Here is a 144,179-nt window from a genome sequence, read left to right on the forward strand (position 1 = left end):
GAGGAAGGCAGGATTGGGCAGGAGGAAGAGAGTCAACCTACAATGCAGTTGCAACTGAGGTCTCAGCAGATCCTAATGGGGAGCTGGAAAGACCCTTCAGATTGTCCCCCATTGAGGCAAGGAGGTCTAGCCTCTATGTCCCTTCATCAACTGCCCTGTGGGAAGGAATATTACCTTGGTAAGCAGGTAAGTTCAAGGACAGTTCCTAGTGAGAAACTGTAGCTGTGAACTGAGACCAGCCTGTATTCCCAGCAGCTGGCAGATACAGTACAGGACACCACAGTATCCACTTTACTTCTCCAGAAAATCAAATTGCCTTGTCATGTAAAATACACTGTGTACTTGAGCTTTGACTCCACAGATAGAATGCAGCTATCTGTGACTCTATTCCTGTTAGGTAAGGGAACTTCTTTTAGAAGGTTATATTTCTGCACTATTCTTTGTATGGAAGAAAAAAATCAGAATTGGAAAGAACCCTGGAAATGATTCAATCTCTGTCTCAACGAAGGAACCACATCTATAGATTACTAACAGGAAGATCAAAGAGAAAAAAATATGCATTTACAAACAGGAGTCCAAAATCCAATGTCTTCAGGAGTCAGGCAACTAAAATTGAACAGCAGCAGGCATGATACATTAGGAAGTAGCAAGGACAGTGGCTGACCTAAGAAGTTTGTGCCCCTCTGAAGAGCACTGATATTCAAATGCCTTTAAAAGATTGGTGATCAATCAAAACACATTTGAAGGCTTGGCTCGCATGTCCAAATTGTCCTCAGCTCCCTCATAAGTAAGTGCAAGCTTTGGTTTTGCATTACTTAAATGACAATTTGTTTTTGGATGTCTTTTATTTTCTGAGAAATAAGTACCAAGATTGGCAACCATTTTATAAAACTACCTGGAGTGAGTAAGAGAAGCCTGGGTTAGGAGGGCAAAATGACAGGGAAAACAAAGGCAGGAAAAAGCCGCCTTAAACCAGTAATGTCCCTCAGGAAATAACCCCTCCCCCAGCCCAGCTCAGCCCAGCCTAGCCATGGCAATGTTTATTTCCTGCTATGTCAATGTCATGATTGAGGAGAGCAGTGCCTGGCTTTATTGGAAAAACCACATGCTGGCAGTGAGATAGAAATCACCACTTTTCCATCAACATTTAATCTACACTGACTATGATACTATTCCAGTAAACAGGACATCAACATTGAATGGATTAATTTTTTTAAACTATACTGTTCGCTTTACACTGAGATGGTGGTAAAAATACAAGCAAGGCATGTCCCTTAGCCTAAGGAAGCTGGCTGAGATATTGGAGGAAGTCAGTGAAAACAAAGGAAGGTACTAGGTAATAGTAACAGTTCTCTTTCCTCTCTCAGAGCCCAGGGCTTGGTTCTCTTCCTTGACCGTGGCCATTTCTTCAGAGTTCAAAGACCAAAGCAGGTCCCTAAGTGACAGCTAGTATGAGCTGGTTGTCCTAGCCTGGCCAGGTTTCTGAAGGTAGCTTTGCAGGCCTCATGTGAAAAAGTTGGCTTGAGGGAACTTGCCATCCCTTAAAGGTGGGCGTGGGCTCTTCAAGCAAGAGCCCCCCTTAATGCATATGTGATCCATAAAAAACTATTATTTATTTACACTTCTTACAGTCACACCTCAACGGAAACCAGGTTTTCCTGTTAATGGGCCTCAGATATTTTCCACAAACCACTGAGATTTGTGGGTGAAATGGGGTGGAGGGAGTGGCATAGGTGTATGCTGGGGAGGTGGGGTGGGGGCAAGTAAAAGAGGAGAATGGAGGGTACTTAAAGATCCACACAGCAACACAATAATGAGAATCTTGATCGCTTGATACCACCAAGGTGAATAGGTGTCATTTACTTGTGTCATCTACTATTTACATGTCCCTAGACAGCCACTCCGTAACTCGGAGTACCTGCTGTGCAGAGATAATGCAGGCAAGGGCTCAGCACAGAAAGCATTCAATAAGCATCAGCTAGTCTCCATTGACCTTTTAGAATAGAAGCAGACAGAAAGCACTTTTAAAATTTTATGAGCTGTTACCACCTTGCATTTCTTACAATCATTTAATACATATTTATTGAGCACCTACTATGTATTAGGTAGGCACCATGCTGTGATTCAGCATTGAACAAGATAGAACCCAACTCATGAAGCACGTATCAATTGTAGACACTATGCAACACGTTAATCATGGCTCTGGTCAGTGCTATTACAGAAAAGCCTAGGATGCTATGAATGTGAGGAAAATTATATTTAAGGCAAAGTTACTAGGATATGTCCTTAAGCCTCCGTAAACATCACTGTGTGGCAAATAAGGACAATGCATAGGACCGAGAAACGAAGTAAAAAGTTGCATGACTAAATGGTATAGAAAACCACAGCAAGTACCATCAATAAGTGCTGAATTTTAAATCCCTTCGTCCCACTGACCACAGTTTACCACATGAGTCTTTAACTGTTCCCCTGTGTGCCCAGCCCTTCTGTGCACTTGGAGATCTTTATCAACTATGATTCACTATCTCCCAGTCCCCTCTGCTAGGGGATCGCCACTATTTGCTTTAAAAGAGTGCCATCTTCTGGCCAAACACAGTTTTTTCCTTCCAATGGAAATTCTGACATATTCAAGACAGTTTTGTCCTCTGGGAAACTAAGAGGTGTCAACTCTACACAGAATTTCCTGCAAATGTATTTGCCTGTACTCTTTTTACTTTCTTTTCATTTGTGGCATGAATCCAAAAAAATGATATGTGATATTCATAGCCTTTCCTCTGCCCTAATCCTCCAGGAAGATGTTTTTCATTAGAACTGCTTGGCTCCTCAGCCTCTGTTCTGTCCATCTGGGTAATGGGTGAAGAGAAAATTTATGGGAGCTGAGAAAGGTGGAATTGCTTCCACCTTATAAATGGCAGGGAAGTAATCTGGGAAAATCAGGAGGAGGCTGGGAAGAAGAAGGGAAAGTTTCAAAAAGGCAACTTGGGGCTCTGGAGGAGTCCAGCTGGAGAGAAGAAGGAATTTTCACAAGCTGCCTTGACAACCCAGAAACACAGAAAGTAAAGAGGGAAGGAAGCCAAATTTCCTAGGTTTGGCTAGGAGTCGTGTGGTATAATAAAGATCTACATTACTCTTCAAGCTTTGGGGATCAAAATTATAGGGTTTTTTAGACACTGTATTGTGCTGGGACGACTTTTGAGGTTCCCCCAAAGCACGCTAGATTATTTGAGGCTGTACAAATTCAGAAAACATACAGCTAATAGTGTCTGACATCTTGAATACTGTCTAAGAGTCCTGTGTGTTCAGTTTATGGGATCTCAGTGGAACTAAGCAGAAAGAATTTCAACTACTCTACCCTCAGCAAGATCAACATCTAAGCTGGGAAACTGTGTATCCCATCCCAGACATACAATAAATACATAATACATCTGGCAGTGAACTAGATTTACATTAAGAAAATGAGCAAAGGAGGTCTGCTTGCCCAGGGTGTGTATTCATCTGGCTACCAGAGGTTATTGTATCACATCAATCAGCAAACATGGGAGATGCAGGTATGAGGCCCCTAGATGGGCCCAATGATGGTATTAGATGGGCTTTGTATTTAGACTGTGCAGAGCAGGTCAAGAGTATATATCCAAAAGGCAAGTTCAATGGGAGATGGGGCCAATTTAGACAGGCCAAAGGGAGTGAGGGCATATCAGCTTCTCTCTCAAGCAGCCTGACTACCTTTGCTATGTCAGCCCTTTTAACTTTATGGGCTGTAATAGTGTCCTATTGCCCCTATAACAAATTAGTACAGGCTTAGTGGCTTAAAACAATACAAGCTTATTATCTTTCAGTTCTGGACGTTAAAAAGTTCAAGATAAATCTTACATGGCTAAAATTATGTTGGCAGGGATGGTTCCTTTTTCATTTTTATATATTTTTTTCTTTTACATTTTCCTCACCATTTGACTTTGCAAATAAGGCAAAGTTGGTTCCTTTTGGAGGCTCCAGGGGAGAGTCCATTCCTTGCCTCTTTCAGTTTCTAGAGGCTGCTGACATTCCTTGGCTCATGGCCACATCACCCCAGTCCCTTGCTTCCAGGTACGTGCCACCTCCTCCTCACTTTGATCCTGCCTCCCCCCTATGAGGACTTTTGTCCTCATTACACTGGGCCCACCAGGATAATCTCGCTATTTTATGTTTCTTAATCACATCTGCAAAGTCTCTTTTGCTATGTAAGGTAACATATTCATTGGTTGCAGGGCTAGGACATGGACATTTGACTGGGCCACTATCCAGATTACCACATAGGCCTTATGTTCTTGAAGACCAAGAGTTCAATGCCAGCATTGGCCTGTCCTCATATCCCTGCTATTCCAGGCACCTGAATTTGGAGCAGCAAGTAGAACTTTTAGTGATTTAAAACCACATGGGCTTCCACCAAGGCCTGCCCTCCTCCTGTCACATACACACCTGAATGTAGCCACTTCCCAGCTTTTTCTTCTACATACAACAAGTCTGGAATCTGTGATCCTGAGAAGCAGGTGTATCTGTCTTACATAAGCACAAAACTAGACTCCCATTTTGTACTTTAACAAATTAGAGAAGAGAACTATGAGTAAGATGTGCAAAGTTTGGGAGATGGACACACTTAAAGCTCTGACTCAAGGGGGAGGGGGGGCATGGGCAATATACGTAACCTTAACACTTGTACCCCCATAATACGCTAAAATAAAAAAAATTATAAACAAAAGAGAAGAGAAATTTTTATTCTCTAATCCCAATAACTGAATTTCTTTCAGACTCTGTATATGACTGAATACTATGCTTTCATATGAACCTGCTCAGACCCCCCTTTAGGTGGCAGAGCCCCAAAGCAAGAGTATCCTACCAGGCACTTGCCAACCATTGACTTCCCAAAAGATCACCAGAAAATGAGTCAATCAAGCAAAGCTAATTTTGTCACACAAACTGCAGTAAAGGAGAGCATCATATTGACAGAGTCTTAGTAGTGTCTACAAGTGGAAGAATGAGGGAAGTATTCATAGGGTTTTCAACTTGGGCTGGGTTGTTTTTAAGGCAGGTCTTGCAAGGCAGAAAACTGGTTAGAAGTGGAAGAGTTTAGGACAGAGTAGGCATAGTGAGCTGGGGGTCTTGAAGGGAGTCTTGATGAACAAGCTATTAGTTTTGTTAAATTATCTATTTGTGTTGTTTCAGAGCTTTGTATTCCAGGATCAAGTATTTCCTAGGACAAGTAACCAAATCATTTTGACTGTTCCCATATCATGTAGCTCAAGGACAAGAAAATTTGTTGGTTTCAGTTTCCTACATTTAACACAGAACTGGGAATACTTACTATTCCTAAATGCACATTCTGATTTGTTTAGCCCCAAGAATTGTCTTTAGAAACAGATTCTTTGTTAAGCTACCCTTCTTTGTATGAGAGTGTAAATGTTAAGAGCTCAGGTTTTTGGAGCCAGTGAGGCCTGAGTTTGAATCTTGGTACTGAGCAGACATTTTCTTATTTGTTAAATGGAGCTGTTCAGTTGTTCTGAACATTCAATAGGATAACACAGGTGAAATGGTTACGGTACTAACAATAAGTGTTGGCCTTAAAAAAATGAAGACTTAAGATCGGATTGTGGTCTACTATGACTCATATCTCTAAAATACATCCTGAATTACTTCTTTACTATCACCTCTTTGGTTAGTTATATCTTGCCAAAATGTCTTGATTTCCCCTTTACCACACCACTCCAGTAGCCCAAATGATCTTTCAAAAATGCAAATATGATCCTGTTAGTCCAGGCACAACAGCTACTGAATGGATTTTGGATATGACGCACCGTGGCTCCCAAGGCCTTGCATGCTCTGTCCCCTGCCTGCTTCCCTACCCTCACCTGGAGCCACTCCTCTCTCCCTCAGAAACATCTAGCCATCTAGTTCTTCTCATAACTCCTCAGACATATCCAGTTCTTTTCTGTCTTGGTTTCCTCTTTCCTGGAAGGTTCTTTTCTCCATTTTTTTCTTGGCTAAATCCTTTGGATCACAGATGAAATAGCACTTCCTCAGAGATGCATTTCCTGACTCCCTCTTCCCCAGAATTAATTCTCCATCGTAATCTCTTATCACTGCATTTGTTTTCCCTCCATAAAGATTTGAAATTACATATTGTTTGAAATGATTCTTTAATGTCTCCCCAAATGATAGGCCCCACCACAAATGGGTTATATGTGTGCTGAGAGTTGGAGGCCATCGGCTTTCCAGGCAGAGGGACAGGGTCTTGGGTGGTGGCCACAGCTGCTGGAGTACTTGCTTCCAGGCATGCAGTAATCTTATCCATTTTTCCAAGTGCACCACACAAATGTACTCATTTTTTTCTGTGTGTTGTGATGTGAAAAATCTTGGCAAGCACTGCCTTATGCCAGTATTTTGGGTACAGATAGAGATATAAGCAAGCACAGATCAAGGATCATCATTAATATTCAGGTTTTACTGTGAAACATCACTTGCATGATAAAAAGTAAAACCCACTGTCATTTCCCAGGACCACAATTTCATATGGTGCCCAGTATCATAATGCTAATGACATACCTTCAAACATACCCAACCTCAAATTCAAGTTCGCTGTTCTTTAATTATTTTACTTCCATTGTAACATGCCCTCAAAAGAATGAATTTAAATGAGCCAATTAGTAACTGAAGGTCAGTATGGAAGAAATAATTGACAGGACCAGTCCTCAGATCTCACCAGGGCTCCTTGGATTTAAATTGGAGTCCAAGAGAGAAGCATTTATTCATTATTTATTTCATTCGATCATTATGACATGCCCAGTCTCTAGAGGAAGCTGGGTATCTGGCTGAAATACAAAATTAACAAATTAAAATTAACAAGCACAGAAAGGAAAAAAAAAATCCATTCTTGCTCTAGCTCACTCCCAGGGCTAGGAATGACACTGGACACACCCAGGGATGGTGCCCCTGGCTTCTCAGAGTTGGGCCAAACTTCTCCTATCCCTCTGCACCCCCACCCCCACCTCCACACATAAATCCAGGGTAGAAATGTCTGGTTAGGTAAAGAGAGAAGACAAGTGGGTGCTTTCAAGCACTCAGCAGAAAACATCTTCCATGGATCAGCGTCTAGGGAACTGGTGGCTCTGCATGGCCAGTCCCTCTGAGACAGGGAGAAAGGGCCCCTGCCTGGCACAAAGTCCTCTCCTGGTGCAGAGGCAACATGGTGGGGTGGGTGGGCAGAGTGAGCAAAGAAAAACAACAGCCTCGGCTTGGCGCGGTGGCTCACGCCTGTAATCCTAGCACTCTGGAAGGCCGAGGCGGGTGGATTGCTCGAGGTCAGGAGTTTGAAACCAGCCTGAGCAAGAGCGAGACCCTGTCTCTACTATAAAAATAGAAATAAATTAATTGGCCAACTAATATATATAGAAAAATCAGCTGGGCATGGTGGCGCATGCCTATAGTCCCAGCCACTTGGGACGCTGAGGCAGGAGAATTGCTTGAGCCCAGGAGTTTGAGGTTGCTGTGAGCTAGGCTGACGCCATGGCACTCACTCCTGTCTCAAAAAAAAAAAAAAAAGAAAAGAAAAGAAAAGAAAAGAAAAGAAAAGAAAAACAACAGCCTCAGTGGTCAGAGAATGTTCAGAAGAGAAGGTGGCTTGCCACACAAAGGCCCAGCTGTCCTCAGTCTGGGTTTCAGGCAAACAGGTCTAGAGTGTCTTGGGGAGGTTGGCAGAAGATGACAATAGGAAATTCTGGGCAAGACACACTTTTAAGCTTAGACATGAGAGCCATACACACAAGGGGCAGATGCTGGGGGGCTGCTGAAGGCTACTCAGCATGAAGCCTTGGTCCTGTCTCCTTTGTGAGAGGATGGGGTCTGGGACCCGGTCCTAGGCCTGTGGTCTACACTGGGCACTTGAACTACCCTGCTCTCACCACATCTCTCTCTGGGGCAGGGATATGTCTGGTACCCAGATGCTGCCAATCTTTTATCCCCTGACTGAATATGACTCTTCATACCCCTGATGAGGACTGGGCCCTTGAATCTACCCAGATTAGCCTCTGCAGGGCCTTAACTGAATCACCCTCCAGCCCCACCTGGACCCTGCTGCTCTGCACTGCCTACCCATGTAGGTCACCCTGCCAAGCAGGCATATAGTGTGACAGGCACTGCCAGCCTCAATGGGGTGGCATGGGGAAAGAGCGTCCCTGAACCAAATTGAGTCTCCTCTCTTTGGCTTATCAAAGAAGGAAATTCTGGAGCTGAATTTTTAAAGACAAATATAGAAATGCTCCAGGATGACAACAGGGAGGACACCAAAAGCAGAGGGAGTAACACTGCCCACAGGTACAAGTCCTTGGGGAAGGTTCTTGGGCCACAGTCTGCTGGATGGAAAAGACCAATAGAACTCATAGCCTCCCCTTTCTCCTATCTTTATCACACATCAACTTTTTCACAGAGCCCTTTCCAATAGGGAACCTACCCTTCTGAGGTCAAGCCATGAAAAGTGTCTTTTTAGCATGCCTCTGCTAACCCCTGGGAGATATTTGGGACCTTCTTCCTTCCATAAGCAGGATCTTGAGAAAGGAGGGGGCCATCCATTGAAAATCAGTGCTCCAGGAGGAGACCAAGGAGAGACATGAGGAAGAGCTGACATTGAGGATGTGGTCACAAATGAAAGCTTAGAAGGTGGTGGGGAAGGAGGAATCATTGAATTTCCTAACATCCTGCAGTCACCACGTGCTGGCCCCAGGATTTCATCTTCAGAGTAGACTTTCTCCCTGGGTTGACCACAATTTGATGAAGCTCATTCACGCTAAAGTAAGACATGACAGGAATCCATTTGGTGAGCCGAATGTACATTCTGACAGAGCCTAATCCAAGAGGATTTCTGATGTAACGTTTCAGACAGTGTGACAAAAGGGAACAGAAAAATTTTTAGGCTTTGGTCAATGGGTACTTGCTGGACTCCCTCAGATTCCCTACCCAAACGGCAGCTGGTGCTCCCTGTGGTCACCTTATTGTCTACCTTCTCATCCGTATACTGCTCACCATCTCCTTTTGTTTTGTTTTGTTAACTTTATATTTACAGGTATTGCTGGATGTTGTCTCAAATCCTCTGGGAAATAGCTGACAATAAGCAAATACATAAATATAGCAGCAGATTGTTTAACCAGGTGTCCAAACACCAGAAATACATCACAGAAATGTTTTGCAAAGATTTTGTTACAATAATTACTCACTTTTTAACATCATGTTATTATAATCACTGAAAAGCTGTAATAATGAAGATTATACTGAAAGATATAGTGAAATCACTATAGCCTTATTACACAAGTTGTGATAGCTTTCAGATATATAGTTCTTTTGGGATCACAACTGTTTGTAATTTAGCAAATATATACTGAACATTTCACAACTCATGTTTGGGTGTCTCAGGACTCATTCTCAAACCTTTCTCTATTTACAATCAATCTCACAGCTTCCCAAATTGTAATATATCACCAGCTACAACCTCTCCTCTGAACTCCAATGCATATAATCAACACCTTGCCTGACATCTCCACTTCGATCTCCATGGATATCTCCAGTCTATTACACTACACTGAGCCACCAGAGTCTCCCTGGTCTGGATAATTTACAGCCCAGGCCTCCTAACTAATCTATTGCTTTCACTCTTACCACACAACAGCCTGCTCTCCATATCTCAAAGTGTGACACAGGCTGGATTCCTCAGGAATCAGACTCTGAGATGGAGATTGGCATGCAGGAAATTTATTGAAGGGGATCCTTGGGATCAACACCTGTGAAGGAGTGAGGGAAGGAAAATTGGACAGAGGGTGAAGTTGAACTAGGAAACAATTGCAATAAAAGCTTTAACTGATCCTATGGTGAGCTCTGGAGCTGGCATAGTCCTTTGTACACCCTCATTGCCCCATTTGATGTGGACTACCCCTAGGAAGGGGCATGTCTTTGGGCCAAGGGGCTTCCCTCAGCCCATGGAAAGAGACACAGCTGTAAGCTGTCAGCCTCCCAACTTCTAGCAGCTGGGTGAATGAGTGTGTCATTTCCAAAAGGAGAATTTGGGTAGTGCACTACAGTGTCCACTACAGACTAATTCTTGTAAATGTTTTCCAGACTGTCTACTCCCCTACCAGAAATCCTCCAGTGAATTGTCTTCACACTTAGAATAAAAGCCAAAGACTACTATGGCCTAAGACTTCCTACATGATCTGACCTCTAACTCTCCAACTTCGTTTTCTACCACTGATTTTCTGTCACTGTGCTCCTGCCACAATGGCCCCTTTGTTATTCCTTTAACACTCCAATCATATTCTCACCTCTGGCCTTGTACTTGCTATTTCTTCTGCCTGGAACACTCTCCCCTCCTCCCCTCCTCTCCTCCTCCCCTCCCCCCACCCCAAGTACCATTGTGATTCATTCCCTTACTTCATTTAGGTCTCATCTTAGTAAAGTCCCTTTCTCAACAAGGCCTAACCTGACCACCCAAGCTACTACGGCCATCCCCTAGCACTACATCATTCTTTTTTTTTATTTCAAGAAAATATGAAAGTACGAACATTTTGGTTGCATTTTATATCTTTGCCTCTCCCTAGCAAGGGTTAGAGGTATGTCCTTCCCCTCCACAATGCTCATCACATCCCTCAGAGCACCACATCATTCTTTATTCCCTTGCCTTGCTTAGTTTTTCTTGATAACACTTCTCTCTACCTTACAGCATATATTATACTATATATTTATTTATTTATTGTCTACTCATTAGAATTTAAGTTCCATGATGGAAGAAAGTTTCTCAGATTGGTTCACAACTATATTCTTAGCACCTAGAAAAATACCTAGAAAAGAGGGGGGTATTCAATATATATTTGTTGAGTTATTGTTGAATGGCTATCACTCTTTAATCCATACAATGGACTAAGCAAAAGACCCTATCAAGAAGATGTTAGGGTTAGACTGAGTGGTAAGAGCAATAAAACCCTCTTTGGGAAATAAAATATCTAAGCTTTGGAGGTAGCAGTAATTCAAAAAGATCAGGTCCTGGGTATTCTGGATAAGTGATATTATAAGCTGGCTGGGGAAGTAGAGAGAGTAAAGAGAACACTTCTCAAAGGTTTAGAGAAACTTTCATCTGGGTTTGAAGCCCATCTCCAACTTTTATTGATTATGTGACCTTGGCTTTGTCTCTGAGATTCAGACTCCTTGTCTGTGAAATAGAACTCATGGGGGTAATGTCAGGATAAAATAAGATGATGTACAATGTCTTGTAAATAATATATATTTAATGAAAGATAGCTGTTGTTATAATAATATAATTAATACTAAGCATGATTATTATCCAAAGACAGTCTTAAAATTTTGCCAAGCAAGGTAGATCTTTTAGAATTCTTTGGACTCTAACAGAAAACCTGTATTCAAAACTGTTGAATTTATTTCTCACATGACCAGACTTCCTGAGATAGGGTAGTCTGTGAGCAGAGTATGTCAGGGCTTCAATTTGGTTTCTTTGTGACTTTTTGGCCTTGAACTTCTCTGTGTACGAACCTTATCCTGGGCCTATAAGTTAGATGGCTGCAGCAATTACAAATGTCACATCCAGACACTTGTAACTTCCAGAAGAAGAATGAGATGGGACTTCTTTATTTCATGTGTCTGTTTTTAACAGTGAAGAACCTTTACCCACAAACTCTAGCCCACCTCCAAAGAAGACTTCTCCTGGCCAGAATTGCATCATATACCCAAGCTTCAATCAACCATTGACAAAGCAAACAGGCCCACCATGATTGCAAAACAGGCCCACCATGATTGCCTTAGACTAGCCAGTACCCACCTCTTGGGACTGAGGGTATGGCCAGCCTACCTCCTCTGAAGCATAGGAGTATGTGAATAGCTGAACAAATCAAGATTCTATTAGGGAGGAGGTGGAAGGATGGATAATGAGTAAATTTAATACCCAACATTGTGTCCTAATTTGTGGATGAAAAAGAGATGGCCATTGCCAATGAGATAGGCCTGTAAGACTTAAGTCCCCCTCTGTGAACCCTGCTCCTGAATTGCTCCTTTGTATGGTAGGTTTCATTGCCCACATTGTCCTTTGCTTAAGCAGTGCATATGGCATTGGGCACCCAAAAAAAGGGAGATTCAGGATGCATGGAGAGGCATGCAGGAAGTTGGCAAGGAGGCTCTTATACTACTTAAGGACACATAATTTATGTCCTGGCTTTAATATTTAACAAGTAGTTTTCAGAGAAGATGTTAATCTTGTCTTTGGAGTGTTTCCAAAATATTGAGATATATAGTCCAAAAGGTCAACAGCCCCATTGAACTTTGAGCTCCAGAAGGAATTAATATTTATTTAAAGTTAGCCTTGACCAGTAGACTAGGGGCCTGAGCATTTGGCAGCACTCTAAGGCATACATTCCTCTAGAGTCCAGAACATTCTAGAGTATTCTATTTAATTACAAAGTTTACTCCATTATTGAAATGAGGAGTGAGTGAGAAAACTATCCTTGCTTTCGTATAGGACTTGTCTTTCTTAATTGGAATTAATATTTATCTAAAGCCTTGACCAGTAGACTAGGGGCCTGAGCATTTGACAGCACTGGGAGAAGAAGAGGCCAGAGGAAAGGGATGGGTCATGGGGTTGAGGGACTTATGACCCAAGCCAGCCACCATTCTTTTCTGAAACAGCTGATGGTCTTTTGTCTACTACCCCTACACAACTCCTGGACTTTCTCCCTGATTTTTCTATAATGCAGGGAATATTCTGGTATTGAAAAGGTTTTGACATCAGGCTAGGGGGTGAAATATAATGCAATGAAATGGCCTAGAGGTGAGACAGTCAGATGTGTCAAACTCAAGAACAAAACCACAGTGCCATTCAGCATTTTGCTTAGCAAGGAAATGGAATTTCAAGGAGAATAAACTGAGTCAGAATGCTTAAGGAAGAAATGGTTAAGGATTAGAGATGTAAAGAAAGGTAAAAGAGGAGGTCAAAGTGATTGGGGTTGGAGGCCAGAGGCTGAAATGTCATTCTGCTGGAGTGGTATATGACTTGTCAGTGACTCATCATGTGGTCTCAGCAGAAATGACAAGAGCAATTACATCAGAAAGTAACAGTCCAGGGTAAGTGTAGGATCTAATTAGATCAGTTATTTCCAATACAGGAGCTTGGCTTCTGGTATTCACAGGCTGAATGTCATTAAGATCACTTGTCAGGAGAATTTTCAACTCAGAAGAGTATTCCTCAGCACTTAACAAACAAATTAACAGGAAACAAACAACAACAAAACCCCACCAACATATTTCATCAAGTCATCTATACATTCCCCTGGAGTTCAGAATATTCTAGATTATTATGTTTGGCTATAACATTTACTCCATTATTGAAATGAGTAGCGAGTGAGAAAGCTATCCTTGCTTTCATATAGGACTTATCTTTCTTAATTTGGAGCCAAAGCTAATAAGGAAGCAAAGGTATCCTAACAAATTGACCAGAAAACAAGAACCTAATAGGTGTGCAATGACAGAGGACTAGGTAACTGGGGACAAGCAGAGTTGAAGTTTGAAAGGAAGCATATTGGAGGGCAGGTGAATGTTGGCAGAGGAAAGATGTCTTTGTTAGTTAAGTACACTTTGTTTCCATAGAAAAACTAGAGGAAGTAGGGAGATCAGCTCCACTGTGGTTCAGTCAAGTGTCATGGTATCCTGCAGCATTGGTCATTGTTATTGAGATGCCTCAGTAGGTCAAGTGACACAGTGGCCACTCTATTCTCACCCTCTCAGATTTGGGCATTATGCCCCACTCCTGTGACTTAGCCTGCTATCTCTTTGTGTCCACTTTGTCTTCACCACTGTCATAGAAAGGCTTTCTGCCAGACCAACTCATGGACCACCAGCTACTCATAGAGGGCTTTGACTCAGGAATCAACCCTACTCCAGTTGGCTGTGGCCAGGGTAGTAGGATCAAAAAATTAGGTGACCTTTCTGCAAAGATCCACATCTTACTCCTTTTCAAAAAGGGAACCCCAGGCACGGTAAGCACTTAGTATTTCATAGACACCTTTCCAGCATGAGACCTTACCAATAGAGGGGATTTGTCCCATTTAGGATTTACACCAGCTGTGCAGCCATGAAGATCCCAAATTGGGATGTTCTATTTATAACTAAAATACCCATGAGACATAACATAAACAGATTTTTTTCTTAAGATTCAACATCTCTAGCCCCTGGACAAAGGAAAAAAGAAAAGTGCCATATTGTGCTTTTCTCAACAAAACTCTTTTAAGTTGTATATTGGCCCCTATATATGACAAATCTTGGGCACCACTGCATCCTTTCAGCCCATCTTTTCACTCCAGACATTTACACAGCAACCAGATGTGCAAACTGACACCAGCACCTTCCTCAGTGGCCATTCCAATACATGGGCAAACCTGGAAGTTCAAGGAAGTTAATATTCCAGGGAACACTTTGGCCAATGAGGAATAAATACTCCCCTCTTTGGTCCTTCAGGTAATCTATTCTGAGATATATTCTGCACACTTCCTCAAAGAGTCCCCAGCAGAACTGAACCCTTATAGTCCACAGCAGTGGCCAGCTCAATAACAACACAGAATTGAGTTGGTTCTACCTCCTTCCCTGTTTCACTCTACCCAGTTCCACTTCTGCTCCCTGAGATCATCTCCCAGAGTGAACGGTTTGCATAAAAGCCCTTGTTTGAGACTCTGCCTTTTGTGGGGTACCTAGTCCAAGACAATCATGCCTTCCAATCAAGATATTCTCTCTTTAATCAAATAGTCCCTACGATCCAGGAAATATGTCTCATTCTTCAGCTTGTTGAATTAACGTTTAACTTTCAGACAGCAACAGTGTTTCCTTTTATTCCAAGTATTTTATAAGCATCTTCTCTTCACCTCAATATAGCTGGGTAGCTGAAAGAGGATGGAGGCAAATCAGCAGTCCTGTGAGAAAGGCTCAATGCTAGATCTCCAAGCCTTACTGATTTATTTATTGTAGAGATAGGTTCTTGCTATGTTACCCAGGCTGGTCTTAAACTCTTGACCTCAAATTATCCTCCCACCTTGGCCTCCCAAAGAGCTGGGATTATAAGCATGAGCCACAACATCCAGCCCTGATTGTATTTTCAAACCAGTGATTCTTAGCCCTTAGTTAAGATCTTCACAAAGGAGGTCTGTGAAGACGCTCACTGCCTACCAATCTGCTGTATTAAACTCTCTGTGTTTAGGCACAGGGTTTTTTCCAAAGCCCCTCTGCCCCAGTCATTCTGATATGCACCCAGTTGAAAACCATAGTTTTAAACCCATCAATCTACCCAAAAAAGAAACTGTATCCAACCAGTTATTGTTATCTTGACTAAAATATAGTCAAGTAGACAATTGATACTGTCAAAATGAGGAAAAATTAAAATTAGCTCTCTGCCAAAGAGCACAGAAACATTCGTTTGTTGAGTAGATTTAACAGGATTGTCAATCCAGAATTCAAGGAAAAATAAAAGGAAGCCATTAATTTATTTTTCAGAGACGCTATGATGGCTTAGGCACCATAGGAGATACAGAGGATGAACAGATGAATAGAAAATAGTCTCTGCTCTCAAGAATAGATAATAATAATACCAGTTCATTAAATGAAATATATAGAAATGATAAGTTTATTTTTTTGTCTTCCATGGTTCATGGTTTCCCCTTTCTTATGTTTGAAACCCTGGCAGGTCTATGACCCTACAGATCGCTCTTAAATAAGAGACAATTCTATGGGTTTTTTTAAGTCACAAACCACAGTCTTATTCAGTAATTTGGATGTCCAATACTGTGGAATAATCAAATCTCTGAACTTTATTTAGAGATCAATCTTTTCCCATCTTCCAGTTAGGACCGGCTTCAGGGGCAGTGGTGCCATTTTGCAGGGGCACGTGGTAAACTTTTCCTTTCCTTCTGTACACCTTGCATAGATAGCTTGCCAACTGTGAATTCTGGGACTCAATGGGTTGGGTGTGGAAAGGGAGGAGGGGGAGGGGTTTATTGAACATTCCTACTTGACTGGTCCTCTCATAAGACAGTTTTATATGATCCAGGCCTGGCTGTTATGAGAACTCTCTTGTGGGAAAACTTTTGGAGTTTTTATTTTTTTCCAGACACTCTCACTCTGGCCCTGACCTTGACTACCACAACACAGGCAATATCTCTCCTTTTGTTAGCCAACTTTGATCCCTGTTCAGCTTCTGTTTTCCAGCAATCTCTGGCAGCTCTTCACTCTCTAGTCCAAACTATTTTGAGCAGGATCCAGGGCTGCAGATTCTTCAGGACTATGTCAAACTCATCTTCCTGAAGCTCATCTCACTAGCCTTGGAACAAGAAGGTAGCCCCGTCCCTCCCCTTTGGGGTGTGTTAGACTCAAAGCATGGCAGCTCTTTCTGAAGAGATCTCTTCACAAATCTGTGCCTTCAAAAACCCCTCCCTAGTCTTTTTATATATCAAAACTGGTGAGTGGCTTCAACAACAACAACAAAAAAAACCCCTGGCTTTTATGTTTTTCCTTTGAAGTTTTTCATTTTTGTCTACCTCAGGACTCACCTTGGTAACTAATATTTAATGTAACTTGGCACCTCAGTCAAATCATGTAATTTAACAGGATGGCACAATTGCAATATCATGTGGTAAGCCCAGGATAAGAGATCTTTGCCTCTGGCATTGTAAGAACAAAGAAAAAGGCTACCTCATTCAGTTGGACTGCGAGTGGTCCAGGAGATTCTTGGAGAAGGCAATTCCTTGATTCTTTCTTAATAGACTTTTGAGGAGGACTCTTTTGGAGGGGAGTATTATCAAGAAGAGACCCTATGCCAAGTACATTGCATTTTTAGACAGATTCAAAAAACAAAATGGCCAGGCGCAGTGGCTCATGCCTGTAATCCTAGCACTCTGGGAGGCCGAGGTGGGAGGATTGCTTGAGGTCGGGAATTCGAGACCAGCCTGAGCAAGAGCAAGACCCCTGTCTCTACTAAAAATAGAAAAAAATAGCTGGGCATGATGGTGCACTGCTGTAGTCCCAGCTACTCAGGAGCCTGAAGCAGGAGGATCGCTTGAGCCCAGGAGTTGGAGGTTGCAGTGAGCTATGATGATGCCATGGCACTCTACCCAAGGCAACAGAGTGAGACTCTTGTCTCAAAAAAAAAAAAAGTTTACAAAGAAATTCTTAGTAGGTTCTTTAATTTTCCCATTTAGTCTCTGTCCTCCAAAGTTCATGTGTTGGAAACTTGATCCCCAGTACTGTAACATTGGGAGGTGGGACCCAATGCGAGGTGTTTGGGTCATGAGGGTACTGCCTCCTTGAGTGGATTAATGCCATTATTAAGTCGGTTCCTGATAAAAGAGTGAGTTTGGTCTCCTGTTCCTCTCTCACCCATGCGATGCCTTTTGCTATAGTAAGACACACCAAGGCCTTCACCAGATACCAGTGTCTTGATTTTGGACTTCCTAGTATCCAGAGTCATGAGCAAATAAACTTCTGTTCATTATAAACTGCCCATTCTGTGGTATTTTGTTATAGTAGCAGAAAACAGACTATCTTAACACTCTCTGAATTTCCTATAAATTCACACATGTAAATAACACTGTAAAATCAGAAATTATATATTATTAATCATCCTGAGGGATTTCTTAAATTTAACATATGCTAAGATTAATAAGCTTCATCTTCTAAAGGAGAGTTTGAGAATGGCCATTTACAGATTTAAAATGCAACTCAATAAAAACTGACCTGGGAGTCAAGAAGTATGAATGCATTGAAATGATTATCTTATTTAAAAAGTACTTTAACTAGGATTTGGCCGGGCGCGGTGGCTCACGCCTGTAATCCTAGCTCTCTGGGAGGCCGAGGCAGGCGGATTGCTCGAGGTCAGGAGTTCGAAACCAGCCTGAGCAAGAGCGAGACCCCGTCTCTACTATAAATAGAAAGAAATTAATTGGCCAACTAATATATATACAAAAAATTAGCCGGGCATGGTGGCGAATGCCTGTAGTCCCAGCTACTTGGGAGGCTGAGACAGGAGGATTGCTTGAGCCAGGAGTTTGAGGTTGTTGTGAGCTAGGCTGACGCCACGGCACTCACTCTAGCCTGGGCAACAAAGCGAGACTCTGTCTCAAAAAAAAAAAAAAAAAAAAAAAAAAGTACTTTAACTAGGATTCAATGGACTGTGAAACTGTAGTGTTAATGAGTGCACCCAGTGAAAAGCTTTGCACTGATAAGGAATATAAAAGGTTAACTGAAATGTTATAATTATCTTAATAGTTTAAGCATCTTTCTTATTAATAAGGCAATGATTTTGATAGGTTTTTTTGGGGGGTTGAAAGCAAAGAACTGAATCCTTTAGCATCCTTACCATGTCATTATAAATCACCAAGTGCTCACAATACACCACACATGATGGATCATACAATAAAAATGCACGCTCATCCAGGCTTCTAGGAAATTTTGGCTAAATGCTTTAAAGCCACAATGCCTAATACTGGATCTTGATTTGATCTGTCAAAAGCTTGAAAGTCGTAACCCAAAAAGAAAGGACAGCAGACATCAGCTCAACCAACTTTTATTTTTAATTACCCAAGGGTGTACTGATCTTTGTATTGGGACATAATGGAAGATACCAAAGGAAAAAAAAGACAAGATTCTTATCCTCAAAAAATTAAAATCAACTGGACACACACTGCACAAGACATAAGACCAAAGGATATTTACTGAGTAGCATTTGAGTAGTGTAAGACAGCTCAGCACAGAGTAAACCCACGCAAGGGGACACCACTATCTACTATGACAGGGAGTGGAGGGGGCATTTGGGGAATACATACTGGGAGGTAGAAAAGCATTGGACCTGTGTTCTAGTCCCCACGATACCAGTGGCTTATTATGGCCCTTGAGCATGTAAAGCTCCACCTCAGTAAACTTCAGTTTGCTCAACTCTAAAGCAAAAGGTGAGGACTAGATGGTCTCTACAGTCTTCCAGCTATAACAAAACAGGATTCTAAAAACTAATGCAGAAAACTGGAGGAAGTGAGGATATTACAGGAAAGTGAAAGTATAAGCACAAAGCCACAGAGACAGGAAACAACTAGCTGCTTGTGCATGGCAAGGTGTGTTGTAGGACAGCAAGGAACTTAAGCCTATTTAACTATTCTAAAGATTGTCAGGGCAATAAACTTAGAAATTGGTGAAACAGAGTACTAAGCCAAGTAAAGGATCCTAACCTTGGTCCACAGTGGAGAAAGAGAGAATGTGCTTCCTGCAGTCAGAATCGGACTTAACTTTGTGCTCCCCACCTCACTCCACATTCTTTATGTCTTCGTGGAACTTTATTGCAACTCCTTCCCCAAACCCACACCCCCAATACAGTAAGAGGGTGTGGTTACAGACACCCTCTGCCTAGATTCGCACAAGCAGCCCCCTTTTGTGCGCCAGGAAGCTGAGAGCCACTGCTGAAAAGATGGTGGTCAATCCAATGAGCTTCAGCAGGCCTGGCACGGAGGGCAAATGTCTCTCCAAGAAGGTCGTAGTGATGGGTTGCGCAGGGACATCCTGGGTTCAGAGAACAGTTGGCATTAGTACAGGGCTTGTACACTTCATTCCAAAAAGTCTGAATTTCCTCCAGCTCTCTGAACGTGACCCACTCTTGCCAATCTCTAGGCAATTAACCATGACATCACCACTTCTCATAACGCTCATCACCTCTTCCCCACTGGGCGCTTTACTTCACTTCCTTAGGGAGCCTTTCCTGAGTCCCCAGCCTAGGCTGGCCCCCTCTTTTTACATTTTCTATCAGCATGTCTTCTTCATGGTACTTGTACCTTTTGGTTATAATCTGCATTCTCCACCAGATGTGGAGGTCCATGAAAGTGTTGCTGTTCCTTTACCACAATGGCTAATGCAGAACCCATGTGTCATAAAGTTTTGTTGGGTGAATGAATCGATAGCCCCTGTAGCCCACAATCTCATCTTTAGTGGAAGCACTGGGAGAATGGTTTTAGAGTGGCCAAGTCTATTCTCTTTGACTTCCCATTTAAAAGGACAGAGGAATAACTTCAACCTTTTTGACCTTGCCCTCTACATTGTGTTTTCACTCTATCCTTTAGGTATCCTTCCTTCCAGCCAAGAAAACTTCCTGGGGTTTTATTACAAAATGATAAGTATATTAAAAATGAATTTTTAGTCTAAATATGCTCCCTTTCATTCCAACACTTTGCCCTTGGACAGAGGATGCTAACACACTTTCCTTTCCTACCTCTTGCTAAGAATCACCAGGTTAGATATTCATTCAACAGGCATTTACTGAGTTCTTAATATGTCTTGAACTCTCTGAGAAATGTTTCCCCCTCCATCAAAAAATATTTTTTTCTAATAATCTGCAATGGATGTGGCAGCTACAAAGTTTTCAAAGTTTGTCTAAATCTCTCACTCCCGCCTTAAATCATGATAACTATTTAAACATTCATGGGTTGGATCACTTAGGGAAAGGTATGTGAATATACACAGATATGCTCTTCTTGCAAATAATTGTTTTTAGAGGAAAGAGATCTAAATTCATGAAATGAAATAAAATATAGCCTACCACAGACTCTGGTTCTGACTGCCAGATTTCATCCTCTGGAATCTTTCCTATGGCATGCAGGACCTGAAATGAAAGAGTATCTTGGTAAATAGCAGAATTTATACCATCTTTCTCCTACTCTGCTCTCTAAATAAAAGACACAGTGACTATCTCTTTACTTTGGAGTATCCATGAAAAACACCAACATAAAGGCCAGAGCAGTCCACTCAACCTTTAAAAAGCTCCAAAAGTTCTTTCACATATGGTATAAGAGGTTCCAACCACAGGCTCACTATAAATTTTAATAGCTGTGAACATGGCTTAACAGGGACGAGATCAGGGAAATTGTCAGGAAATCTTTCCTATGAAACGAATGAATGAATGAATGAATGAATGAATGAATGAATGAATGAATTCTGAGTCCTAATAGAAACATGTTTGCTTCTATAATATAAGATGTAGGTAACTCTCAAGTATACCCATAGTCATTTTTTGCTCCATGGGCTCTTTTTACCTTGGATGACATGTTAGATATTTTCATTACTACTTTTGAGTTAAGGTATTCACCTGAGACTGCTGTTAAAATGGCATTTCATGGGTCTCCCAGATGGGGGTTACTGAGGAGTTGGTCTCTAGGATCTCAGACATCTTTGATCTGCATGTCAAGCCCATCAGCTGCCTTTTTCCCCAGAGCCCGTGACCCCAAGCCCTACCTCTCGGGCCGCTCTCTCTCCAGCCTCCACAGCGCCCTCCATGTAGCCACTCCAGTGTGTGGCAGTCTCAGTGCCTGCGAAATAAATTCTGCCCACTGGCTGGCGTAGTACCCTTGAAACAAAAGCAAAGAGGTAAAAGTAGTCAGTCTCAGAGAGCCAAAGAAGAGCTTTCCCACAAAGACCAAGGCTGGTCAGTTTCCTCAGCTTCTAAACATCAAGAAGGACCTTGACAATTTTGGAATAATGTTCATTAGGTCCTCCAGCTCTTGCATGATCCCTGAAACAGTTAAAATGGAGTAAAAACCAAAGTCCACTCTTGTACCATGAGCTTACAGGTTAAAAAAAATAAAAAAATAAAAAAACCCTGACATCAATGGAGGTAAAATATGTATTTGCTTCATCTACATGAAATGAGAGACTATATGAGTCCAGTTATTTATGAGTATGTATGGCTCCTTTTACAGATTACCAGTTCTGGTCAAGATGACATGTGCCCCCAATTCCCTACCTGGTTATTCTACCAATGAACTTGACAAATCATTTCCTCTCACTGAGCTCTGGTTTCTCCATCTCTTAAATGGGATCATCCACTGACTTCTACAACCTTTTCCATCAGTAACACATCTAACAAATCTGTGAGTCTGAATATGGCTCCATAAGTACTAGTACCTACATTGAGTTTTACTGCCTTAAGTTATGACAGTTAACATTTGTTGGGTGCTAAGTACTCTTCTAAATGCATTAATCCTCACCACAACTTTGTGAGGTGACTACTATTATTATTCCCATTTTCCTGGTGAGACTATGGAGGTAGACTGTGGTAGACATTGTGATGCACCACCCGGATCTTCTTCAAGAATGGAAGACTTATTCCCAGCTGCTAAGAGTGCTGCTGGAAGATGGCCTTCTGCTGTCTGCCCTCTTTGGAGATTGCCTCTACTGAAGAAAACTACCTCACCCTAGGACATGCCTCTTCCCAGCAGCAATTGCATCCAGTGACTAATCACCATGGGCTATAAGGACCTGAGCTCCAAAAGCCCCAACTTGAGACCACTCTGAAGGGCCATTCTAATTCCAGAGCTCCCTGTGGGGTCAGCTGAGGTCTTCACTGGAACTGCATTGTAGCCCAACTTCTCCCTCTGCCTACTCCTGCTTCCTTCTTGTCCCTTCCATAGGTGTCAATCCCAAGGGCACACTCTAATATATATCCCGTCTGCTAATCATTGTTTTAGAGTCTGCTTCCTGGAACCTAACCAGCAACAAAGACAAAGTAATTTGCTCTAGGTCACAAATAGGAAGTGGCAGAGCTGGTATTTGAACCCAGGCAATCTGACTCTAGAACTCACAGGCTTAACCACCTAGTTATACTTCTTCTCTCTACTGAATTATTTCTTCAATCTTTTTAAGAACTTTATGACACAGCTATTATTATCAATTTCTCATTTTACACATGAAAAAAGTGAAGCTCAGAGAAATGTACAGTGAGTGATTTGCCAAGAGCCACACTGCTACAAAATAGCACAGCCAGGATGTGAACCAGGTCTACCGGATGTCAGTCTCTGTTTTTATCCTAAATGCTTTGCCTGGTGTATCATCATCATTAGTTAGTAGATTACCAGTACCCACATGCTACACAAGAGACAGAAGTGTCATAGCACTTGGCCTGTAAGAGGAGCACTTTGTTGTTACTCCAACAAAAATACCATAAGGAATATACTATCAATGTGCCATTATTTATCATATCTCAGGTTTCTCCTATATTAGATAAGGGATATCAAGAGCTAACACCCATACTCCATCTTAGTCAACACTGTACACCTCCGGGCCTTTTATTAGAAAACCAAACAGGCTGGCCTGAATTGGTGGCTTTTCTTGATGATCCCAGTCATCAAGAAAAAAACAAGAAGAAAATATAAGAAAAGATATTATAGAATACAGATGATCACTGACTTATGATAAAAGTGATACACATTCAGTAGAAACTGAACTTAGAGTACCCATAAACAATTTTGTTTTTCACTTTCAGTACAATATTCAATAAATTACATGAGATATTCAACACTTTATTATAAAGCCAGCTTTCTGTTAGATGATTTTGCCCAACTGTAGGCTAATGTGTTTTTGAGCACATTTAAGGTAGGCTAGGCTAGGCTAAGATATGATGTTCGATAGGTTAGGTGCATTAAGTGCATTTTCAACTTACAATATTTTCAACTTAGGATGGGTTCATTGGGATGTAACCCCATCGTATGTCAAGAAGCATCTACATGAGTATACTGAGAAAGATAACGTGGAATAAATCTGGAATTATCAAGAGCCTAAGGGGATTGAGGAAGGGGTCCCCTGCAAGAGAAGCTGGATTTAACTTTCTCCATTTTTCACAGAGGAAACTATTCCAACTGGAGACCTCTGGGAGTTCTGGCTAAACCCTAGAGTGAAATATTAGAAGAGAGAACAAAGGCTTAGAGAACTAATCATGCTAACAATCAGAATGTAAAAATGTAAAAACCAAGAATTAATTTTAAGCAGACAAAGAAATAGTTTCCCTGCAATTGTCATCTTTCCTCCACTTGTGGAAATTGTCTTCCTACAGGGGGAAAAAAAAAAGGTCCAACAGCTAGATAAGAAAAATCCCTGCCCCCTTTCTTTTGTAGGTAAGTAGACAGTACATATTCACAAAGGGTATAGGATATCATAAAAGAGAGCTCCATGTATATTTCCTGTGGCTTATGCGTCTTTTTTTTTGGAGACAGAGTCTCGCTTTGTTGCCCAGGCTAGAGTGAGTGCCGTTGTGGCGTCAGCCTAGCTCACAGCAACCTCAAACTCCTGGGCTCAAGCGATCCTTCTGCCTCAGCCTCCCAAGTAGCTAGGACTACAGGCATGCGTCACCATGCCCAGCTAATTTTTTCTATATATATTAGTTGGCCAATTAATTTCTTTCTATTTATAGTAGAGACGGGGTCTCGCTCTTGCTCAGGCTGGTTTCGAACTCCTGACCTCAAGCAATCCGCCCGCCTCAACCTCCCAGTGTGCTAGGATTACAGGCGTAAGCCACCACGCCTGGCTGGCTTATGCGTCTTATGCATAATCACTACAATCAGTTCTTCACTCTACCCAGAAGAAAAATTCCTTAAGAAATGTGCATTTAGTTCTTTACTAAAGTTGTTCTACTAATTCTGTCCTTTCTCTTCCTTTTGGAAGCAGAACATTTACTATGTACTTCCAGGACCCTGAGGATGAAATTCCTTGCAGTAGCCCAAATGTCACGGCCCTGAGGACAGGCAGGCTGGGGGTCTACTCAGGCTGGGGGTTATGTCACTAAGCTACGCTGTGCCTTAGTTTCTACCCTACAAATTGATCGCAGTGATATGAAACCTCACATACGTCTTTGGGAAGGAATAAAGATGAAAGAAGATGTTACCATTTCATCATCAATGCCTGATAGGATGGGCTTTATCTTGCTTCTCTCATGTGGTGAGGATCAGGCCAGTGCACGTGAGTGTCACTTTTGCCCCCCACCCCAAAAGACATTTTCCTGACACTTTTTATGGGACTGAGCATAAAACCTGCCACTCTGTGGTTAGAAATCTAATCACATCATACTCTATTTAAGACAAAGCCAAAAAGAAAGCAATGCAATGATGGCTGTTCTCTGTTGAAAGATCAATATATGAGGTAAGGGATCCTTCCTAACTTTTCTGGTCTGATTCTCCATTTGTTCTTAATTATCACACGTAGCCAATCCATGTAGAGCTTTTCCTCAGATCTTCCAGGAACTTGTAGGATTCTAAGTATTTGCTCATATTATTTCTTCTGCTTGGACTACATCCCCCAATAGCCTTTCCTGCCTCCTACAACCCTCAGGTGCATTATGAACCCTTTCCAGATCTCTGTAGGTAAGGCTAGACTGTCCGTCCATGGTATTTCTATGACCTTCTATTAGAGCACTTCTCTCAGTACATTAAAGTCAATTTTTGATGTTGTGTCCTCTGCCCATCCCCACTCTGGCCCTCCACACTGTCAGCTCCTTCTCAGCAGAGAGGAATGTCCTAGGTACTGAAGTTTCTGGTAAAGTGCTTGGCAAATGGTTGGCACTTAACCATTAAAAGCTGAATGAAACAAATACTATTGACATATTCTACACTTACTATATCTGAAAATTAACTTAATGACCAGTGGCTTACCAGGTGGTGCCTTTGACCCCAGAGTGTTCTCCTGGATAATATTCTGCCATCTTCGGGAAGATAAGGAAAGTGCTAACCAAAGTCATTATGTATCTTCTGATAAGTGGGTTTTAATCTTTGTTCCACCAGTTTCCATGGACAGATTGACTAGCCGTTTCTATTTACTCAGATCCTGTTCATTGCATACTCTCAACAGACTTTCACTCACTATTCTACATTTCCTATTCTGTTTAGATTGAGCTCTTAGCATTAAATTATTCCTTGGTTTAGTAATACTATAATATTCATAAAAATTGCTGCTATATCATTAATTCATACCTTGTTATTGTCATATACAATTAGCTAAACATCATCGAGTCATACTAGGATGCACAATGCTGTGACTACTAAAAGCCATTGAACTGTGCACTTTCAATGGGTGAATTATATGGTATGTGAATTATATCTTGATAAGGATGTTAAAAAATAACCCATACTCTCACTAACATAACTGATTATTGCCCACTGTACACTATCTCGTGCTTTCTCAGCCACCTGCTAAGGAAAGTGAGGTTCCGTGACCTGTCCAAGATGACAAAGTTGGTTACTAGTAGAATTGGGACTGGAACCCAAGTCCCTTCACACCCAGTCTAGAACTCACTTTGCTTTTATAATGCTGTACCCATATTGGCACTCACCCAGTTGCATTTGGGATGTTTCACTGAGTTCTAAACTTCTGCTGACAATATAAGTGAACCCTCTGACTATCTTAAATCACTATTCTTATGCTGCTACTTTCTTTGGTTGTATCAACTGAGACTTCTCCACAAGAGCAAGTAAGTGTGAAAGGCAGCATCATGGTAAATAATTATAATGACTTCATTCACAAGCTACAAAGGAAACTGGAAATTGTTTTTTTGTTGGTATTTACAAGAAACAGGGAAGAGAAGCTACCTGAACCCATGTAGAGTCTGAATTCAGGTGCACGCGATTTCAATCACAGCTTAGCCCACTTTTACTCTACCTTCCATATTGAGTCATGATCCCAGGAGGGAAGTAGGTTGTGTAGCAGCCCCCAGAGTACTGCTCCTCGCACCAGTTCTTCTCTTCATAATGTAATGGCTGCAAGGCAGAGTGACAAAAGCTTGAAGGAGACAGAGAAAGCTATCTGGTCTAGAATAAATCAAACATAGTCCAGTAGAATTCATCTTGGAAAACCTATATATTTCTGAAATAGTGCCTCATTATCCTAATGTTTTTGCAGATATGTCTTTGGGCAGGTAAGTGTCCTTGGCAATAAACTTCTAAGAAATTCAAACTTTAGAAAGTTTCCTCAGTTGGTTTATTCATGTTTTCAGCATCGTTCATAAGTTACAATTGTCTATGATCTTACCTATTATGGACTTTTTAGTGCCTAATTGTTTAAAAAAACATTTCAAAAATGATTTATGCTTACTAGAATGATTGGCCAGAACAAAAAGCAGAAAAACATGTCTGTCAAAGAAAAAGGATGATCAGATTCATGTTTTTGGTGTAGGTGAGTTTTGTTAAGGGAAGCTGGACAAACGAATGTTTGTGGCATGTGGGCAGGTCTGTTGATGGTGGTACTTGTAAACAACTATAGGTCTGAAAAATGTTTTTGCCATGAATAGGCAAAACTTTAGCTAAGATTTTACAAGGCTCAAACTCTTTATTAAAGTAAGCAAACAGAAGCTTTATCATTATGCATTACTTTAAAAAGATACGCTTGTACCCCCATAATACGCTAAAAATAAATAAATAAATAAAAAGTATTATTTTAGATCTCTAATTGTCTCTAAAATTGGAGAAATAATCTTCATTTAACTTTATTTCTTTGTTTTTTCTGAAGCAATTACAAATAAATTAATTTATAATTAAAAAAATAAAAAATAAAAAGATAAAATCAACATAGCAAGTTTTAAGAGAAAAATGTTTGTTTAAAAATAGATTTTGAAAAATTGTTTTGTTTAAAAAAATTGTAATCAATAGCTGACTTTGGATAGTCATTTGTAAGGTATCCCATTTACAAAGTATGAGGCCCTGCCTGATATGTTAAGTGGCTCCAGGTCTTTTGTGGTGTCACCACGCTGTACATGCCAGCATCTGAGGGCTACATCCACCTCCTATGAGCATCTTTTTTGGCAATCTCCAGCCAATCAGAAGAAAGGCTGGACTTTATCTTTCCCCTTTTCTTACTCCTGGGAATTTCTTCCTTCCACACAATAGATACCAAAGCAAGAGCAAAGCAAGTGGCCCTCTCTATGCCAAGAGCAAACAAGGACAGGACCAACTCATTTTTATCACCAGGAATTAATCATCCACATTCCTCTTATAAAAAGAGACTTTCTCAAATGAAAGGAAAATTACCAACCTTTTTAGAAATATGAAAACCACTTTCCTCTCCCATTAAGGTTCCCAAACAACCATCACACAGGTTGTTGGGAACTTCAGTTACATATTACTTTAGCCTGAGATTTTCTCAAAATGTAACTTAAAAAAAATTTGAATGTCTACCAGGGTGAAATATCTTGAATAGCATTTTTAAACAAAAAAACTAATAATTTTTTAAACAGATGTTAAGTGATTTTTTTAGTGTGTATGTATTGAATTTTGGTTTTGCTACTTCAATTACTACCATTGAGCCTGGAGGCTATGCCTATATTTAAACTTGCTAAATGGTATATGAAAGCAAAAAATGAAACAAAGCACATTCCTCATTAATATCATGTCTCTCTCCAAATCAATCAATTAATTATTCTAGTTAATTTACTGAGAAAGAACTCCAAAAATCCTCAAGAGCATATGTTTCACCTATATCAAGTATAGACCATCTGTAATGGGGTGGGTGGGGGATCTTATTTTAAACTAGTGAACAAAAGAGACAAACTCAAAAGCCACAACAACTTGACCAGGAGGAAGCAAGCCACTCCAAAGCTGAGCAAGGTAAGTCTTAGAGTAATAGGATTAAGCCATGTAGCTATTCAACTAGATCATGGCATATACTGCAGAGATTTGGATTAAAGAGGCTTAGCAAATTAAACATTCTCAGCCCCCTCATTAGATTTTTCTCACACTTTAACTGCTCATTTGTACATTGGTTTTCCTTGTCTTCAAATGCTTCACAGATAACTGGATTTAATGATCACTTTCAAAAGGTGACATAATCCATGTGAAAACATTAAAAACCCAGCAGTCTAGTGAATGTCATGAGAATACCAATTCATCATTTTACATGTTGATGAGGGAGGTGGTTATGGCTACTTGTTATGAGTACCTTGAGGCCTCTGACTGTCACCAAATGTGCCCTACCCTGCCCCCATCCTGCTTTTAACCACCTAGGGTTCTACTGGATTCCTTTGAATATCACCATTTCCTCAAGCTACTTCCAAAGGTATCTAGGAAACTCATAAGCTGTCTTCCTTCCATCCCTAATGTTCAAGGGTAAAACCAGGCCTAAAAGGAGACATGCAGGAGTGGGGGGCAGGTCATCCTATTTTTGCCTTCAAGACAATGGGGGTGGGGGTGGGGGTGGGTGTAGGTATATGTACATGAATGAGACTCTGGTCATTTTACAAGATCACCAGAGAAAAAGAAACCTCTTTTCATCCCTATCCTGGCTGCTAGCATCTAGGATTTCCTTACAGGTAGCAGAAGCTCCCCTCTTTTACCCATTGACAGAGCTGGGAGCAGAGTGGCTGAATGCCCTGCTCTAGGAAGAACTCTGAGTTCGGGGACAAGGTAGTACCACCTAAACCACAGCACATTGCAAGGCTCCTAACCTGCCATTAGCACAGTCACGGCCCATATATTCTGGGACCACTTATAAATGGACCAGCCCTGTGTGGACCCCTCTGCAAATATATCAGGGAAAACATCAGCTCTTGAGCCCTACTTGCATGAACCTATCCCTCCTAGCCCTTTGAGAACAAAGCAGATCTCTCTCTCTCTCTCTCTCTCTCTCTCTCTCTCTCTCTCTCTCTCTCTCTTAGAAAAGGGTTGGGAAGCAGCCTTACCTTCAGAGCTTCTTGGGATCCCAGAACTTTTGCATAGAGCTCACAAAGTTTCTTCATCCTATTGGGAAAAAAATTGATAAAAGTGAAAATGAAGGAAGAAAGGAAAAGAAAAAGTGAAAGAGGCGTCCATCCCTTCATGAGCCATTGCTTCTCCTTTGATATTTTGTTTTAATTTTTTAAAACCAGGCATTTTATTCTATTTTGAATGTCTTAAAACTATGAGATCACAGATAGTCATCATGTGAAATTGCCGACAAATCCTTAAAAAAGTAAAGTGATGCATTACCTGAATTTTTATTTTATTTTTATTATTATTTTAAATCCAGGAGCTCTTTCTACAAACATAAGTGTATAAAAATATGTAATTTTCTCTCACTCCTTCTCTTCCTTTTCTGTCTCTCTGTCTCCATCTCTGCTTTTACATAAGTGAAATAATTTGGCACAAGCAGAGAAATGGCCACACAAAGCAAAGAAATAAAATTAAATTCAGAAATAGAACCAAATACATAAGGGAATTTAGAATTCATAAAGATGGACATTTTAAATGCATGAGGAAGACAGATTATCCAATAAAATGGCACTGGGACAAATGGCCTCCCATGAAAGAAATAAAGTTGGACTCCTACATTACTTCTTACACCAAAAAATATTTCAGAAGAATCAAAAATTTACATATAATAGATGAGACCATAAAATGGAAGAATGTGTGTTTTAAAACAATTATCTTAGAATAGTAAAGTCTTTTCTATGCATAATAGACCATTCAGAAGCCATGATTTAGAAATGGATAAATTTGACTACATAAAAAAGATAAAATTTTATTATAGTATAAAATGAATAAGAATAATGAAAAGAAAAACTGGGAAAAAATTTGTTCTAGGCACTGGAGATCCAGCAGTGAACTAATCAGACAAAACGTCCTACCTTCATGGATCTTATATTCTAGTAGGAACATTTTTAGGTGAGTGGCCCAGGCAGACCTCCATAGCCCTGGCCATGCACAAAGGTGCCACTGGTCACAGAGGAGCACTGTGAAGGAAGGGGAAAGAATGCTCCATAATGTAATTCACAGGCTCTTAGTTGGTAAATGTGTTATCAGTAATGGTGTGGCTATAAATAATTGGCAGTGATAAATACTAATGCCAGAAGAAATTGCTAACTCAGAGAAATTAGTCTCTCTGTACCTATAATCTATAATTATTATGCATCGCTCATGTAATATGTACTGCAGACTGCCTTGCAACACAGTCATTTGTCTACCTGGTTATCTCCTCCACAAGTAAATTTTCAGCCCATGGGTTATCCATTTTCATATTCTCTATAGCTCCTAGCATGGTGTCTTATATACAATAAACTCAATAAATATTAATTTGCATACTTGGTTCTTAAGTTATCAGCACTGTGCCTTTATATAACAAGATCCTTATAATTAACATAGTAGACATGGAACATTGGCAATACACATATTATTAAGTAGTCTGTAAGTTAAAAAGTTAAGTAAAATTGAAAGGCAGGCAAGTAGGATGAAAAGAAGGGAAAACGGAGGGAAGGGAGGGAGGACAAGGAAGGAAGGAAGGAAGGAGGGAAAGAAGAAGCACTTCTTTTGTTACCTTTCTTCTTTGGTGAGACGTGCCAGCCTTCTGGCTTTGTGGGCAAGGATAAATCTAAAACAAACAAACAAGAAAAGGGGGAGAAATTAATAGTTGCTTTCATTCGGCCTCATTTCTATTGCTCCACGTGTGCCCAGTGTACAATGTTAAAAGCCAACTAGAAGAAACAAATTATGTACTAGCTTGATTTATGTTCAAAGTTCTACTGTACATGTTACATTCCTGACACTGCAGAGCATCTTCTAGCTTCAAGGACTCAAGGGACTATAAAGAGATGACTGGCCATAATTTCTGCTTAGAGTAATACTATGGCTGACTCACTTCCCTCCACCTGGCTGGTGGCCAATAGGAATAAGCCTTGGGTCTCAAATGCCAACTTAAGGCCATGTCTGAGCACTCTCCAATTTTATCCAGTCCTTGCTCTTCGGTTCTATCTCTACCTTGGTGTTCTCTCCCTAGCACCCAAGAGTCTGTCTTCATTTCTAGCCCTACAATTGCTTTGGTTTCCCTGTTATGACACTTAGCTCTCTCTGAGATAAACTCATACATGTCTTAGGGCTCATCTTAATTTAGGCTGCTCCAGAAAACCACCTTTCTGAGTCAGGTTCTGGCCCATAAGATATTCCCGATCTGTGCTGGTCTTCCCTGGCAAACATTGATCAACTTATCCTTTCATGAAAGATTTCTCTGTAGCATGTAATCCTGCTTGAGAGCATTCTACCCACAATAGAACTTTTTTCAAAACAGGAGACAATCGTCTCAAACCCTGCTACTGCTTTATCAACTAAAGCTGGTCTTGGCTCTTCTCCAGTGGGACTCAGAAATCTCGGCATCCAAAACGATCAAGATGGCGGACGAGAAACACCGCCAGACAGAGTGTCTCTGCAGAAAAGACAGATTCTAGGAGAAATTAGAAAAAAGAAGCAAGAAGACGAGCATACAGCGGACGAGGGCCGGAATGAGGGGTACCTGAGACCCCGGGAAACTCCACGGGAGGAGGCTGCGGAGGAGAACTGGAGGCTGAGACCACCGGAGCAGCCAGGAGACCAGCGGTGAGGGTAGGTGGATTTGCTGTTTCCCCTCCCCTGCATTTGGGACTGCTGGTGGGCTCCCCAGCGGGTGGAGAGACCTGCGGACACCAGCCCAGAGACGGCCGCCGCTAGCCAGCGGTGAGCCTGTAGCAGACGTGGCACCAGCTCCCAACTCCTTCCCGGCACCTCCGTGTGCACAGACCCGAGCTGCGCGGCAGGCGCCATATTGCCTCCTCCTCACCTCCGCCAAATCTACCCGAGGCTGCCCAGAGAGACAATACAGCCACCAGCTGGAGGCACCTCTAGGGAACAGGACCTTCCCTTTTGGGACCCTACAGCTGACTCAGGGGAACTCAGACTGTGAGCTCCCTACTCGCCCACCCTCCCAGGTGCTGCTGGCACAGTGTTCCCAGGAGAACAGTGCCGACTCAGAGGCTGAGAGACATAGACCCAGCTTGGGCTCTCTCTGAGTGAATTGGGACCGGAACTCCTCTCCCTGGTGGGGATACAGTTTGAACTCTGGGACCCAGAGGTCGGACCTGCAGACCAGATCCCGTGCACCGAGGTCTAGCATTGCCCGGGGCACAGAAGGGTTATACATGAACAGCCTACTGAGGTGTGTGTGCCTTCAGGGACAGATCAGCATCCTAGAGGGCAACCCTCCTCCCAAAAGGAGGAGGGTTGTACGCCCAGTCCAGGTGGCGTTCCTGTGCAGGGAACCTCCCTGCCGGCATCACAGTCTGGGGAGGCCTGGTGGCGTGTGGTCTGGCCTGCTGGCAGAGGCCCAGGAGTAGCTGCGGAGTTGGGGAGGGTGGAAAGAAGCGAGGCCCACTCCAGACTGCAGGTCTCAGACGGCCCGACCCCCACACCCAGACTTTCTGGCTGAGCGGGACCATTCCAGCCCCGCCCTGACAGCTTTTCCTGGAAGCAGAGAACAGAACTTTGACCCCTGCTAACGACATTGGTGGTGCCTGAGGGCAGGCTTTCCCAACCAGCTCCGCCCAGAACAAGAGCTGATAACAGGACACAAAATCAACAGCATAGCCTGTTACTCCAAGCAAGCGCCACCTACTGACAGGGATGACATCCTGCACAGCCTTTTCATGGCACCCACTGACTCATTATACAGGGAGTGGTCGAATCTCACCCACAGACACTACCTAACAGCTCAGAAACTAAACAAGGTGTTTGAATACCCAAACAAAAACCTAAAGGAAAGAAACAACAACTGATTGACATGGGAAGAAATCAGCGAAGGAACTCAGGAAATATGAAGAACCAAACGGAAAACACACCCCCAAAGAGGAGCACCAGCCCCCTAGAAATGGGCACCAACCCAAATCAGGCAACCAATATGACAGAAGAGGAATTTCGTATGTGGATCATAAGAACACTCACCGACCTGCAACAACAACTCAATAACCAACACAAAGAAACCACAAAAAGCCTCCAGGATATGGAACAAAGGTTCACTAAAGAGATCAACACAGTGAAGAAAACTTTAACCGAAGTCCTGGAGATAAAGAATCAACTCAGGGAATTAAAAAATACTGTGGAAAGTCTCAAGAACAGGGTAGATCAAACAGAAGAAAGAGATTGAAGATAACACCTCAGATAACAATCTCAGAGATTGAAGATAACACCTTCCAATTAAATAAATCAGTAACAGAGATAGAGCAGAGAAACAAGAGAAAAGAGGAAAGCCTACAAGAGCTGTGGGATTATGTGAAGAAACCTAACGTGAGGGTCGTAGGGTTAGCAGAAGGGGAAGAAGACAACACTCAAGGGGTGGACAAGCTTTTTGAAGATATAATAGAGGAAAATTTCCCAGGCCTTGCTCAAAATCTCGATATACAAGTTCAAGAAGCCCAGAGGACCCCTGGGAGATTCAATGCAAACAGGAAGACATCACGTCCTGTAGTCATCAGACTGACCAAAATATCAACTAAAGAGGTCCTTCTAAGAGCTGTAAAACGAAAGAAGCAAGTGACATACAAGGGAAATCCAATAAGAATAACACCAGACTTCTCTAATGAGACTTTACAAGCAAGGAGAGACTGGGGCCCCATTCTCACTCTTCGGAAACAAAACAATGCCCAGCCTAGAATCTTATTCCCTGCAAAACTAAGCTTCATATATGAAGGAGAAATAAAGACATTCTCAGACAAGCAAAGTCTCAGAGAATTCACCAAGACAAGACCAGCCCTACAAGAACTACTCAAAACAGTGTTATGCACGGAGCACCATAATAAAAACTCACGAATATAAAAACACCCAAAACCCAAAGATTAAAGGCCAGATAATACAATGGCTCAAGAGATAAATCAAAGCAACAACATCCAACACAACAGAATGAACAGTAATCTACCTTACCTATCAGTTCTCTCAATAAATGTGAATGGCTTAAACTCTCCACTCAAGAGACATAGGCTGGCTGAATGGATAAGAAAATACAGGCCAAGTATATGCTGTCTTCAGGAAACACATCTAACCTGCAAGGATGCATATAGACTAAAAGTAAAAGGGTGGAGATCAGTATTCCAGGCAAGTGGAAGCCAAAAGAAGGCTGGTGTGGCAGTTCTAATTTCAGACGATTTAGTTTTTAAAGCAACAAAAGTAGTGAAAGACAAAGAGGGTCATTATATCATGGTGAAGGGCACAGTTCAACAAGAAGAGATAACAATTTTAAATATATATGCACCCAACTTAGGTGCACCCAGATTCATAAAGCAAACCTTACTGGAGCTAAGCAAATGGATTAATAGCAACTCCATAATCGCCGGAGATTTCAACACCCCACTGACGGCACGAGACAGATCCTCCAAACAGAAAATTAATAAAGAAATAATGGACTTAAACAAAACTCTAGAACAATTGGGTCTGACAGACATCTACAGAACATTCTACCCAAAATCCACTGAATATACGTTCTTCTCATCAGCTCACGGGACATTCTCTAAGATTGACCATATCCTAGGACACAAAGAAAATCTCAAGAAATTTAAAAAAATAGAAATCATAGCATGTACCTTCTCAGATCACAGTGGAATAAAACTAGAAATCAACCCTAACAGAAACTCACATTTCTACACAAAAACGTGGAAATTAAACAACCTCCTACTAAATGATTACTTCGTAAATGAAGAAATCAAGACGGAAATAAAAAACTTCTATGAAGAAAACGACAATGGAGAGACAAGTTATCAACTCCTCTGGGACACAGCTAAAGCAGTTCTGAGAGGAAAGTTTATCTCCATAAATGCCTATAACCAAAAGGCAAGAAGATCACAAATAGACAATCTAATGAAACGACTCAAAGAGCTGGAAAAAGAAGAACAGACCAACCCCAAACCCAGCAGAAGAAGTGAAATCAACAAGATCAAATCAGAACTAAACGATATTGAAAACAGGAAAGCTATTCAGGAGATTAATAAAACAAAAAGTTGGTTCTTTGAAAAAATAAACAAAATTGACACGCCATTGGCTAAGCTAACGAAAAGCAGAAAAGAGAAATCTCTAATAAGCTCCATCAGGAATAAAAAAGGAGATATCACAACTGATCCCAAAGAGATACAAGATACAATTTATGAATACTACAAAAATCTTTATGCACACAAACTGGAAAATGTGGAGGAAATGGACAAATTTCTAGAAACACACAGCCTCCCTAGGCTCAACCAGGAAGAAATAGATTCCCTGAACAGACCAATCTCAACAGCTGAAATAGAAACAGCAATTAAAAATCTCCCTAAAAAGAAAAGTCCCGGTCCAGATGGCTTCACACCTGAATTTTACCATACTTACAAAGAAGAACTAGTACCTATCTTGCAGAAACTATTCCACAACATCGAGAAGAACGGAAACCTCCCCGACACCTTTTATGAAGCGAATATTACTCTGATACCAAAACCAGGAAAGGATGCAACAAAAAAAGAAAACTACAGACCAATATCCCTAATGAATATAGATGCAAAAATTTTCAACAGAATCTTAGCTAACTGAATCCAGACGCTTATCAAAAAAATAATCCATCACGACCAAGTGGGCTTCATCCCAGGGATGCAGGGATGGTTCAACATACGTAAATCTATAAATGCAATTCACCACATAAACAGAAGCAAAAACAAAGACCACATGATTCTTTCAATAGATGCATAAAACGCTTTTGACAAAACTCAACACCCTTTCATGATACGAACACTTAAGAAAATAGGCATAGAAGGGACATACCTTTAAATGATACTAGCCATATATGACAGACTCATAGTCAACATCATACTGAATGGGGAAAAATTGAAATCATTCCCACTTAGAACTGGAACCAGACAAGGCTGCCCACTATCTCCACTTCTATTCAACATAGTGCTGGAAGTCTTGGCTACAGCAATCTGACAGGAAAATGGAATTAAAGGTATCCAAATAGGGGCAGAAGAGATCAAACTTTCACTGTTTGCTGATGATATGATATTATATCTAGAAAACCCCAAAGATTCAATCAAGAAACCCCTGGAACAGATCAATGAATTTAGTAAAGCCTCAGGATACAAAATCAATACACAGAAATCAGAGGCATTCATATACGCCAACAACAATATAATTGAGAACCAAATCAAAGACTCAATTCCCTTCACAATAGCAACAAAGAAATTAACGTACCTAGGAATATACTTAACCAAGGACGTAAAAGACCTCTACAGGGAGAACTATGAAACACTGAGGAAGGAAATAGCAGAGGATGTAAACAGATGGAAATCCATACCATGCTCATGGATTGGTAGACTCAACATCATCAAAATGTCTATACTACCCAAACTGATCTACAGATTCAATGCAATACCTATTAAAATCCCATCAGCATTCTTCACAGATATAGAAAAAATAATTTTATGCTTCGTATGGAACCAAAGAAGACCCCGAATATCAAGAGCAATTCTAGGCAACAAAAACAAAATAGGAGGCATTAATATGCCAGATATCAAACTATACTACAAAGCTGTAGTAATTAAATCAATATGGTATTGGCACAAAAATAGGAATATGGACCAGTGGAACAGATGTGAGAATCCTGATATAAAACCATCCTCATATAGCCATCTAATCTTTGACAAAGCAGACAAAAACATACGCTGGGGAAAAGAATACCTTTTCAATAAAAGGTGCTGGGAAAACTGGATAGCCACCTGTAGAAGGCTAAAACAGGACCCACACCTTTCACCTCTCACAAAAATCAACTCACGCTGGATAACAGACTTAAACCTAAGGTATGAAACTATTAGAATTCTAGAGGAAAAAGTTGGAAACACTCTCCTAGACATCGGCCTAGGCAAAGAGTTTATGAAGAAGTCCCCAAAGGCAATCACAGCAGCAACAAAAATAAATAATTGGGACATGATCAAACTACAAAGCTTCTGCACAGCCAAAGAAATAGTCATGAAAGTAAACAGACAACCTACAGAATGGGAGAAAATTTTTGCATCCTATGCATCCGATAAGGGACTGATAACTAGAATATACTTAGAACTCACGAAAATCAGGAAGAAAAAATCAAATAACCCCATTAAAAAGTGGCAAAGGACTTGAACAGAAACTTTTCTAAAGAAGACAGAAGAATGGCCAACAAACATATGAAAAAATGTTCAATATCTCTAATCATCAGAGAAATGCAAATCAAAACCACAATGAGATATCACTTAACCCCAGTGAGAATGGCCTTTATCAAAAAGTCTCCAAACAATAAATGCTGGCGTGGATGCGGAGAGAGAGGAACACTCCTACACTGCTGGTGGGACCGCAAATTAGTTCAACCTCTGTAGAAAGCAATATGGAGATACCTTAAAGCAATACAAGTGAATTTATCATTTGATCCAGCAATTCCATTGCTGGGCATCCACCCAAAAGATCCAATGACACTCTACAAAAAGATACCTGCACTCGAATGTTTATAACAGCACAATTCATAATTGCAAGGCTGTAGAAACAGCCCAAGTGCCCATCAATCCAAGAATGGATTAATAAAATGTGGTATATGTATATCATGGAGTACTATTCAGCTCTAAGAAACAATGGTGATATAGCACATCTTATATTTTCCTGGTTAGAGCTGGAACCCATACTACTAAGTGAAATTTCCCAAGAATGGAAAAACAAGCACCACATATACTCACCAGCAAATTGGTATTAACTGAACAGCACCTAAGTGGTCACATAGGTACTACAGTAATAGGGTATTGGGCAGGTGGGAGGGGGGAGGGGGGCGGGTATATACATATATAATGAGTGAGATGTACACCATCTGGGGGATGGTCATGCTGGAGACTCAGACTTGTGGGGGGAGGGGGGAAATGGGCATTTATTGAAACCTTAAAATCTGTACCCCCATAATATGCCGAAATAAAAAAAAAAAAGAAAAGAAATTCGGCATCCCACATAAATAATGTTGATGCTGATATGGCCTCCACAAGAAGCCCTCATAGTTAAACACCCAAAATTAGGTCTTTATATCATGCTTTCAACATAAGATGGCTCACCAAAATACATTTATCCCAAGCACTAAATCTGCAACAGAAAATTAATATTACAAATTTAAAAATTGTTATATTAATTGCTAGATACTTTCTTTCCAGATATTTATTCACTGGAAGGCATTATAAAAAAAAGAAGCAATAAGAATGTTTGTACTGCTGGATTTGGAGAATACTGCCATTGGGTAAAAAAAATCATTTAACAAAGTTTGGGTCACATTTATTAATAGTATGTGATTACCTTGTCAATGGTGAATAGCAGCCACAACACTATAATTATACCTTACCCCATTATAGCAGCATAGTTCCCATCAGGTTTGGTATCATCCAATGTGTAGGATATTGGAGCTTCCTCTCCTTCAATAATCATGGTTCCACAGTAATCTAGGAGAACAGCAAAATGAAAGAATATATTCATTACCCATAAACTACCCATTATTATCAAACTACCCATAGCAGTTATAATGGAGCACACACTTTTCAACTTGAGAAGTCCAAAGGCCAAATGTAGTACGGTACACTCTAAATATATGCAGACAAATCAAATTGATGTCATGAGAAGGGCTAAGTAGCCAACATTTTTAGGGAAAAAAAAATCAAACTGCAAGCCCTTTTCTGCAAAGAATAGAGCAATGTCGTATTACGAATTCATCCAGACCACCATTTAATGAAATCTAGTGTTCCTTGCAGTTAATACTTAGGCCCCCATTTCCTCTTCTGTAAGAAGTAAGAATAAAGCCAAAGATGTATAAATAAAATGCTAGTGTATTATTGTAAAATAGAAGGGACTGAACATTCACATTTTATGAGAAGCCATTTATTTTATTTTAAGTAGTTCTTTATTATTTGGAGACAGAGCAGAGAGGACGTGGATAACTAAAATCCAGAGTTCCAAACTCTCATGCCAAACATGAACTCCAAAGACTCTTTCCCCCTTCCAGAAAAACTTGGGAAACAATTTCAGCTTATTCTGGATAAAAGCGCTTTCCTCATTTCCCTCCTGAACAAAATACAGGCACACCTCAGCAATGTTGCAGGATCATCTCTAGACCACCACAATAAAGCGAATATCACAATAAAGTCACATGATTTTTTTTGTTTCCCAGTAGATACAAAAGTTATGTTTATACTATACTGTAGTTTATTAAGTTTCCAATAGTATTGTCTAAAAAATGTACATACATTAATTTTAAAACATTTTACTGCTAAAAAATGCTAATAATCATGTGAGCCTTTAGCAAGTCATAATCTTTTTTGCTGGTAGAGGATTTTGCCTCAATGCTGATGGCTGCTGACTGATCAGGGTGGCTGTGGCAATTTCTTAAAACAAGACAATAATAAATTTGGTGCATTAACTCTTCCTTTCATGAAAGATTTCTCTGTAGCATGTAATGCTGTTTGAGAGCATTCTACCCACAATAGAACTTCTTTCAAAATAGGAGACGATCCTCTCAAACCCTGCTACTGCTTTATTAACTAAGCTTATGCAATATTCTAAGTCTTTGTCATTTCAAAGGACAATGTGAACAATGGTCACAGCATCTTTATCAGGAGTAGATTCCATCTCAAGAAACCACCTTCTTTGCTCATTCATAAGAAGCAATCCACATCTGTTCAAGTTTTATCATGACATTGCAGCAATCCAGTCACATCTTCAGGCTCCACTTCTAACTCTAGTTCTTCTGCTATTTCCACCACATCTGCAGTTACTTCCTCCATTGAAGTCTTGAGCCCCTCCAACTCATCCCTGAGAGTTGGAATCAGCTTCTTCCAAAATCCTCTCAATATTGATATCTTGACCTCTTCCCAGGAATCAAAAATGTTCTTAATGGCATCTAGAATGGTAAATCCATTCCAGAAGGTTTTCACTTTACTTTGCCCAGATCCATTAAAAGAATCACTGTTTATGGCAGCTATATAGCTGTATGAAATGTATTTCTTAGACAGTAAGACTTGAAAGTCAAAATTACTCCTCGATCCATGGGCTGAGGAATGGATGTTATGTTAGCAGGCATGAAAACAACATTAATCTCCTTGTACATCAGAGCGCTTGGGTGACCAGGTACATTGCCAATGAGTAGCAATATTTTGAAAGGAATCTTTCTTTTCTGAGCAGATCTCAATAGTGAGTTTAAAATATTCGGTAAACAATGCTGTAAACAGCTGTCATCCAGGCGTTGTTGTTCCATTTATAGAGCACAGACAGAGTATATTTAGCATAATTCTTAGGGGCCCTGAGATTTTCAGAATGGTCAATGAGCACTGACTTCAACTTAAAGTCACCAGCTGCATTAGTCACCAACAAGAGAGTCAACCTATCCTTTGAAGCTTTGAAACCAGGCATTGACTTCTCTCTAGCTATGAAAAGTCTTAGATGACATCTTGTTCCCATATAAGGTTGTTTTGTCTACATTGAAAACCTGTTGTTTAGCCCCCTTCAACTTGTTGCTCCTTCTGCATCAGCACTTGCTGCTTCACCTTGCACTTGTATGTTATGGAGATCGCTTCTTTCTTTAAATCTTATGAACCAACCCCTGCTGTCTTCTTCTGCAGCTTCCTCACCACTCACAGCCTTCGCAGAATTGAATAGAGCTAGGGCCTTGCTCTGGATGAGGCTTTGGTTTAAGGGAATGTTGTGGCTGCTTTGACCTCTGCAGACCACTAAAACTTTTTCCATGTCAGCAATAAGGTTGTTTCACTTTCTTATCATTCATGTGTTCACTGGGGTAGCACTTTTAATTTCCTTCAATAACTTTTCCTCTGCTTTCCCAATTGGTTGTTTAGCACAAGAGGCTTAGCTTTAAGCCTATCTTGGCTATCAACGTGCCTTCTTAAGCTTAATGATGTCTAGCTTTTGATTTAGACATGCGACTCTTCCGTTCACTTGAACATTTAAAGGCCACTGTAAGGTTATTAACTGGCCTAATTTCAATATTGTTGTGTCTCAGGGAATTAGGAGGCTCAGGGAGAGAGAGGGGGCAGGGGAAGCCTGTCAGTGAAGCAGTCAGAATGCTCAACATTTATCAATGACATTCACCATCTTATATGGGCTTGTGGTGCCCCAAAACAATTACAATAGTAACATCAAAGATCACTGGTCATAGATCACCATAACATATAATAAGAATGAAAAAAATTTGAAATATTGCAATATGTGACACAGAGATACAAAGTGAGCACATGCTGTTGGAAAAATGGAGCTGAGAAAATTGCTGGATGTAGGGTTGCCACAAACCTTCAATTTGTGTAAAAAAAACAGTATAAATGAAGCACAGTAAAACAAAGCATGCCTGTATATGCAATTTCAACAAAAAACTGTTAACAGAGCAATGGTGGAAATGTCAGGGCAGAGTCTGAAACGTTATAATAATGTCCTACTACAGTGTACTTTCCTCCTGCTGCTTCATTTACTTGCAAATGTGAGGCTGTTTCAACAAAATTATGGTGACAGACTCTGGAGCAAATGTATAGAAAAGCCAATGAGAAGGTTTCAAAATGATGAAGAAAGAACCTCCCCAACCTGTGTGCATACAAATGTGTGTGAACAGACACACCAGGAAGCTTTTAAAACTGCACGTGCTTCGCTCCTCCCATGTCCCTTCCCACTGTGAACCTATGAGAATCAATGTCACAGTCAACCACTGGCTTTGGGGTGTTTGCATGCCCCTCAGGTGTGCTGGGGCAGGAAAGATGTACAGAAAGACTGAATTATGGGAAGAAGAAATGTTTAAAGTTTGTCCAAGAGCTCACAAAGACTTAAGAATACAAGAGAACCAGCTAAGTCATCACCTGTTAGAAGAAGGCAAGAGAACAGACACAGGCCAGGCATGGTAGCTCACGCCTGTAATCCTAGCATTCTGGGAGGCCGAGGCGGGAGGATCACTCAAGGTCAGGAGTTCGAGACCAGCCTGAGCAAGAGCGAGACCCTGTCTCTACTATAAATAGAAAGAAATTAATTGGCCAACTAAAACTATATAGAAAATATTAGCCTGGCATGGTGGCGCATGCCTGTAGTCCCACCTACTCAGGAGGCTGAGGCAGAAGGATTGCTTGAGCTCAAGAGTTTGAGGTTACTGTGAGCTAGGCTGATGCCATGGCATGCTATCCTGAGTAACAGAGTGAGACTCTGTCTCAAAAATAAAAAAGGAGAGAAGAGACACACAGGACAAGATCTGCTCAAAGAGCAGGTGCATATTGATTATGTAGGTATTGCTGTATGGGATGAAGAGCTAGTATTAGTCATTAGGCTGGCCAGGGTGGAGGCACTGCATTCTGGGTGGAGGGGCTCCTTGGACATTTCCTTCCCAGAGTGAAGCTGGCTTCTGAGCCAGGGAGGTGACCTTGGTAGAAGTTAAGGAACAAGGAGCAGAGAGAAAAGTCAGGATCATGCCAGGACAAAATATGCAGCATCAGTGGGATTTCAATCACTTCCAGGTGAAAAGCTTAGGAGCCCCACCTATGCACACACAACATCCCATCAGCTTCATAGGGACTTTTTTCAAAAGAAGATAGACAAATAGCCAAGAAACATATGAAAATATGTTCAATATCACTAATCATCAAGGAAATGCAAATCAAAACCACAATGAGATACCACCTTATCCCTGTCAGAATGGCCATTATTAAAAAGTCAAAAGACAATAGATGTTGGTGTGGATGCAGTGAAAAGAGAACACTTATACCCTGTTGGTGGAATGTAAACTAGTACAGCCTCTGGAAAATAGTATGGAGATTTCTCAAAGAACTAAAAGTAGACCTACCATTCAATCCAGCAATCCCCAGTACTAGAAATCTACCCAAAGGAAAACAAGTCCTTTTATAAAAAAGACACCTGCACTTTAATGTTTATCGCATCACAATTCACAAATGGAAACACATGAATCAACCTAAGTGCCCATCAACTGAAGAGTGGATTCAGAAAATATATAACATGGAGTACTACTCAGCCATAAAAATGAGTGAAATAATGTCTTTTGCAGCAACTCGATGGAACCAGCAACCATTATCCTAAGGGAATTATCCCAGGAATGGAATAACAAACACCACATGTTCTCACTTATATGTGGGAGCTAAACAAGGAATGTATATGGCCATAGAGTGGTGTAATAGACAATGGAAACTAAGAAGGAGGGAGATTGGGAAGGAGGATGAGGGATAAAAATCTACCCATTGGGCACAATGTACACTATTCTGGTGATGGGCACACTAAAAGCACTGACTTCATTATTATGTAATTCATCCTCCCACCTCAGCCTCCGAAAGTGCTGGTATTACAGGTGTGAGCCACCAGGTCCAGCCTACAATCATTTTTTAAAGTCTTACCCAAGGCTCATTGCCAACAAGGACCAAGTCAGATCCAGCTTCTTCCTGAGAGTGGAGAACTTGGGTTTTCTTTTTGATACTAGTGACTAACAATTTGCTTGGCACATGGCACACCTAAAATCAAGGTTTGCAGACATGCATGGAAAGTTACAGATTCTCTCCACAAATAAAAGCATTCATAATCATTAAGAGAAGACTCTATATTCCTGATCCTAAACCCTATCTACTTGCCACCAGCCAGCCATCTAAAAATGGGTGACCTGGGTCACAAGAGGAAGCAACTCAGCACCAGTGTGCTGCTGCCACTAGATTTAAAGACTAAAATGACAGGGACCTTCATGGTAGGTCACTGCACTGTCTTTTGCAAAGAGTAGATTACTTGCACAACTGATGCACCAATCCAATAACAGTCTTAAACATGATCATCTGCAGTGTGAAGAATGAGGAGCCTGGCCAGGCATGGTGGCTCACGCCTGTAATCCTAGCACTCTGGGAGGCCGAGGCAGGGGGATTGCTCGAGGTCAGGAGTTCGAAACCAGCCTGAGTGAGACCCCGTCTCTACTATAAATAGAAAGAAATTAATTGGCTAACTAACATATATATATGTATATATATAAAATTAGCCGGGCATGGTGGTGCATGCCTGTAGTCCCAGCTACTTGGGAGGCTGAGGCAGTAGGATTGCTTGAGCCCAGGAGATTGAGGTTGCTGTGAACTAGGCTGATGCCAGGGCACTCACTCTAAGAGCCTGGGCAACAAAGTGAGATTCTGTCTCAAAAAAAAAAAAAAAAATGAGGAGCCTGTGATGTCGCTGAAAAAGGAATATAGGAATAAGTATATAGGAATAATCACCCTAAGGCCAAACTGTGGCACTTTCTCCATGTGCCTCCAGCCCATCCTTCTCCTTTCTGCAGTCTTGCTCCTCATTTCAATCTATTCTGCCCTTTGCCCTCACTCCCAGCTACTGATTGTTCTTACATGGTCTCCCATTGGAAGAAAAGTGGATGTGGTAAGAGCATATCGATAAGACTCTAGCATTGTGCTGTCCACATGTGGTTACTTACATTTACATTTAAAGCAATTAAAATTAAATAGGATATACACATACATAATGAGTGTGATGTGCACCATCTGGGGGATGGACACGCTTGAAACTCTGACTGGGGGGGGGGGGAGCAAAGGCAACACACATAACCTAAACATTTGTACCCCCATAATATGTTAAAATTAAAAAAAAAACAGAAAAAAAATTAAATAGAATTTAAAAATCTGGTTCCTCAGTCTCACTAGCTACTTTCAAGTGTTCAATACCCACGTGTGGCCACTGGCTAACATATTAAACAGAGCAGCTCTAGAACATCCCATCATCGCAGAATTTAGCACTTCAGTGAGCATCCCTGTACGTTCTATTGGGTAAAGTAGCACACTTGTTGAATATGCATGAATAATAATTTAATTTAATATAGTAGAACCTTGACACTAATGAGAGATGGCCCAGAAATTTTCAGACTCCCTACCTTTGTGAATGTCTTTATAAATCCGTATTTGTAAAAACTGTATTAGAAAAAGGTTAATTACCTCTTCTTACAAGATATTCCAAGGAAAGTTAATTCCATAAGTTTGTGCCAATATTTTATTTGAATGAATTGTACTTTAGAACCTGGACTAACATTTTTTTTTTACAGCATTCTAATAAAAACAGTTACATGAAAATGCATGTCTCAGCACCAAGTTTCTTGGACCTCTTCCTGAAAGTCTTTATATAAGTAAAGTACTCACCCTTTTTCCTCCAGAAGGGCTCTTTATAATAGACTATACACTTGATGACTGAACCCAAAGGCACACGAGTGATCAGCTGGTTTCTCATCATTGGCAGAGGGGGATTGAAGTGAATCTTCATGCCCAGAGTAGGAGGAATAGCACTAATCACATATTTAGCCTGAAAGAAAAGCAACATGGTTAAACATCGTTGGCCTGTTCTTTCTGTTTTTCCCTAATTATTCTGTCTCATTCTACCCTTGTCCCCTTTTAATCTCTCCTTAACAGAGAAGTCAGAAGGATTTTGTTATAACCCAAATTAGCCCTTATTTTTCCCTAGTTCAAAACCTCCAATGACATCCCATCACACTTGTAGTCAAAGCCAAGTTCCTCACAGTCCCCTCCAATCCCATCCATAAAATGAAGCCAGTACATCTCTGATCTACCTTCTGTTATGCTTCCCCTTCTGCCACTCTGACCACCTTGCTGTTCCCTGGTCATGCCATGCTTGCTCCCCACCCCAGGGCCTTGGCACTGGATGCTCTATCTACCTGGAATGCTCTTCCCCCAGAGAGCCGCATGACTCAATTCCTCATTGCCTTCAGTTCTCTTCTCAAATATCACCTTCTCAGCGAGGCCTTTCCTGACATCCTCATTTAAATTTCCATGACCAATCCTCCCACCCCCACCTTCTGATACACTCTCCCTTCCCTTCCCTGCTTGCTTTTGTCCACACTACTTATCACTATCTAACATACTTTTATATTTATATATATATATATATATATATATATTTTTTTTTTTTTTTTTTTTTTTGGACGCAGAGTCTCACTCTGTTGCCCAGGCTAGAGTGCTGTCAGCCTAGCTCACAGCAACCTCAAACTCCTAGGCTCAAGCAATCCTTCTGCCTCAGCCTCCCAAGTAGCTGGGACTACAGGCATGTGCCACCATGCGTGGTCAAATTTTTCTCTATATTTTTAGTTGGTCAATTACTTTGCTTCTATTTTCATAGAGATGGGTCTTGCTCTTGCTCAGGCTGGTTTCGAACTCCTGACCTTGAGCGATCCTCCTGCCTCAGCCTCCCAGAGTGCTAGGATTACAGGAGTGAACCACCTCGCCAGGCTGACATACTTTACTTTTAACGATACATTTGATTATGGCCTTTCTCCTTCACTGGAAGGAGAATTGTATGAGGGCAGAGAATTGTATCTGTTTTATTCACTGCTGTGTCCCAACTCCTAGAATAATGTCAGGCACATAGGAGTTGCTTGATATTTATTAAATAAATATTTCTTCTGGTTTTTTAATTACATAAGCGCCCAATACAGAGGGTTGATAATACCTATAAATACTTTTGTAAATTCCCAGCTCCCAAATATTCTGGTTCTCTTTCCCATTCTTTTCGGATAGAGGTAGCTTTTTCACTTTTGGCAAAGGGACTGTCTAAGAATTCTGTGCTATTATTGGCTTTATTCAAGCTTTGGTTATCTATGGGACTCTGGCCTCTTCCCCATAGTTTAAGGGTCTTGCTTATTCTGAGCAGAAAAATAAAGTAAATTGCTTTTTTTATTCTCTCACTCAACAACAATCAACACAAGACTTTGGTGACCAAATGTGTGGGGGCTTTTCCCCACACACCAAGCAATTCTGCAGTGAACACCAGCTGGGTGTTCTCTAGTACAATTCAGACACTATCTACCTGTAGATAGTGTCACATCCCACAGGTTGAGGGCTCAGTTCCATAACTGTCTCCACTTCAGACACCAGCCATAAGTCTGGGCTTCAAGAACTTCTAACCAACTGGTTTCAAGTTGGGGTTCCCAAAATTCCCTCTTTGGGTTCCATTAATTTACTAGGGCAGCTCACAGAACTCAGGGAAACACATTTACTGGTTTACTATAGAGGACACAACAAAGGATACAGATGAAGTGAGGCATAGGGTGAGGTGTAGGGGAAGGAGTGTAGAGCTTCCAAGCCTTCCCTGAGGCAGCAACCTCCAAGAACCTCCCAGTCTTCAGCTACCAGGATGGGATGCTCTCCAAACCCAGTCCTTTTGGGTTTTATGGAGGCTTCATTACATAGGCATAATTGATTAAACCACTAGCCACTGATGATCAACTCAACCTTCAGCCCCCTCTGCCCTTCCTAGAGGTTGGGAGTTGGGGCTGAAAGTCTGAGCCCTTTAATCCTGCCTGTGTCTTTCAGTGACCAGCCCCTATCCTAAAGTTGCCTAGGGGCTGCCAGCCATCAGTCATCATTAGCATACAAAGAACATCACTTTAGAGATTCTAGGGTTTCAAGAGTTGTTTACCAGGAAACTGGGGCAAAGAGCAAATCTATATTTCACAATTACACAGTTACCTCATATATCTCATGGTTTAGGGTCTTCACAAGGACATTTTCTCCTGTGTGGTCAATGCTGATCACAGGCCTCTCCAGCTTCACTCGGTCCCCTAGAAGCTCCATGATCCGCTCGCTCACTTGACCAGATCCACCCACAAATTTCCTCTCCTGGAAAGCAAAAAGATGGATTCAAGAGGTGAGTGGGAAATACAGGAATAGACATGAATTGCTAAATTGCTAGTTTTCCTCACATATCCTTATCCCGAGATGTAAAACATCTCATTTCCTGCTATGAATATAGTATTTCCTAACTAGGTCTTCTTCTCCTTCTTCTTCCTGAACCTATTGGAAATAGTCTTTTAAAAATTTACTGAACTGAAAATTGGGGAGGAGGCAGTCAGCTCAGCTGTGTGAAAATTACAGCTCACCATTGTTTCCTAACTAGGAATTGCTGGTTTGGGACAAAATTGCAGGTCACCTTCTAGGCTATTCTCTTGTAGATTCCCAGGCTCTAACCTCAGCTGGACATCTTTAGAATGACCCCCAGGTCTCACCTGTCTGGTCACCATCCTTGCTCTATGTTCCATCAGCATTCTGTTGTCAAGATGCTAGACCTGGTGAAGCTCTTCCTAAAGCTCTGCTTGTCAGAGCAAGGATAAGCCTGTAGTTCCCTGCCTTGAGACACAGGCTCAGAACCTCCCAGCCTCCCATCACGCCCCCTAGCCCCAGGTAGCCTACTCCCTGTTGCTGGTTGCCAGTCTCATCCTGGGTCTGGTGTCTGGTGCTTCTGTGGTCACCAAGGTCATTTCACCTCACTGTACCCACCTATCCTGAGCTCTGATAAAGCTTGCAAATGTTCTACCTGGGGTTGTGCACACAGCTGAGCTGACTGCCTCCTCGATTTTCAGTTCAGTTACTTTTTAAAAAGACTATTTCAAATAGGTCCAGGAAGAAGAAGAAGAGGAGGAAGAGAAGGAGAAAAAGGAGGGAGAGAAAGAGGGAAAGAGGGGAAGGAGGAAGAAAGGAACATGACAACCAAGCAGATTATCTAAGAACTCTAGTCCCCTTCCTACTGTGACTGGCACAGTGCCTTATACAATGCTGGGGCTCAGGAAATAGGCACTGAATGAATGAATGAATGAATTTCCCATGTGTTGTGTGTTTTAAATTGAAAATGCATTTCTGACTTTCCCTTTTGAGCTTTCCAAGAAGTGCTCAAGCTATGTTCATCAGATGGTCTCTTACAAACTTACCTAATAATAATCAGATATATATCCACGTGGAAAATGGTGACAGTACATAGAAACAAGCCTAGTTTTAAAACTACATTGGCCACTGGATTCTCACACTGAGTACCTAAGAACAAAGCTATGTCTTACAAAAGCCACTTTGAGCTGCCATGATAAAGCTTTAAAAACCATAAGCCTTCCTCCTGCTTCAGTAGCTCATGATTGCAGGACAATGCCAACATTTCATTTTGGTAATGGTGGTTTTCTGCTGGGACAGAGAAGTGGATGGGTACCTGCCCTCCATTGGTTGTTGAGATAATTCTGGTTGTGCCTCCACATTGTTTCACGTACCACAGGAACCAGAGAGCGGAGACCTCGTGGGTCTCCGCAGTGACACACAGGTTCACAAAGAGAGTGGCAAGCTGCTTTGCAGACCTGCTCAGGAAGAAACAAGAGCAGAATTGGCAAATGCAGGAGAGAATCTTCTTAATTCTCTAGAAATTATTCAAATAATACAATTTCTTGGCAGCGTTTAGCACAAGTTGGCAAGTAACTGAAAATTGTCACTAGAATCTGATATTATAAAACAGAACATTAGAGATTTTGAAAATATCAGAGTTATTTTCCCCTTAAACAAAACACCTTACTCAGAATTGGTTTCTATTCCATATTCTGTGCTGTCATGATTCCTCCCCACACACCTGTTGCTCTTCCACTGATCCCCAGCTCAGTAAAAGCCAACACTATTTACTCAATGGCTAAAGCCAACACTTTAGAAATTGAACTTAATTTCTCTCTTTCCATCACCCTCTTTCCATCAATAACGAATTCCCGTTGTTTCTCACCATACCACATAACTCCACCATCATCACCACCAACTAGCATCATCTCTTGCCAGGAGTACTGCAATTAGTGGCCTGCTGCCTCCACTCTTTCTCACCTGGTATCTATTCACCACACTCAAAGCCAAATGCTTTTTACCTCCCTCCCCACCATGGTGCTCCTTCTAAAGTATAAATCAAGTCATGCCATTTTCTTGCTTAAAACCCTCTAGTAGCATCCCATCAAAACAAGAATGAGATTCAGATCTTTCACTGTGGTTTCCAAAGCCCTAAGTGATGTAGCCCACACTTACCTTTCCTATCTCATCTTGTACCCTCTTCTACTCACTCTAATGCTTCCTCAGAAAAATACACTCTATTTCAGCTATAAAAATGAGCACTGGCTTCCATATTCCCAGCACTCTGGCATTCTCTGTCATTTTCCCATTGCATAGTATCTTTAGAATACTTTTTGCTATTTGAAATTATCTTGATTCTTGGTTTATTATTTTTGTATTGCTGCATTCCCCACTAGAATATCAACTTATGAGAACAAGGACTTACCTTTCTCACCTACCATAGTGGCCCCTATAACAAAATAGTGCCTAGCACATAGTCAGCACTCAATAATTATTTGTTGAATAATTGAATGACTGACTAAAGATGAGAAATATCAATTAAACATTATTTTTAAAACATCCATAATGTATAAAGGATATGCTAGTGCTGTACCAAACACAAAACTAGTCATAGTCATCTATTCAGTTATTTTACTGCCTAATGGAAGGCAAGCTCAAAGGATGGATTAGGGGGAAAATGATTAATAGAGTACGGATGGGCGAACTTTTGCTTGGGGTTTGCAGGTAAATGGCAAGAGGTTATATCCTATCAGGAGGCACACCAGAAAGTGAACAATGTCATGCAATTCCAAGGACCCAGTTATATCTAGAGGGTGCCCTAAAATTTACCAGTAGTGATGTGTACTCCAGGATATTTTTAATAAGGACAAATCTCCCTTTTAACTTTGACATGAAGATTGCATATTGTTAATCTGGTTACTTCTGAGGCAGAATTTTCCCCCGGTAGTGCTGACAATGACTGGAATAAATGATACCGTCCTCCATTTATTGAACTCTTTTCACACTCCATGGCCTTTAAACTTATCTTGTTGAATTGTCATAATAACCCTATGAAATAGTCATTCTTTTTGTCGAGTTCACAAGCTAGAAAACTGAGTCTCAGTGAGTTTAGTAATACTCAATGGTACAACTTCAAACCAGATTATACCTGACTCAAATTTATGCTTTTAATACTTCAAAATGTTTTATAATTTGTCAGCTGACAGCCTGAAAAGTGCAAATATTCACCAAGGGGCATATCGCTACTCTAGTATAACTTGATCCTGGAAATTTGTAGAATCATGCCTAACACACTTACCAGTTATTTACATTGTTTGAAGCTATAACCACCTGACAGCACTTTTATGACAGTCCCCATCATTACAGCCTACAAAATGGTGTCATATATACAGTGAAGTAACTTGGAGTTAGCTTTGTAAGATTACTTATGATAACTAAAGACATAGAAACTGCTAACTCATGCCTTCCTTACAGAGGCAATTTCTGATATCTATCTAAAGCAAATATCCGGACATCAGTTTAAAATACTACTTCAAAGTGAAAACATCCTTTGCTGTTTCTTGATATCCTATTTCTTTTGTTCTTTATTTTATAGGTGAATTTAAGAGCATAAGGTAAAAGGAGTAATAAATAACTAAAATTGAACATTGGTCCAGCTAGATGGCTGATATTAAACATTAAAATATCGCTGCAATTCTAGTTGTTATTGTTGCCAATTTGGTAGGAAAGAAATAATCCTAGTTTGAAATGAAGGGAGATCTAAAAGTAGTTCTCTCTGAAGGGCCCGTCCATTCCTAATCCTTTATTTGATTTACTCTGGGAGCTTCAGTAAGAAAAGAAATGAGAAGAACAATATTTGAGGGACGGAAGGTCAAGGAAGTTAGTGTAATAATATTTCTGTATTTTTTTGCCCCGTTGACTTTTTAAAAGATAAATGTTATAACATTTTTCTACATGAAAAATATATGCACATTTATATAAAATTTGGAAAATTCATAAGATAAAAAGGTGAAAGAATTAGTATGTTCTACATTTCTGCCCCCCAAAAGGATAATCACTAATCTCATTTTGATACATTTTTTTTCTAGGTATAGGTTTTTTAAAAAAATGTATTTACATAGCTGTGGTCACACTGGAAATATAATTTGTTTTTCTGAGGAGCACTTTATAAATGATAGTAACTGAAAGAATGATCAACATTAGTCTTCGAATGTATTAATATAATTAGGCTTTAGTTTGAATAACAATAGGTTGGATATTCTGGGGATGACTTCCTTTAAAACCAGGAAATGATACTGTATGTATCTTGCTTAGGAAAAATTAGAAAGTTATCTTGTGTTTGTATTCTCCTAATATCTCAGAATGTGTTGTTTTGTCAGACAACAACCTAGATTATTCACTAAGTGGAGGACTAGGCCAAGGGCCATGATAGAAAATATCAGATCTCTAGGATCCCAAAGATATATAATTGGTCTTATGTTTAAGAAGCTTAAAAGCTCTCTGGGCAGAAAAGATCTAACTGAATTTATTAGAAGCTTTTCATAACATAAGTTATAAAACAAATGCAGATAATTATAGATTCACTATTTTTGAAAATCTGAAGTATAGAATTTAAAAATAAACACTATAATTTTGTTACAACCAAAATAAGTTATATTGCAAACTACATTCTCATAAGAATTGTTAAATAGCATTAGATAAATGTTGAAAAGGATATCATTCATAATATGCATGGATTTTTATGACATAAGAGGATTTTACTATTTTATCACTAGTTGCTTTCAACAGTTTAAGACATAAGAGAAGCACAAAGATGTTTAGTATAGGCTGGGAGCAGTGGCTCATGCCTGTAATCCTAGCACTCTGGGAGGCTGAAGCAGGAGGATTGCTTGAGCTCAGGAGTTTGAGACTAGCCTGAGTAAGAGAACAGCTAAATAGAAAAAAATTAGCTGAGCATAGTGGTGCAGCTACTTGGGAGGCTGAGGCAGAAGGATTGCTGGAGCCCAGGAGTTTGAGGTTGCTGTGAGCTAGGCTGATGCCATGGCACTCTAGCCCAGGCAACAGAGTGAGACTCTGTCCCAAAAAAAAAAAAAAGATGTTTATTACAGAGTATTATATAATAATAATAATAATAATGAAAAACTGGAGGTAACCAAAATGTCAACAGGATTATAATGGATAAATACATTATGGTATTCATTTTCCATGGAATATTCTGCAACCATAAAATATGATATTTAAAGAAGAGTTTTTAATGATGTAATATCTTTAAACATTTTAAAAATAAATATTTGCATGGTCATATTAAATGTTAAAAACATTTTGATGGATGTCCATTGCTTTTGCAGTGCATATATAAACCATTTTTTTTTAGAAATGAGATCATATATCACACTGTATATAATTCATGACAGCCTGCTGTTCTGTGTATTTAGTAGTACTATTTTTTCAAGCCATTAAATATTCCTATATGACATGATTTTAAAAGACTCTAGAGTATTCCATTTTTCAGATGTCCCATACTTAGTTTAGCCAATCATCTATTATTAGACATTTAGATTTTCTCTTTTAAAAATAATTGTTTCAATGTGCCTCTCTCACTCTCTCTCCCTTCATGTATGCCTCTCTCTCTCTTCTTTTCAATTGCCTTCTTTAAGATAAGTTCTAAGAAGCTGAAATTCTATATCAAGAAGTATATAAATGTTATGTCTTTTGATTGTTCCTACTTTTAGATTCAGATATGTCTAAACACTTGTTTTTACTTTCAGTTGGCAGTGTCCCAGCTCCCCTCCCTAGTGTCTAGAGCATGAAGACAATAATACCAGGGCCGAACACATTCCCAGCTAACACTGTTTAACATGAGAGGAGAGTTTCCTTGAACATGGCTTCCATTTCTCTTACTTTGTTTACTATACATTTGCCATGTGCTTGAATTGGAACCCCTATAATCCTTTCCATTTTCCCTGCTGTCCAAGAGCAGTGTGGCCTTTCCATGTGCTCTGTCTACACAGCCTTCCCAATTTCCGTACAGTTCTCAGTTCTGCCAACAAGAATTGAATGCTTAACACGTAAATACTTGCTTCCAACACCACATCTTTTTCACTTAAGGGGAGTAGTCAGTCCATGCATACATATTTCCCTTATCATAAGGGGAATGTCTCTAGAAGCTCCTCATTAAATTCTTAAAGAGTCGCACTACATCACATAGGGTAGGTGCATGCTAACCATCTCCATATATGACCACCAGTGAGGAATACAAAAGTAGTCCTATATCAACAACTTGATAAGTGAGATCTTTAAGCTTATGGTCTTTAAGCTGTTCTGGGTAAGGGAAGTGACACATTCTGGTCTGTTTTGAGGACACTATGGGGTAACATCACCTTTGTGATGCAAAACTGTTTTAAAGAAGTTGGATGTATAGACATCTTTAGTATAGGAGCCAGTTCCAATATTTTTTAGCATTCCACTTGGCCAGTGGCATGGTTTTAGACACAAAGCAACTACTTGTCCCATACCTGTTGAATGGTATTGCTAAATAAACCTAAAAGATGTTCACAGGAAATTCCTGTGCCTAATGGTGAGTCTTACTTAGTCCAGCAGATCTTGTCCAGCAGCTCCTTCATGGTCATGTGGTCCCATTCTTCTGCAAGAGGCGCCTTCCATGGGGCATCACTAGGAATCTGCATTCAGAGGGGTATTTGAAGGAGAAAGACATATGTAATTTTTCCATTTTAAATAACTATTCAAATAGTGTTAAAAACTCTAACTTGAAGAAAATTCCCCCAATAGTTATTTTTACTGCATAATCAATGCTATCTGTGTCGCTTTCCTATTATAAATCTATACCACTTAAGCTGTACTTAATTTATAACACTTCCTGCACAATAAATGGAAGTATGTTGTAATTGGGCTATTTCCAAATATTGATTACTAAGTTACTAACTTCTAAAGAACATTCATAAAGTCAACTTTTTTACAAGGATCAGGCGGCTGCATGCAATCATGTCCAAATTGGAGTTTTCAGTTAAGCTTTGTGTATGTTTACTTATGAGCTGCAAGTTTGAGCATGGTGGTGAATCAAAGACCTAGAAGTCTTACTTTTCTATGTCTTGAGGTCTTTCTAAATTAGAAACATCATCCCAAGAAGGTTGAGTGATTACATGAATTTTTGCCCCGTCATCAGCAGTGTACAAATAGCAATCAGTTTGACATTTCATTCTTTTAGAGGTTAGAAACAAACTCTTCATTCACTCATTTCACAAATCTTTACTATTTACTAATAATTGTTACCATGTGCTTGACAATATGCTAGGCACTGGTGATGTGTTGTACCTTCTTTCTTTTTAGGACTAAACTTATTATGAAAAATACAAATGTAGTCAAAGAAGCTTCAGGAAGCTTTACCTCCTGCCCCATGTCATCCATTGTCCTCCAAAGGTTGTTATGATCTAGGTAGACAATTGGATTCCACACAGGTGGGAATGGGCCCCTGAAGGGGTATGATTTGCCCTGTGAGATAAAAGATATATTAAAGAGTAAACATTTACAACAATGTTAAAGTAGTTAAATCTGCCAAGTTGGTAAATGTCTGCAAGCAAAATCATGTTAGTTATCAATATGTGATATACTTATCAATATGTGGTATGCATTCAAGCTTCTTGTGTCCTCAGAACCCTACTTAACTTTTAAGCATAGAGATTTCCAGTAAAATTCTCTGTTAAATAAATAAGTTTAGCATCACATCAAACACAGTAAAGATCTCTCTCTCTCTCTCTCTCTCTGAAATTGGAGCCCTTACCATGTAAAATCTAAATGCCAGTACAGAAATGCAGTTACCTAAAGTAATCTCATGTGCCAATGATACTTGCAAATTCCTCAGAATCAGGAGCCCCTGTGTGCCTGGAGGGTCAGAAAATGATAACATTCAAAAACTACAAACATTGTACAAGTTAGAAGAGGATGAAAAACCAATCACAAGAATACAACTATCCACAGAAAGAGTGACAAAACAGGGCCCAGCAAGCTTTCCCAATGACACAGATGTGCTAGGTCAACACAGGAGTTCCCAGAGATCAGGAAAGCCAGAGCAGGAAGATGAGACAACTTCAAGCCTCTTGTCCAGACATGTTCACACCACCTGGCACTCCCTGCAGGGACACCTTGACAGAGAGATAAAGGAAACACATGTCTCCAAGGATTAAAAATAGGACAGCCCACAAATCATCTCTGGGAGGCTTAACTTGCAGGGGGGCAGTTAAGGGACATACACAAAAAACATTTTAGGTCAATTTGAAAACCTGAGTCAGAAGCCAAGCTGTGCATTCTGACAGTATCTTTCAACAGAATCGGAATAACTCAAGATTCTCAGTCAAGCAAAAATCTCACAATAACTCTAAATCATTCAACCAAGATGCATTTTGTGTTGATATTGTAGGCAGAGTAACTAGAGTTGCAAAATGAGAAGAGATTTCATGTTTGTTTTTGCATTAATTCTGTGGCCATGTTGGTCTTTTTTCTCCAACAAAGCTGTAAGAGTCTCAGGGAAGAGTTGAGACACAGGCTTACTTTTCTTCCAGTGAGTTCTCTAGAGAGACAGAACCAAGGGGGGGGGGAATATATATATATATATATATATATATATATATAGAGAGAGAGAGAGAGAGAGAGAGAGAGAGAGAGAGAGAGAGAGAGAGAGAGAGAGAGAGAGAGAGAGAGAGAGAGAGGGAGGGAGGGAGGGAGGGAGGGAGGGAGGGAGGGAGGGAGGGAGGAGATGAAGGATTCAGATTTATTTTAAGGAATTAGTTTATGTGGTTGAGGAGTCTGGCAAGTTCAAAATCTGCAAGATAGACTGGAGACCCAGGGAAGAGTTGCAGTTCAACTTCAAAGGCGCTCTGCTGGCAGAATATCCCCTTCTCCTGGGGAGGTCGGTCTTTTTCTATCAAGGCCTTCAACTGATTGGATGAGGCCCATGCACATCATGGGGGGTAATCTACTTTACTCAAAGTCTACTGACTTATATTAATATGTTAACCTCATCTAAAAATATCTTCATTGAATAATGTCTGACCAAATACCTAAGTTACCATGGCTTATCCAAGTTGAAACATAAAATTAACCATCACAGTTCTTAGTCAACTTTATTGAGGTATAACTGACCTACAATGTACCCAGTTTAGTTTAGCTTAGTTTTCTTTACTTGTTTCTTATAGTTAAAACTTTTTTTAAAGTTTTAACTGACATAAAAATTGTATATATTTATCATGTTCAACACGTTGTTTTGAAATATATATAGTCTTTAGGTAGTCTTCTTAGTGTCCCAAAGCTCTCTATTTCTTTTATCTGCCACTAACTCCACTGCTCAATCTTCATGCATTTATCATTCTGTGTCACTCATTGGGCTCTAAGCTGCAAGAGCATGGGCTCTGGAGCCAGCCTGCCTGGGTCAAGTCATGGCTCTGCCACTCACCAGCTGTGTTAAGTTGCTTTAACCTTTCTGTGCTTCAGTTAACTCAACTGGGAAATGTGACAACAGTAACTAACTCAGGGACATATTGGGAAGATGAAGTGAGTTGACCCATGTAACTCACTTTGAACAGTGGCTGGAATGTTGTAAGTTCTCAATAAATGTCATTGCTAATACTAGAGCTGCTACTATTGTAATTATAATCTTTGTATGCCTAGGACCTGCTGGTATAGATTGCTGGCACACAGTAAGTTCATAATTCATTTTTGGTATCATCTCAGCTGTGTGAACTTGCACTAGTTATTTATTTAACACAGAGTGTCCTGATTTCTAAACTGATCTTTTGTGCTTTGGTTTCCTATGCCATTATTAACCCCCTTGTTTTTAAGTCTCCCATTGAACCCAAACCCACTGTGGCCTCTGCAGATCCCCACTAGCAGAGTAGCATCAACCCCTGTCCCCCTTCCTGCCCAACACATATGCACTTATACAAAGGGGATAGGAGATGGAACTTAAATAGCAAATAACCAAGTCAAACCACCCACTGAAAACAGTGTGTATCTACGACTGGCATACAAAGTCATCTCCCTGGACTCAGCATGCCATTGTGTCTACAGGTAAAGGGGACCAGAAAGTGACAAAGCCACAAGCAGATTTAATAGCCACCCCTTAAAAGAGAAGGAAAGTACATTTTTGTTTGAAAATCCTTAGGACAAAAATGGAGGGGAAGAAAACTGGTACTCATCCAAACAACTAAATTATTTAGGGTTTTTTGTTTGTTTTCACAAACATGTTGGTTCTGCCAGACATCACCACCAGATGACTCATGCTCCTTTTACTTAAGTAAGTAAAAGGAGTATGAGTCCAGCAGATTTGGTTAATTAGTATCTGTTCTGCCACTGCCAGGGTCTGCACCCACAACCATGGCAGTTTCTAGAAGCATAAAGACAATGGTTTCAGAAAGTGAGAAATCCAGTCTGATTCATTGGCTTGGCCTAGGAAACGGTGAAGGACAGATTTTGGGTGAGAGCAGAGTTAACTGACAAACCATGACCTGTAGGTGGAGCCCCAGCCCAAAACAGCATCCTGCACCTCCTTCTATGTTAACTTTCCATTCAGGACCCATGACATGGACATCTTTCCATCATCCCTTCCTTCTTTCCCCAAAGATAACATCTTTGCACAGTACATGTCATGTGAAAGCCACGTGATAGGGATAGAAGGGAGTCCCTTCCAAGACTCCACTTGACAGATCTCAGCCCAGTAGCCCAGTTGAAAAGTCACGTTAGCTGAAGTGTAGGGGCTGTCATTCCATGAGGTCCGAAACACATCGGGGACTTCTCAAATAGCAATCATTCCAGCAATGCAGTGGAGATAAAGACCAGCTTCTAAAGCCCTCCTGATTCAGGAATACTCTTAGAAAGGAGGTGTGTTTGGAACTCTAAAACCAAAAACAGAGTGAGAAGTGACCACTGCAAATGACTCTGTGTGAGTAAATGGTAACCAAACAATATGTAAAGAGCACTATGATAAAATAGAATAAAACACTTTACCTTTTATGTACTCATTTATTAACAGTCCTCAGTGTCTTAGATCTAAGCAGGTAACAGATTAACTTAGCTAAATTTATAAAAACAAGTATTCATTTATAAAATCAGGGAAAACTGATAAACACAGGAAAGAGCTATTGTTAGACTCATAAAAAAATCTCAAATATTCAAGCTTCAGGGAATAAGTAGGGTAGAGAGGAAATGTCTAAGTTTTAAAGATTACACAACCAAAGGCACAGCAAGAGTTTTGTGCCTCTGATTTGGTCATGGTAAAAACAGTCTTGTGTTTGTTGCTGTTTTGAACATTGTCCAGGGAAGCCTGTCTTTCTGAAGAAATCATGAGAAGAAATCAGAGCAAGCCCTCAGCTCAGGATGTGCCCAAGTTACAAAGTCTAATTACATATAGCATTTTTGTTTTACTCTCACAGCAGCCCTGTGAGCTAGGCCCAGCAGAAATTATTTCTTTCTTTTATAGGTAAAGAAAATAAAGCTCAGATAAGTTTAAATGATTAGTTTGAGATCTCCCAGCTCATGAGTGGAAGCTATTTAAAGTTCCATTTAATTTACAGTTACTGCCATGGTCAAGAGTGTGTGCAGAGTGGGGGGATGGGGAATGCCTGGCAATCATTAGGAATCATCCATTCATTAGCCACTACATATATATTGGTGGCTAATAACAAAATCCCTATGATACAAATTAAGTGTCAGTAGCAAGCACCAAGAGGAAGAGACATCACCATAGGGATTCAAGAGCAAGGCTCACTGTTCTCTGGGCTCCCTAGAAGGAACTGTAAAGTGGACTTAGGGACAAACAGATGATAGGAGTCCAAAGCAGCCCCAGTCTCTTTAGGAGACACTTCAGGGTAGGTGGGTACTTAGGGAAGGATAAGACACGGCTGAAAGGCATGCATCCCTACTGGTGGTGAGAAAGCAAGCCAGGAGCTATGCTTGATGGGAATGTCATGCACACATGTGTGTGTGTGCATGTATATGCATGCATGTGGAAATTCTAGATGACAACAACAAAAAACTACAAAGGATAAGCATTCATAATCCCACCAAGTGAAAATCCATCCTGATTACTAACATCTCAGAATGTTTCTTTCATCTTTTTATCCATATTTATACATTTTACACTTGAGGTCTTGTACAGGCAATTATTGTCCTGCCAACTTTCAGTCAATGTTATATCCTAAATATTTCCAATGTCATTCATCTACTCTTGTTAAGCATACTTTTCTTGATTATTACGTAATATTCCATGATATGCAGAGACCAGCACTTCTCAACTGTGGCTCGGGGACCCATTAGGGTTCCCGAAACATATTCAGGGAATATTTGAGGGTTTCTGTTTTCAGCTACATATCTATGTGAGGGAAGATTTTCTTCATATATTTCAACCAAAACAACATCTTGCAGCAGATTGAATGGTGAAGCAGATATAAAAATCCAGCTGTTTTCTATCAAGCCAGATGTGAAAAAGATAAGCAAAAATGTAAATCAATGCCACTCACTATTTTTGCTTTACAAACTAGTTTTTTTCATAAAAATGTGTTATGTTAACTTGTAATAGAGTTATTACTGTTATTTTAATTGAATTAATAAATCTTTTTAAGATTCTTGGTTTCAATTTTTAATATGGCAAATATAGAGAGATAGAGCTACATAAGTAAAAGCTAGTTGGAGTTCTCAACAATTTTTAAGAATCTAAAAGTTTGAAAGGTGCTTTTAGCTCATCCTCTGAAGTGAGGTATCACAAGAATGGAAGACAAGGCACCACATGTACTCGCCATCAAACTGGCACTGACTGATCAACACTAAGGTGCTCACACAGTAGTGATATTCTTTGGGGGTAGGAGGATTGAGGGTGGGTAAAGTCACAACTAATGGACGTGGTAAGAGTTGTAGGGGAGAAAGGGCACGCCTCAAATCATGGTTGGGATGTGGCAAAGTCATAACATGTAACCAAAATGTTGGTACCCCCATCATATCCTGAAATTAAAAAAAAAGAAAACCTCAGGAGAAGGGATACAAGATGGCTTTTAAGAAGACAACAGAACTGACTCAAACAGGCTCTGAAATGTGATAGTTCTGCTACTATAGGCAAATTGCTCAACATTTGTAAGTTTCAGTTCTCTTATCTTTAGAATAAGAATCATGATACCTATCTTGGGCATACTATATCAATAAATTGAGACTATACATGGCACACAGGATACACACACTAAATGGATGTTACTGATGGTTTTGTGATCATCATGAATGTACCATCATTTATACAATCACATCTTGCCCATAAATCCATGTCCAAAATTTTGATTAATCACCTTTGGATTCCTGGCATGAAGTTTTTGCTTTTTTTTTTTTTTTTTTTGAGACACAGTCTCACTCTGTTGCCCAGGCTAGAGTGCCGTGGCATCAGCCTAGCTCACAGCAACCTCAAACTCCTGAGCTCAAGTAATCCTCCTGTCTCAGCCTCCCAAGTAGCTGGGACTAGAGGTGTGCACCACCATGACCAGCTAATTTTTACTATTTTTAGTAGAGACAGGATCTCACTCTTGCTCAGGCTGGTCTCCAACTCCTGACCTCAAGCGAACCTCCCACCTCAGCCTCCCAGAGTGCTAGGATTATAGGCAGGAGCCACCACACGTGGCCCTAGCATGAATATTTATGTTTGAGTTTTTAAAGCAGACTTGCTGAAAACCAGCAACCAAATTGATCCTCACCTGGCCTTGCTTTAGAGTTTGTGGGCTCAGTAAGAACATCAGAATCCCACTTTCTAGAATTGTCACCTAACAAGTGGGCAAGTAGTTCTCAGACACTCAAACAGGCTGGCTTGGAGATGTGTGCATCACTAATGTCAATTTCAATGCTATACATGTCTTGCTCTTCTCCAGACCTCTGCTCTGGAGGCAAAGATGCCACACTCCAATTTTGGTCACATTTCAGAATCCCCTTGACCATCTTATTCTTGACACTGGCCCCAGTCCTTGCCGGTAGAAACAGGAGGCCTGGTCTTTTGTAGATCCAATTCCCCATGAATGGTCTTTTTCTCTAAGGATGTCTCCTCTAATGTTCATAGGAACCTTGCCTTCCTAAACATGGGGTGTCAGGGTAAGCCACCTGCCCCTATATAACTCAATCATTTCCACAACTATCACCTAGGGCTATGTTTCGGCCCTGAACTAATTTGGAGGACCAAGCTTTACTTTTGAACTGTATTTTCAGTTTAGGAGAAAAGAAATTTAATCTTTCCCATGGGGGTCAGGAGGAGTCTTGCAGACTCTACTTGGGCAAATGGTTTTCTTCCTCTGTTCATGTGCCTAGTTCATGGCCCTCATTCACATTGCTAAGTACTCAGAGTTGGCATCAACACTGTCTCCTGATTGCACTATCACATGGGTGAAGCTGGAGCAAGGGGTAGACAACAATGGCATCATTGCGTGTTTGGAATCTGCCAGCAGCACCATAGCATGTGAAAGCCCTGGGGTTGCTCATATAGGGAGAAATGGGGAAGGTGGGGGTGGTAGTGAGAAACTAGGCAAAACCCTTCAGGAAAAATAATAACAATAATGATAACAACTAGCAGTGTGCTTACTCTGTTCAGGTCCTGTTTTGTGCACTTTACGTGTGTTGACTCATTAATCTTCACAATGGCTCTATGAGATAGACACAATATTGTTCTTTTCAGATAGAGAAACTGAGGCATAGAGAGATGAAATACTTATCATTTTCTAAGATCTCACTACTAGTAAGTGGCAGCAGGATTTAAATTCTCTGACACTTTCATCATCAGTAAAATGTAGATAATAATACCTACCACCAGGGCTGTGGCAAGAATGAAATGAAATACTATATGGAAAGTTCTTAGAAGGATGTTAGTTGTTATTATGATTTTAGTAAATATCGCAAAGCACTTTTCTATACCTATCTTGTCCCTCCAATGAAGGTAGGCTCTCTAGGCCCTCTGGGGCAATTCCACTGTCTGAACCTGCAGATGACTTTGTAGCAGAAGCCTCTGACCGCATCAAATGAGCATGCTGGGATTGACCAGCACAAACACCCATCTCAAATTGATCACCCCAGCATCCCCTTGTTGGAGAAGGTGCTCATCCAGTCACATTGTCTAGCAAGCCCTCTCAGAACCTCCAGGACTGGACCCTGAACTCCAGCCTCCAAGAGCAGTTCAGCTAATCCAAAACAACTGTGCCACTTTCCTGCCCCAACCATAGCCTCGCTGGGGTCACAGGTGCCGGATGACAGGTGCACCCCTCATCTTCCAAAGATATTATCCAAATGCTTTTGATGTCTCTGAAATACAGAGAGTAATGAGAAGATGGAAAAGCTCTTTGTAACCTGGGTACAATATTAAAGAAGGGAGGGGGAGAGAGAAGGAGAAATTGACTTCTAAAATAAATGATTTTTCTCAAAATAGATTTGTCCTCAGATATGAATTATTATCTTTGGGTTACCAGACTATCATTTTGAAATCTGAGGACATGTCATGATCTAAGTGTGGAAAAATCATGTCTAAAAAGGAAATTATTTTTTAAAAATCTTTCCTAAAGTATTTCTCTACCATATAAGATTTTTTTTTAAGTAAAGATGAAAGTACCTATATTTATAAAATCATTTGTATATTATTATATTTAATTTTCATGGCAATAGTGGGAGGTAGAAGCTAATAATCCCACTTTACAAATGAGGAATTGATGCTTCTAAGAAGCATTAAATTACATGCCTGAGGTCCATGGTAAATTTACTGAAACCCCAGTAGTGTTACAGAGGTCTGTGACTCTGGAGTTAGTATGCCTTTCTCTACAGAGAGATCCTTACATGATGGCAATTCCTATCCTGAATTTATCCAAGCACAACATGTATTCTCCTCTCCTTTGGATAACTCACCCAGTTCCAAAGACTGCCTCTGATTAATGCCAGTATAGGTACCAACTTTTCACTCCACAAATTGTTTGGCAGAAATGTTCACTTTCTTTAGTGATACAAACCAAAATGATAATTCACTTAGATGAGTCAGAAGATTCCCCCAAAGAAATTCAATGCTTTGAAATAATAACTCCAGTTTAAAATAAATCAAAGTAGACTTTATGCACAAATAGAAAGGTTTCCTTGGCACCCCATGGAGCTTTGCTGCTATGAACATTAATCCTTAGTGCTGAAATTGCGTTGATTTAAGGAAGATTCACTTGTTGGGAGGAGGGTGAGAAGAGTGCTGGGAAGATCCTGATGAGAATATTCTGGAGACTCGTCAAGAGATGACAAGGCAGGAGAAACCTGGAGTGACATTCAGATAAAAGAAGAGGCAAATTTGGCAAAGAAGCAACTTGTGAATTTTACATCGAAGACACCCTGTAGATACTTTAAGAAAATTCAAACTTTACCCAATGGGCTGAGATGAGATGAAAGGGATATCTCAGAGGCACCTATTTATTTGGAACAATTATTTCCAGAAAGAAAAAGTTTTTAAAGAGACTCTCTTAAGGGGTACTTTTAATTTATATCATATGCTTTTTAGAAAAGCCACTTCAAAAGAGAAGTTATGAGTAAAAAGAAAGTGGTATGAGAAATAAGGATTGTGATAGGTAAGCATCATAATTACCATCACTGTCCCCACCACCACCACCACCATCACCATCACCATCACCATCACCATCATCATTACCATCACCATCACCATCACCATCATCATCATCGTCATCGTTGTCGTCGTCATCATCATCATCATCATCATCATGGCTAGCACTTTCTGAACATTTGCTGTGTATCAAAAACCTTTCAAGGACTTTACACATTTAATTCATCTTTCTCTCTCAACAACCCTATGAGGAAGGTGTTATTGTTATCTTCATTTTCTAAATTAAACAGAGGCACAGAGAGGTTAAGAAACTTGCCTCAAATCACATAGCCAATAAATAATTATACCAGGCCTGCTGACATCTAAGGATATGATCTCAATCTCTATATTATTATAGAAGCACTTGTTGTTATATCTTTTGACTTTCCCAAGAAAATACACATGATAGCATATATTTCTCAGGGCTCTGAGGAGCTTTGATGTGATAATTCCTACATATCTTGGAGCTGCTAGAAAATATTATTAGCAAAAGATCACTGAGGCAAAGGCTATGTCTTTCATAGCTAAGAGAGATACTCTTTAAAATGTATTATATAAAAATTCATAGCTTCAGTTAAATTTATAAGCATCTGCCTCTTCTTGATCTTATTTTCAACTACCTTTCCCATCTTTAGGCCTATGTATTTGTGCTCAGAAAATCTGTCACTGGGCTAGTATTTTCTCTTTCTTTGATCTGCATCATTTGGACCCACTCAGAATTAATCTTTTAATTTACAAGGTCTCTAAAATATCCTCAATACCATTTTTATGCAGAGCTTCAATTTAAAAATTCTGTTTGGAGATATTGTTATCTCACATGATAGCTTTAAATTTCAAAGCAGGCCACAAGGTGCTAGCTAACTTATGCTGACCTAAAGTAGGTTTCAATGATGACCGTGATAATGAGAAATGCAGGGTAGTCTAAGTGCAATTTCAAAATGCTCCTCTTCAAAACTCTTGAATGACTGCTGATAATACTTACAATTCTCATGCATATATACACCAGTTTCAATTGAATGCTGTGAGCTTCAGAGCTGGAGAACAGAGTAGGATCCTAAGAATACTTCCATCACCAATTAATGAGATGAAGTAATAGAACTAATTGTGATGATATGTTTAAGGCTTCACCATGTGCTGAATTTCACTTGTATGAGAAGCTCTAGAGTTGAATGAGCCACATATTCTTTAAAATCATGATAATATAATGGCATTTTTATTTCAGGGGATTTTGGGTTAAATTTATAAACGAAGAAAGAGGATCAATCCTTTAAAGGATGGAAAAGATGTATATTCTTTTGTATCTGCCCAAAAGAAAGCAGAGCGGTGTCTGGGGTGAATTGCCATCTATGAAGAAGAAATATACACAGACACATGTGTGGATGTATGCACACAGAGAGAATCTATTTGCTCCTAAGGGAAATTTTGCAGAATATTACTTTTAAAATGAAAGTCAGATCATGTTACTTCTCTACTTTGAACATTCCAGTGGCTTCCCATATCCTCAGAGTAAAAACCAATGTTCCTGTAATTGCCTACTAAGCTCTCCAGGGGTGTGGAACCTGTGGCTTCAAGGCCACATGTGGCCCTCCAGATCCCCGAATGTGGCCCCTCAACAGAATCTAAACTTCACAGGACAAAAGTTTAGATTCGGTCAAAAGGCCACACTCAAGGATCTAGAAGGCCACATGTGGACTGAAGGCCACAAGTTCCCCACCCCTGCCAGTAGCCCTGTTCTCTCTCTGACCTCCCAGTATTGTGCTGAAGCCTGTGCATATTGGGTCAGAAGACCCAACTGCACTCATCTCTTCCCAACTCAGTGTTCAGTGATGATAAGTTGGTATCTTGACATGGCCATGAAGTATTTATTTACACCATGTAAACCCTACAGGTGAGAAACTGCTTTTTTTTGGATAGTGGTTTATCAGTCTATCACTACTTCTCTCCCCTAACTCTCCTTTGTCTACTCTGCTTTAACCACATGTGACTCTTTGCTGTTCTGCAAACACACCCTTCACACACCAGCTTCAGGGCTTCTGAACTTGACGTTCCCTCTGGCTGGAACACTCTTGCCCAAATAACCACTTTTTGCCCTCTTGCCTCCTTTAGGTTTTTCTTAAAATGGTACCTCCCCAGTGAGGCCCTCCCTGACTAGCTTCTTTAAAATTGGATCCCACCCACTCACCCCCCTACACCCCCATTCTCTGTAGCACTCATCACCTTCTGATATTATACATATATATATTTACTTTTTTGCAAATGTGCCTGAACATATGTTTTATTATACATTGTTTTTAGTGTAGTAACATCTTATACATGCATATAGGAGATTCAGCAGATCTGGTTTAGAAGTCCAAACCCTTATTAGAAATTATTAAATCTTGACATGGAGAAAATAACAGATTTTAAAAGCCAACGCTTTTTGCATAATTTAGCAACCTGTTGGTTAACTGAATTTGAACTCTAAAATGTACTTGAAAATTAACCCATATAAGCATTTGAGTTGAGAGTGGTAAAAAAAATTTAAAAAATAGCATTTTTAAAAATTTCAGATAAAGCAATGTATGATTTTTGTTATACATAAATTAACTTCATTTACAAAAATCCACATTTTATAGCATTTTTTCTGCACTTAACCATATTTTTTATTGTACCTTTTACTGCAAGTAAAAAGCAATATAAAAACATGACTGATTCTATTTTAGTTACATAATTTTTTCTATGTATTTTATTTGTTTGGTGCATGTCCTCCCCAGCTAACACATAAGGTCTTCAAGGGCAGGGATTTTTGTATGTTTTGTTCACCTCTGTATTTCCAGTTTATTTGTAACTTAACTGGGGACAAAGAAAGTTGTCTTTAGTAGTGGAATTTTGGTGGGAGCTGGAGTGAGTGTTAAGACAGGGACCTTCCTGGTTTCTTGACATCATACTAGGTAGCACATATTTTCCTATAGAACTAGCTTATTTGTGACTAAAATATTTCAGTTTTCCCCTAAGAGTGATGCCAAATCAAGGACTGCCCAATTGTGCTCTAAAAGGGACAGGCTCACATGGGGGCAAAGACCCATTCTTTCAGTCAAGAAACATTTACCTAAGACCTGCTAAGTGCCATGTCCTGATCCACATGCTGGAAATGCAGTAGTAGGCAAAAAAGAAAAAAAAAATTTGTTGTCGTATTGTCTTAGTCCATTCTGTGTTGCTATATTATAATACCACAAACTGAGTGATTTATTTTTTTTTTAAAAAGAAACTTATTTCTCACAGTTCTGGAGGCTGGGAAGTCCAATATCAAGGTGCTGGCATCTGGTGAGAGCCTTCTTGCTATGTCATAATGTGGTGGAAGGCATCACATGGCAAGAGAGCACGTATGTCAGAGAGAAGGGGGGCTGAACTCAACCTTTTATCAGAAACCCACTCCTATGCTAGCAGCATTAATCCTTTCATGAGGGCCCTCTTAAAGGCCTCAATGGCCTCTTAAAGGCCCTATCTCTCAACACTGTTGCATTGGAGATTAAGTTTCCAACACATGAACTTTGGGGACACATTCAAACCATAGCATTTGCCCCCATGGAGCTTACATTCTACCAGAAGGCAGTTGAAAAACAAATATATGTATAATATGATGTCAGGCATTTACAAGTGCTATGAAAAAAAAAATCCAGTAAAACAGAAAATGGATAGATTAAGGATAGAGAATACAAGGTGGGGTGGGAGAGGCTATTCCTTAAAATAGAGTTATCAGGGAAGGCCTCTCTGAGGAGGTGATATTTGACTTGAGACCCAAGAAAGAGCATTCCAAGTGGAGGAAATAGCAAGTGTGTCTTGGCTATCTAAGACATATTGCTGCATAAAGAAATAACCCCACAATTTAATGGGCTTAAGACATCAATCTATTATTTTCTCTCACAGAGAGAAACCAACTCTGTGGGTTAACTAGGCTCAGCTGGGCAATTTCTTGCTTGAGGTTGCTCATGTGGCTGCATCAGATAACAGCTGGGGCTGGAGTAACTTGAAGGCTCAACTGGGCTTGTTGTCCAATACAGCTTCACTGCCAAGTCCAGTACATTTATAAGGAGGGCTGGAAAGCTGGATTCAGCTGGAACAGGTGACCAGAGTGCCTACATGTAGCGTCTCTAGAATGGCGGTCTCAGAGTATATGGAATTCCCACATGGTGTAACTCAAAGTTCCAAAAGAGAAGTGGAACCTGTCAGTTTCTTAAGACCTGGGCCCCCAAACTGGAATCATGTCTCTTCTGTCATATTCTTCTAGTCAAAGCAGTGACAGAGCCCTCCTAGATTCACAGGAGGAAGTATAGAACCCACCATTCCCTCTCCATGAGAGGACTGTCAAACAGTGTATGGCCAGCCATCTTTAATCTGCCTCAAAGTACAAAAGCCCAGTGGTAGGAATAAACTTGGTACACTAGAAGCCAGAGTGGCTAGACCAGAGTGAGCAAGGTCAGAAGGTTGGTATGGGGCATATCATTTATTTACTTAAAGGCTGTGATAAATATTAATTTTATTCATTCTCCTTCTAACTTACTGCTGCTGATTTTTCTCCCAGAGTTCTACAGTCAAGAAACCTTAGCTCTAGCCTGGATACATAGACAAGATGTCAACAGAGATCTGGGAGAACTGCCTGAAACCAATTAGGGAGAAATATGAGGTCCCTAAAATAGCAGCAGCACAACTACCCTGGCCTTAGAAAGAGCTGTAGCAGCTTAAAAACAGCCTGTTGTTTTTAGACGAACTCTCATCCTTTCTAATCCAAAGGATCAATGTCATTAGGTATCACAGTGACATCTTTTCAATTGCCAAAACATCTACTCTGCATAGGTCACCCTTAAATATACAGTTTTAGATTCTACTTTCTGCCTAAGCATGAAGTTATATATAAGGCAATGCTTCTTCTGACCTTATTATGTTTATATTTCACAATGCAAACATGAAATAAACCCAAGATACAATGTATGGCTGTCTACCTCTACATTTATCTTGTGGGACACAGAGTTTCAGAAGTCTCGCCATATTGAGCAGCTTTCATACTTTTAAAAATTCTTAGATTAGTAATGAAATGAGAGAGTTCAATGTCTCCCAATAGTCCTCCATTTAACTAAATGGGTAGTCCACACTGGTGGCATTCATGGTCTCCTGATACCACTGGAAGGTCACGCAGGTCCTGGGAAGTCACATGAAGATTAAAAAATCAGTGATGGGGCATAAGACAGAAAAAGTCAGCATTAGGGAGCAGGAAGCTCAGCAGAAAGAAGAGGAGTATTGAGGGCCTGCCCCACAGCTCAGTCCTCAACACCCTTATTCTTTTCCTTGTTTTTCTTAAGACTTTACTCACTCTTAAGTACAATCTCCATGTAGGTCAGCACCTCAGTTGAGCTATCAAGTTGAACACTGGAGTCAGATGGACCAGGGTTGGAGTCCCCATGCCCCCACTTACCAACTGGGGGATCTTGAGAAAGTTAGGCAAATGCTTTGTGCCTCAATGTCCTTCTTTGTAAAGGAGGGATAATAAAAACCATCTGGGCTTTTCTATTAAGTGACATAATGCATATGAAATGCTTAGAATGGTGTTTTAAATATATCAACATCTCAAAAGATGTCAGTTATTGTTATTATTAAATTTAATTTTGAACTGAATCTCTAGGAGTCACCATGTATTATGCATATGTATTTAGTTTAACTCAAGAGCATAAATTATAGGTAACTAGGAACTGTGATTTTGTTTTCTTGGTTTGCACAGGTCTAGAAGCTATCTGTAGCAGCTTCCCTTAATATGTGCCAACTTAAAAAGGGGGGAAATAGTAAATGTCAGCTGTAAAAGGCTCCAGGTCACTCTGCAGCCCTTTTTCTCAGAATTTTGCATGGACCATGAGTGCTGAAAGATGAAATGAGTAAACACACTTCTTCCATTGAACTATAGGCTTATCTTCTCTACAATTCATTATTTGTTGGACTCCTCTCTGACTATATTTTAAGACAATCACCATTGATAGCACTTTGGGCCAGTTCTATGGTTTCTCCTGAGTTGGTCATAATCAGCGACAAATGAAAAAATTTATTAAAATAATGACACTATATTAAAAATATTTATGCTCTCAATAAAGTTATTACCTTATATTTATTGAGCAATACCCTCCAAGATTTGGGGAATATTTAAAGCATTCTTTTATGTAACAGAGGGAATGGCCTGGAAAAAAACAGCAAAAATATTTTCTGTCTCTTTAACACTTCCTCCACTCTTTTTTGAGAACTGACACCTGCATCCCTACCTCAGGCCAGTGGTTGGGAGCAGCAGGGAGAAAGGCCTTTTGTCTGTCCTTGTATTCCCCCAGCGCTTGGGTGGGGCTTTGTCTTTGGCTGAGATGGGATGATTAGAATAGTTAACCACAATAGCCTAGAACTGAGGGCACTACCTTTCAAAGCTCTGGATTTCTGTTTGTTGAGGGAATTTGGATTTTGAGAGGTCTGCCATGTTTCCTCCTTTGCCTGCAAAGTAATAAAATTTTCTTTCGTTTTCCAGTAGTTTCTCTAGCCACCTCAACTTCATTTAGTTTCAGCTTGCTCACTTGCCCACACATTAAAACCACAGGGACTTAGCATCTCCTATGCACCTAAGATAGATTTCCTCAAACTGATTGGAAGCTGGTCTGCCCTTAGGAGTAACAAGTATATGAGGAATTTCACTCATCATTTACTTCCAAGTTCTTTATGATGTCAGATATTTGAAGTTCCCAGAATGTATGCAGTTAATTAGTGATGTAATGTTGGGTCTATGTTGTGAGATCTAGGCATATGTTTTAGACAGGTTTTTAAAAAAATTAAGATGGATTAGAAGTGTTTCCAAAAATACATGGGCTCTGCTAACCTTTTAGGCCTGCGCTACCCAAAAGGTTAGCCACTAATCACATGTGGTTATTGAGCATTTGGTATGAGGCTAGTCTGAATTGAGATATGCTGTGAGTGTAAACCACACACCAGATTTTAAAGGCTTAGTACAAATAAAAATGTAAGAAATGGAAATTATAAGAAAAGCTCAAAGCTAACAGCTTATTTTAGCTTCTGTCCCCTCAGCTTGCTTGTTTACAATATATAGCTTAAGTGAAGCCATGACAGGCTTCAGCGGGTGCTGGGCCTCAAAATGCAGTAACCGCAGGTCATTTCCTGATAAGAGGTTGAAAAGCCCAGGGATGGGGGAGGGGGCCAAACACCGGATGACTCTGCAGTAAAATGCTGAAATAAAATGCAGAGGAAGCCCTAATGCCAGAACCAATCAGCTGGTAAGAGGAACCAACCTGAGACAACCAGAAAAGAGATGGAATAAACTGCTGAAGAAGACTGAGGGAGGGGGGAGGGAGAAAACTACTTAAGAGATACACATAACCCAAGGGGGGCTTCCTGTCAGAATAGAGGCCACTGTGTTGGTGCTCTGAGACTTGGACCCTCACTCAAGCTAGTCAATAAAACTCCTTTTGATGATTTCAGCCTCAGTGACTCCGTCTCTTTGTTCTGTGGTACTGCGATTTCCCACTCTAACAAAAGTATGTAAAATACCTCATTAATAATGTTTTATACTGATTATAAGTTAAAATAATATCTTGGATATTCTGGGTTAAATAAAGTATGTTATTAAAATTAATTCCACCTATTTCTTTTTACTTTTTAATATGGCTACTAGAATGTATATGTGCACACATTATATTCCTATTGGACAGTGCTGTTTTAAGTGATTTTAATGTGTATTCCCAAATTTCATGTGTATGTCAAAAGAGAGAAAAATTAATGTATTTTAGCTCCCTGAACCTAGGCTTTTTAGAGATTGGTAAATCCTGACATGCCTCCTGTCTCCTGACAGTGCTACAAAAGTGCCAGCATGGCCACTTAGAAACCTAAAGGAAAGGATCTTAATTGGTCCTAAGAATAGCCATTGTCCTATATTCCAGGGTCTAAAGAGATCAGAATGGAGCTGAAGGAAACTTAGAAGGTAATACAACCAGAAAAGGTACTTTATTCTCTTTTCTATGATCTATGTAGTCTGTTTTCCTGGGTATATGAGTTTTATTACAGCTAAATGCATATCTCCTGGCCTACTAATAATACAAGAAACAAAAAGAAGATGATGACTGGATTTAAAGGGGGAAGGCGCATAGTTCAGTGTATAAGAAGCCCAGAAAAATATTTGCAGCATAAGTTTGTTAGCCTGGTTCTCTTTTGGAAAAAATTTGCAAAGCTTCATGCTACCTGGTGCTTTGTCATTTAAATTCCTACTTGATAGTAAGAATCCCCAGGTCCCATTAGAAAAGTTTGTTTTCAAAAAAAAGTAAACAGACTCTAGCCTTCTCATTAAAATGTTCTTAGGATCTTAAGTGCATCACACTAGCCTTGTGAAATCATGTTAATCAGTGTCCTCTGTTAATATCTTTTCTCTTTAAAACCTCAGAGGACTAAATGGGACAGGTACAAACATTCCTCTTTACAAATGGAGAAATCAAGGCACAAAAGCATAAAAAACATGGGCAAGGTTGCACAAAAGGTCAATGATGAAGTGTGTGTGTGTGTGTGTGTGTGTGTGTATCAGATGCTGAGAAAATTCTACAGCCCAGTCATACCAGGATAAGAGCCTTTGAGGTTCTGCATTAGAACAGCTGTTTTGAGATCTAGACTGTCTAAACTCAAAGGATCTAAGCTCATCACTAAGCCTGGCTGGAAGCAGTTTAGTTATTGTTAATGAATGTGTAACCCAGGAGACTGCTGTCTAGGCAGGTGAGAGGCACAGAGATCTGCTGGACACTGGGCCTACCCTCTTCTCATAGATCAAGAGCTCTCCAAAGTAAAGTCTGTGCTTAATTACATTTTTAAAAATAAAAATGAGAGGAGCTCTTTATAAAAGGTTCTGGCAGTACTAAAAGGCACAAAGAAGAAAGCAACAAATCACCTCATGTTGTATCTTCCAGGTTAAAAAAAAAAGCTATAACATTTGTTGTATGACATTCCAGACCTCTTTATAAGCATCTACAAGATAGAAAGATGAATGGATGGATGGTTGCTACAGATGGATAAATGAACAAATGGAGGATTGAGAGAGGGAAGAAAGAAACAAAAAAGGAAGAAAGGGCTGGGCATGGTGGCTCACACCTGTAATCCTAGTGTAGGGCTGAGGAAGAGCAGAGGAATTTGTAGGGCAGAGGAAGGGCAGGGGAATTTTTCCAATTGTCGTGAATTTACTTGGGTGGGGCAATGAGCTAACCACAAACTTTTGCTTCTGGTCATTGCTTGCTTGCTACACCGCTGTATGGGGAATTATGGGATGCGGTCATTGAAGCACGGGCGACTAGCCCATCAGGCAATAGAGGGAAACCAACCCGCCAATTATTTCAAAAGGCAATAGTGGGCAACCAATCATTTTAAAGGTCAACGCATGATCCATGCATGATCAGCTTGTGCGCAGCTTGTGCACCATGGGGATAAAAGGCACACCATTGTTCCGGTCGGGGTCCCTGCCTGAAAGAGTGACCACTGTGCTGGTGCACTGAGGCTCGGACCCTGGCTAGCCAGAAAATAAACCTCCTCTTGTGTGATTGTATCCTCGGTGACTCTGTCTCTCTGTCCGGTAACGCTGTGGGTATCCCGACTCTAACACTAGCACTCTGGGAGGCCGAGGCAGAGGATCGCTCAACGTCAGGAGTTTGAAACCAGCCTGAGCAAGAGCGAGACCCCGTCTCTACTATAAATAGAAAGAAATTAATTGGCCAACTAAAAATATATATAGAAAAAATTAGCCGGGCATGGTGGCGCATGCCTGTAGTCCCAGCTACTCGGGAGGCTGAGGCAGGAGGATCGCTTGAGCCCAGGAGTTTGAGGTTGCTGTGAGCTAGGCTGACGCCACGGCACTCACTCTAGCCTGGGCAACAAAGCGAGACTCTGTCTCAAAAAAAAAAAAAAAAAAATCTCTGTAGATATTTAACAATAATCATTAAGTACTAACAGCTGCATCACTGACTTCAGAAGTGAGGAAAACACCTTCTAAATTATATAGATTTGAGCTAAAGCAATCACTTTCCCCACTGATAATTAAATCTCAACAAAGTTTGATATCACATCTTTTTTTCATGGCATCATCTTTCAAAAACCACATTTTAACAACATAAAACAGATCTACAATAGCACTAAAAATTAATGTCACTCAGTAGATATAAACTTTTCTGACAGATTGGATCCAGATAGCATAGGGGCCTGCTCATCACAGCACACCAGTGGGTTAAGGATTCCTATTATAGGGCCAAGATGAACATACCTCATCTATCAGCAGAACATTTCTTCTACAACTACCAGAGAACTGGTGATGCTGCCAGTCATCCTCTCTTGAGGAAAGACACCCTTTCATTTGGGTGGCTAGCCCACCATGAGATGGTGTACCCTTCCTCTTTTCTGGGTAGCTCCATTTCATCAGTTTCAATATCAACAGCATATCCAAGTTCCTTAGCCTAATGTTATTAAAGCTGCACATAAAACTCTACCTTCCATTAACAACCATGTAAGAAATTTTACAAGCAGATCCCTTCAACAGGCTGATTCAAACAGCGGGATCTGACAATATGGCAAGTAGCATACTTGATATTCTCAGAATTCAGGTTAAGAGATTATGCAAGATTGTTGAAAAAAGGCATAAATTTACTGTATATTTACATGAACCACAGTTTGCACTTGGGGACAGTAGTTATTAAAATAGGTAATAGAGGGCAACGTTCAAGTGCCCAAAGCACCGCCTTTTGTGACAGAGGAGACAAATTTCAGAACTACATTCTCTAGGTAGTAAGAGATAGGATGTAAGTTCTTGTCAATAATTCCAGAAATGGACATAGACATCAGAGATGCTTTTTACAGATTAAAAAATGAGAAAAATGGGCTGGGAGCAGTGGCTCAAGCTTGTAAACCTAGCACTCTGGGAGGCCGAGGCAGGAGAATTGCTTGAGCTCAGGAGTTCAACATCAGCCTGAGCAAGAACAAGACCCCATCTTTACTAAAAATAGAAAAAATTAGCCGGGCATGGTGGCGCATGCCTGTAGTCCCAGCTACTTGGGAAGCTGAGGCAGGAGGATCTCTTGAGCCCAGGAGTTTGAGGTTGCAGTGAGCTAGGCTGACGCCACGGCATTCTAGCCTGGGTAACGACAGAGTAACATTCTGTCTCAAAAAAAAAAAAAAAAACGAGAGAGAGAGAGAGAGAGAGAGAAATGACATGTGGCCAAAGATACATATGGAAGTCGCAATAGTGGAGAACAAGTATTTAGTTTGAGGAGGACTTCTCAGCTGTAAGATCTTTAACATTATTCATTGTCATGTAGCCCTTCACTGGATATGGCCAACTACAATGAGGCAAAATTGGCCCTTGTCAAGACTGCAAAATCCTTTGTTTAGTAGCATCATTAGTGTTTCAATTTGTCTCATTAGTGAGAATTAATTAGAGAGTAAGTTAGTATATAAAACAAACATTCATATGCGTACATCTTTAACCACTTGGGTACAGTGCTCACTGGCCGCGACACCTTGCCCACAGGCGGCGCTCATAGTCCCCATGATAGTGTGTGCTGTGCATTGACGACGAATCGTTTTGCTCTTGTGTGATGAGGAAAGCTTTAAAGCACTGAAAGCTTGTTTTACTTCATAGGCAGCTTTATTTGTAATGTAAATCAGAATAGGTAACATATACATATATGTTTTCATTGCGTTATTTTTAAATGTTCACAATTTTATTTTGATAAATGAAAAATTAGAAAAGTCATATCACGGCTGTCAGCTAAAGTCTCTGTGCGCTATCGACTATAGTCACCGAAGTGGTTAAATGCACTGATATTTCCCATTTTCTCCAGCAGAGGTCACAAAATAGCAATACAGGAATATGAAAATCTATGAACCAAGAAAACATTTTAGAGTGATTTTCTCAAGGTAGGAATATGAAGGGTTTTAAAAATTATTTTTCCTTACCCATATTTTCTAATTGCATTTTTACAGTAAATGTGCTTTACTTTTGTAATAATTAAAAAGCAATAACATTTATTTCAAATTTTATAAAAAAGCATTGCTGGCATGTGTATTTATCTTGTATTAAGTCAGAGATACTGCTATAATTATTGTATTTTTGTAGCTGCACAAAGATCATTGGAAATAGTCTGGAAAAGCAGTGTATTTGGCTATCATCATGAAAAATTGTGTAAGTGTAACATTGTTTCTGCAATTGATGACTATGAACAATCTCTCCCAAACAAGGGACTTAATGTCAGAAAAAAAACAAAGCATCCTGAATACAGCTCTGAATTGACAGCAATCTCTCACACACATAGACAGAAAAGTGAATATAATCTCTGGTCACTGCCTTTGTCTAAAGAAATCTAAGAGATCTTAGTGTTCTGAGAAGTCAGTCTCTACTAGTCTTATGGGTAGTATAGGAAGATATATCAGTCAACATGACCTACATTTAAAAAAACAAAGAACCCCACAAAGGGTGCTAAGAACTGCTGATTGATGTTCAACAAATCACACTATCACCATGCTACATTTTCATTTCTAATTCATGTGTCTGTTTTTCTGCTAGACACATATGAAAGCTAGGTGAAAAGGCTTATAAAACAAAATTTCAAGGTCAATCAAAACATTTATTTATAAATTAAGGAAACCTTTTACCCACATTATACCAAATTAAGTATTAATAAATGTTTACTTTCTGTTTTATTAAATGATTCATAAGACATGGTCTGTTATTTGTTCTTGATAATATCACTCACAAATAATATAAGGGTATCAAAATTGTTATATAAATCAAAATCGACTGTTGCTAGCTTCTTCTGTCTTCTGAGGGGATGATTTCTACCAGTGATGGATAGGTTTCTATACTGCTTACTTCCACCTATGGAGCAAGTGAGGAGGAGAAAGGAAATACTAAAATTCAAAACCTCTGCCCCCCCAGTGGGACCCAGAGTGGGTGACTCTTTGCTTGCCAGAGAATATCAATGAGTTTTTGGACCAAGATGAGGATTCTGGGAAAACAGAAATGCAGGGAGATGTGAAGAGAGTCTGAGAACCAGCAACACGGTGGGAGACTGGACCATGCAGAGAAATATAACCAGGGAGAGATACTCAGGGATGCTTTAGTCCAAGGGGTTGTTAGAACATCCAGTTCTAACAGTTTTAAGTTGTTTGTATTTCTGCAATTGAAAAGCTCTCTGTTGCTCAAAACTTCAGTCACAACTCCTGCTCACAAATGCGTGGGTGGTCTGAGGAAAATCAAGGTGAAGGGGTAAGTTTGAACCACGGTCGGCATAGAACAAAGGGAAGAGAAGAGTCACAGGCCATGGAATATGAATGACCATAGGTGTCGTGGAAGCAGGGACCATGAGCCACAAATAATCATGGAAATGAGAGACCAGTAAATTCACAGAAATCTTGAGGATATCAATGGAGTATCCCCACAAAAGATGGGATTTGGGATTTGAGCCACTTTGATGTCAATCTCCAAAGAAGAATAACTTTAGCTGATAGATAAGACATAATAATACATTTTTTTTCTCACTCTGTTGCCTAGGCTAGAGTGCCATGGCATCAGCCTAGCTCACAGCAACCTCAAACCCCTGGGCTCAAGTGATCCTCCTGCCTTAGCCTCCCGAGTAGCTGGGACTACAGGCATATGCTACCATACCCGACTAAATTTTTTTATATGTTTTTAGTTGTCCAGCTAATTTCTTTCTATTTTTAGTTAGAGACAGGGTCTCGCTCTTGCTCAGGCTGGTTTTGAACTCCTGACCTTGAGGGATCCTCCCACCTTGGCCTCCCAGAGTGCTAGGATTACAGGAGTGAGCCACCGTGCCTGGCCAATTTTTAAATATCCTATTAGATATATTGCAAAATACTCTTTATAACATGAAGTTTAGGATAACATTTGTAAAACTTTACACAGGTTTTCACATAACATAAAAAGTCCCAGATATTTAAATAGAAATATTTAATAAATAAATAATAAATGTTTTCTCTCTACGGATTTTGTTAAACATTTTACCAAAGGGACAATACTACTTCATCAATGATCTTTCTAAATAGATTTAGAATTCCCCTTTGAAAATAGTGAATGAATTCTTAGAGTGGCTGAAATACCTTTATAAAATACATATGCATCAACCAGAGATACAGATGATTCTCTGAGAAAATGATCTGGAACTCAGATAGAGAAATACTCATAAAGAAGCTTCCAAATACTCATAAAGAAGCATCCTTCAGAGTCTGGCCCAGACTTACCTTTACATGATGGATCAGACGCTCAACTTCATTCACTTTGTAGGTCTCCAATCCTAGCTCCTTGGCTAATCTTAAGATACGATTCTGAGTTGGCCCAATATAGGATCCTCCAAGGTCTACATATTTAACCTTTTCATTCTGTTTTTCCATGGAAAAAAATAAAAACAAATATTTTTGAAAATATTCCTAAAATAAAAAAGACAGTCCTGAAATAAGCAAATTGATATTTCATGAGTTATAGATACATTTTGAGGTATATCCATGGATAACTGTATTCTGTTCTCAACTCTACTTCATTCATGTGACTTAGTTATTAAATTAATCTTTAATTTAAAGCAAAAAATTGATTGAACGTTGAATAGGTGTGAGACTTCTGAACCTCATCATTCACAATATAACACAATATGGTTTAGTTTTTAGTCCCTTGAATTTGTAAGCTATGAATTGTTGATGAATCTCTTTACTTAAGTACTTCAGGCTAATTTTGAGGGATCAAATGCTAGAGAGAAAGCAAGAAAGGAAATCATCAATTCTTATGTGGTTTGTTAATTAGGACATTTGAAAGATAGCACTAGGAAATACTTTGTCATAATTTGGACTTTGAAATTGTTTTTATGTTTAATAGTATTTTTATATGGTTTTGAATTGGTTTCATTTCCAATAACTAAGGGGCAACCTTTGAACAAGAAATGAATAGAATAGTTTCCTATCTCTGAACGTGTCTAAGCAGAACCAGATACCTGTTAGTCAGGGATACCATAAGTGGTCTTCTTTTTCTATTTTTGTTTGTTTACTTGTTTATTGTCTAGTTTCTCACTTACCTCCCCCAAAAGAACACAATTTTTATAAGGGCAGGGATCTTTTTTTTATTCACTGAAGCATTATAAACACCTATAGTAGTTGCCCAATAAATTTTCTCAAATAAATGAAAGAAAAGTGTTTTTATAAAAACATTAGCATTTAGTCATACCAAATCAGCCTCTTATGTAAAAGTCACTCTTGTATGCCACATTTGTGGGTAATATGAAGATTTCAATAGCTAGAGGAGACAAAATGTACATAGGTAATAATCTATAAGGCAACATATAATAATTGTTCATGTGTGGAACAGGTAAGTGGCATTAACACAGAAGAAAGACAAGTGGCTTTTGATTGGAGTAGAAAAGGATGATATCGTGAATGTATGTGATGGTTTTGCTGTATGACAAAGGTGAAGAGAGATATTTGAGGGACAAATAATGACAAAAACAATGGCCAAGAGTTAAGAAAGGCTAAGGCAAATTTGGAGACCTATGTGGAATCACAAATAACTAGGGCACATGTTAGGGTCAATGACAGATAAGGCTTTCAGGCAGAAAGCCTCTGGCTTCCAAGACTGGGTAAGGTGCCCTTTTATGTCTCCTGTGGCACCACTCCTAGCTGGCACCCACTTCCATTAGAGCATTTCTGTTGGTGACTTGTAATTAGGTAGTTACGACAGTCAGTGTCCCCCAGGAGACGATGAGCTCCATGGGATGAGGCCATGCTTTGGTGATCTCTGTGCCTAACGCATAGTAGGAATGCAGTAGATATTTGTTGAAAACAATTTCAATTCTAAATGAGATGACTCAAAATAAAGAATGAGCACAAAATGTTAGACATATATATTGATGAATCCTTCTAAAGTAGAGCTGTAAGTCAGGATTTTATATGTCTCACTTCTCTGGGTATGAAGATACCCTTGTAGTGTCTAATTCTATTATTCTAATTTTGAATGTATGGAAGTAGGGCATTTCGTTGCAGAGAAACTTGCTTTAATTGACTCTATGTTCAATATAAAATTATTATTTTTAGGCAACAATGTCAGAATTGTAATAATTGGCAATTGAAATAAGAGTACTTATAATATAATGCATAATTAATTTTAAAATTATAACAATTATAACTATAAGCTGAAAGAAAGAGAAAGAAGGAAAAATAGGCAGGTAAAAGTTAACTTTGTGTGACTAAGTGGAAAGAGTGTCCATGTTCATGGATTGGAAGAATCAATATTAAAATGTCCATACTACCCAAAGCTATCCACGGATTCAGTGTAATCCCTATCAACATTCTAATATCAATTTTCACAGAAATAGAAAAAACAACCCTAAAATTTATGTGGAACCACATGAACAGCCAAAATAAAGTTGAAGGCATCACACTACCCAACTTCAAAATATATTATGAAGAAATTATAATCAAAACAGCATGATACTAGAATAAAAACAGAATCATCAACCAATGAAACAGGATAAAAAGCCCAAAAATAAACCCATGAATTTACAGTTAGTTGATTTTTGATAAAGGTGCTAAGAGCACACAGTTGAAAAAGGACAGTCTATTCAATAATTGGCTCTGGGAAAACTGGTTATCCACATGCAGAAGAATGAAATCAGACCCTTACCTTACACCATGCACTCAAAAATGGATTAAAGACTTAAATATAAGACCTGAAACTGTAAAACTACTAGAAGAAAATATAAGGATAAAGCTCTACAACATTCACATGGACAATTTTTTAGATAAAACTTCAAAAGCTCAGGCAACAAACATAAAAATAGACAAATAGGACTACATCAAATTACAAAGCTTCTGCACAGCAAAAGGAAAAATTAACAAAGTAAAGAGACAAACCACAGGATGGGAAAAATATTTACCAACCATGCATCTGATAAGGATTAATATACAAAATATAAAAGGAACTCAAAGAACTCAATAACAAATAATCTGATTTAAAAATAGGCAAAGGACCTGAATAGACACTTCTCAAAAGAAGACATATGAATGGCTAACAGGTTGATAAAAAACAAAAAAGCTCAGCATCACTAATCATTAGGGAAATGCAAATTAAAACCACAATGAGTGTTCACCTCATACTTGCTAGAATGGCTTTTATCAAAAAGATGAAAGATAAACAGTGTTATTAAGGTTGCAGAGAAAAGGAAACCCTTGTATACTGTTGGCGGAGTGTAAGTTAGTATAGCCATTATGGAAAACAGTATGGGGGTTCCTCAAAAAACTAAAAATAGAACCACCATATGATCCAGCAATTCCACTTCTGGAAATATATCTAAAGAAATTGAAATTAATATATTGTAAAGATATCTGCATGCCCACGTTCACTGCAGCATTATTTACAATAGCTAAGATATGGAACCAACCTAAGTGTCCACCAGTGGATGAATGGATAAGGAAAATATGGTATATATATATATATATATATATATATATATATATATATATATATATAATGGAATACTATTCAGCCCTAAAAAAGAAAGGAATTCTGTCGTTTGGGACAACATGAACGAATCTAGAGGACATTATGCTAAGTGAAATGAGCCAGGCTTAGAAAGATAAATACCTCATGATCTCACTCATATGTGGAATCTGAAAAAAGTTGAATTGATAGAAGTAGAGAGTAGAAGGATGATTACCAGAGAGGCTGTGGGGTGGGGAGCAAGGGAATGTGGAGTTGCTGGTCAAAGTTGCAAAGTTTTAGCTAGACAGGAGGAATAAGTTTCGAGAACTATTGCACAGCAGGGTTACTATAGTCAATAATAATGTATATTTCAAAATAACTAAGACAATAAATTTCAAATGTATCACCACAAAAAATGTCAAGGAAGTAAGGTGGTGGATATGTTAATTAGCTTGATTTAATCACTCCACATTGTATACATATATCAAAACATTACATTGTACTCCATAAATGTAACAAAATTATGATTTGTCAATTAAAAATATGTAAATTTTAAAATAAATAAATGAAAGATTCTCAAAAAAAGCTTCGTTTGTATGGCTGGAATGATTGTGTTGGTGTTGCAGAAGCCTCAAAGTTATAGGAAAAAAAAGTACAAAGAATTATGATTTTTTCCCCCTATTTCTCTCTCTCTCTCTCTCTCTCTCTCTCTCTCTCTCTCTCTCTCACACACACACACACACACACACACACACACACACACACACATACATTTCCCTCCTCCCCAATCCTAACTCTATGAATCCAAATATCATGAGATGAGAAGACAGAAAAAGGACAGAAGAAAAGAATAAGGAGGCAAATAGAGAGAGGCTGTAAAGACGGTTTCAGAGACATTTTCACCCTCTCAGAAAGAGTCAAATAAAATTGAAGACTGTGAGGAAAAAAGCAAAAACCAAAACTCAGCTTCGATCCCACATTTCTCCACCTGACTATTGATGTCTTACCCTAAGCGTGTAAGTCCTGCCTCCCACACGGTTCCGGGCTTCCAGAACGATCACATTCAGGCCAGAGTCATGCAGAAGTTTGGCTGCTGCCATACCTGGGAGAAAATACAATAAGACATCAGGATCAAATACTTTGCTGGGACTCCAGACAAGCTCTTCATGTGAACAGCCAATGAGAAGAGTCCATGTTGGCTTATGCAGGGCCTACTGCTCCATTCAACTGACAGATGGATAGGGATTTTCAATAGAGGCCTAGAGTCCAAGTCTGGGCAACCAACTGGTATTTCTAGAAAGAACAAAAGGGATTTCATTGTTGCTAAATGTCTCAAATCTTAAAAACATCTTGAGTCACTATATCAAAACATCTAGTTTAACAACTAAATTGCATGTCTGACAACTTAAATGAAAACACAAGGCCACAGTCAAGAGAAATGTATATGAGCTGCAGCAGACAGAAGACCAAGTTCAGCCACTGACTTCATTCTCAGGGCAAATAAAAAAATGGTAAACTGAGGAAGAATGGGCCTTCAAAGCATGTGTAAGGACCTGGGATTTACTGTTAAAATTAGACTTCTGGAAATTAACATAAAGTTTCAAAATCAAGGACCCAGAATTTGACCCTTTATGTGTCCTAATTCCCTGATATGATCCATCAATGAAGAATGAAATGACTCCATTTATGTACCCATTTAATTATTAATTTAGTCAAAAATATTTATTGAATGCCTATTACATTTTTACCACCATAAATTTAGCTTTTAAAAAACTGACAATTTTACTGAGGTAAATTTACATATAATATACTTTACCCAATATGATGGCTAATTTTAGGTGTCATCTTGACTAGACTAAGAGGTGCCTAGATGGCCCATGAAGCATTGTTTCTGAGTGTGTCTGTGAGGGTGTTTCCAGAGAAGATTGACATGTGAGGCGTTGGACTGAGAGAAGAAGACACACTCTTTAAGTGGGTAGGAACCATCCAACTGCCTAGGGCCTGGCTGGGACAAACAGGTGGCAATGGGGGACTCTCTCTCCCTCCCAGAGTGGAGCAAGATGCTGGTTCTCCTTCTGCCTTTGGACATCAGACTCCAGGTTCTTCAGCTTTTGGACCCTGAGACTAGCAGCAGTGGCCTCCTGGGGCTCTCCAGCTTTCAGCCTCGGACTAGGGGCTACACCCTCAGCTTCCCTGGTTCTGAGGATTCCAGACTAAGCCAGTTTCTCTGGGGATCCAGCTTGGTGATGGCCCATCAAGGGGCTTCTCCACCTCTGTGATGGTGGGAGCCAATTCCTTCTAATAAATTCTTTTCTGGCCTGGTGCGGTGGCTCATGCCTGTAATCCTAGCACTCTGGGAGGCCAAGGTGGGAGGATCATTCAAGATCAGGAGTTCAAGACCATCCTGAGCAACTGTGAGACCCCGTCTCTACTAAAAATAGAAAGGAATTAGCTGGACAACTAAAAATATACAGAAAAAATTAGCTGGGCATGGTGGTGCATACCTGTAGTCCCACCTACTCAGGAGGCTGAGGCAGGAGGATTGCTTGAGTCCAGGAGTTTGAGGTTGCTGTGAGCTAGGCTGATGCCATGACACTAAGCTGGGCAACAGAGTGAGACACTGTCTCAAAAATAAATAATTAAATAAATTCCCTTCCATGTGGCCTGTTGGCTCTGTCCCTCTGGAGAACACTGACTAGTATACCCGTTTTAGTTTAGAATTCAGTAAGTTTTGACAAAGTCCAAAGCACAGTGTAGAATTTGTAAAGAAGTTTTTGGTACTAACACATTTTGGGTGTAGTTTTTGGCCACAGAGCTCTTAAAATCCTGCATCTTTAAAACTTCTCTTACAGAATTCTCAGAGAACAGAACTCTCATGCTCTTCTCATGATGAAATGAATTTGCTCAGATCCAGTTACCTTACTTATTTGCTTTATGAGACAAAACAAAATCAAGGAAATGCCAAGACACTGTCATGCCTTACAGATAAATAAAACAGTTTCTATCTTGTCTTTTAAAAATAATAGTTTTGTAACTTTCATACTCCACTACTGCAAAAAAAAAAGTTCCTATAAAAATAGCTAACACTCAAGTAATATTGAATTCCAAATGTTTTAAGAATTTTTACAACAACCCAGTGATGTAAGTTACTGTTGATATTCCCATTTTATGGCTAAGGGAACTAAACCCCGAAGAGGTGTCCAAGGTCACATAAGGAGTAGGTGGCAAAGCCATTTTCACTACAGCATCTGTATTCACAATCACTACGCAACACCGCCTTCCCTGGGTCCTCATGGCCATCTTCTTCATTGATCGCTTTTCTGAATTTTTGCTACAGGGAGAAATTATATTTCAAAAGATAGCTTTCACTTTATTTGGAACAGCATGTTTTTAAGACACACTTGTATCTTGTGGTTTGATAAGAATCCATCTAACACAAAATATGAGCCCATGTTAAAAACCATAATGAAAAGCTAAGGCTTCAGTCATAATCTATCAGTGATCTTAAAGGAGGAAACTCATTTTTTAGAGAGGCTGATTTGACATTTCATTATTTGAGCTAATTTATCTTCCCATCCCTGTTCCCAGAGGCAGGGCCAAGGCTTCCAATTGGAGGCAGGGTAATGGTCCCAAAGTCCACAGTTCCCACCCAGTGCACACACAGGCATTGTACAGCCCTGATTTAGGAACACAGAGCTTAGATTTTTAACTCCAGTTTTCTAATTTTACCCCCATAAGGGGAAAAAAAACATTTCTATTTAAATTCAAAATTGCAGACAATTTAATGACATTTCTCTTAGCAAGTGTAAGTTCAACAAATGAAATAACATGCAACCATAGTAACAGCTGTTATCGCTAAGTTCAGATAAACCGCGTGAGCAAGCTGAGGCTTAAACAAAAGGGTTCAGAAAAAAATTACATCACTCCTATACACTAGCATTTTACATTCCACAACAGGTACTGTCTTTTAGTAAGTGCAGTTACCCAATAATATCTGATGCTAAACATAAACAGTTATTAAAACAAACCAGGGGCTAATCAAACCACTGAATAGAGTTCTTTATGCTCATGTACCTTAAAAAATTATAAATAGAAAATTACAAAAATGTCTTTAAATAGAGCAACACAAAAGTATGTTGCTGGAAATAGCTCACAATTTAGATCACTGATGTTCACTGGGAGTAGTCAAATGCTTGTTGGGCATCAACTGATAAAAACTGATGTAAAAAATAATTGGTCCAAATATTGGTGGCTTAGGGAAGGCACTGCAATTTAGGAGGAGGGATATTTAGGGCACTTAAGAAAATGAGGAGCTGGAGACTGGTCAGGAGATGATTAATATTGTCTAGAAGAGGTAGCTCTCAAAAGAATCTCAGTAATGACTAATAAAAGGACTAATGGTTTGATTGTTCAAAGACTAAGCAAACAATTAACTCTACAGAGCCTCCCTGGCTCACAAGAGTTGTTTCCTCGAGTTCCTTTCTATGTTGGTTGTTTGGCAATTGTAACATATTTTGCCATAAAAACAAAAATATGAGAGATGGTACATTCTCTGGGAAGTCTGGGAATTTTCAAGTGAAATATTACTGCAACAAAATCATACTACTGTGAACTAAAATAAAACCTTAAGATTCCCCTGCCCCACCAGCTGACTGAAGGGACTCCCTCTTGGCCTAGGGGATACACTAAAACTGAGTTGCAGGTCAAGAGAGGGAGGTCACACTTGCCTCATCATGCCTCCTTCCCTTTTGCAGATATATTTTGTAACTTATTGACTGACCTAAGCATATGCAAGATTAACCTGCAAGTCCTCAATTTACACAACAAATACATGGTCAGTAGCTTATCTCTGATTAGCAGACATCCTTATCTTAACTTAAAACATTCCAATCCTTTAGAGAAGCTTCATTTTTTTTAATCAATTACAAATCAAAGAGCCTTTAAACTCACCTATAACCTGTAAGCCCTCTCCCCCTTTGAGATGTCTCATCTTTTCACCTTTTCGGGTCAAACCTATGTATGCCTTTCTCGTATTTATTTATGGCTTTACCTATAACCCCTGTCTCCCTGATATGTATAAAACCAAACTGTAACCCAACCACAGCGAGTCTACTTGCTCAAGGCTTTCTGGGCCTGCCTCTGGGACAAAGTCCTCAAATTTGGCTCAGAATAAGCTCTTTAAATTATTTTACAGAGTTTGGCTTCTTTTCCATTGACTTTACTATAAAGTAACAGAAATACACTTGCCTTATGTAATTGCCACTGTTTATCCACTTAACACAATAGTCTCCTGACACAATGCAATAAAAGTTTTTTTAAATGAAAATATCTACAATAATAACAGCCACCGTCATAAGGCATGGAGCACTTTGGTCTGGGTGAAGCACTTTACACACAAAGTTCAACTGATCTTCACCCAATGTTGAGGGGTATTATCATCACTCTCATTTCAAAAAGGAAAAAATGGCAGCTTAGGGAAGTTCAGCAACTTGCTGTAGGTTACATAATTAGTAAGCGGTCAGAGTTCAACCCAAAACCTGAACTCTTAGCCACTATCCTTGGACAAAAAAGGAATAATTAAAAACACAGTAACTCTATATACACACTGATTGATGTAAAGTGTCTTAAAACATTTTGGTCTGTAACTGAATATAAAAATCTTAAAATATCAGCTTCTCTCTTAAATAGATATATAACTTCTGCAAACAATTCAGGAGCAGGCTTATAGTCATTTTGTACTTTTTTTAAAAAAAAAAGCTAATGAAATTTTAATTTAACATGCTGTTTAATATTCAAGTTAATCTCACAAACAAATGACACTTTTAGAAGCAGTCCCTATGTGCCCTTGACAGGTCCTTGGATGGATACTCATCATAGCACAGCTAACACAAATAATGTCAGACTAACGTCTAATGCCACGATATTACAAAAATACTGCATCTCTCTTCCTGAGTAGTTTACCTGGAGAAGGTTGTTAGGCTGAATTTGGAAGACAGTGGAGGCTTGACATTTGGACCCTGAACCCTTCCCCACTTTGGGGCCCTTGCACATAAACAGTCAAAACTCAGTATCCTGCTATTGCAAGGTATTTCCGGCTTATGCAAGATAGCCCCACACTCCTTTTGCAGGGGAGGGGAGGCTGCCCAAATCCACCCATAAAAACCTTGGACACTCACCATTTCAGGGCTGATACCATTTTGGAATGAGCCCATCTGTACACAGACATCCCAATAAACTTCTTTACCAACTATGACTTTGTGCATCCCTCTCTCAACATTTCTAACACAGGTTTCATCAAAGTGATGACTATCTCAATTACAATTAGACATCTAAATTATTTTAAATACCTGGAAATCAGTGCCATGCAGCATTATTCACATTCTATGCTTCCAGTTTTGTGCCATGGAAATGGCCCAAGTTAGACATGTAGGAGACTGGTAAATACACAGTGGAGGTAACACAGAAGGGACCTCTTTGCAGTGTCTTAAGAGCAGGAAGAGTTAGGATATGAAGGGAAAAGTAAAATCAAAATTACCATCTGCCCCATTCTTTGCTGTGTTCATCTGTTTCATGTCCTTCATATCGAACTTTGATATGTAATGAAACTTTTTAAACATTCTCAAATGCAAAGTTAATTGTCTTGGAAACAGTATAAAACATTAGTACTTCAATACTACATATAGATTTTTTTTCCAGTTTAAAGTTAGGGGAGCGAGAGTGAGAGCATCATGTTAACCAAAATTAACAATGAAATTCAGAAGCATCTCTAAACATGTAACCTGGTAAAAGAAATAGGCATTCCCTCAGGACCAGTAAAAGCCAGGAATATGCAAATAGCCTTCATCACCTCTGTCATTTCTGACAAAGCAATTGTTTTATGAGGAAATTCTATTAATAGAAACAACCAAGTGACCTTCTGATCAAAGACCTGAAATTCTTTGATGTCTCTAAAGAGAATGCTTTCTAGTTATTTACTACAAATACATAACAAAAAGGTCCAAGGTAAAAAGAAAAATGTCTCCAATTTGACATCAAATCCATTAAAGGAAAGTGGTATTTGTAGGGAGAATTCAGATGTTCATTGTTGAACTTTTCAACATAGAGTAGTGAGAAGACCCTGAACAGGTAAAGCCATCACTGAAAATAGCTAACATTTTGAGCACCGTGTACCAGCTTCTATTCCAAGTGTTTTAAGAACTTATTTATCCTCCCAATACCTATGAGGCAGGCAGATGTAGAAAGTGATGCATAGAGAAGCCAAGTGTCCAAGTTCACAGGGCTAGCAAGTGGTGAAGCCAGTATTCAAATCCAGGCAGTCTGACTCCAGACGACAAGCATGCCAGCAGCCTTCATAAAACTTAATGGTGAAACATTGAAAACCTCCCTTTAACATCACGGATCATACAAGCATCACAGCTGCTGCTAATACATGCTGTGCCTTTGTGCAAATTAGAAGGTGGCACACACTCCTGGCTAGTAAATTTCCAAAATGTGTCTTTCCTTCAGGCAAACACAGCCTATATCCATGCAAATGGCTCAGCCAGCAGAGTAGGAACTGGATGATCTCTCCCTTCCACTACATCAGCTAGGCATCCTTGTGCAAGGCACCACCTGGACAGCTTACGCTGTGGCCTTGAAGCTCAGAAAACTAATTTCCTGAATGATAAGAATTTAATTATCCTTTGTTTCCTCAGTGTTAGTACACAGTTGGCACTTAAATGTTTGTTAAATGGATTTATTTAATATCCTTCAACAGAGATGACATTTAAGTACTTAGTCATTAAATAAATATTAATAAATGCCTGCAATGATGTCTGTATAAGCATAGTATTTTTAATATAGCATAAGAAACTAAAATATTCAGATATACTGAAACTGATTTCCTCCGGTCACACTGGAAATGTGACACCCTTGACTATTTCAAAGGGAAAGAAAAATAGCCAACCAATACTAATAACCACCGTACAGTTGTACAGCACTGCACAGTTTCCAACTCTTACACACATTCAATCCTTAATAGTAATCTTGTGAGGCTGGCATTATTGCTGCCATAGGAAATGGAGGATCAGAGAGATTCAAAGGCTTGCTGTGTTTCTGTGTCCTATGTGTGTTTCATCAGCTACATTACCTTCTGGAACATACAAAGACCCATGTTGCTAAAACAAAATTCTCAAAGCATGCAGAGTTTTAAAATCAGAAAATTTTCTTTATTAACTCTTTTTGAAAGACTATACTGATAAAAATCACCTGGAACCTGCCAATGTCCAAAACCCTGGAATCATATCGTTAGAGGAAGATCTGAAGGCATCTGGAATGAGACAGCACTTTCTTTGATGGTTCCACTGCACTACACATTAAGAGGTGCTTTGGCCAGTTTCTCCTCCTTAAGTTCAGACTGACTCCTTTTCCCTGAGAACACATCAATCACAATTTTGGGGAATATCTAAGTAACACATGACATAAACTAAACATACCGACATGTACCATCATTTTAACCATTGAGAAGCAAAGTCCAGAAAGATGTTATTCACATCTTGTCTCCCAAAATGAAAAAGATAGACTGCAAACCTTCTTAGAAGCATAGTAACCTTTGCTCTGCTTCCTCAAAGATGATCGAAATATTAATATATAACACAAGAACAAATAGCAATAGCTTGTAAGATAAAAGAGACCTTTACTGAAGCCTCAGGCCACAGGATGATTTATCTCTTGAAAAAGATAAAAAACATCAAGCTTTCATAAGTTGCCGTAGAAACCATTCTGCAGATGCAGCCGCTTCAAGATATTAGAATGAGATTGCCTTCCAAGGCCTTTCAGAATATGTCTAAAACTATAAAAATTGTTTCTTCATCATGCTTTATATGTAAATGATTGCATTTTTCTAAAATGTCAGCAATCATAATGAGTCTTGTTTCATAACCAAGCTTTTGTCTTTACCCTTTGTTGTTCGAAAGGAGTTGAATATCTTTTGTGTATTGTAATTGTGGTAGATAAAATTTGTTTCCACTTTACCTCAACTCGGTCTCCCATGAATAAAGGATGCAAACCCAGAAATTACAGCTTTGTCTTTGTGTGTTATATTATTCATTTTAAAAACTGTTCAATAAAACTAAACTTTTAATTCCCCTGCCTCAAATTCTTTTGGGAATTAGATGAAATATATATGAATAAATAAACACACACTCTTTTAAGAAAATTGTTTTCTAAGTGTAGAACACAATCATATGATATCATTTCACTGCCATGACAGTAGACCTCCTGTGGATTACCAATACAATTTTTAGAATCACAAATATCTTTAAGGCAGAATATAAAACTGGAGAGCTAGCATAACCCGTTTGGCTCACCCCCTTCCTAGATCTCATTCTCTGAAAGAGATGGATGTTACAAATGTCATAAAGGTCAGAGGTCTGCTATAGAGTACCTTTACTACCTCTCCGTGAAAAACATCCCCTTTGACCAAAAATGAGACGATAGATTAGGCATTCTAGGAGAGGATAAAATGTGAATTTTGCCAAGAAAAAGAAATCTGGGTGTGAGGCAATGAGTGATTGGAATAAATGAAGTTACAAAGGAGTCATTTGGTGACGCCAAACCTTGGCCCTCCATCTTCTGGGAGCCTAGTGAGCCTGTGGAGCCTGCCCCAGAAGCTTTACTTTGCCTGCCCCCGAAACACGACTATGAAACAAAGTCCAAGGCAGTCAGCAGTATGGGAGGACCAGAGTAGAAGGAAAACACCACCAGGTCAAGGACAAGGCAGGACTTTGACCTTCTGTAGAAAAAACTGCATGCCTAATAGGTCACTTCCTGGCTATATAACCTCAGGCAAGAGTCCTCACCTTTCTTGGACTCACTTCCCCTTCCATAAAAATGAGGTGATTAACTTAGGCCCCTTCTAATCTGTGATCAATCTATTTTTTTATTTTTTATTTTTTAACTAAATATGTGTTTTGGACATATTTAGTGATTTCCTATAAGCTGAGATTTCATTACATAGATAGTGTCTTCATGACCCCAAAGCATCTAGCCTAAAGTCTGCCCTGTGGAGTTGAAATTTGGGTGGCATCAATAGGTGTGGATACAAATATGTGATTTTTGTGTTCACATACAACAATGAACTACTGATTTAAACAAACTGGTTAGGGATAGATGTGCTAAGATAATTAGTGGTGAAATGTCATGATGTCTATGACTTACTTCGAAATGCATCAAAAAACAAGAGGGATTTATAGATGGACAGAGGGATACATGGATGCATACAATGGAATAACATAAATATAGCAAAAATGTTAACTGTAGAATCTAGTTGGTAGGTATATGACTGTTGACTGTACAATTCTTTGAAAATTTTAGGGGGATGGTGTTGTAAACAATGTGTGAATTGTTGGGAGGAAGAGAGAAGGATTTTTATTTTTGAAAGGAGGAATCTGCGATGAGTCCACCACCAGTTTTAGCCATATTGACCAAATTGGCCAGTTATTGTAGGTACGTTTCCCAAAATATATAAAAAGAAATTCTGGAAAAATGTTAAACTGGTTTCTATTCAGCTGGACTTGTCAGAAAATTTAATTACTGTATCACAAAACTCGATTAGGAAAGGCTGGATGCAGTGGCTCACGCCTGTAATCCTAGCACTCTGGGAGGCCAAGGTGGGAGGATCCTTTGAGCTCAGGAGTTGACCAGCCTGAGCAACAGTGAGACTCCGTCTCTACTAAAAAAAATAGAAAGAAATTAGCTGGACAACTAAAAAAAAAAAAAAAAATATATATATATATATATATATATATATATATATATATATATATATAATTAGCCGGTCATGGTGGCACGTGCCTGTAGTCCCAGCTACTTGGGAGGCTGAGGCAGGAGGATCCCTTGAGCCCAGGAGTTTGAGGTTGCTGTGAGCTAGGCTGACGCCACGGCACTCACTCTAGCCTGGGCAACAGAGTGAGACTCTGTCTCAAAAAAAATAAAAAACTCCATCAAGAGATACTATAATATATATACTATTAACATAATTTCTTAATCTTTATAATTTATTGGGGGACATGGCATCGAAGTGATTTTCTCAAGGGCAGAAATTTCTTCTTACATATTTTGTCTCCCTACTTTAGCACCTTTCCTGCTAAAGTAGGGAGATAACAAGAAGCTACTATAATACATAGCTGTAGTTGGAGAAGAAAAACAAGGATTTTTGGAAGTCATAACACCAACAATTAGAATCCTCGAGAATTTTATTTTATTGACTCAACCATAGCAGAATTCAGAATTCTAAGCAGATAAATAAAGTGCAATGAAGAAAAGACAAAGATATGGTTCTCTTGGAAAACACCATCAAGGTTACTGTCCTGTGGGAAGTGGCAAGAATGGATAAAGGCACAGGTGTGTTTTTTTAGAAGCTGCTTTTGCATGCAGAAGGCCTCTGTCCCACTGCCTTGGAGCTAACCCTCCCTGCTCTAGCAGCCTACAGTCAGTATCTCTGGCAGCAGCTTAGATCTGAAGAGACAAAATGTATCATCCATCACCAGGGAGAGTCAGCAACCCTACCCAGTGTTCAGGAATTTGCCCCTAAAAACGCAAATAAGTAAATAAATAGATAAAACCAAAAAACCCCACAAACTCTACACAGTATTCTAAGAAGTGTTCGGCTATTTTAATTCTGAAAAAAAGACACTGCTGAAATCCTGGTGTTTTAAAAATTCAATTATAGCAGTTTTTATGTCATACTTATTTCTACAGTTGACCCTTGAACAACGTGGGGGTTAGTGTCACTGACCCTCTGCACAGTCAAAAAAATCCATGTATAACTTTTGACTCCCCAAAAACTTAACTATTAATACTACTAATAGCGTGCTGTTGACCAGAAGCCTTACTGATAACAAATAATTAACATGTTTTGTATATGTATTATACACTGTATTCTTATAATAAAGTAAGCTAGAGAAAAGAAAATGTTCTTTAGAAAATCATAAGGAAGAGAAAATATATTTATTATTCATTTAAGTGGAAGCAGATCACCACAAAGGTCTTCATCCTTGTTGTCTTCATGTTGAGTAGGCTGAGGACAAAGGAGGAAGAGGAAGAGCTCGTCTTGCTGCCTCAGGGGTGGCAGAGACAGAAGAAAATCCACGGATAAGTGGACCCATGCAGTACAACACATGTTGTTCAAGGGTCAACTGCACTTTCACTTTATTTTCTAGTATTTTTTCATTTTACTAAAATTTAGATTATTTTTCTTTTAAAATAAAAAGCAGTGGATATCCATGGCCTCCCCCTATTGCCAGTATCCCACCATCAACAACACTGACTAGAAAACCCCCTCTAGCCCCTCAACACAGACTACCCATTCTGTGACCATCTTGACACAAAATCCAATCTTGGCAAAACCCCTTTCCTGGAGTGCTGGGGTTTGTCCCACTCTGGCCTCTGCCTCCCCGAGAGGGAAAGACACCTGCCAATCTGGCTGTAAAGAATTTCATCCCCCATTTCTGGGTGCTCTGTAAGCTACTTCCATCTCCCACCTCTTGCATGCTAGCCCCTAGAAGTTATGTTGCCTGGGGGCTTGTCTCAGAGTTATAGGTATTAAGGTTCTGGCAATACCTTGCCTTCATTTTTTATTCCAAGTTGGGGTTTGAAAACCCAGCAGCCCCGGGGAGCTGGACAGAGTAGGCAAAGTATGAGGCGAGCATGTATAAAACAAGAGCCAAGAGCAGGGGCTGTGGAAAGCTGAAGAGTGCACGCCCTGAACAAAAGAGCTAAAATCAAATTTTAAAGCACTGGCAAGCCAACCCCGAATTGTGAGAGACTTGGCCACAGACCACCAGTTTAGTACGTTCTGCTCTAAGCTGCCATCTGGGTCTCATCTCATTAATAGGAACATGGATGGTTTCAGCTGAGTACAAACACTATTTTCCTATGCCCTCACTGATTCAAGTCAGCTCCCAGCATGGCTCCAAAGATGGTGGTTCTTCCTGTTCCCAAGCAGAGCTCTTCATCAAACTGCTAAGGAAATCTCTGATTTTCAACATATTTACAATGTAGGGGGTCATTGACAAACCTGAAACCAATGAATGATCAAAGCCTACCCGTTCTCCCAGGTTTTCTTCTTCTTTATTACTTGGGTCCAGTCATCTGCCCAAGAGCTCAAGCCTAAAACCAAGGCTTCCTTCTTGAGTCTTCCAGGCCCCTTATCCCATCTTACAAGATCTGCCCTACAAGATCCAGCATGACCTGGTCCCTGCAAATTTCTCTAGCCTCTTCTCCTTCTGCTCCCCACCTACACTCTGGTAATACTGAACCACTTCCCCTGGTGGTTCCTTACATACCCCACACTGGTTAGTGTTTCCAGGCCTTTCTCCTGCTGAGAAAATTTCATCTAATTCTGCTTCATCCACCAAGACACAGCTTAGGTGTCAACTCTAGACAATTTGCCCTAACCAGCCCCCAGGTTATATTAGGAGCCCCAAATGGGGATTTCCACAGCAACCCCTTACTGGATCACCCACAATAAGAAGGAGGAAGCAGGCTGAGGCCGAGTTTGCATCTAAATCCCTAAGAATCTTTTTGGAAGCTCCATAATTTAAAACTTTTCACTCAAATTAATTTTGGAGAGAGGCTTTTCCTGTTATTTCATACCAACAGATTGGAGATAGGTTGAAATCTTTCCATGTCTGGCCAAAACCCAGCTTGTGGTTTGATAAAAGACTTAACAGGAAGCCAAAACAAGCTGGCAATGTTTGCGAAGACAAGGCCTCAAATGGAACGCAGATGAAATTACTTATTCTTTTATTAGGTTCAATCTTTTTTAGAGAAAATTATACTTTATACAAAAGGATCATTCTAGATCTCAGTGAAAAGCCCTGGATGCAGTTTTCAGGGTAAGTATCAGAAGAGGACCTGGCATATAAAAATTAACACTAGTGCAAAGATTTAGAGAGAAAATATATATTGCTGTCTGGGCAAATTATTCTAGGGGTGCCTGTAGCTGAGATCCAGTTTCCCCATTCACTTTAGGACATCTGTTCAGTCACCCCAAATCAAAAACAAATCCAGGTGCTTTTAGTCAGAATATCTAAATGTAATACTGAGTGGTGGGCCCCAACCCTTGCCAGTCCAATAGTTTTAATTAATTCCTTATGTTAAATTGGCTTTGTACTACTTCAAAAACGAAATGTTAACATCTTTAATAAAAAATTAGACATCTTTCATATTCTGGGTCGGCCACTGACTAGACGATCAAATTTATTCCCTTCTTTAAAACTCAATTTCCTGATTGGTAAAAGAGTGAAAATGTTTACCCCTACCTCATTAAGTAGTTGTAAAAAGAAAATGAGGCAACTTATATAAGGTACTCAGCACAGTGCCTGTTATGTGGCAAATAGCCAACAAATATCTGTTCAATGAATGAATGAGTCCAACATCTTAGAAAGCATTTGGCTTTGATGTTGGAACAGTTTCCAATTTCAACCTCACTCTGTCTCTTAGGCACTGTGGAATCTTGGGCAAGTAATTTCTTTACTTCTCCTAATTCCAGTTTGTAAAATAGGGAGAATACTTCCCAGGCAAAGTTGATGCTAAGATTATGTGCAAAATTACTTGCATATATTGAAACTGCAACTGCTTCTGATGATGAGCAAGCTGGGCTTGGAAATTAATGATTCCTCTACTTCTTCACTTTTATCTCCCTGTAAATGCTTATTGACAACTTATGGCTTCTTACAGCATCTTTCATTATCCTTAGTTTCAACATAGATGATTTATCTATTGTTCAAGTCTTGCAATACTGGTATAACCTCCTAGGTTTTAATATTTCTTCAAACTGTGTATCACACACACATGTGACTAGGTCTAAAACCACCCTTTTTTTTTTAACTTATAGCAAAACAAATGGATAACTCATATTATGGATTGGATGAATGCCCACTGACCATAGCAGAGAAGGGGTAAGGCAGTTTCTTCTCTATTAATAACATTTTTATCATGGACTTGGAACGATATAAGCAGTATCTTCTGCTTAATCATCATCAGAAAGAATATTTTAACATCTCTGTTCTGAAATTAAGACCACTGTGTTTGACAGATACTGCCCTGCAGTTAAATAATATTTCTGAACCCTAATGTGTAATTTTCCACCTTCCAAAATGGCTATTTTGCATTTTTCTTCTTAAACTTCCTACATGACACCATTCCACCACAGTCCCTCTTAGGCTGATGATCATACCTCATTTTTATAGAGAAAATGAAAAAAATTGTTCATCTTTCCACAATAAACTCACCTATATACCTTTGCTTGTGCCTGTATGTGAAACTTTACCTCCTATGACTGAAATGAAGTGTCCTTTCTTTAAGGAAGCCAATCCTCCCTACTCTCTTTGGATACTATTCCCCCTAGGGCTTCAATTCTCTAATCATATATTTTCTCTCCTGCATCATCAATTTCTCCTTCCCTCCTGGGTCATTACCATCAGCACATGAGCCTGTTCTGGTATCTCCCATCTTCAAAAAATCTAACTGTGACCCAACACCTTTCAGCTACAATCCCTTCCCTATGAATCCCTTCATATCACTTCTTCAAAGAGTAATCCATACACACTGCCTCTATTTCCCCACCTCACTCCAGTCAGACATTCATCCCAACCAATCCACTGAGAGTGCTCTTGTCAAGGATGCCAGTGATTTTCATATTGCCAAATCCAATGGTCACATCTTTGTCCTTAAATTATTTGTTCCCTTAGCAACATTTCATCATGCCCTCCTTCTTGATCCACTGTGTTCACTTTATTTCTGAGCCGTACTCTTCCTTGGGTTTCTTCCTCTCTGATCTTGTTGCTCCTTCTCAGACTTCTTTGCTGGATTCTTTTCCTCTTCCCAACCTCTAAGTGTTGGAGAGTCCCAGGACTCAGTTCTTGGACCTCTATTTTTTTTAAAATCATTCCCAGGTGATCTCATTCAATTCCACAGCCTTGAGGCTTCAGATTTGACATATAAACTGCCTCAATTGTGCCTTCTGCTATGTAATAATCATGCCAAACTTGACATGTCTCAAACAGAGCTCTTGAGTCCCCTCTCTCAAACCAGTTCCTTTCTAGTCTTTCCATTTTAGTAATGGTACCACAATTCACCCAGTTGTCCAGGCCAAAATCCAGGAATTGTGCTTAATTCTTTTTTCCCCTGACTACTCTGCCCTCTGATCAATACATCAGCAAGTCAACTCAACCTGAATACAATCATTTCTTAGTACCCTTTCTAATATCACCTTGGTCTAAGATTGTATCATCTCTCCTTGGGACTACTGCAAAAACCTTGCAACTGTTACACTCGTGCCTCTCTAAGAGTTCCATTTTCACAGCACACAGTATCTTTTAAAACAAAATCAAACTCATGATACTTCCCTGTTTCAAATCTTCCAATGACTTACATTGCAAATAGGGGATCCCACCCATGATTTACAAGGCCCCATATGGCCTCACTCTTAACTACTTATTTGTCTTGCCTACTCCTCCTTGCTCATTCTACTCCAGCCAAGTTGGTTTTCTTTCTGTTCCTTGAACATGCAAAGGTTGCTCCCACCTTAGGGACTTTGCACTAATTCTTTCCATCTCCTGTAATGCTCTCCTCCCTGGTATTTACATGTTCGGCCCCACAGATCTCGGCTTACGTTTTGTCTCTGAGGAAGAGGCATTCCCTGACTCTGCTCCATCATTCCATAGATTACTTATCATTAGCAGTACTTTGTATGTAGGTAGGTATTTATTTGATTGGTCTGTTGGTTATTATGCGACAACCCCCCCACCACCCACCCCCGCTAGATGATAAGTTCTGTAAGAGCAGGGATCTTGCTTGTGTTGTTTCCCACTTTATCCCCAGAACTATCCTCAATAAAGATTTGTTGCTGGCATGAAATAACTCAGACAAGTCAATTAGTTCAGCTGAGAAGGATGAAGAGTGACTCATTGTGCAAAGAACTTACTCTGGTGAGTCCATCAGAATGCATTGCTACTCAAAACCTGATTTATTACAAAACTTATTTTAATTTCACTGTGACCAGTTGATCAGCTCCACAACTTGTCTGCCTTGTGTTTAAAGCCTATAGAGCTCCTTCTCTTTAATCAGTAACACCATTTTGGACACTTGTCAGAAAATTAAAATGCTTCCTCTGCTGAAGGTCACTTGATCAACTGAAGTTTTAAAGAGTTATTTTAAGAGTTTTATTCATTATTAACTCGTGGCTGGGCTTGGTGGCTCATGCCTGTAATCCTAGCACTCTGGGAGGCTGAGGCAGGACGATCTCTTGAGCTCAAGAGTTTGAGGCCAGCCTGAGCAAGAGGGAACCCTGTCTCTACCAAAAATAGAAAAAATTAGTCAGGCATAGTGGCTTGTTCCTGTAGTCCTAGTTACTAGGGAGGATAAGCCAGGAGGATCACATGAGCCCTGGAGTCTGAGGTTGCAATGAGCTATGATGAGGCCACTGCACTCTACTTGGGTGACAGAAAGCAGGACTCTGTCTCAAAAAAGAGTGAAAATGGGGGCACTTAAATTCTATACCTGCACTGTTAGACAGTTGAAAAGAAAGATACCTGTTCTGTGCTGTACTTGCTGCTTATAGAAATTTCTTACATATTAAATGTGTTTTAATATTATGCTCCAACTGAAATATTTTGTGTCTGTATGTATTTTTAAGTGCTTTGAACAAACTCTCTGTACTTCCAAGTTTGGGGCATAGCCCCAAACTGTCATATCAGTCAGCATTCCAAGTTGAAAGGTGAAAGAAGCCTCCTAGCATGGGAGAGGTCAATTTCTTCTTGTTGAAGGGAGGTATAATCCAGACCTGAAAAACTCCTGTGATCCTAGACAAATTCCTCCTAGACAAAGAAGCAAATCCTTTGCCAGCTCAAAATGGCAATGTCACCATTTACACCCACAGGTCAAGCCACTTTAATTGCAGTATCAGGAATCACCCTGTGGCTATTGGCCACACACCTGGGTGTGAAATTTGTACCCTGGAAGTGGTTGGTAGGCTCACAGATCAGAGAGAGAGCTATGTTCACAGGCAGAGAAACCAACTAAACAGCTTGGTGAAAATATTTCTAGTATGAGTTGACTATCAGTTCAGAAGCATAAACATTGTATTGCAAAAATACAACATTTTAAAAGTCTTTAGTGGGCCGGGCACGGTGGCTCACGCCTGTAATCCTAGCACTCTGGGAGGCCGAGGCGGGAGGATTGCTCGAGGTCAGGAGTTCAAAACCAGGCTGAGCAAGAGCGAGACCCTGTCTCTACTATAAATAGAAAGAAATTAATTGGCCAACTAATATATATAGAAAAATTAGCCAGGCATGGTGGCTCATGCCTGTAGTCCCAGCTACTCTGGAGGCTGAGGCAGAAGGATTGCTTGAGCCCAGGAGTTTGAGGTTGCTGTGAGCTAGGTTGACGCCACAGCACTCATTCTAGCCTGGGCAACAAAGCGAGACTCTGTCTCAATAAATAAATAAATAAATAAATAAATAAATAAATAAATAAATAAATAAATAAATAAATAAAATTCTTTAGTGGCAAAATTCTAAATCCAGAAAATTTATGCTGTGATGTTCTTCTGCACCTCTTTGTCTCTGTGGATTTATGTTTGATTCTATGAGTCTTTATTTCTAGAGCTCCTTTTCTCTATGTTGTATCTTCATGGTAGTCCCTAGGTATTAATAAATTCTTAGCACTGTATCTTACTTACTATGTCCCTCTGTATCTCATGCTTCCCCAATTCCTTTTGCCTCTCTTAACTAACCCCAATGCAGAGCCAATAAATATTTATTTATTTTCTCTGTTTTTCTTTTTTTTTATTTCAGCATTTGTTGGCTTGGCTGAAAATATATAGAAATTTGGGAGTCATGGTAGTAGAGGTGTGTTTGAAGCCACTGAGTTTCCCTGAAGGTTTGTAAAAGTAATGGCATCACAACACAAATTTTACATAGAATTAGTACCACACAGAAAACATGTTCAGGGAAGTCTACTTATTGGATTAGGCCACTTTAATTGCAGTATCAGGAATCACCCTGTGGCTATTGGCCACACACCTGGGTGTGAAATTTGTACCCTGGAAGTGGTTGGTAGGCTCACAGATCAGAGAGAGAGAGAGCTGTATTCACAGGCAGAGAAAGTAACTAAACAGCTTGGTGAAAATATTTCTAGTATGAGTTAACTATCAGTTCAGAAGCATAAACATAAATGAAGACTGGTTTATTCAAAAAGAAGAATGGATTCCACCCCATATTCTAATCTCAAGCCAAGAAAAAATGAAATAAAAATAACCCTCCCAGAAAATATAATTGAATATTAGATACAAGAAAAATGTTCAACTTTGCTGGTAATTAAAATGAAAAACAACCATTTTCACCTCCCAACTTGAAAATACCATTTTCACTCTCAATTTGAGAAAGATTAAAAAAAAAAGGGATAATATTAATTGCTCCCAACAGTGTGATGAAACAAAGCTGGCAGAAAGAGTAATTGGTAAAGCACTTGAGAAAAGCAATTTGCCAGTATCTGTCAAAAATTTTAAACTGTCCCATATTTTAAAATCAGAAAGTATTACTTTATGATTCAATCCTGAGGAAAGAATACCAAATATGGAAAAAAGTAATTATTCCTGAAGATCTTTAGTGCAGTGTCATTGATAATAACAATACACATACTTAATGCATAATGTCGAATAGTCTGGTATTAGTTAAGTAAGCTATGGTATGCCCTATTCAATGTTACTTAAATTATGTTCATAAAGACTATAATATGGAATGTGTCAATGTTATAATAGCAGGTGAGAAGATATAAAATTGTGCCTATAATATGACTACAAATATAAACGTGTGGTACATACATGTGAGAGTACACACACATTGCCAAACACATGTATGTATATATATATATATACATATATATATATATATTTTTTTTTAAAAAAGGCTGGAAGAAAATATAGCCAAAGTTAAAAGTGCTTCTCTTTGAATGGCAGGACTTTAAAATGCACTTACAAAAATAATTCATCCAGAATTAGTTTTTAAAAAAACCCTATGTAGTCCTGATCCTAGATGAGCAATTTCATTTCATTTACTGGACTATTTCTGGGCTTCTCTTTATAAATGACCAACTTTTCTTTATAAATTTATACTTTTTAGAGACCTAAAATTAAGCACATAGAGTCACATAACTGCAAAACTTCTCTGTAAATCAGTCCACCTTCCTTTATATTGCCACTAACCCTCTCTATTTCAGAAAAAAATGGATACAAATAAATTGTTTAAAATGCTTTCCCAAAGGTCAACTGTATATTAAATTAAATAAAAATAAATTCAGCTACTTGATATTTTAGAAAATTGACTTCAATTGCAACTTAATGATCAGATTGCGGAATGGAGAGGATGCACATTATTTTTTCCAAAGGCTAGGGAGCTGTTTCCCTTAATTGATTTTTTTTTAATACCACCAATACATCTTTATTAGATTATACTGCAAATTTTGGGTGTAATAACATTGTTTATATTGTGCTTTCTAAACTAATGGATACAATGCTCAGGTCTGTAGTCTGTGGGGACCATAACTATCATTTTAGATGTTTTCCTGGGGCTAATGGGTGGCCATGGAAAGGTTTGAAGCAGAAAAGTAAGCTCATGAGATTTACATTTTAGAAAAACTGCCCTTCCAGAGAAAATGTGGAAGGACATATACCAGGCTGTTAACATGGTTCACCAGGACGGCAGGGATAGGGTGGAGGTTGACAAATATTTACCTTTGCCATTGAATAACCGTATTTGCTTCATTTTTGACACAAAAATGTTTTGCAACTTCAAAATATCAAATTCGAATTTTTTCCCCATTCAAAACAAATTGTTCTTCCTTTAGTGTAAGAATAGACTGGAGGGATGAACCTTGAGGACATTATGCTAGGTGACATAAGCCAGACACAAAAGAGTAAATACTATATGATCCCACTATGTAAGTTACCTAGAGTAGTCAAGTTCATAGAGATAGAAAGTAGAATGGTGCTTTCCAGGGGTTGGGGGAGGGAAGAACGGGGAGTTAGTGCTTAATGGGTCCAGAGTTTCAATTCAGGAAGATGAAAAAAGTTCTGGAGATGGATGGTGGTGATGGTTGTACAACAATGGGAATGTACTTCATGTCAGCGAGCTGTACACTTAAAAATAGTTAAGATAACAAATTTTATGTTAGGTGTATTTTATCACAATAAAATAAATAGAATTGGCTGGAGAAGGGCTGAACCAAATGATGGGACATAAATTAGCAGATTCTGGGAACTACAGTGGTCCATGTGAAGAGCCCCAGATCCAGAAGGGACATGGAGGCATTGAGGTGGACAGGCTTGAAATCTATTTTCAGGCCGGGCGCTGTGGCTCACGCCTGTAATCCTAGCTCTTGGGAGGCCGAGGCGGGCGGATTGCTCAAGGTCAGGAGTTCAAAACCAGCCTGAGCAAGAGCGAGACCCCGTCTCTACTATAAACAGAAAGAAATTAACTGGCCAACTGATATATATATATATAAAAATTAGCCGGGCATAGTGGCACATGCCTGTAGTCCCAGCTACTCGGGAGGCTGAGGCAGAAGGATCACTGGAGCCCAGGAGTTTGAGGTTGCTGTGAGCTAGGCTGACGCCACGGCACTCACTCTAGCCTGGACAACAAAGTGAGACTCTGTCTCAAAAAAAAAAAAAAAAAAAAAATCTATTTTCAAACTATAATAGAACTAACAGGACTTGAAGAATAATAAAAGAAGACCAAAATAAATAAATAAATAAATAAATAAAGCATCTAGAATATTTTTGTCTTGGTTTGAGTTGGTCTGAAAACAGACCCTGAAACAAGGATTTGAGTCTGACTAGTTTATTTGAGAGGTGATCTCAAGAAACCCTGGTAGGGGCCTGGGAAGGCAAGCCAAGGGAAGGCAGCCAAGAAAGGGTGCAGTGTCAAGTGGGTTACCACTGCAGGCAGTTGTGGAGACATCTGGGAGACAGTGTGGAATATGCCTCAGCTATTCCATCTAAGAGGTGAGGAAGCTGGGTTACCTATCCATCAAGTTATGTCAGTCATAGACTGATCGCTGCTTTTGAAGGGCATAAACCCCAACCCCACTGCTCACCTGCCCTGGGTATGAGCCAAGAGGGGCACCAGTGGCCAGAGAAAGCCTTTAGGCAAAGACTTGCAGCAGACAGAGGCCATAAGTCCACATGTATCGAAATGAGTACTAAGGGGATCTGGTGAGACCCCTACAATATCTGCTACAAATGCCAAGAATCTTGGCTTGAAAACTTGCCTGAAGATGGTTCCATTTCTCAAAACACGAAACACTGCAGACTGAGCAAGTAGGAGTGGGCAAAAGAAGAGAGCTGGCAAAGGAGACTGATGGAGCAGCTAGTGATTTAGGAGGGAAGCAGGAAAGTGTACTATCATGGGAGTGATGAGGAGAAGTGATATTTTAGAATGCCCAATTAATACATAGCACAAGAAACCAGAAATACTTTTCTTAGATCAGGGAAAGTATTTTGGAAAACAGTATTAATTATATAACAGTTTATAGGCTCCAAAAACCCCTGTACTGGACTGTATCACAAGATTCAGATGCCATAGATGGAGAAAACAATATTCACCTAGACAACAGTGTGAGATAAGTGTTTCCAATCTTCATCTCCTTCTGACCTTCCACTTAATGTATGAATTACACAAACCAATATACTGCACATACCACCTTATAGGAAGAACGTATTTGTTGAGAAAAAAACTAATATTTCCTTTCTTATCATGTGTATTAGATTTATATGTAATCAAGGTCCTTTGGAAATACCAGGCAGATATTGTTGTTATTATATTTTGCACATATATTTTGTTTGTTCTTCACACATGGCTACAATAACAAGATTGAATAAGCTCTCACTTTAAAAATAACTTGCAGACATCATTTTGCATTGTCATCGAGGTCTTCATCCATTGCATTTGAAAAATATTGAAAATGAATGCTAAAATTGATATATATATAATAGAATGTATTATTTGACTGGTTTAAATTCTAAGTGTTAATACTTTTTAAAAAAAATCTCTATTTTCTAAGAAAAAGTATTCAAAATCTTTAAACATATATCTATTCATTAGAAATTTAAAATTCACTAAGGCTTTTAATTTTAAAGATTGGTTTTAAATTTATTGTCAAGTAATCTTTAAACCTACAAACACCTTTCAAAGGAACTCATCTATGGGGAAGGAAGCCAGATTTCACAGATATCTTTTTGCTGAAATATACCTTTAAAAGAACACAGTAAGAGAGATAAATGTTTTCTCATTTTCATCAGCTTCTCATAGGTTCTGCTCACAAACCCAAACCCAGAAATAAAGCAAGCACAACCCCAAATGATTTTTCTCCTATGTGCAAAATGCTTTTGCCATCCCTATCTTACTGTCACCTCAATCTCTTTGTACTTTTCCCCACTTCTCAGACCTGCCCACTGGAAACTCAATATCGTAGACTGCAGACTGATTTATCTACAAAAAAACTCATTTTCTCATCGGACACATTCTCCATGAAATCAGGGAGAAAGCAACAAGGGGAGAAAAGCAGAACACAGACAGTGTATTTTGGATGTTCTGCCTTTTATCAACTAGAGCCATGTGATTTCCTTTCAGGCACTGACCACTCCTGTGTGCAGCCCAATTTCTGATAACATAAAGGCATGCATGACATTCTACTTATAACCCTCATAAGGCGAAAAATATACCACCTATGAGTAAAACTAAAGAAGCTAGCAGAAAACAGAGCACTCAGAAACCAAAACCAAAGTGACCAAGGATTCTGAATTCATCCAAAGGCAAGCTCTTTCAAAGTACTGAGAGGCTTCTTTCACTTAAAAAGTACATTTCTGTGCATGAGCCAATAATAAATACGCACAGGAAATATAAATGTAATTTTACATCATTTGCGTGTTTGTGTGTGTGTGTGTGCATGTGTTAAGCTGTAACCATGTCCTGGTTGTTTATTCCTAGCACATGCATAGAAGGCATTCACTTAATGTTTTCTAAATGAAAGACTAGCATCAGTCTGAAGGGGACAGAATGGCATGTTGCCAGCTGAGATTTCGGGTAGATAGTAAATATAAGAAACTGAATCACAGGATTAAAAACTAGCCCACAATTTCCTTTTACAAGACACTTCCATAAATAATATGCTTTTTTCTTTTTCAATCAGAGAACAAAATCCTCAAAGTGCCAATGACATCATAATACTAAAAGTCTAGCTCCATAAGGTTTGGTTTGGTGGGGCATGGGAAGGACAGGACCTCTCTATTATAGTTTGCCATGGGGACAAAGTGTTGTCCCCACTGGATTTTAAATAATGTCGAATTTTATATAGCTTCTGCTTTTTTCTATGCTTTTCTAATTATCTTCAGGAAAATAATGTGGATGATAACATCTGTCTTTGTCTCCCAGCTGCTTCACACTGCTGTAGCCTGAGCACCTTCCCCATCCTACTGAACATCGCTCACACAACAAATCAGCAGTTGAGAGGTTAGACTTCCCAGTGAGCTGCATGCAACTTTCACAGGGACCTCTATTTAGAATCTTCAAGCCCCCAAGTGTGTGATTTCCTGCCTTTCTCAATCCAGCAGAAGGGTCTTCCAGTCATCATTAAATTTAGACTAAATGGAGAGTTGAGACGTCTCCTCTGTCCAATTGTAAAACCAAGAGCACATTAGTTCTAAAAAATAACTTTTCTGGCTCTTAAGTCATTCCATCTCCAAGCATGCTGATTCAAAATGTTGCAACTTGTTTAAATGCTATCAATGGTCATTTTCGAGAAGTACAATCAAAAGGTAACCTGTCAAAACCCTACAGCACACCCCCTCACAATCATGATCTTCTACCCTTCTAGTTCACTTGTTCAAATCTCTCTAATATGAATGCTCTGCAATCAGACAAGAGCTTCCAATCTTTTAACCTTTTCACTTGAACCTACCAAGCAGCTATCTCCTTCACAGTCTCACTTTCTCCTTTGTCCATCTGGGATTCCATCATCCATTTTTACAATCATTTTCAGTATCTTCAGCTCCCTGTGAGAAATCTTACAGGTAGCTACAAAAAACGGTGGCAGCGTTAGAGGAAGAATAGAAGAGGTGCATACCAACAGTGCAGTGCTATTTCTCCAAGAACGTAGAATCTAAGCTGGATCTAAAACAGTGGCTTGGGATAGATGGACACCCCTGACCTTCTGTATATAGACTTCACAGATTAGGGTTGTCTGTTTCATAAGTTTTCCCTTGGCTACACTGCCACAAATTTCTCCAGTAGAAGAAGAAATCCATATTTTCACATCAGGAGCCCAGAATGTCAGCTCGGAATAAGCACACAGTGTGGTAAGTGAAGAATCAGATTCCTTGGAGTGTGTTTGGGCCAGTGTAGTGATCAGGCTCCACATTCCACCCCTGCTCTAGGGGCTCTCAGGGCACCGAAGAGTGGTTATCCAGAACTGGTGAGGCTAAGCCCCTTGCCCAGGCCTAATGGCTATTTGAATGCTTGGCTGAAACCACTAAAGGACATGGAAAAGGTTATGTCCTTTAATGGTCTCCACCTCCAACTGAATGAAGCTTCATTATTAGAACATCTTGTGATGTACAAAGCAAAAATGCTACTCATTGTCTGTTTAGCTTTGGGTCCCCTGGCAAGCAGCCTCTGAGACAGATTTCTGTATAGAAGCTTTATCAGGGTTTAACACATGTAAAGAAATTAGGGAAGCAAGATTGGGCAGAGTAAGAAGTTGAACTGAGACACAGACACAACAGAGACATCAGTCAATCCTATAGTGAGTTCAGAAGCTGAGATGACCCTTCAGAATTGTCCTGGATTGAAGGAAGGAGGCCAGGCCTTCATACCCCCATACTGGTTGCTGGATGCCCCCAGGGAAAGGGCATGCACATGGGTGAGCTAGCTCCCTTCAATCAAGGGCAATTTCCAGAGAGAGCCTCAGCTGTGAACCAATAGCAGTCAACACTCTCAGCAGGCCCTGAAGGGAGTGGGGCAGCCTACTACAGCATCCACTACACTGCCATTTCAGGGCCAATAGTAAAAGGAGTTGAAACTGAAATTTCAACTCCCTATGTACGTTAGAACATAGATTTAAGTTTCAACCACTTAAATCTATATTTTAAGGAAGAGTATTTGAGTTGGCTGGTTCTTTCTCTGATAAATCCTATCACCAGATCTTCCTTCAGGGCCTCTAAGGCCCTTGAGGTGAAGCTGCCATCCTCCTCTCCGTCATCTGAACCGGATTAACGTAGCTTTCGCAGCACCCACCACCCCTCAGCGCATTCACCTGTACACATAAGCCTCCCTCTGCTTGGTGTATCTCTCAAAGATGGGCCCATGTATTATCCATCTGTATATTCCCACACCTAGCCCAATATTTGGTAAATAGGGCACTTGATAAGGGTTATTGAATGAATGAACAAAATGAATGACCAAATAGACAAACTTATCTTTCCCCCAGCAGAAACAACAACATAGGGAAATACATTGGATGAAAGGAGGACAACTCACTTCCGTGCACATCATTATATGTGCTTACCGTTGGTGTTTAACAAGGGATATTTGATTTTGACTAACTGGCATAGCATAAAAGGGCTATTTTGAAACAGTCAACTGTATCTTATGGGTCTCCTAAATAAACTGAACTCTTATCACAGGATTTGAATGCCAACTAGAGGGGAAAGAAATTAAGATGTAAAACATGAAACAGCTGTTTGATCAGCTGTTACAATAGACCATGGACAAAAGCTATATTCATGTTTTATCTAGATGGGTAAAAATAATTACTCATAGAAAATGGTCTGTTACAAGGCTATTTTCTTTTCTGCACTGAAACACAACAGTTATCTAATTAATGATGCCAAACTTCTTAGAAGCACATAATAAATAGTATCCAATAAATTTAAAAGTAGTAAAAATATATATATTCCTAGTAAATAATGGTAGACATAAGATCGTAATTGCAAATAACCAGTTTGCCTGCATATTATACAGGGCAAAATTTACTTGTAACCACTAAATTTTACAAAACTGAAGATATTTGTAATATCTAGTACCTACAACTTCATTAATTTACAACTATGAACTGGTGAAGAATCATGATTATATCTGTACTATGCCAGAGGTGAGGAGAAATGCTGGTTTCTTACTGAAGTGGCCAAGAAGCCATTATTAAAATTACACCACAAAGTAAATTGCTAAAACTTTCTCGGGTTGACAATTTTGTAACAATTATTAAACGACTTAAAAGGATTCCCAACATTTACTTCTAGAAATTTCCTAAAGAAATAATCAGAATTATGCACAATTTAGGCTTATAATAGCTTTGTTTAACATAGCAGAAATTTGAAAATATCACAAATGTTCAGCAATAGGAGATTGGTTAAATAACTTATAATCATATGAACTAATATTATAAAGTTATCAAGATCACATGGAAGAACATTTAAGATATAATTAAACATTCATAATATGTTATTTATTTCAAAAGGGATACAAATGAGTACAGTAAATACAACATATGCTATGCATAAAGAAAAGATAGGTGGCAATAGTAATAGTGGTTAGGTTTTTGTGGGGTTCAATTACAGATGATTTTCCTTTATTTTTGACATTTTCTGTAATTCACAGATTTTTACAATAAATATGCATTACTTCTGCAATTCATGTTATTAAAACATATTCCCATCTCTCTAAAAATAAAATCCTCATACTGTACATCACTAAGGTAGAATGTGATTGCATCTTTCATTTATATCAGTAGCCTTTCTCTTTAAAAATTTTTAAAGGAATTTTGGTTATTAATTAATTTAGTTATTAATTCTTCACTTTATCCTTCTGAGAAAGATGCTCTGCGGATTGACAAAAGCTCTTCCAAAGAGCTTGTTTCTTTAATGTAGAAAACTGGAAAATAACCCAAAGAAGTGAGATATAATTAAAGACATAATTATCAAGACACAGTTTAAGATAGAAACACAACTGGGATCACAAGAATAAAAAGTAGCCCCAACTCCAAAAGATGACATCAGGATTCCAAATTCAATATAAAAAAAAAAGTCCTTAGAAATGTTGGATGGGTTAATCAAAGGAGAGGAATATTTAGGCTAGAAGGAGAGTAAACAAAACTAAGGACCTAGTAAAACAACCTTCATTATCATGCAATTCTGATACATGTTGAGAAGGAAGAGGCCAGTATGAAAAAATGGCCTTGGTAAGAAATGCCCAACTTAAGATCAAGAGCTTAAACTTTAGACATGAAGTGGAAGTTAACTAGCCTATGACATTTAGATGCCATTAAACAGAGACTATGGTAAAATGACTAACATTTGAAAGGTCAGACTTACCTGAAGATGCTTTCTGACAGTGTCCCCTCTCTCACAAAACAAAAGGTTTCAATGGCAGTTTTTATATAACAAATAGGATGAACTATTCACTTTGTGTTTGAGATTGCCGAAGATGTGTGTTTATCATTTAGTAAACTGGGTCACAGCCCTTGGGGAGAAAATCTATTTGTTTTTATTTTTTTAAAAAAGGAAAATTTTAAATATAGTCAAGTCCTTCAATTCCAATGATAAAACTTCAGAGGGAAGACATTGTTTGTGATACTTTTCTGGGTAGCCTCTCAGCAAGACAGTGAAGAAAACAAAGTGCATCTTTGAAGACCTCCTCTTACCCATTCTTGCCTCCTCTCTACCCCCATTTTGCTTGAAACCTCCCTAGGGCATTCAGGATAACCCGATTCTTTATAATCAGCTCATCATCTCTCAACCTGTTCCTCAATTTCTATCCATTTCTTGGCTTCTCCGGCTATCAGCCACATGACTACCCACGCAAACCTGGATTGTTCCGAATCTGTTCAATTCCACTCCCTTAATGAGACTTTCTTGAATTCCCAGGGACTTTAGTGATTTCTTCTGCCTAGCTTAGACCTTAAGTCCCACAGTTCTGAATCCAATTATATATTATTTTTAATTGTTCCTTATTGCATGTATGTACTAGTCTTGTGTCTCTGGCTACATTTTAAGTTTCCTGAGGTTAGGAAATTGGTCTTACCCTTTTTCTATACCTCCCTTCAGTAAATGAATGCATGCTGACTTGGGAAACATTACTAACAGGGACTTGCCTTCCTATACTATCTTTATTTATTGAGTTAATTGAGGAAGCTGAAAATGGATCCATTTTGTGAACATGAGAGCTGAAAATAGAAACAATGTATTTGAAATATTCCTGATTTTTACCTCCCATCCAGCACCATTTGGTCAGTTCCAAATGCATTTCCTCCTAAGGCTGAGGGCTCCTCTCCCAGGACAGTAATTTTATTCAAAAGAAGTGGCCATGAGGTCTGGAGCCAGCCCTTTGGCCTCTCTAGATCTGCTTTTGCCCTGATGTACAACCAGGTGATCTTATCTAGTAGGTAAAATTCTAAAGATACTGCCATCTTTAGTCACCAATGAATCTATTAAATCAAAACATTTTTTAGCTCCAAAGAAGTCCTGGATATTCAAAATCACAAAGGAATTTTATATCATTATGCCCCTCTCTTCGGGGAAATAATGTTTTTGCAGATACATTACTACTAAGCTAAATCTTGAGATCCTCGCAAGTGGTAATGCTGCACATTAACCTAAGCAAATTTCGAAAGCATTCTGTCATAGAGATAAAAACACTTGTTTATCAGACACATAATACATCTGGACATGGCCTCTGGATTTGACTTATTTTTTGGACCTAGAAGAGTATTTGATCTTGCAAGTTTCCGGGGTCCCCTCAGTTAAGTATGCCCAGTGACTTGAAAAAATACTGAAGTTAACATTTATTGAGCATTCCAGCAGTTAGCCCAGGACCATTTCCCCACTTTTTAAGTAAGGATCTTGAGGCGGAAGAAGTAGGTAACTTGACCAAGCTCCACATTTAGGGGAAAAGGTGGGATTTTAACCCAAGTCCCAGGCCCCCAGAGCCTTTGTGTTCAACATTTGTCTTATCTTCCTTCCTTTTTGTATAGAAATATGTTTTGCACTTCCAGTTTCTGGCATCTTTATCTCTTAAACATATATTAAAACAAGTAGAATTGAGACTTTTTCTTTAAATTGAGCTGCTGCTGACTTCCTGACATCATGTGTGTTAGTAAATCATATACAAGCCAAAAAAGCAGAAGGCTATTCCCCGTGTGTGTGCACACACACAGCCATGAATCACTTCTTCAACTCGGTTTGTCAGTGGAGGAAGCTGGCACACTGGCACTTCAGACTCACTAGTGGCTCATGACCATTTTGTCAGCCTGATTAACAATAATAGCCAACACCTATTGGGTGCTTGCCACATGGCAAGCCCCATTCCAAGCTCTTTACATGTATTTTCTCTTTTAATCCTCTCAGCCACTTTATGAAATAGATATCATCATGATACCCATTTTCCAGATGAGGAAACTAAGGGATGGGAAAGTTAACTGTTTGCCTAAAGTGTCACAGCCAGTTAGTGGTGAAACAGGGTACACACCATCCTCTTAACCCCTCTGCTCTACCATTGCCCCTGTGTGTATAGCAGGGAGCCTGGACCTCAACACTCAGCCAGAGGAGAAGGAAACTGTGGCCATTATCAGTGACCAAGCCAAACATTAAACCTGCCCTGGTGACTTCAGAGGATATACAAGGACCTAGAAATTGTGACTCTAGTGGCACCTAGCTTAGCCCCCATAGCCCACGAACTGACCCCTTCCACCAACGTGCCCCAGGTGTTAGAATTGAGCAGAAGGAACAAGGCTTTGTCATGCTTTACCTTCACAGAGATGCTGTCATTCTAATGAAGCTCATGACACCTTGCCCAGCATGTAGATGGTGCATAACTTGATACTCTACCTCTTTTGACTATTTACTATTAATCATTTATTATTATGTTAATGCATTTGTTTTCTATTTAATTAAGACAGGATTCAGGTGGCTAAAATGAGGACCAGGTCAGAATCGGAGTAACAGCCAGGCTGGGGTGAGGCTGAAGTATAGATCTAAGGCTTCCAGAATTTCTTCTCATAAGGAACCTAGTGGGTCCCAGAATCTGAGATGAGCCTGAATTCCTCAAGCCCATTGCATGGGGGTGGATAAAGGGATGGGCTGGGTCAGGATGAGGCTGGAACCAGAAAGCAGGTCCCTAGTGACCCCTACACATGCACCCCACATACTGTTGCCACCTTATATATGCCTCATATCCAGAAAAAGTTGCTTGGTGAAAAGGAAGATATGATTATACAGAAATGCCTCTTTCATCCTTCCATAGATTGAAAAACCCTCCAAGCCAAACAAGGATATATTTTCCAAAATGTAGAGCAAAGTAGAGCAAGGTAAAGCCATAATGATCACCATTTATGGTCCTTAATGTGCATTCTTTCTAATCCTGGAAACAGGCCTGCCAGGAAGGTATTATGAGTTTCATTTTAAAGATAAAATGAAATTCCCTGAAGAACAGGGAATTTATGTAACTTTTAAGGTTATACAATAGGTAAGTGTCAGAAAGGAGATTCCCAACCAGTCTGACACTGAAGCCTATGCTGTTTTTTGTTTTTTTTTTTTTTGAGACAGAGTCTCACTTTGTTGCCCAGGCTAGAGTGAGTGCCGTGGCATCAGCCTAGCTCACAGCAACCTCAATCTCCGGGGCTCAGCGATCCTACTGCCTCAGCCTCCCGAGTAGCTGGGACTACAGGCATGCGCCACCATGCCTGGCTAATTTTTTGTATATATATTTTTAGTTGGTCAATTAATTTATTTCTATTTTTGGTAGAGACGGGGTCTCGCTCAGGCTGGTTTCGAACTCCTGACCTTGAGCAATCCGCCTGCCTTGGCCTCCCAAAGTGCTAGGATTACAGGCTTGAGCCACCGCGCCCGGCCTACTATGCTGTTTTTAAACATAGCTATATTGCCTATCTATATTCTGTCCTTGACTGGTACGTACAAATTTTCCAGCACATCTATACATTCAAGTGCGTTACAGAAGCCCATGGATGTTCTCCATTTTTCTTTACCAAAGGTGTGGGGGAGGCTTTGCCACATCTGCCCACCACATCCCTCAACTCATGACCCATCGTGAGCTGTCTGTGACACTCCTTGCCCAGACCAGTACTGCCAGTCTACAGCCAGTCTCATTCTCCTGGCCACACACATCACCTGCCAGGTGTTAGTTACAATTTACAATTCTGGTTTCCACTCTTCCAGGAATCTCAAACAAGTGCCTGCCACCTGCAGAGGACAAACCTCCTCTCCCAAGCCTGGCCAAAACTTTCTTGTTTCTGCTTTGAGTTGCTTTTTTTAGCTTTTATTTTGGGGACTGAGCTAGAGCCATTCTAGAATTGCAAAGGTAGTTCCTGGGGTTCCACCCCCAATCCAAATACTAAAGCTGAGACCCAGGACAGAAGCAACATGATGCTGTCCAGCTCTATGGGGGAGATGTCATTGCTATGCCAGGTCTCCAGACATGATCAGCCCCTTGGGTGAAAGAGATTTCAGTAGGTATTCATTTATATACTATACACACTTCTAAAAAGCAAATCTACAATTGCCTTGGAAATTTTCAAACATCAAAAAAGAAAGTTATATATTAACCAGCTGTACTCCCAATACATCCCTGTTTATCCTAAAGGGAGTGATTAAAATTTGCTGACAGCTCTAAAAATTATCAGGGAATTACGAGAATGTCCCAAGTTTAATAATTAACAAAGTTTAAAAACCAGAGTTGACTTCAGAGACTTTTAAACAAAAATTATTGTGCCGGTCACCTACTAATTCTCAAATTCTATACTTTAAACTCTTAGTTTTGGCCATTTCATCTATTTCAATGGCTTCAACTAAAACTTCTGTCATACATATCTGTAACCCCAAATTCTATCCCACATTTTCAACTCTAGATGTCCTATCTTTTCCCAAAACTTGTTCTCTCTCTTCTTCTTGTCCCTCTTTTTGCTAATATCATCACCATATCCCCAGTCATTTGACACATGGCACTCTGTGAACCAAAAGTCATCAGTGCTGTTCATTGACCACAGAAGAAACTAAATCTTTTAGGGATGATACACAAGGCTCTCCACAATTAATCTCAACTGACTTTTCTACCGTTGCCTCCCTCTAGTCTTCCCCCACCTAGCTCTCCACACTGAAGTTCTTAAGGTTTCCTAAACATGTTACCATGTTCTTTCACATATTTGTGGTTTTATATTAAATGTTCTTTAGCTTTAAATGCTTTTTCCATCTAGTCTCCTAGAGAATTCATATCCATCCTTTAATACTCAGTTCAAATGTCACCCCCTCTACAAAGTCTTCCCAGATTTCCTCAGAGTTTGACATTCTCTCCAATCACCTTCCCTGGAACTTTTTACATGTACTACTAAAGCCTCTATCACAGGTCAAACAGTATTAATTATTCATGACTCTGTCTCCCACATCACCTTGTGAGGGCCCATGGGGCCATGGCCCTGTATAAGTCATCTTTTATTCCCTTTTGGGACAGGAAGTAAATGTTCATTGAATTAATGAATAATGAATGGATAAATGGACTCCTCCTGTGGCATGCATCATCTTCTATTGTCTTTGTTTGGGCATCCCATCTCCCTTCTTGGATTGACAGGTCTTCCAGGGCAAGAACAATGTGATCCATTTTTGAATCCCCTATCATAGCCTCCCCTAATGCCTACTGTTTGGACAAACAAGTAAAACTTTTATGGAGCCTTGCACTATATTTCAGACTTTGCAAAGCTATTTCACAAACATTGTTTCACCTGCCCTTCACAACAACCCTTTAATCTAGCTATAACTAATCGGTGTTGTCCCCATGTAGCAGATAAAACAATTAAGTAAGGTTGGGACTTGGACTCCTGTTTTCTTGGTTCTTAGAACAAGGCCTATTCCATGGAGTGTTCTTAAAAAAGGCAAATCTACTCATCAATCCCTTGTTTTCATCAGTTAGGGGGTGAATGTAGAGGTTCACCACTGCTTGTAAAAACAGCCAAACCCTTATCTAACCTACCCATACAAGTCTAATATGAATAATCTGAGTGAACTTAAAGGTTTGGAGTATGAATTAGAAAGAGCAAAATAATAGGGGAAAAATAGAAGAATTTGAACCTATCAGGCATACTAGGGTAAGAAAAGGATTTTGGGGACCTGAAAAGAGAACCTTCAGCTTCTGTACGATCGGGTGCTGTGCAAGGCAGCACCAAGAGGCATTTAGTAATATTTTCTAAAACACCTAAGTAGGTATGCTTTTAAGAATAAGTTCCTGCTCACGCCTGTAATCCTAGCACTCTGGGAGGCCGAGGTGGGCGGATTGCTCCAGGTCAGGAGTTCGAAACCAGCCTGAACGAGACCCCGTCTCTATAAATAGAAAGATATGAATTGGCCAACACATATATATATAGAAAAAAATTAGCCGGGCATGGTGGCGCATGCCTGTAGTCCCAGCTACTCGGGAGGCTGAGGCAGGAGGATTGCTTGAGCCCAGGAGTTTGAGGTTGCTGTGAGCTAGGCTGACGCCATGGCACTCTAGCTTGGGTAACAAAAGTGAGACTGTCTCAAAAAAAAGAGAATAAGTTCCTCTAGGAGAGGTTGGCCAACAGCCTTGGCCAACCTCAGCATGCTGTGGTTATGCATCTATGTACCCGCAGCGCTGGGCACAGGGCCTGGCATGGGTGAACTCACAAGGCCTGGCTAGACAGATGTGGTAGGCTGAGATCTGACCCAAAGGTGCAGAGGGCTGCAGGGGCAGCACAGGACCAGGGTCAGCATCCAACCTCCAACACCTGTGTTTCCTCTCCAGCCACAGGAGAGTTCAAACACCTCTGCCCTGCCCTCCTCACAGGAAACATAGCCACCCCTGCCCCTGAAGGCTACCTGAGAGCTGGTTAGGGCAAGTCTTAGACAACACATTCACGGGGGTCTGGAGGTGTCCTAATTACTGCTCAAGCACCAGGAGGTGCAGAAAGTTGGGCCAAAATATCCCTGGGGTCTGTTAAACAGCCTGTGCTGGGAGCATTGCTCATTCCCACAGACCCCATCCCCATATGATCATCCTCCCCCTCCCCCACTAACCCCATTCCTCCTTCTGGCTTCTGTTTTTTTGTCACCCCTGCTGCATACACAGCCGCCCTGTGGCTGAGGGGGTATCTCTGTTCCCATCCTTGCCAAATATGGGCTGGGCCAGAGAGCCAAGTTGCAGCTTGGCCATCCTGCGTTTGGGGCGGCGGGGTGGAGAGGGGGAGGGGGAGAAAAGGCATTTGCCAAGAAGGCCCTGCAGCCTCGGGTAGATCTCTGACAATCATGGAACTGCAGAGATTCAGGGGGGTATAGAAGGTCTTTGGCAATCAATTGGCCAGGGCCCAACCTCTTCCTTCTGTTCAAGGTCATTTTCCCGAAGCCTGAAAAATATTACGTCGTGGTCCATGCCTGCTCCAAGCGAGAGGGCCCAGTGTCCACATCAAGCTAGAGCAATGACTGACCTTTGCACCATCACCACCCCCCCCTCCGCCACCCAGGAGGAGTCTCCTCTCTCCCCACCCCCTTTCTCCTGGCTTCGAAAATTCCAGCAAGGAAAGGCCTGCGTTCCCAGGGAAAAGGTCAAAGTCTGGCCCCAGACCTTCAACAGGCTTTCTTCCAGCCCCGGACGCACCAAATCCTTCAACCGAGGAAGGGTTCGGTGTGCGGCGCCCAGGACGCACTACAGCCCCTCCCGTGCACAGAGAGTCGCGGGGCTCCAGGGTCAGCCCACGCCCCACTGCCGCCCCGCGCGCCTCCCCCAGGCGACCACCTGTCCGAGTGCGCTAAGAGAAAGGGAGGGCGCGCAGCCGCGACTGACCTGAGATGCCGCCCCCCACCACGACCACGTCGCATTTGCTGCTCATGGTGCTCGACCCGCTCCAGGCCGCCCTGGTGCCCGCTGCTCCGGTCTCTGAGCCTCGGCCCCCGCCTGCCTGCCTGCTTACCCTCCCGCCAGCCGCGCGCTACCCCCGCGAACTAGCGCCTCGGCCAGCAGCTATATGACAGGCCCCAGGCGCCGGGACGCGCAGCCCCGCCCGCCTGCGACGCGCAGGCCGGTTGGAGCGCCCGGCCCCCGCCCCCGCCCGCAGCTCGGCCCCCTCCCGCAGGCCTCGGTTGGGCGGGCGCCTGAGCCGAGAGGTCACTGGGGCCTCAAGAGTCCCGCCCCGGGGCCACCACCCCTCGGCCTTCTGCACGGTATTTTCCCTTCAGCCTCCCTAGTACGCTATTGAGCTTGGGGGCTGGGGGATGGCAGGTTGGGGGTGTCTTTCTCCAGGGCTTCAGTTACTACTCTGTGTGGAGCAAATAACAACACGCGTTCATGAAACACTTTCAAGATACCAGGCACTGTGCTAAGCGCTCTAGGCAGGATTCCTGATCAACCTGACAACACATTTTACAGATGAGCAAAGTGAGACTAAGTAGTTAGTGAGTGGCCAAGGTAAGATAAAAAGTTGAAAAGGAGAAAAAAAGCCAGGAAGATTCCGAGACCCACTTTGATCCACCACACACTATTGCCATTTCTTAGAACATTCTTGGGTGAGATTCCCAGCCCACCTCCACCTCCTCCCAGATACCCACGTCATTCCCCATTCCCTCTGCATAATTAAATCAGGAAGCCTCCTCACTAGTATTGATAACGCAGCACCTAAAGATGCTCCTGAGTTTCCCCACTTTTGCAAGTGATCAAAACAGCCAGCTGCACATGAAGCCACCCAGTGTGTCAGCCGTGGAAGCTGTTGAGGTTGAAACCCTGGAGGCTGGTGGCAGAAGGGGAGTGGCCTTGGGTGGGCAGGGTGATTCAGAGTCCCCCTGAATCAGCAAGCCGAGTTATTTATGTGACCCTGGGATGTGGGTCTGGGGACCGTGGCTTAACCAAACATAGGGGTGATTCAATGAAATTATAGGTGTTTAAGCTAAAGTGGTTCTGGGTAAAACAGAGGTTTGCTTCTTCAGAGCAGTAGGAAAGCCACCTCTGAGAACTCAAAGTGTGAAGAAGCACAAGAAATAATTGGGCGAAGTGCTTTTGTTCAGGCTAGGGGAGCTGCAGGCCTAGTAGGGGCTGGCTCCAGGTCTGGTGAATTGGTAAGAAATTGAAGCAAACCTCCACCTCATCCAACCGCACTCCCTTTATCCACCTGCTACCAAGGAGTCCTGAACTTCTGCTGCCCTCAGAATAGAAGAAGGTTTGGGCATTTCTGTGACTGAGAAGTCACTGGCGGCAGGAAAAGTCTTGGTCCAGTTCTGACTTAGAATCTAGAAACTTCCATCTCCCTTGCTTTGGTATAAAACAGTCAGACCCTGTGCCTGAACCCCGAGCCCCACCCCATATCCCCACTGCAGGGAGTGAAGCTGTCTCACCCTACGGACAGCCTCCTTGCCATGCCCTACCTGGTCTACCTCTGTCTACAGTGCCCTGAAGTTGTGGGCTTCTTAGCTATGGACACTCTGTCCCTTCACCTAGCCTGCAAGTGACTCATGTGTAAGGTGGAGTGAGATGCATGGAGAGGATCTGCTATGGTTTGAATGTGTCTTTCAGAGTTCATGTGTCAGAAACTTAATCCCTAATGCAACAGAGTTGAGAGGTAGGAACTTTAAGAGGTGTTTAGGTCATGAGGGCCACCTTCATGAATGGATTACTGCTGCTATAAAAAGGGCTTGAGGCTGCAAGTTTGATCTGTTCTCTCTCACTCCTCATTGCCCTTCCACCATGGGATGATGCAGCTAAGAGGGCCCTCTTTGGATGCCAGCCCCTCAATCTTGGACTTCCCAGCCTTCAGAACCATGAAACAATACATTTATGTTCATTATAAACTACTCAGTCTCAGGTATTCTGTTACAGCAGTACAAAATGGACTAAGGTAGGATCCTTGTGGGATCTGCTTGGGATCTCTTTTGCTGGGTTCCAGCAGTACAAAGTCAGCCAGGGGCCTGGGCATCTGAGATTTTGAGTCCAAGGCAGACTGACTATCCCTTCTCTATGACCAACTTGCAGTGAAGCCAGGAGATGACCCACAGTTCCATGTGACTGGAAAAAACTCACTGGCAAGCAGTGTTTTTCTCAGACAAAGGTAATCAATTTCCTTGTGATGCATGTGGTAAAACATGGGTTGAATTAGAACTCAGGCTTTGGTCATAGGTGAAACAGGAGACTTTAGATAGTCCCTGAGGCCACCCCTTGTCCCCACATACAGGCAATCATCAAGGCCTATTCAGGGCCCTCAGTCTCTTAGGTGGAATAATTCCCAAGGTCTATCTTCTACTTTGTGTGGCCCGATGAAAAGCAGTCCTTCTCAAACTTGAACATGCATACAAATCACCCAGGGCTGGGGTGGGGTCTGAGAAAGCACATTTTTAACAAGCTCCAGGTGATGCCAGTGCTGTTGGTCCATGAACTACACACTTTGAGCACATTGCCTACTCTAGGCCTCTGCCTCCTTATCAGTTCCAGAACCAGTTCCATGCTCTAGAGCCCCTTACCTATCTCAAGGTGTGTGCAATAAGAAGATGTTGTTCATTATAGCAGCATTTTTGAACACCTGCTATGTTAAGCCTTGGGGATGAGATGAACAAGACAGAGGCTGTCCCTGCCTTCACGGGGCTCATGTTTGTCAGGGAAGACATCCAGGAAGAGTTATCACAAATGTAGTTCTGAATGTTGCTTTGGAATATATAGCAGGATCAGATGCCTAGCCCAGGCAATGGCAGAGGACCTCCAGAAAGAAATAACATTTCTACTTGGACTTGAAGGATGAATAGGGATTAATCAGCTATGGAAGATGAGCACTCAACCCAGAGTGACCAGTAAGTGATAAATTGGGAGGCAAGCTTGAAGCTGGAGCATTCGAAGAAATGGACACAGGCCAGTGTAGAAAGAATATCTTTGGTCGCCTTTAGGACTTATCACAAACACCACCAAATTAATCATGAATAATAAGATAATAACAATCAGTAGGTAATTAACAATGAATAAAATGATAGGAAGCATCATTTATTTTTGTGTGTTTGTGTCTTTCCTTCCCAACTAGATAATAAATTCCTGCAGGAAGGGATAATGCATCATATTTTATTCATCCATTCAAGAATAATTTATTGAGCACCAACTCTGTGTCAGGCATTGTGCTAATCATTAGAAATATGCCATTATAAATAAGAAATGATGCTAACTCTAGGAAAACTAAATATGAAAACACACCATTGCAATAACCTAATTCATGTTCCAATGGAACGATGCTCAACACCTCTTACCAAGAATGCTGTTTGCCCCTAGCAGTGTTTGCCTTTTCAACTTGATAAAATCCATGTTACTTTCATCAATTAAAATGAACTTACTTTTCTCTCATTTTTTTGTTAGAAGACTGCCAAAGAGATAAAATGTCTTATTACTTCTTTCTTATTGTCCAGCTTTTCATTAACAGATATTTCATTGAGTCTCTTAGGAGATTTCAATAAAGAAGTAGGCTGTGCAGAACAGAGTCAGCCAGATATTATCTAAGTTGTACATTTTGCTTTTTTTTTTTTTCTTTTGAATGCTAGAAGCCTGACAGGGGATGGAAAATTTGTTTTAAAATTAGATTCTTTAGAGATTACCAGTTTCTTTTTTCCAACTAGTCTGTTAATCTTTTGTTAAACATATATTGAAGGATAAAATGATGAAAAAGTCAGCCATTGCAGCCAGCTTTTTAATAATGGTGAATTGAAAGTGTTATAGGGCCCTGGTTCTCCCTAGTGAAGTATCAATCATCAGCTTAGATCCTAATCTAAGAGTATCCAAATCTCTCCCTTGGGGACAATGAGAAGGTGGTAGGGGACCCTTCAATGGGCCAAGACCTTACTTTTGGCCCCAAGGACTTGCTTGAGGGAAATCACCTATCCTCCAGGAGCCCAAGAGTTAGAGGATCCCACCTTCAATCCAAGTCAAGGCCTTTCTTGGGAAGCTGGGTTACAGAATTTAGGTCTAGGCCGTGTGCGGAGGCTCACTCATAGCGCTCTGGGAGGCTGAGGCGGGAGGATTGCTCGAGGTCAGGAGTTCGAAACCAGCCTGAGCAAGAGCGAGACCCTGTCTCTACTATAAATAGAAAGAAATTAATTGGCCAACTAATATATATAGAAAAAATGAGCCGGGTATGGTGGCACATGCCTGTAGTTCCAGCTACTTGGGAGGCTGAGACAGAAGGATTGCTTGAGCCCAGGAGTTTGAGGTTGCTGTGAGCTAGGCTGATGCCACGACACCACACTACCCTGGGCAACAAAGCGAGACTCTGTCCCAAAAAAAAGAAAAAGAATTTAGGTCTAACTCAAACGTTCATGGGCCAGTTTAAGACACCAAAGGAAAGAACTACTACAGAGCCAGAGGATTGGTAAGTATCAAAGTAGAGTTGGCAAGGAACAAGTCAAATGACAGATGGGTATCCACAGCTCACCTTAACAGACTGACAGCTATGTGGATGTGCTGAGCTGGCTTATGGAGACAAGGTTGAGATGGACAGCAAAAATTACTCTTCATGCACAAAGAACCAGAATATGCCCCTTCCCCCTGTGACTTCATTGCCATAGCATTGGCAGGACAGGGAATACAGAAACACAACACAGAGGAGCTAGCCCCAGAACATATGGAGTCAGGCAGAGACACCAAGCTACAAGTTCTCAGAAAGGTAGAGGTCATCCCCAAACATGTTGTAGAGCATGTTCAAGAAAAACAAGACCTTATTTACATTATAAGTGCTACTCAATGTATACTCAAAGTGAATTTTTTGACTGATGTCGAGACTAAGAATATTTCTCCAAATCATAAATAGGGTCCTAAACAAGGAGTGACATATCAGAACAGATAACGTGACAAAAACTGTATGGCACACAGAGGAAGGGCAGATGATAGCAAAACATTCAGCTCAGGAAGAAGAGAAATCAGAACAGACATTTCCTGAGAACATAGGGTTAAAGGTTTTTTATAAATTATTTTCATAAAAAAGAAAATTAGAAATTAATATTAGTGCCACATTGTATACTAATTTCTAGTTGTTGAGTAAAGTTATTTTCAATGAATTTTTCTGCTTTACATAATTCTAATTTCTTAGTGTGAGTTCACTGACACAGAATCAATTATTTGGTTACATTTACGTAGCCTTGAGTTAAATAACCTTTCCATGTTTTATTTTAGGTAGATATTTATGCCATACAGACTCCAGATGATCATTACAATCAAGAGTCTGGTGACTGTGGTACTCAGGTAAGAAAAGTAGCTCTTCTTATAGATGGCTACATATTCCTAGATGGAAATGTTACACATTACAAAATGATTATCATAGTTGGGACTTAAGTTAACTTGAACTGGTCTAAGTAATAGAAAGCTAATTTACATGAAATGCTTGAAACAAAGAGTTTGTGATATAACAGGTGAATACTTGGTCTTTGTCCCCTGCTCCTAACACAGAGTTCCTAAAACCCTTGGAATTTCCTGAGTGATAAGGGTGATAGGAGCATTTTCCATTCTAATGAAGTGACTCTTGGTGAGCCCCTAGATAGCTTCAAGATGACAGGTGGTCACCAGAAAGACCAAGGCTTGACTAGAACCTTAGAAATCTCAGCCCTATCTTCCAACCTCCAGAGAGGGGAGAGGAACTGGAGATTGAATTAATCACCAATGGCTAATGATTTAATCAATGTTTATGTAATAAAACCTCCATAAAATCTATCCTAAATAACGGAGTTCAGAGAGCTTCAGAGTTGGCGAATACATCCATGTGGTGGAAGGATGGAGTGTCCCAACTCTACGAGGACAGAAGCTCTTGCACTCAGGATCCTTCCAAACCTCATCCTATGTATCTTTTCATCTGCTTGTTCATTTATATCCTTTAAAGAAACTGGAAATGTAAAGTGACTTCCTCAGTTCTCTAAACCATTATAGCAAATTATTGAAGCTGAGCAGGGGGTTGCAGAAACGTTCAATTTATATCTGATCCCTCAGAAGCACAGGTGCTCCAGGACTTGCAATCAGCATATAAAATAGGAGCAGTCTAGTGAGACTGAGCCCTTAATTTGTTGAGTCTGATGCCAACTCTAGGTAGATGGTTCCAGAATTGAATTGAATTGTAGGACAACCAGCTGGTGTCAGAAATGGTTGGTGTCAGGCAGGGAAAAAAAACCTCTTTGTGTTTGAGAAAAAAAAATTATTTTTCACCATGGATGTTATGATGGTTAGGGATTTAAACTATTGACAATTGTAAAAATAAGTGAAGTAGAAAACAGGCAATATACTGCAAAAGGTAGAAAACTTGAGTGTATCTGTGAAATATAATATATAATAATACTACATATAATATAAATTAATACATATTATACTATTATATACAGTCATGCACTGCATAAGGATGTTTTGGTCAACAACGGAGTGCATATACAACAGTGGTCACATAAGATTATAATGAAGCTGCTCTACATAAGTGTACTATTTTTTATCTTTTTTATACTATATTTCATTGTACCTTGTCTATGTTTAGCTATGTTTAAATACACAAATCCTTACCATTGTGTTACAATTGCCCACAGTATTCAGTATAGTAACATGCTGTGTGGGTTTGTAGCCTAGAAGCAACAGGCTATACCATACAGCCCAGGTGTGTAGTAGAGTATACCATCTAGGTTTGTATAAGTACACTCTATGATGTTGACACAATGACAAAATTACCTAACGATGCATTTCTCAGGATGTGTTCCTGTTGTTAAGTAGCACACGATTGTGTAGATATACATTACAGAATTAGGGTGTTTAGAAACTCCTACTGAGATACATTTGTCTGAGGGGGGTACAGCCAAAATTATGGACTGGCAGATGAGTGTGGTATATGGGCTGGGTTCTCCTGAGAAGACGTAGCATCATGTTTTTTTAGGCCAGCCACCCACATCCACAAAGGAAGAAAAATATTCTATAGGAGAGGGCAAGTTAGAAGCACTACCGGAAGGTAGGGTTCCTCAGGAATGTAGCAGTATTAGAATAGGATTGAGATGATTCTCTCCAAGGGTAGAGAGGAGCCTTATGCCTAAAGCATGTGGCTGAGGGTAATATGTATATTCCCACGGGACTGAGGATTCTGTGCTCACAAATCGGTCAAAATCCAATAGACTGTGTTACAGTCTGGGAAGAAAGCAGGAGGTATACTAAGGGAGTGTTCTCAGAATCCACTCCCAAGGAAGGCAAAGGAAAGGAAAAAAGCAGGAAGTTGAGCTACAATACATTCCCAATGGAAGCTTCGGCTGGCCCTGAGGAGAGCCCTGAAATTGGAATGGTTTTTCAGAGTTGTGCCCTCTTGAAGTAGAGACCAGGACTCAGTCCATCATTTGATGTGATCTGCCTGAGGAAGGTGAAGCAGTTCTCAGTAATTGACGCAATCCCCAAAGGGGGCTGATGGATGATTTTATTGGGATCACGTTAAATTTATAAAATTAACTAATGTTGACTCTTTTCATCCAGAACATGGAATGTTTTTTCACTTGCTCAAATATAACTTTGTGTATATCAAACTGTAATTTTCCTCATTTAGGTTTTGGATGTGCCTTATTAATTTGATGCCTAGGCATTTTATATTTTTCCTATTGAAAATGAAATATTTTATTTCATTACATATTTGAGCATGATACTGTTTCTTTTTAATGGAGGACTTTAATTTTTGTGTATTTATTTTACAGCCTGCCATTATATTAAAATCTCTTGTCATTGGCAGCAGTTTTTCCATGGATTTATTTGCATTTTCCACAAAGGATCTGCAAATAGAAATAGTTTTACCTTAGAATATCCAGGAAGACCCTGAAAAACAAGAGCAAAAATAAAGGGAGACAGAGGGCTAGCCCTGTCAGACATAAAAACATATATTTTTTAAAATTTAAATTTTTTCTGGCTTTATTGAGATATAATTGACAAATAAAAATTTTATATAGTCAAGAACTACAAGATAATTTAATATTCATAAATATTGTGAAATGATTACCACAATCAAATTAACACATCCATTAGCACATATAGTTGCCGTTTGTGTGTGTGTATGTGTGTGTGTGTGTGTGTGTGTGTGTGTGTGGTAAGGACACTTCAGATCTATTCTAGTAGCAAATTTCAAGTAAATAATACAGTTTTATTAAGAATAGTCACCATGCTATCCATTAAATCCCCAGGATATATTCATTTCATAAATGAAAGTTTCTACCCTTTGGCCATCTCCCCATTTTTCCAGACCAACCCCTGGTAACCACACTTCTACTCTCTACTTCTATGAGTTGGACTTATTTATTTATTTATTTTGACTTTTTTAGACTCCACATATACATGAGATCATACGGTATTTGTCTTTCTCTGTCTGGCTTATTTTATTTAGCATAATGTCCTTCAGTTTCATCCATGTTGTTACAAATGACAAAATTTCTTTCTTTTTATGGCTGAATAGTATTCCTTTGTGTGTGTGTGTGTGTGTGTGTGTGTGTGTGTGTGTGTGTGTGTATATATATACACCACATTTTCTTTATCCATTCATCTGTTGATAGACACTTAGGTTGTTTCCATATTTTGTGAATAATGCTACAGTGAACATGGGGGAGCAGATAACTCTTCAACATACTGATTTCATTTCCTTTGGATATCTATCCAACAATGGGATTGCTGGATGATGTAGTAGTTATATTTTTAATTTTTTGAGGCACCTCCATATGGTTTTTCATATTGGCTATACCCATTTACATTCCTACCAACAGTATACAAGGATTCCCTTTTCTCCACACACTCACTAATATTGTTATCTCTTGATTTTTTGATAATAACTATCCTTACAAGTGTAAGGGGATACATTATTATGGTTTTGATTCATATTTCTCTGATGATTAGTGATGTTGAGCACCTTTTCATGTGCTTGTTGATCTTTTGTATGTCTTCTGTCATCTTTGGAAAAATATCTATTCAGGCTGCTTTCCCATTTTTTGAATAGGGTTATTTGTTTTTTTGCTATTAGGTTGTATGAGTTCCTTATGTATTTTGGATACTAACCCCTTATGAGATATGGCTTACAAGTATTTTCTCTCACTCCACAGTTTCCTTTTCACTCTGTAGATTGTTTCATTTCCTGTGCAGGTTTCTTTGATGTAGTCCACTTGTCTATTTTTAATTTTGTTGTCTGTGCTTTTGCTGTCCAATATAAAAAATCATTGCCAAGACTAATGCTGAGGAGCTTCTTTTCTGTTTTCTTCTAAGAGGTTTATGGTTTCAGGTTTTACATTTAAGTCTTAAATTAGTTTCAAGTTAATTTTTGTATATAGTATAAGGTAAGGGTACAATTTCATTCTTTTGCATGTGGATATCCAGTTTACACAACACCATTTATTGAAGAGATTATCCTTTCCCTATTGTGTATTCTTGGTGTCCTTGTCAGAGATTTGTTGACCATATATGTGTGGGTTTATTTATGAGCTCTCTATTTTGTTCCATTGGTTTATGTATCTGTTTTTATGCTTGAACCATACTGTTTTGATTACTATAGTTTTGGGTTTTGTTTGTTTTTATTTCAAAATATTATCGTGGTACAAATGTTTTGGCCACATTAATTGCTTTTGTACAGTTTGAGTCAAAGTTATAAGTGCACTTATCACCAGTGTGCATTGTACTTGTTAGGTGTGATTTTACCTACCCCCTCTACCCCTCACCCACCTGCTTGATTTCCATTGAGTTTTGCTTCCATATGTGCACATTTGAGTGTTGATTGATTAGTTCCAATTTAATAGTCAGCACATGTGGTGTTTGTTTTTCCACTCTTGCGATATTTCACTTAGGAGATTGGTCTCCAGTTCCAGTCAGGTTGTTACAAAAGGTATTAGTTCACCAATTATTTTTATGGCTGAGTAAAACTCCATGGTATACATATACCATATTTATTAATCTACTCATGTATTAATGGACACTTGAGTTGTTTCCACATCTTTGCAATTGTGAATTGTTCTGCTATAAACATTTGAGTGCAAGTGTCTTTTTAACAGAATATCTTTTTTTCCTTTGGGTAAATATCTAGTAGTGGGATTGCTGGATCAAATGGTAGTTCCACTTCAGTTCTTTGAGTTATCTCCATACTACTTTCCATAGAGGTTATACTACTTTGCAGTCTCACCAACAGTATATAAGTGTTCCTGTCTCTCTACATCTGTGCCAGCATCTGTTGTTTGAGACTTTTTGATAAAAGCCATTCTCACTGGAGTTAGGTGATACTTCATTGTGGTTTTGATTTGCATTTCCCTGTTGATTAGAGACCTGAGCATTTTTTCATATGTTTATTGGCCTTTACTTTATCTTCTTTTGAAAAGCTTCTCTGCATGTCTTTTGCCCACTTTTTAATGGGGCTGTTTGGTTTTCTCTTGCTGATTTGCTTGAGTTCTTTGTAGATTCTTGTCATTAGCCCTTTATAAGATATTTTCTCTAATTCTGTAGGTTATCTATTTGCCCTATTGATGGTTTCTTTGACTGTGCAGAAGCTTTTTAATTTGATCAGATCCCACATATTTCTTTTTATTATTGCTTTGATTGCCTTTGAGTTCTTCATCATAATTCTTTGTCTAGGCCAATATCTAGAAGAGTTTTACCAACATTTTATTCTACAATTCTGATAGTTTCATGCCTTAGGTTTAAGTCTGTTATCCATCTTGAATTAATTTTTTGTGAGTAGTAAGAGGTAATGATCCCATTTCAATTTTCTACATGTGGCTATCCAATTTTCCCAGCATCATTTATTGAATAGGGCTTCTTTTCCCCAGTTTATGTTGTTGTCTGCTTTGTCAAAGATCAAATGGCAATATGACGATGATTTTATATCTGGGTTCTCTGTTCTGATCCATTTGTCTCTGTCTCTGTTTTTGTGCCAGTCTCATGCTGTTTTGGTTACTGTAGCCTTATAGTAAGCTTGAAGTCTGGTAAAGTGATGCCTCCATTTTGTTCTTTTTGCTTAAAGTTGCCTTGGCTATTCAGGCTCTTTTCTGGTTCCATGCAAAACATAGAATTATTTTTTCTAGATTTGCAAAAAATGACATTTGGTATTTTAATGGAGATTGCATTGAATCTATAAATCACTTTGGGTAGTATAGACATTTAAAGAATGTTGATTCTGCCAATCTATGAGCATGATATATTTTTCCATTTGTTTACGTCCTCTGTGATTTCCTTCCTTAATAATTTATAGATCTCCTTGTAGAGGTCTTTCATCTCCTTAGTTTAATATATTGGTAGGTATTTTATTTTCTTTGTTGCTATTGTGAAAGATATTGATTTGACTGTTGTTTTATAGAAATGCTACTGATTTGTGTACATTGATTTTTGTAACCTGAGACTTTGATGAATTTATTATCAATTCCAGGAGTCTCTTGGCAGAATCTTTGCAGTTTTCTAGATATAAGATCATATTGTCAGCAAAGAGCAATAGTTTGACTTCTTCTTTCCCCATATGGATACCCTTGATTTCTTTCTCCTGCCAGATTGCTTTGGCTAGGACTTTCAGCACCTTGTTGAATAGAAATGGTGATAGTGGGTAACCTTGTCTAGTTCCAGTTCTGAGCAGGAATGCTTTCAATTTTTCCCCATTCATATGACGTTAGCTGTGGGTTTGTTGTATATGGCTTTTATAATTTTGAGATATGTTCCATCTATGCCTATTTTCTTGAGAGTTGTTATCATGAAAGGGTGCTGAATTTTGTCAAATACTTTTTCTGTATCTATTGAGATGATCATATGGTCTTTGTTCTTGCTTCTGTTTATGTGGTGAATCACATTTATGGATTTATGTATGTTGAACTATCCTTGCATCCTGGAATGAAGCCCACGTGGCCATGGTGGATTATTTTTTTGATGTGGAGCTGAATTCATTTTTCCAGAATTTTATTTAGAATTTTTGCATCTATATTCATAAGGGATATTGGTCTATTGTTTCCTTTTTTTGTTTTGTTTTTTCCTGGCTTTTGTATCAAAGTGATACTGGCTTCATAGAATGAGTTGGGGAGGATTCCTTCCTTCTCAATGTTATGAAATAGTTTCTGCAGTATGGGTACCAATTTTTCTTTTTAGGTCTGCTAAAATTTGTTTGTGAAACCATCTGCTCCAAGATGTTTTTGGTGGAAGATTGTTTATTGCTGCTTCAATTTCGCTACTCGATATTGGTTTGTTCAAGAGTTCTATTTCTTCCTGATTGAGCCTAGGAAGGTTGTGTGTTTCCAAGAATTTGTCCATTTCCTCCATGTTTTCAAGTTTACGTACATAGAGATTTTTTTAATTTTAATTTAAATTTTATTATAGCGTATTATGTGGGTACAAGTGTTAAGGTTATGTATATTGCCCATGCCCCCTCCCCCCTTGAGTAGGAGCTTCAAGCATGTCCATCCCCCAAACGTTGCACTTCTTACTCATTGTGGTTGTATATACCTGTCCCTTCCTCCCCCCTCCCACCCTCCCGACACCCAATAAATGTTACTCCTATATGTCCATTTAGGTGTTGATCCAATTTGCTGGTGAGTACACGTGGTGCTGGTTTTTCCATTCTTGAGATACTTCACTTAGTAGAATGGGTTCCAGCTCTACCCAGGAATATACAAGAGGTGCTATATCACCATTGTTTCTTAAAGCTGAGTAATACTCCATGGTATACATATACCACATTTTATTAATCTACTCATGAATTGATGGGCACTTGGGTTGTTTCCATAGCTTTGCAATTGTGAATTGTGCTGCTATAAACATTTGAGTGCAGGTGTCTTTTTCATAAAGTGACTTTTGATCTTTTGGGTAGATGTCCAGTAGTGGAATTGCTGGATCAAATGGTAGATCTACTTGTATCACTTTGAGGTATCTCCATACTGCTTTCCACAGAGGTTGAACTAGTTTGCAGTCCCACTAGCATTGTAGGAGTGTTCCTCTCTCTCCGCATCCATGCCAGCATTTGTTGTTCGAGGACTTTTTGATAAAGTCCATTCTCACTGCAGTTAAGTGATATCTCATTGTGGTTTTGATATGCATTTCCCTGATGATTAGAGATGTTGAACATTTTTTCATGTTTTTGTTGGTCATTATTCTGTCTTCTTTTGAGAAGTTTCTATTCATGTCCTTTGCCCATTTTTTGATAGGGTTGTTTGATTTTTTCTTGCTGATTTCCCTGAGTTCTAAGTAGATTCTAGTTATCAGCCCTTTATCAGATGTGTAGCTTGCAAAAATTTTCTCCCATTCTGTGGGGTGTCTTTTTGCTCTCTTGACAGTTTCTTTGGCTGTGCAGAAGCTTTTTAATTTCATTAGGTCCCATTTGTTTATTTTTGTTGCTGTTGTGATTGCCTTTGGGGTTTTCTTCATAAATTCTTTGCCTAGGCCAATGCCTTGCAGGTTAGATGTGTTTCCTGAAGGCAGCAGATACTTGGCTTGTATTTTTTTATCCATTTGGCCAGCCTATGTCTCTTGAATGGGGAGTTCAAGCCATTCACATTTATTGAGATAACTGATAGATGGGGAAGATTTCTGTTCATTATGTTGGGTTGAACTTTGTTGCTTTGTTTTCTCTCTTGAGCCATTGTAGTGTCTGGGCTTTGATCTTTAGCTTTGAGTAGATTTACATTCGTGAGTGTTTATTGTGCTGATCCATTGGTAACACTGTTTTGATTACTTCTGGTAGGGCTGGTCTTGTCTTGGTGAATTCCCTCAGTCTTTGCTTATCTGAGAATGTCTTGATTTCTCCTTCATATACAAAACTTAGTTTTTCAGGGAATAAGGTTCTAGGCTGGGCATTGTTCTGTTTCAGAAGAGTGAGAATGGGGGCCCAGTCTCTCCTTGCTTGTAAAGTTTCAGTAGAGAAGTCTGGTGTTATTTGAATTGGCTTTCCCTTGTATGTTACTTGCTTCTTTCGTCTTACAGCTCTTGGAAGGGCCTCTTTAGTTGGTATTTTGGTCAGTCTGCATGTCGTGACGTCTTCCTCTTTGCATTGAATCTCCCAGGGGTCCTCTGAGCTTCTTCAACTTGTATATCGAGATTTGGATCAAGGCCTGGGAAATTTTCCTCTATTATATCTTCAAATAGCTTGTACAACCCTTGAGTGTTGTCTTCTGGCAACCCTATGACCCTCACATTAGGTTTCTTCACATAATCCCATATCTCTTGTAAGCTTTGCTCTTTTCTCTTGTTTCTCTGCTCTATCTCTGTTACTGATTTATTTAATTGGAAGGTGTTATCTTCAATCTCTGAGATTCTTTCTTCTGTTTGATCTACCCTGTTCTTGAGGCTTTCCACTGTGTTTTGTAGTTCCCTGAATTGATTCTTCATTTCCAGGAGTTCGGTTAAACTTTTCTTCATTGTGTCTATTTCTTTAGTGAACTTTTGTTCTAGGTCCTGGAGGCTTTTTGTGGTTTCTTTGTGTTGGTTATTGAGTTGTTCTTGCAGGTCATTGAATTTTCTGATGATCCACATTTGGAATTCCTCTTCTGTCATTTTGGTTGCCTTATTTTGGTTGGTGTCCATTTCTAAGGGGCTGGTGCTTTTGTTTGGGGGTGTGGTTTCGGTTTGGTTCTTCATATTTCTGGAGTTCCTTCGCTGATTTCTTCCCATGTAGATCAGTTGTTGTTTCTTTCCTTTAGGTTTTCGTTTAGGTTTTCACACGCCTTGTTTAGTTTCTGATCCAGTAGGTGGTGTCTGTAGGTGAGGTTCGACCACTCCCTGTATAATGAGTCAGTAGGTGCCGTGAAGAGGGTGTGCAGGGTGTCCTCCTTGTCAGTAGGTGGTGCTTGCTTGGAGGAACAGGCTACACTGTTGTTTTTGTGTCCTGTTATCAGCTCTTATTCCTGTAGAGAGGCACTCTAGTGCCTCAGGTGGTGGGTGGGGCCCTGGGACTTCCAGGCGTGTCCTTTTCTCCCTCTCAGTGAGGGCTGGTCTGGGAGTGAGTCTGGGCGGAGCTGGGTTGGGTAAGCCTGCTCTCAGGCACCACCAATGCTGTTAGTAGGGGTCAAAGTTCTGTTTTCTGCTTCTGGGAAAAGCTGCCAAGGAGGGGCTGGAATGGCCCCGCTCAGTCAGAAAGTGTGCATGTGGGGTGGGGCTGTCTGAGACCCACAGTCTGGAGTGGGCCTTGCTTCTTTCCACCCTCCCTAACTCCATGGCTACTCCTGGGTCTCTGCCAGCAGGCTAGACCTCACACCACCGGGCTTCCCCTGGCTGTGATGCTGGCTGGGAGGTTCCCTGCGCAGGAACGCCACTTGGGCTGGGCGCATGGCCTCCTTTTGGGAGGAGGGTTGCCCTCTAGGACACTGATCTGCCTCTGAAGGCACACACACCTCAGTAAGCTGTTCTCATATATCCCTTCTGTGTCCCGGGCAATGCAAGACCTGGGTGCACGGGATCTGGTCTGCAGGTCTGACCTCTGGGTCCCAGAGTTCAAACTATATCCCCACCAGGGAGAGGAGTGCCAGTCCCAATTCACTCACGGGGAGCCCAAGCTGGGTCTATGTCTCTCAGCCTCAGGATCTGCCCCGTTCTCCTGGGATCACCATGCCAGCAGCTCCTGGGAGGGCTGGCAGGTGGGGAGCTTACTGTCTGAGTTCCCCTCAGTCAGCTGTAAGGTCCCAAAAAAGAAGGTCCCGTTTCCTGGAGATGCCTCCGGCTGGTGGCTATATTGTCTCTCTTGGCAGCTGTGGATAGGGTCGGCGGAGGGGAGAAGGAGGCAATATGGCGCTTGCTTTGTGGCTCGGGTCTGTGCACAGGGAAGTGTCCTGCGGGAGTTGGGAGCCTGGTGCCACGTCCGCTACAGGCTTACTGCTCACTGGCGGTGGCCGTCTCTGGGCTGGTGTCCGCAGGTCTCTCCACCCACTGGGGCGCCCACCAGCAGTCCGAGATGCAAGGGAGGGGAGAGTTAATCGCTCCACCTACCCTTGCCACTGGTCTCCAGGCTGCTCCGGAGGTCTCTGCTTCCAGTTCTCCTCCGCAACCTCCTCCTGTGGAGTCTCACGTGGTCTCAGGTACCCCTCCTTCTGACCCTCATTCGATGTAGGCTTGTCTTTTAGCTTCTTTCTTCTAATTTCTGCTAGACATTAGAAGAGACACTTTCTTTTTTTTTCTGCAGAGACACTCTGTCTGGTGGTGTTTCTCGTCCACCATCTTGATTCATATCTCATACATAGAGATTTTTATAGTATTGAGAGATGATAGTTTGTATTTCTGTGGTATTAGTTGTAATATCTCTTTTCTCATTTGTCATTGAGCTTATTAGGGTGCTCTTTTTCTGTTTCTGGTTAATTTAGCAAGAGATCTATTGATTTTGTTTATCTTTTCAAAGAATAAATTTTTTCTTCCATTAATTTTCTGTATAATTCTTTTGTTGTTGAATTCATTTAGTTCTGCTCTCTCCTTAGTTATTCCTTTTCTTCTGCTGAGTTTGGGATTGGTTTGCTCTTCCTCTTCTGATTCCCTGAGATGATTCATTAGATTGTTGATTTGTCATCTTCTGTCTTTTTGATGTTGATATTTAAGGATATGAATTTCCTCTTAGGACTGCTTTTGCCAAATCCCACAGATTTTGATAACTTGTGTCCCTTTTGTCATTTAGTTTGAGGAATCTTTTGATTTCCATCTTAATTTCCTCTTTGACCCCAATAATCATTCAGCAGTAGGTTGTTTAATTTCCATGACTTTGTGTAGAGTTGAGTGTTTCTGTTGGGATTGATTTCTAATTTTTTTTCTACTGTGGTTTGAGAAGATACATGGTATAATTTCTATTTTTTAAAATTTTTTGAGATATGTTTTGTGGCCTTAGATGTGATCAATCTTAGAGAATGTTCCAGAAGGCAAACCCTACTAGATCTAAACCAGGGGTCCTCAAACTTTTTAAACAGGGGGCCAGTTCACTGTCCCTCAGACCATTGGAGGGCCATTGGAGAGTGCAGTGCACATTCCACACATGCACACTATGGGCCCAGGATGAGTCAGCTGCTAAGGAGGACAGGCAGCAGTGGCAAAAACACCCTGCGTGCCTGATAAATGTCCTCAGCGGGCTGCATGTGGCCCGTGGGCTGTAGTTTGAGGACACCTGATCTAAACAAAATGATAAACGGCTGAATTGTAATAGCCAAGGATTTCAAAACCTCACTGACAGAACTGGACAGATCCTCCAAACAGAAAATAATAAACAATGGACTTAAACAGAACTCTAGAAAAAAAATGGACCTAACAGACATTTACAGAATATTCTACCCCAAAACTACTGAATATATGTTCTTCTCATCAGCACACTGATTACTATAGTTTTATAATATTGTTTATAGTCAGGAAGTGTGATGCTTCCCACTTTGTTCTTCTTTCTCAAGATTGCTTTGGCTATTTGGGGTCTTTTGTGGTTCTATATGAATTTTAGGATTACTTTTTCTATTTCCATGAAAAATGCCATTGGAATTTTGATAAGGATTACGTTGAATCTGTAGATCACATTGGGCAGTATGGGCATTTTAACAATATTAATTATTCTAATCCATGAAGAAGAAATATCTACAAAAATGTATTTAAAGCCTTTATGATTAAACCAGAGTGGCATTGGTTCATGAACAGACAAAAAGACCAATGGAATGGAAATCGAAGAAATTTATTATTTTGAATAAATTGAAAAAAGAAATTTATTGAAAAAGAAATTTTGATTGAAAAAGAAATTTATTCAATCATATTCAACCATGTAATAAAAGAGTTATCTTACATCAGTGGAAAAAAGATGGAAGATATCACTTCTCCATAATCATGGGATTTTAAACAGTTGCAAACTTACAGAAAATTTGCCAGTACAGTACAAAGATCTTTTATTTCTCTGAAGCGTATGAGAATAAGTTGTTGACATGATGTCCCATCACTGCTCCTAATACTTTAGCGTGTATTTCCTGTGAATGAAGTCATTCTCTTGCATAACTACAATACAACCCTCAAAATCAGAAAATTGAGATTGAATTATAACTATCATCTAATCCTCAGACCCTATTCAAATTTTGCCAATTGTTCCAATATTGGCCTTTGTAGCAAAAGGACCCACTCCTGAATCCTATTGCATTTAGTTATGTTGTTTCTATAGACGCCTTTAATTTAGAATAGTTCTCAATCTTGCCCTGCCTTTTTATGACCTTGACACTTTAGAAGGATTTTATAGAATTACAAGGAATTTTGTAGACTGTCTCTCAATTTGGATTTTTCTGATGTTTCCTTGTGATTAGATCCCTATTATGTATCTTTGGCAGAAATATCACAGAAGAACATCTGTGTTCTCTTAACTGCATCCTATCATGTGATGCATAATTTTAATTTGTTCCATTACTGGTGATGTTAATTTTGATGTGTTGGTTAAGGTGGTATCAGTCAGGCTGCTGCTATTAAGTTAAAAAAATGAAACTATATACAAAAACATAGTTGAAATCCTTTATAAACTGGGAGTGGGTAAAACTTTCCTAACAATGACTCAAATGCAGAAGTCCCAAAAGAAAAGATGAACAAATGTAATCAACCTTGCCTCCATGATGTTCACATGATGTCCAGAACTTTTTACCTGGCTTCAAGACATCCTGAGAGCTGACCTTAAACTCCTCTGCTTTGAGGTGCACTCCCCACAATTTCACAACATAGATCTTCTTGGGCAAGTTTCCTTGAGTTTACCCAGGCCTATTCCAGCCTTTGCATCTTTTCCAGGAAGATAACCCTCCCCAGAACCCGACCATGCTGGCACCCTGATCACTGAATTCCCAGCCTCCAGAACTATGAGAAAGAGACTTTTGTTGTGTAAGCCACCCAGACTGTGGTATTTTGTTAAGGCAGCCTGAGCAGACTAACACACCATAGCAGGTTTTTTTTTTCTCTTTTACTCTTAACTCTTTTGAGGCTGCTCTCTTTTTAACTTTTTCTGCTCATGTACCTTTTCTGAGTCACTTTGCTGAAGCTTCCTGTGCCTTCTCTGTTACCCCTGCTTGATTTCTTCCTTCTTGGTTCCCTGTTCACATGGTTTCCCAATTTCCCAGGCCTAGCTACTCAGCCACTTTGATGAAGTCCCTCATCTTACCAGAAGTGTTGCCTTTTCTCTTTCAGTAAATCAAATGACTCATTAGCCAGTCCTTGAAATACCCTTTTACTCATAAAAATCCTTCAGTGGAAGTGTCATCACATTTTACTGTGATTTCTCTAATAGATAGTCTTGACTTTAGATAGTATTTTGGGGGCACTTTTAAAATGGAAAACTTTAGCTAAAGCATTTGTACAACAAAGCCAGCATAGTTTAAGTCCTTTACACAGTTTTGGAAAGAGGCTATGTAACAAAGGCTGTGGTCTCACTTTGGTTTGTTTTCTATCATTTGGAAAATTGCTGAAAGAATAGATTTTTAACATTCTCACCACACACAGAAAAAATAAGTTGGTGAGGTGATAGATATGTAAATTAGCTTGATGTCATCTTTCTACAAAGTATACATAGATTGAGACATTGCATTGTACCCCATAAATATGCACAATTATTACTTGTCAATTAAAATAAATAAATATTGATTTATAAAAGAAAAAGTTATATATATTATAACCACTTTTTCCAGCTATCTGGCTATGTATAGTAAAATTATTATTGTACGAAAGATCCCAAAATTCTCTGAAATCCTAGAATATTTTCTAAATTGCCCAACAGAAAAAGATTAAATTATATTCACTATAAAGGAAACTTAAAATACTCAACCAAATGCAATGTGTAGGCTTGTTTATATACTGATTAGAGTAAACCAACTGTATTTTGGAAACTACTGGAGAAATTTGAATCTGGAATGGGTATTAGATAATATTAAGCAATTATTGTTCATTTTGAAATATGTCAAAAGGGCATGGTGGTTGTACAAAAAATGTCCTTGCCAATTAGAGATGTGTACTTAAGTATTTGAGGGTGAAATGGCATAGTGTTTGAGATTTGCTTTAAAATACATTAGGAAAAAACAGTAGTAGCTGTAGCTAAAACAAAACTGGAAAAACAGTGACAGATGTTGAAGCTGGGTGAGAGGTGCGTGGAGGATTTATGATACTATTCTTTCTACTTGTGTGCATTTTTGGAAATTTCCAGAATAAATTGCTTAAAGGTATGTACACTATAATTTTATTAAGCATATTTTATTATGCTAAAATATTTGAAAATTGGTAATCAGTTGATAAATTTATGCAACTAGGTTGGGTAACAGAGGATTTGCTATAGTCTAATGAAAATAAAATTTTACCATCTTTCTGAATCTAGCAAATCTTCAGTTTACTTGTTCTCCACCTAGAAATTACCTAGAATGAATATAAAACTTTTTCACCTCCTGGAGGTGGATGAGAAGTTAATACTTTTCTATTTTAAGAGGATTAATGATGTGAGCCACAGAGCAGGAAAGGACCTTTGGAGCCTCTGTTGTATACCCACTCTGTCACCTCCCCATAGCAGCCCACCTAAAGCCTTTGTGTCAAAGGTCAAGGTCAATAGCATGCAAGCCTAAACGGTGAGTCAGTGGAACGCCCAGAAGGGTCTAAATAGGAACACAAAGTAATGTCATCTCTGAAACTTTCTCCTGCAAACAACAGCACCCATTTATACAGCCCAGATTAGAGCTCAAGACCCCTGGCTATGAAAATCAAGTATAAAAAAGCTCAAATGTTGTGAAGTTGTCATAGCATTTTGTGTGACTGTAGCTCCTGTTTGTACAGTACTCTGCTTTATGTGGGACATTTACCAGCAAATTCCAGGTAGCAGAACATTTTCAAGCTCCAAAAAGCATTACTCATAGTTGGTGTTGCAAACAGAAATTGATCTGCTGGGTTCAGGTTGGGTGCTATTTGGCAATGACTATTTGTATTTTCTTAACATTCATGTGAAGTCATTTCATCAAGTGCTGAGATTTTAGGGTATCCCAGGAATTTTCAGTCATAATGCTCACTGTAGAAATAGAATAACGTTAATTTATAGCAAAGTGCTAGGTTAAAAAAAATACTATTTAGAGTATAATTTCCATGATTAATTATGCAAATAATTGAGCTTAGAACAAGATGTTTCCCTACATTACCAATATACCAATGCCCTATGTACAACTCAAGGTTGGAATGTAAGGGACTAAAATTCAATTCATCCACCCTACCCTTCTACAAAAAAAGCTAAAAACAAAGAAAACAAAACACTTAAAAACAAAACCAATTCTAGGACCTGGATTGGCACATCTTCTGAACTCCTGAAAACTTAGGAAGAACTTTTCTGGACATTGGCCTAGGCAAATAATTTTTGAGTAAGACCCCAAAAGTAAATATAGCCACAACAAAGATAAATAAATTGGACTTAATTAAACAAAAAAAAAGTTTCTGCACAGCAAAGGAAATAATCAACAAAGTAAATAGATAGTTTACATACAGAATGGGAGAAAATATTCACAAACTATATATCCAATAAAGGATTAATATCCAGAATCAACAAGGAACTCAAACAAATCAGCAAGAAAAAAAAATAACCCCAACAAAAAGTGGGCAAAAGACATGAAAATATTTTTTCAAAAGAAGGTATGCAAATGGCAGAAAAAATATGAAAAAAATGTTCAACATCACTAATCATCAGGGAAATGCAAATTAAAACCACAATAAGATATCACCTTACCACTGTCAGACTGGCCATTATTAAAAAGTCAAAAAACAATACATGTAGGTGTGGATGCAGTGAAAAGGGAACACTTATACACTGTTGGTGGGAATGTAAACTTGTACAACCTCTATGGGAAACTGTATGGAGATTTCTCAAAGAACTAAAAGTAGACCTACCATTTGATCCAGCCATCTCACCACTGGGTATTTACTCAAAGGAAAAGAAGTCATTTTATCAAAAAGGCATCTGCACTCAAATGTTTATTGCAGCACAATTCACAATTACAAAGATATGAAATCAACCTAAGTGCCCATCAATTGATAAGTGGATAAAGAAAATTATACACACACACACACACACACACACACACAGACACACACATACACACACACACCATGGAGTATTACTCAGCCATCAAAAGGAATGAAATAATGTCTTTTGCAGCAACTTGGATGGAACCAGAGACCATTATCCTAAATGAATTATCTCAGGAATGGAAAAACAAACACCATATGTTCTCACTTATAATTGGGAGCTAAACAATGGGTATACATGGTCATACAAAGTGGTGTAATAGACACTGGAAAGAAAGAAGGGGGGAGGGTGGAAAGGAGGATGAGGGATAAAAATCTATCAACTGGGTAAATGTACACTATTCTGATGTCAGCTACACTAAAAACCCTGATGTCACTGCTATATAATTCATCTATGTAACAAAAAAACACCTTGTACCTCCTAAATCCTTAAAAATTGGCAGGGAGTGGTGGCTCATGCTTGTAATCCTAGCACCCTGGGAAGCCAAGGCGGGAGGATCGCTTGAGCTCAGGAGTTTGAGGCCAGCCTGAGCAATAGTAAGACCCATCTCTACTAAAAAATAGAAAAAAAATAAGCTGGGCATGGTGGCACATGCCTGTAGTCCCAGCTACTCAGGAGGCTGAGGGAGAAGGATCCCTTGAACCCAGGAGTTTGAGGTTGCTGTGAGCTAGGCTGACGCCATAGCACTCTAGCCCAGGCAACAGAGTGAGACTCTGTCTCAAAAACAATTAAAAAAAAAAAACTAATTTGATATTTAGAAGTCACATCCTAAACTCCATCATTTCCTGGAAGCCTGCTCTTTCTTTCAGATCACAGCTGATTTAACTATGATGTAAGTGTGAACTAGAATAAATCCCTCAGTGTCCCTGCCTTTGGAGGAAGAAGATTTAAACTTCTACTGCTTCAAGACAACTGATGCTTATTTGGGTACTGACTGCACATCATTTCTGTATCACATGTCCTTAGAGATGTAGGGAAAATATTAGAGAGACTTTACCCTAAACAGAGTGGCCAGATTTAGCAAATAAAAATACAGGATACCAGTTAAATTTGAATTTCAGGTAAGCAACAAATAATTGCTTAAGATAAATTGTCCCATGAAACATTTGCAACATACTCATACTAAAAATTAACTGTTGTCTATCTGACATTCAAATTTAACTTTATGTCCTATATTTTGTCTGGCAACCCTAGCCCAAAAAGATATTTTGTTCTGGTTCAGGAGGAGAAATCAACACAGAGAAGTCAATTTGAGAGTAATAAGTAGCAGAATATGATCAACTATTAAATTATGGGGTACAGGAAAAGGGAAGTGTTAACAGAACTCAGACTTCCTCCAATAGACAATGAGCTACTCAAAGAACTCTGTCTTTAGGGGATTTTCCTATGTTCCCAGCCCTTAGCATGGTGACAGTGGTGTTTAATAGATCCTCAATGTGTTTAATAAATGGGCAAATAAATAAATATATCAATCAGTGTGAGAGGACTTGAGGTAGGTCTTGAAGGAAGATCAAGATCTGTATAGATAAAGAATAGCTGAGAGAAGAAACGAACATATCCATTTTGGCAGAAGCCTGGGCAGGAGGAGCTGTTACAACACAAGGCAAAGTTTCTACAGCAGTGGTTCTCCAAACTTTGGCTGAGAATGACTTAGGCAGAGCAGAAGATTCCACTGCTGCTGACTCTACTCATTGCATTTTCCAGTGAAAAAAGAACTAATGAAAAAAAGTAAAGTCTACAGAATTGCATGTGATGCTCCTAGAAAGATGGATATGAAGATTTACAGTTTCAGGTCACTTTATATCTCTTCAGGGGAGAGAGTCATGTTTTGAGAAACATTAGACCAGAGTGTAGGTGTTAAGTTTCTTGAGCTAGAAAACTGAAAAATAAGAAACCAAACATTAGGTCCTCAACATTTTGATATGAAAGTGTTAATATTAAGAGCTAACACTCTGGCCTAACAGACTGTAAAGGAATTTTAAAAAGTCATTTAAAGCCATCTGGGACCAAAATGGAAGAAGACCTAAAACCTAGAATTGTTTCAGAGTAGCGCAGGGTTTCTCAGCCTCAGCACAATTGACATTTGAACAGGATGATCCTTTGTTATGGGATGCCAACCTGTGTGTTATAGGATGGTTAGCAGTATCCCATGCTTCTACCCAGTTTCTATGGTTTGAAAGTTTGGGTCCCTCCAAAATTCATGTTCAAATTTAATCTCCAATACAATAGTATAAAGAGGTAGGGCCTTTAGGGAATGATTAGGTCATGAGGTCTCCTCTCTTGTGAATGGGGTTAAGGCCTTTATGAAAGAGGCATTCACCCCCTTCTTTGTCCCTTAGCTTTCTGCCAAGTGAAAATATAGCATTCGTCTTTTCTGCATATGAGGACACAGCAAGAAAGTCCTCACCAGATACTGAACCTGTTGGTGCCTTGATCTTGGACTGCCCAGCCTCCCAAACTATGATAAATTTCTGCTCTTTATAAATTACCCAGTCTCAGCTATTTTGTTCTAACAGCACAAATGGATTAAGACACTACTAGACACCAGTAGCACCCTCTCCCTTATTTGTTTGTGACAAGCAAAAATATCTCCAGGTATTGCTGAATTTCCCCTGGGAGTGGGGCAAAATCACCCCTTGTTAAGAACCATTGCTCCAGATGAAAGCTCCCTGTACCGGTTCAATTAGATGCCTAAGAAGTCTCTATTGTAATTCTTCATATCCATCTGAGGCAAATAAGGGACAATTTGAGCAAATAAAGCCTATGCATTTCAGAAACTTGCCTCAAAGACAAATTAAAATGCTGCCAGACATGAATACTGGATGATGAAAAGGCAAATGATGATCTCTATCCATTAAGTAAATCTTTGAAGATTTACTTCAAAGGTCCAGACTTCAGTGGTCCTGGGTCAAGCTCAGTTAAATTCCCTCATTTAAATAAGTGCACTTGACAATGAAAGGCAAATAGTTACTGGCTAATTACAGGGATGATTACTCTTAATGTGTGCTTCTGCACCTACAACGTTGGACAGAAGAAAAATTGCACATGATAAAGGAAAAGGGGAAAGACCCTTGGAAATCTTGGGACCCTCCTGAGAGGCAACTCCTCTCAGTAGATAAACGTTGTGTTCTATCAGTTCAAAGACCCTCTGGAAATTTGAACATTCAGTATCATTCGACAAAAACACCCATATTGTTTGCCTCTGGTTATCCTATACTAGAGACATCATTTCAACATTTTGAGAAACAATGAAACTAATATTAGGGAGCTCATTAGAATTGATCCCTATGGGAGAGATAAGTAATGTATTTTTCCATATAACAATTACTCTGTTTTTCCTGATTCAAAAAACAATTTTTTCTTATGGTGAAGTTAGAGCCTTTTAACAAAATGTTGTTTTTCCTGATAATTTATTAAGTGAAATTTAGTATGGAATTCAAAAATATGGATAAAATGAATTTATAACTTGAATGCTCACTGTTTCAGGGGAATTATTGACCAAATATTAAAGAAAGCTCTCTTATCCTTGCCTTTAATATGATAATAATAATAAAAAAGCACTGAATGAAAGTTTTGGAACTCCATGTGATAAGTATCAGTCAAAATGGATTTTCAATAAAGTCCCTTAATTTCCTACTGATGGTAACATTAAATAATAATCAGATATAGCACTTCTATTTCCAGCAACATGATATACTAGATGTCCT

The 144,179-nt window shown here is 39.8% G+C and overlaps 1 protein-coding gene across 1 annotated transcript; it reads right to left on the bottom strand.

Annotated features, from left to right (window-relative positions):
• Nucleotides 1-18,603: 18,603 nt before the first annotated feature.
• Nucleotides 18,604-118,533, bottom strand: MAOB (monoamine oxidase B). The gene is made up of 15 exons (XM_012754056.2): nt 118,350-118,533; nt 83,460-83,554; nt 79,233-79,370; nt 55,700-55,804; nt 54,884-54,975; nt 49,629-49,770; nt 48,125-48,274; nt 45,785-45,944; nt 38,971-39,067; nt 31,132-31,185; nt 29,522-29,579; nt 26,512-26,609; nt 21,325-21,436; nt 20,633-20,695; nt 18,604-19,602 (listed from the first exon to the last, which is right to left on the bottom strand). The coding sequence occupies exons 1-15, from the start codon at nt 118,393-118,395 to the stop codon at nt 19,450-19,452; spliced, it is 1,563 nt and encodes a 520-aa protein (XP_012609510.1). The 5' UTR covers nt 118,396-118,533; the 3' UTR covers nt 18,604-19,449.
• Nucleotides 118,534-144,179: the final 25,646 nt, after the last annotated feature.

Source organism: Microcebus murinus, chromosome X (assembly GCF_040939455.1).
Source record: "Microcebus murinus isolate Inina chromosome X, M.murinus_Inina_mat1.0, whole genome shotgun sequence".
Lineage (NCBI taxonomy): Eukaryota > Metazoa > Chordata > Mammalia > Primates > Cheirogaleidae > Microcebus > Microcebus murinus.

Excerpts from the sequence above, each read along its gene's own strand:
- MAOB (XM_012754056.2), bottom strand. The coding sequence starts at position 118,395 with ATGAGCAGCAAATGCGACGTGGTCGTGGTGGGGGGCGGCATCTCAG. Across the intron at positions 49,771-54,883 it reads GACAAGATCTGCTGGACTAA|GTCTGCAAAGCAGCTTGCCA; the intron begins GTAAGACTCACC and ends CTTCCTGAGCAG. Across the intron at positions 45,945-48,124 it reads TAAACCATGAGATATATGAG|GCTAAATATGTGATTAGTGC; the intron begins GTAACTGTGTAA and ends CTTTTCTTTCAG.